The following is a 144,179-nucleotide window of genomic DNA, read 5'->3' as shown; positions in this document are numbered from 1 at the left end:
AGAAAAATTAAAAAAAATAAATTAATGAATCCAAGATGCAGGATAGTTATAACTGCTTACAACACCTTAAAAACTAATTCTAGTCAAGCTTCAGATCATACACTGCTGACAGACTTCCCTGAAATCTACTTTGCTTTTTTGCCAATATAGTTTGCTTCCTACTCAGTGTATTCTTAACTGTGTTTGAACACAAAGTAATACCTAAAGATTAAAAGAAGAAATGTCTTATAGTTTTCCAGTGGCCATCAACAAAGTTATTAGATGGCTGAGGCATCATGGATTACCATTTGAGACTTTAACAATTGGAGAGTTCGATCCTTATCTTTCTTTTGACTAGTTTTCATAAAAAACTTTGTATTGCCTCCAGAGTTATCTCTACAGGCACGAAAATCATTATGTTACCTTAGGCATGAAATCAGAGTTGTCCTACAAGTCAAGTTCAAACAACAGTGCAAATCATCCAAGGATGATGGGGGATGATGCAGGAGCCCATGCTTCAGCTTCATATGTGTCCAGTGTCAGGTTAGTTTTCTGCAGGCCACTTTGGTAGAGGAAGACATAGCTTCTGCATCAGTGCTGTAGCAGGGGGAGATCTCTTCCATGTCTGACAATCCTAACAGAAAAGGTGTATGGTGGACTCCCTCTCTTTCCATCCATGCATATCACATAGATTTTTTTTTCTTTAGTTCAGCGTGTTCTCAGAATTCAAAATAAATGACTTTCTGAGGTGAAAAAATACTAGACTTCAGCAAAGGGTATATTATGAATTTAACATAAAAATAGGAAATGTTAAAAAGAGATAATGCTTATGAAAGGGCATGGCATTTTACTTGGGTTTATTGTTGTGAACACAGGTTTAATTCACATAAATTAGCTAGAGATCTATAGGCTTGGTATTTTTTTCAGATGAACACAATCTGCAAAAGAAAGGAGGAAAAAGCAATTATTTTTGTGAGTATAAACTATAAACTATCAAATTTGCTAATTTGGACACTAGCTTCATTCTGAAGCTTAGCCAGCCTTTTATAATTTAACAAGTAGCCCTGATAATCTGCTGCATTGTGCATAATCATTGTGCCATTTCTAATTAAAATTGACAAACCCCCTGAAACTTCCCCTAGACAAATGTGGCAAGTTTAGAATAGCTTGAACTGGTTTAACTCTTTGGAACTGTATTTTTAAGTAGGCTCTTTTTAGAAGCAACAATGTACGGAATACTCTAAAAAGCCTGTACAAATACCCAGAAAATCACCATAGATTTCCCATGATGATGTGTAAACAATGCCTAAAAAACATTTACCATATGAGAAAACACAGTGAAAGCACCATTTTCTCTTTAGACATGTTCAAGATACTTTGCGCTTATTTGGAAGGAGAGTTTCTGAGACAACTGTTGTCTCCTATACAATGTGATCAGGTCTGCTGCCTGGATGGCTGCTTGTCTGTTAAACTTCAAACTCCTACTGCAAAATACAGAGTGTGCTAGGGGTCTTATAAATGACCTACTTAATCTTCATAGAGGTAGCATTGGACCACCTAATACAAAGGCACCATTTGATATGTCCTCTCCCGCAACAAGATGGTGTCCTTGTGGTTCAGCAAAAGAGTGACTGGAGAGTACGACAATTCGTGGATTGGGAAGCCAGAATCCTTTGGTCTTTTCCTGTACAATGTAAAATTATTATAATCCTGTCTTCCATACCTAACTGTGATTAAAGCTGATTGTGTAATATTTATCAAAAAGTATTTGTCTCTTCTTCTGTGAAAATAGTGCACTCCTTAAAGACTAATTATTTTGATGAAGCATATGAAATAGTGGGAAAAATATTGCTAATATATGCATGTGATGTGCACAATCATGTAAGATTGTGTGCATTTTGCATATTTCACGAGAAGAATTTAGAAGAATTTAGCCTGCAGCAAAGCAGTTAATTTCTGGAACATCCAAAGCAAATTCCTGAGACCATGTATGGGGGAAGTGAGACAGAGGGGGAAAAGAAATTACACCAAAATGCAGATCTGCTGTTACTCATGTGCTAGGGCACTTCTGGATATTGATGTTTTTAACATCTTTACAGAGTACTGAAGTAGCTTTTGTAGAGACATTTCATTCTGGAAGGAAAGTACATTTTTATTGATAGTGGCTCTCTTTTGCTGTATGAATACAGATGATGCTGAGGGCCAAATCTTGGCCAAGAGACCTAGCTAGTGTTGTAATAGATGTATAATGCACATACTCAGTAAGGATCTGGTTTATAAAAAGAAAAGAACTGTGTTCTTTGAGTGTATGTCTTGCAGGTAGAGAAATCGGGAGATGGGTTGAAATACATGATTTTGCATTCCTACCTCTAAAGACAGAGTAAAAAGCTAACCAAACAAATGAGTATTGACCAGAATGCTTGTGGTTTCTGAAAAGGTTTATTTTTCTCTATTTTACACCTGTGTCTTCATGTGTGACAATGAGGTCCAGGAGGAGAATTCTGTTTCCTTGAGAACTTAGTGACAGAGACGTTGGTTCAGGAAGAGGAAGATAAAGTTCTACATAAAAGTTCTGTGATTTAGAGAGAAGAAAATAAAATTTAAAAAAAAATTAAAGTCCTTTCTCTGCCTTTATTTTACATCTTTGTGTGCGTGTGTTTTGTTTTTTGTTACAAATGAGTGAAGGAAGGAATTTTAAGAAAGAAAACCCTTCTGTGTATTACTTTAATTTGAGACTACTGTTTTGTAAGTTCTTTGTGAAAAGCGGGACGATACAAAAGTCCATAAAAAGCTATAGACTCTAAGATTCCTAGTGCAATAAAATGAGTCTCTTTTTTACACCTGTTATTCCTTTAGATTGAGTAACATACCTGACCTAGCCTATGCTTGTTTCTGTTTTTGTTGATGAGACACATGAATAGCATTTATTTTCTGGCTTCCTTCTCCTCTCCTTCTCAAGTACTTGGATTCATGTATAGCATATTTTGGCTTCATGTATCTTCTTGCATGATGAAGCATCTGCCTGTGGTGCTGAAGCTACTGGCAGTGCCTGTGTTTGCCCCAGAGCACATTACAGATGGTAGTGTCATTGCAGATAATGATAACCTAATATACTCAGGGTAGCAACAGGGGACAGATGCTGCTTTTGTTCAGTTTTCAGTGGCAGATCCACTCTCCAAACTGGGGTGGAGGGGAGAAAAAAAGCAGAGCTGGCAATTTAGGCAAAGACCACTGGGTGGGGCAAAAGTGCACCTCATTAAAAACAAAAAACAAAGACGTGGGTGATTTGTTGGAAATAACAGGGCAATCAAAAGCACCACTTTTTTTTAGGCGAGGAGATTCTCAACCGTGTGAGAAAATAACACTTTCTACATATGAAACAGTACGCATTCTTCATTACTTTTATTACTTCCACAGTAATTTACATCAGATTACACAGGGCACCATTTCAAGGCATTTTGTCTCTCAGGATATGGATGTGAGTAAATCTCACCCTATAATCTGCCATCATCCCCAGTGCTTTTTCCAGGGGGGATTTACACTCACACATAAAATAAACATTTAAAACACCACTGTAAATGGCAAAGACCCTTTCTTTCAGAGACTGCTAGCATCTAAAGTACATGCTGTTTATCTTTTGTCTTCATGCAGTCAGATGAGGAAAGCCTTATCAGATCATAATGTTAAGTAGGAATTTAACTTTATCATTATTTTCACTGAGTGTAATATTTTAACAAATTGCGTTTGTCCTATTTCTCAGTTTAATAGCTCAAGATCCCAAAAGAAAATGATATGTTTTTAATGATTAACATGATTTTAGCATAAACCAGCATTTTTAACTCTTGTAGTTAGCAACACTAATGAGAGAATGGACCTCAGGTTATCAGTCATCCATGTTCAGCTGGTGTACCAGAAACATAGGAGAGAAGCCAGTAGCTGAGTGAAAAAAAATCACACTGTATATGATCTTAACTTCCTGTATATCCTCTTACCCATACTCAGATTTGCCATCTGTTTTCTGCCATAATGTAATTGCTCTGCTTGAGGTCCTTGAAGAGGTTTCTTCTCATAGCACTGCTTTTCTTTTCATAGTTTCCTATGGGATGGAAAACTGTTGACTTGATTTCAGCAAACCCCTAAAAAGGAAGACATAAGGAAGAAGGAAGGAAGTATTATAGACTTTTCTAAGATTTTTCTCCCAGACATGTTCCTGAAGAGTGATCAGAAAACAAAAATATAACAAAATCCTCATTGTCTTTATAACACTACTGCCATTTTCTAAAATAGCCAAAGGAAGTGTCCTGTATGTAGTTGCTGAAGCACCAAATCCAATCTAAAGCACTGTCTTTTCTCTTTAGAGAAGGCCATGAAAATACTTTCTTTTTTAAAATTTATTTTCATCTTCCTACATTTTCATGGCTGTAACTCTAGAAGACCTCTCACATTTATGAACTCGGTGACTGTTATCACTTGTGTCATAGGGTCAGTGGACAGGACAGCTTATAATACAGTACCATTTTCTGCAGGGAGAAAAGGACACTGTATCTTATTTTCAGCAAAAAGACTGAAGCAAGGTGATAAAAGCCATTATACTTCCTCAGTCATTTAACTCAACGGCTGGCACCCCTTTTCACTGACCTTACATTATTCTACAAACATCCCTATTAGAGCTACTTCCCGTGACTAAAACAGCCATCTGCCGGGGCTTGCAAGTCCTTCTGACCCTGGAGAGGACCATTTCACCTCACTCCTTTTAGAGAAAATGACCACCTGGACATATTTCTACTAGCAGTGCTTGGCCTACAAAATTATTTCAGCCCATTTTCTGTTCATCAGGCATACCAATCAGCAAAAACCATTAAAACAGATGTTACTATCTTTAAGTGGCTTTAAAAGAGAAGACACTGAAGAGCTGAACTACCTTGCAGAAATTTCCAGATGTGAAATGGTCTAATGCACATCACTTTCTTAATGTTTCTTTGCCTGTGGATAAATGAACTTTGTTCTCTATTGTTGCCAGCTTTGCATTTTTCAAAATATTAAAAACTAACTTGAGGAAAAGCAAGCATACTCACAGATAACAGTACCCGAGCTGCTTAGAGTGTTTCAGAGGATACCAGAAACAGCAAACAAAAAACCCTCCGCTAATGTCTCAGAATACCTTTTAATTGTCCTGTTGTGGTGGTGCTAAACACAGAAATAAAAAAAGTTAATCTCAACAGTTTAGGTAGTTTTTCAGAAAAGGGGATTACTAAAATATGGAGACCCTACCCGTGGCTTGCCAAGCAAGTGGATATTGAACTCATAATTTCTGTCCTGTAACATCATGATCATCTTTCCACTCTGCCTTGTACTGCAGAGCCAAGATAGTAATGCTTTTTAATAATGTCATTACTGATAGTACTTATTACTTAAAAGATCATCCGGTGTTGTAGTACAACTGCCAGTCAAACTGTATCTGCTTATACCAGAACTGAATCTGTTTCGTAAGGCATTATAAAATTTGAAGCACTTCAAACATGTAGGTAACCATGACCATATACAAATGCAAAGATTGAAATACAAGTTTTGGATTTTCCTCCAGGTAACTCTCCTGATCCACCACGGCACTACAAAACAGAGTCTTTCAAATTCATTTTTTGGACCTACTATTGGCATGAGGACACTTTAACTAGGTCTTCCAAGGTATCTTCTTTCAAGCATTGAAAGGTTGTGAGTTGCTACTCTTCCAAAAGTCAGCCATTATCCCTGTCTAAAGTAGTTGCAATCTTCCAGACTACACAGTGGACGCACTGCAGATTTCCATTTAAATTTATACTTCCTGACTTTCTATCTTTGACTACTGAGAAGCTCTTCATTTTCATAATTGTGTTGTGAATTAAAGGTGGCAATACATTCAATGTGGCTTCCATAGTCGATACAATTGTCAATAGCAACTTGATATATTCATTTAGGGTCTAAAGTAAATTTAATAAAAATTGCATAAGAGTTAATCAACATAAAACAGCTGAATGCAAAATGAATTAAATAAACTAAAATAAAGTTCATGTTTTAATCAGCAAAGCCTTGTTGCTTAACAGCTCCTCCAGGCTTAATGTTCAGCTTAGTTTCTGGATCACACTCTTTCAAATTGCTCCGCAGAGACATAAATCTGACTGCAGCTACTGTATACTCTTGTGAGAGTGAGTACATGTGTATATTTCTGAGTGGGAATGTAAAATATAGCTTGCTGGTGCATTGCATGTGAATTAATCCTTTCTGTAGTAGGAAAAATACATTGTAATATATTTCTCTTACAGAATACTGTCAAATATTTTCAACTTTCTTTTGTTTTGAGTGCTACTAGAGAAATTCAAGAATCTTATTGGATTCAATTAGACTATATGAAAGCAGGATACTGCTTATGACTTCACAGGAATTTTCCTGAATAGACACCAATATGTTTGAAATCTCATGGTAGCCTGAAGTTCCCTCCTTTGGCATGCTTTCACTGCAATATTTTTCTTTCTTGAGGCAAAATAAAAAAAAAATAAAAATTTCACAATCTGTTAATCCATTGATCTAGGACACATGTGTTTCAAAATAATGTCCAAACTTACACTTAAACCCACGCAACTAGATAAATTATCTGGATTATGGCACATGTGTTAGCCTGCTCTGACTTCCTCTACGCCTCATCACGCAATGCTGTGAAGGCTACGTAAACACTGAGTGAAAATGCAGCATAAGATGTCTTTTCTCCCTCTGATTTCTTACTGAAGTCCGGGAAGACTTGGCCACAACATGCTCCAAACAACAAAGCTGCTGCTGTTTGACAAGTACAGCAACTAAGCGATTAATACACTAGCTAGCCACTTCCTGGATATAAAGTGAGTGGGTTGAACTCCCAGTAGGTGTCCACTGGCCCTCCTGGGACCCTGCCCTGGCTGCTGTGTTTCTGTCTCGGAAGACTAAGAGAGAAATGTTGTGCAACATTAGCTGTAACACTGGGTCCAGGATGTATCCGACAAATAATTTTTGTATGCTCGAAGATATGTCTAAATTTTCCTGACAAATGTAAAAAACCTGCAAGTTTTGTTAACAACTACATGGAAATCTACTTGCATGGTCACCTAGCTTATATCAATATTAATAATCTACTCCATTGTCCAGTGGATATTTCTGCTAAAGACTTCTATTATCCTATAAGTTCACTGAGGGGGTTTTTTCCTAATTTTCCCTATCTGTAAGGTTGCAGCGGTGTTATTCTATATTGCAAAGATTGTGAAATAAAAACGTCGGGAAGCACTTTTTGAGCCTCAGGTAGAAAGTTTCACACAAGTGGAAAGTGTCTTTTTATTTTCTGAAGTCTATAAATGATTCTGCAGCTCAAAGCAAGCTTGTGAAAAGCAATTTTCTGCAGCAAAATAGTTCACGTGGTCCTACATAAGACAAGCAAGTAATTTCTGTTGAGGTTGTGTGCTTAAAGTACAACTAATTGAATTATAGAAATTTCTAGTGGGAGCAATTACTGAATGAAATCATACTAATATTCATAATTAATATTGAGCATGACTTGTTGGGTTTTTAACAGGTACTAATTTCAAATACCTTGTTAAATGACTAAAGATCACTACTAAAGAGGGTCCCCTGTGACAAGCCTGTAGCCACCAGTACTGTGTCTCAAAAACTACACTTGTGGAAAAAGGGCCTTTTGCTATTGATATGACTTAGAGAATCACCATATAAAATTTTCTAGGGTCAATCACATTGACAATGGAAAATACTTTTAAGGGAGAAATGTAACAACATGTTTCACAGCCCAGAGAAGACAAAACCTCAGGTGCACTCTTGATTTTAAACAAACTTGCTAATATACAAACATTTGATGAATGCCATTTATAGTTTGAAATGCTTTCTCTGGAACAAACAAATCTACATCAATATCTTACTGCCAGACCAACCCAGTAAAACTGATTTGATTTTGATGATGTGGAGGATGTTGCTCGGACTTCTTTATAAATTTCCTACTACTTTTCTTTGGTAAAACTTTTTAAATAATGAGATTTAGAGGGTACCCAAATTGATCTAAAGGCATCACATGCTAGAAGAACATCATGAACTTCAAAAACAACTATTGAAAAACAGTTGGGCTTTCCCTGAATTGTACTGATTGATGTAAGTCTCTTGGGTTGGGGGAACCTGTTTTGATGGTATAGTAGAAACTAAGGTAATCAACATTCTGCCTAAGATAACGTTTCTTGGGAAGATTTTGTTGCCACTTTCTTTTAGGTTTTTTTGCGAGTTTTTTTGTTGCTATTGATATTTCCCATAAGCAAAGGTGGTCCTGGTTAAGGCATTCAAAAAGTTGTGGCAAGAATATTAAATCTATTTCAAAGCAGTTTACATGCACTTTAACAGAGCAAGAATATCAGCCCTATACCTTGTGGAGTCTCTCCACTGAATTCAGCTACAGTGCAATCTGCTGCAAAAAAGTGTTCGTGCAAATTTGTCAGCAGAATGCTCCCAAATCAACACAAAATAGAGGTCAAAACAAGAGTAGAGGGCAAATCAGTTATTGAGCAATCTCTAAAGAAAACCAAGGCCAGGTTAAATGCAGCTTATGCAATTCTTTTTAAAGAGGATATTCAATAAATTTATGGAGCCACAATCCTGATTCTCAGGCTCAAGCAAACGAGAGCTGATTTATCCGTATCAATTTTTGCTGCTGTGCCACAGACAACTGACCCCACGGATGACTTGAAACACAGTTCAATCAGTCATTGAATCCTTCAGTTGCTGTGATTCTTTACTTGGGATCTCTGCCCAGCAGAACATTTTATGTTTTGAGAGCTTGTTCATCAGTTATAAAGACAAGTACCTAGAGTGAAGCAGAGGGTCTCTCTAGACAAAAAGAGAGTCTAATGTACCAAAATATAAAAATGTTCAATGTCTAAGTTTAGATGTTCTACAACTAAAAATAGTATGACTTCAGAGGACTTGCTTTATTTGCAGAGTTGGTTCAATATACAAATTACATACCACTCACTCATTTGAGAAGCTATATGTGCAGACTAGTGAATGCATTTAGATATATATAATGTATTGTAATTTAACCCTTTAACACTCATCTTCACAGGCCTTGTGTTGATTCAGCATCTACAGTAATTCCAAAGTGTAGGTTTATTGATTTAACTTGCAATGTCCCAGCAGATCAGTCTAATACATTTTTTCCTCCAAACTAAGTGAATTGACTTGTAAATTGAATTGGCTTGAAAAGTGAATTTACATTTTTGCTTCTGATTACATCTCAGAACTACTGGTGATGAACTAAGCAAGCAACTGAATTTGTCATATTCTTGCACTCCTTATTTTCAGTGCATATTTACATTCCATACTGTGATAGTAATGTTCACAGTATATCACTCAGATACAAAGAAACTACTTTAAGAACTAAAGCTAGTATGATCAAGGTATTTTTATTTTAATAAATGAAGTACCATATACATCTTCATAAGGCTGCAAATCTTACAGTATTGACATTCTCACTGTCAACGAGCTCATCTGAGTATGGACTGGTTGCTAGCGACAGAGTTACACTCAGGTTTAACAAATCAGCCCAGTGTTCCATATAGTTAAAATTAGTTTTAGGAAGTATGATTGTTGCACACAATTTCAGGTGTAATGCTCTAATGCTCATTCCAGCCAGCCATCAGACTGAGAGGTGTAGTGTCTTCCCAGTTTACACCGATTATTACTTTATTCCCAGGGAATTAAAAATTCACAGTAGATATTAAGGGGCTTCATTTATACATAACAAATAGAGAGTCATTCCTTCAGATTATTTTTTATTTTTTTTAAATCAATGTTTTTCTTCTTACAAATACAGATTTCTGTTGGCCATTTCTATACTGCATTAAGTATACTTTTATCTCTCAAATGTATTGCTATGCATTTTTATTCAAGGTTTCTTCATTTCACATTACAGCAAAATAGATGACTGCTTTAATTGCCTTTTATAGATCTCAGTGTCTGATAGATGACTACGATTTTCAAAAGTATAGAGGGCATTTGGTATCCAGTTCAGTTCCTTCATGACTCTAAGAAAGCAGTAAACTCACCAGACATCAGTTTTGCAGGCTCTTTCTTCTTTTCATTTGAGAAAATTTGGTCTTTTAAAATATATTTGGTCTTTTAAAATATATTTTCTTTTGAAGGGGCTTGTAGCAAGCAGTAGTAGAATGCCCTTTGCCAGAGTCTCTAATTACAGATCATACTTGGGACAAAGTAATTCCGTGTATTCATGATATTTCTGAAGAGTAAATTTAGTTTGTGTGTTCTTTGGGTCCATTTCTGTGTTAAGATTGCTCTATTTACTGAACATAAAATGACTACAAAAACTACGGTTTATATGCTTTAAAGGGGATTTTTTTATTAATGGAAAATAACAGTTGAAGTTAAAAAACTCAAAATATTTTTTCTCTCCTCGTACAAGTAAATCTTCTTAATCTCTCCACATAGTAAAATCTCAGGATGTTAATAAATATTTCCTGGGAGACCAAAGTTAAATTCAGAATTTCAGGAAAAGAAACCCAAAGCTTTAAGTGTATTTAATTGGATATGCAAGTTTTCATAGTTTATGTTTTACTTTTTAACTGATTGTAGCATGATTAAACTATGACTTATTCCTATCTACTTGATAGTTTTCTCCTGCTACATTATGATCACATCAGTTTTTTTCTACTCTTTTTTTTTTTCAAAATATAAGGACTGGTGGTGGACCAAATAATTGGACTGCTAAGGACCAAATATGTTTGGATGGGGATCTATAGCAGAGTTCTTCTGCAGTTATACTCTGAGTGTTCTCACTGTGTCTGATGATAAGGTCAGTTAACCCTCAGCTATTCTACAAAGTGACAAATTTTATTGCATTTATTTTCCTACATCAGAGCAGTTGATATACTAATTAATTAACATCATATTTCATATACCTTGTACTGTAGGTTTTGGCCAGGAGCTACCTTTTAAAGTGGAATTTATCAGTAAATATATAATTTGAAACAACATTGAAACATGTTTGTATGTCCTAGGTAAGAGCATAAAATGGATTGGAGGCTTCTAAGCCAGGTAAGTAATTATATCACCTTTGTAACTGTCTCTTAATAGAAAAACATCAAAACTGTACTTGAGGTCTAGTCAAACTGAGAACTGAGTTTTGCTCTGAGCTGAAAATAGCAAAAGTAGTCCAAAATTGCATTTCAAGTATTTTAAGAAGTGTGTGCTCTCAAGATGGCTTAATTTCAAGTTATCCTACAGCTTGTTGTGTTGGGTTTTTTTCTCACCTTTTTTTTTTCCTTAAACAGGAATAACACCAAAAGAAGTACCATAAGGTATTTCATAAGGTATGGAGGGAAGTCAAAATATACCAAATGTAAAATAGTATATTAATGAAAGCTTCTGGACTGGGAAGGAGCTTGTTCTTGGTTTTTTTGTGATACTCAACCAAGTAACACATCTTCAAGCCTAAGCAGCCTAGAGGAGTTTAGGAATATTACTTTATGGAATACTTTACCTTGGAGAGACATGTTCACTGTATGGTTAGTAAAATTCTTCTTGACTTTGCTGAGAGTTTTGTCTGAATAAGTAGTGAAGAAACTATTCACATAAATATAAATACATATATGCACATGCACACACAGATGAATAAACATGCATATATAAATAAGGAATAGGCAAATCTCAAAATAAATTAAATGAAGAAGAAGAAGGAAAATGAAAAAAAACCCAAAAAATAACATGAGTATCAGATTTCAGAACTGGTGAAAGGACCATTTTTGTTGCCAGGTAAGAACTATATCTAAATTCACAACAGTGAAATCCTTTTATTTCATGATGTTGACGATATAGTTCCATCAAAAAGGAAGCTGAAGACATTAAATAAGGACTTATTAGCATTGGTTTGTCTTGTCTGTTCAAGTAAAATAGTTAAGGGTAATTTACAAATGAAAAATAATGTTAATGTATACTCTATTAATTAATTAGTTCATGCTTATAAAGTGCTTTGAGGAAGCATGGCATTACACGTAAGAGACATTTTTACCATAAGATTATCCAACTCCTTTAGCTATTTTCTACTTTCACAATACATCATTTTAAACAGTTCAGTAATTGATACAGCCTTCCCTCTTGGGCAAAACTTGTGTGAAAGAGCACATCATTGAATTGTTCTAGAAGGGTAAAGATGCGACACTATGTTCACACTATATACACTTAGGAATGTTCCTGCAAAGTTGCGACTAGTTCTGTGATTGTCTTATGCTATTATTACACAGGAATTGTGATATTGATTCAGATCCAAAGCCTATTCTGAGCAGAGTCACTGTCTGAGAAAGTGGCCAGTGTGAGATGCTTTGGAGTCCTTGTGCCCTCTCCCTAGGCACTCCATATCATGCACTCTGTCACCACTTTTGACATTTTTTTGGCTGCAAGGAGAGATTTAACTCTGAATCACGAAGTACTTCAATATGTCTGTATGTACAAAAATCTAATACTTTGTATATTGTGTGTAAAAAAAGTTAAGTTCTCCAAGTAGATGTAGATGAAGAAAAGTTTTTGGCAGTTGTACACAGAAGCAATCAAGTGAACCAGGGGACTGCCCTAATCCTCACAATTATGCAAGAGGTGCTCAAAGAATAGTGATGTGTGCAAGCAAATGCCAACCCTTAGCTGCTTTTCATTGCCTAAAACCATCGTTACCTCCACTATCCATGATCTCATTTTCAGTCAGCTATTTTGCATCCATGTTCTGATTTTACTTCTCTGATGTTTTATCTCTATCCAGGGATTATATAGCAGTGTACCTTTCTGTATATGCTAATCCTCTCACTCATAAATCACTTCTTTGTTTTGGGCTTAAAACTAAATCAAGATAAAAAACCTTCATAATCTTTTGGTTTGTCTTTCATTTGGATAATTTTTGATAGATCTTAAAGATACTGTCCAAAGACTAAAATGATACGACACAAGTAGAAATGAGTGAAGTCCCTTCTCCGTGAAAATATGCCTGACGTTGATACTAAACCCTTAACTATGTTCCTAATTTGTTGGCATTTCAGTCTATTATTCACTGTATCTCTTATTGGCTTCTATTCACTTTCAAAAAGAGGAAGGACAGCAGATTCCTGTGCAGGAAAAGGCTTTTTACTTTGCGGAGAATTTCATTACCTTAGGCTCCTATCTTCATTAGGAGACCACCTGCAGTTTGTGGCCTCAAGGACCAAAAAGAGTGAGGCTTGTGAACTACACTTCGATAATGAGTTTTCACTGGGGTATCTTCTGAAGCCTGCATAGTGTTAGGAGGATTGATAATGAGTTTTCACTGGGGTATCTTCTGAAGCCTGCATAGTGTTAGGAGGATCGCTCATCCCTTCAGCATGGCCATATGCTAATGGGTGCCGGAGGTTCTGGTTAGCAAATAATCATTACTGAAGGGAGCCCCATAAAGGACTAGAAAGGGATGAAATGAGCATAATTTGCTCTCAAGGGTTCCCATGGATCCATAGTGGGCTAAATCTCTGAATTGCTGGCCAGTCTTCTTGACAGTCCTTGATTTGCCTGGACTTGCCCATGTACCAAATGTAGGCACTTCATGTAAACACAAAATTAGGTAGGTGATCATCCTGCTTGCAAACTACTGCCAGTGAAAACTGAGGCCCTGTGGAGAAAGACACAGCTTCAGATCTCAACAGTTTCATCAGCCTGCTTCAGGTAGAAAGACTGCTAATCTTGAAATTTCCCTATTCTTTCTGCCAGGTAAATGTTGAAGAACAAAACTATAACTCATGGTATCCTTTGGACCAGAAGATCACTGTATACCAGTTATAGTGAAAAAGGAAAGAAGGAAGTTTTTAAATAGTGTTTTGATTTGTTTTTCCTTTAATTTGTAAGGATACTGGAGAGCAATGAGTGCAGTTTTGTGCAAATAAGGCTTGCTTTGGTACTGCTGTGTAAAGACAATCACTCACTTCTGGGTTGTGAGCTGGAATACATTCCTACTCTGTGTTCTGTCTCCTAATTAGTTTTTAATCCATAACATGACTGTGCATCATCCCCTCTCATTGCTTAATATCCTCAAAAGAAGAAATCTTTCAAAAGGCTCTTGAAATTCTAAATCAGTTATATTGCCTGCTTCTATTATGTATTTTGTTAACTATCCCAAGTATTACTAACCCTTTAACAATGTAAAAATCTCTGTAACAATAAGCTTTGTAGTTTTTTTTTCCTTTTCATGTTGTACTTACCAGAGATTCTTATAGACCTTTGGTCAGGGATACCAATTAGGAGACATACACAGACAGGAACTCAGACTTAGATCAGTACAGTTCTTGCCTGTTCCATTCAGTATTGAAAGTGCCTGAAGTACAACAATGTGATATGGGTAGTACCTTTATTAAAACATGGCATAGCAATAACCATCCATGAATTCACTCTAATGGGAAGGTCTTTTAAATTTCTTTTCTCTAGTAGCCTATCTGCTTAAATTTTGAGGACTTGAGTATTTGAGTTTAGGCTACATTCTGCTGAGGCATATATAAAGATATATGCCATATATATATGACTTTTTTTTATATCACCAAAAATTTTACACACCTGAATGTTAAGTCCTGTACCCTCGAAATGAATATGTTGGAACTGATATTATTTTTTAAAATAGGATTTGCTATACAGAAAGAACAGGTACAAGCTGTTGCACACTCACTATTATTATTTTTTTTTATGCACAAGAAGAAACTGTGTAGTTCCAAAAGAGCACTTGCTTCTATCAAACATGAATTCAGTCCATACTCTGGTGCCTAGCTCATTAAAGCCTGTATCATGTCAGACTGACAAATGGCAAATGCCCAAACCTCTTCTACTGTTCTCCTTGGCAGTGTTTGACACTGTCAGTCATACATTCCTGCTTACATGCTGTATAACTCTGGCAAGTATAGGCAGAAGCATGCTGAAGTGACTCTGATCTTTTTTGTCAGATTAACCCCAGAAGGCTCCATTTCCATCTCCAGAACTTGCCACTGAAGAACTTGGTAAGGTTCAATTCCTTCCCTTTTCTCATTCAATATCTATATCTCAGGAAACTATGACTTGGCAGAGGCTTGGAAAAGGAGCAACAAGAACATGCATCCAATTAGCAGAATTAGATAAAATCCAGCTAATATAAGTGCAGATATGCTCAAATATCTTTAACATTAGGCTTCCCAAAGAAGTATGTATAAAATTACTGAAGGAAATTGAAAGTTTTAATTTGCTTTCTTCTGCCCTCTCAGTCCTACTTTTTGTTCTGCATAGTTACATATGGGCTCATCCTGTGAAGTTGTTCAGGAAAGCAACTCATGTCAAATAAAATGAATTTAAAACTTCTCTTTTTTTATTGCTTGATATAATTTCAATAATTTAACTGATCAATTTTGCAATGTACACTCTCACACGTGATGTCACCCTAGCTCATAGGAGAGTGACAAGTAGTCCCGGGGATAAAAAGGAAGGAGGAGTGTCTCAGCTGGCTTTGTTGCCAGCAACACCAAAACACATGATCCCACCCCTTGCCTACCTAAATTTTCTATTGAAGATACAAGCTGTTCCTGGCCTTCTTTTAATTTTTTTCTTTGAACATGGACCTTTTTTTTCCCTATGTGACAACAGGAGCAAGTAATAGGATGAAATGCTAACAAAGGAACATTGAGATGTGCCTCAGTTTTGTGTCTGTAATTCTAGGAGTTAAAAGATATTTTTAATTTTATTTTTGTTTTTGTGAAGCCATGTATCACAGATCCTAGCATACCATTTGGACATTTTTTTTTCTACATCTCAATTTTTCTGTGTTAACAGGCAGATTTTTGCATATATTTTCCCTTAGATTCTGTTTCTATACTGGCTACTTGAGTAAATAGTAAGATCTTTTACCTTTCTTCTTCAGCTTACTAAGCTACCTCTTGGAAAACTGTACTTCAAAGGCCATGTGTTATACTCAGTCATTCCATCTAAATGCAGAGCCAGAGTAAATGCTGTAATTTCTAATTTCCCCTGATCTTAAATCCAGAGTTTTATGAATTAACATTAACATCCATTTTTTGACCAGTCTCGTAAGATTACCTATATATCTGTAGAGATTTTGCTTTCCTTTCAGAGGCATCAAAGTGTGTTTCCTTTTGAAGTGGTAAGTGCTTTGGTATTGTGGCTTAATGCAGTACTGTATTATTTTGCTTGGCCTCGGACTCAGAGAGCTGTTGGTCTGATCCTTCATACAGCAGAAAATATTGCAATTTGATATCTGGGACTGAAGCAAGTAATGCATGAGCTTGGCTGCACCAGGGAAAGGGGGAGGGTTATGCCTTCATCTTTCCCTGCTAATACTTGCTGTGTGCTTTTATCTCATTTTGTAGATTACAAAGAATTTATAAAGATGTAAATACCAAACCTTTATTTTTTCCCTTTTTTTTTCTTTAGGTTCTTTTTTTGATAACAGATATATAGCATCTTCCAGTCACTGAAACAGGTTGATAATATGGTTGGAAATGGTGCTGTTGATTATTCCTCTCTAAACTGATCATAGAAATAGTTTAGAGAACTTGCCTTCAATGTTTCAAACAATACTGTGAAGGGGATGGTGACACAACTTATCTTGAATCCCACTTACTTCAAGAATATTCTGCCAAGGGTTAAACAGCAAGATGTTCCTGAGCCTGAACTGTTAGTGCTACTATTTTAAATGTCCCCCAATTAAATAATTAGGTGTAACTTAATAAATGTTTGAACACCATTTTCTCCTTCCTTCTTTCAGTCAAAGTGTCTTGTAGTTTATGTCACTATGGCCTACTTTTCAGCAAGAGCATGTCTTAATATTGAGTGTATCAAATCTAATCCTACGGTTTATTGTAGGCAGCCCCAGTTGGTCCTGTTCTAAGGCTTTCCCTCCCTTTCTGGTGAAAAGCACTTGCACCGTGGCCCTGCTGGTGGCCTGAATCACCTCAATTTGTTCTAGCAATCAGAGGCAGCTGCTCCATGTGAAAGGAGTGTGGACCACTGAACAGAGCATTAGGACTGACCTCAGGCTGAATGCAAAAGGCTCAGCCTTTTCTGTGAGGCTAGTCAAGCATGTGCAAACAGATTTGCTGAAGTACAAAATGGTCCAGTGATTTAAAGCAAGTTTTCTTCTCCCTTTCTCTCTTTTTCCCTTTCAGAAATGAAACAGGATAGAGGATAGCCTGGGTACAATCTTAGCAACATCTGTTGCCTTTCACTAGGGTCTTGGCCAAGGCCAATAGCTATTCAAAGAGCTACTGACACTTTACTGAAAGAGAAAAAAGCCTTAAATAGAGAAGCATTTGGACATGTTTCCCAACACACACAGTTGGGTCTTTTTGTGGGTCAGAATGCTTTCGGAGAAACACTTCTCCATCCCCTCCCCCACTCCCTCCTTTTCTAGTGAAAGTGTCAGAAAACAAATCTTCAGCAAGTTACAGAGCTCAGTGAGCTTACAACACTGAAGAACAGATAAATTTTCACTTTTTTGCTTTTATTCTCTGAACTAAAGGGTGTTCGACAACCAAAATCTTAACCACAGTTAATAAGAAGTGTGAAGGAATTTATGCTTAGGATTGTTTCACATCTCTCACTTTCTAATTTTCACATTAATTTATCTTTTAAAGTAACTAGTAATAGCAGTGGAGCAACTGCAGCATCTTGGCACTATTGAGATGACTGATATTGTATGAAGACATATTTTATAAAGTTATTTCTTATGTTTGTTTTCCTGTGTGCTCTCCCCCTCTACACCATAAACATTAATTTCACCCAGCACTTAGGAAGAGGCAGTTACCTGTTTCTCTCTCCCTTTTTTCTTCACATAGCTTTTCACAGGCAATTTTGCTCTGTCCAACCATGACATGTCTTCATAAAAATGACAGATGAAGCAGCTGAGTAACTGGTGGGTATATTATCCTCCTGCAGGCACCTGCTGCTCAAAAGGCACCTATTGGCCTTGAGACAGAGGATGTATATTGCATCCCATACGTGAAGTCATTCTTAACAGCCCTTCCCTATTTTGAGGATAATCACAGTAAATTAAATAAAAACTACTTAAAGGAAGACTAGTAGAGATATTCAATTACATATATTAGCAATAGAGCTTTATATAAGTACACATTTGTAGACACAGAAGATACTTCCAGAATCCTCAAGGAGAAATCTTGTGGAGCCTCCAGTTTTACTGAATTTTGTTTTGGTCAGGCCATGGTCATTAAGTTCAAAGCAAGATGAACACATATGGAAGAACATAAGCTTCATGATATGGGTTGTCTTAAACTAGCTGACTCGTGTGTAGCATATGCATGTGTGTAGTACATTATTAATATTTATCTGCACGGTAGCACCTCACACTGAGATCAGGGTGCTTGTGCTCTATGTCCCATGACTGACCTAAAAAACCCCTTGTATCAGAAAGTTTACAACAGAAATATGTATGACAAACCTCAGTGACTCAGAGAAAACAAAAGCAGTACTTCTGCTGAAAAACCAAGGCTTGCACAACTGGTAATACTAAGGCCAATGTTGCTGAATGATTAGACACAGCATCCTAATGACCAGTGCCTGATGTCTCCAAAGGCCAAATTGGAGGAAATATGCTGACAGTGAAGGGGATTGAAAGGCTTTAACTTCTGATGCTAGGGCATTATACCATTAACCCTGTTAAGTGTGGGAAGAAGCAAGTTCAAGAGAAATGCTATTTTTTTTTTCACCTGCCCTCAGCCATTTTTTTTCCTTTATATAGACAGACATGGGTAGAAGTAGGAGGAAATAAGGACTGATCCAGCTCTTTCTTTATTCTTGCAACACAACCATTGGTGTAACATCTTGGAATCTGCATCTTCATACCAATGGGCAAAGATTTCCATCACCTTCTGTAGAAGTGGGACAAATTGCTGTTCTCCCTACCCTGAGCTGGTTTTCAAACTGACAGTGACTAGATATTTCATAAAACTTATTTATCTCTTATTGACTCGAACAATGTTTTCCTACTGATTTTAATGAATACAGAACATATTCCAAGAAAAGGTAGAAGCTGAACAGGATCAAGGGATTTATAATGTTTTTAACATTTTAAGTATAAAAGTAATGCCTGGGTTGTCATTCCTAAAGAATAAAAAATTTGATGGATACATTAGCTGGGTGGAAAATTGACATATCAAATTTTGTCTCTGTCGGCACTCACACCAAGTAATTTTGAGAGTGGGCAGTTCAAGATGATGAAGACAGTGACATTTTTCTGTCTAGCTCGCTTAGAAGACATTTCCATCTGCTTCCTATACAACTGCTTACATGCCAGTGTAGAATTCTTTCTCCATAAACATTCAGGTATAGGAGTTTAGCATTTAGGATAACATTCAGATATGAAAATTTGATTGCCTGAAGGGGAAAAAGAAGGGTCAGCAGCATGCTCCTTGCTTGTACTGCTTCTTGTGCTTATAATACTCAGATTTCCTATTTTTAAAATCTATAGTGCTTTGGACTTGTTGGGGATTTATTGTCTTGTTTTTATCTTTAGTTTTAGGAGGGTTTTTTTTGAAAGAGAAAGACCACCTGTCCAATTATTGCTGTGGTCAAGGGAAAAACATACAAAATAATAAAAAATATTGCTTACTTAGCTAATGTTTTCACACAGGGGAGCTTATGAACATCTTGAATAGCAGTCATGATGCAGAAGTATACATAATTTGGGCCATTTATTCAAAAAAGACTTCTAAAATTACAGCTGTAATCTCTGATTTTGTTTGTGCAAGTGTTCAAGTTTGTATTGACAAAGCACACTGGAACACTGAAATCTGGTTTGGGTTTAGAGGTCAGTGGAGGAGTTAGTTATTCACATTAATTTTGTATACTTGGTGTAGCATATAGGGTCTGACTTGAAGAGATACATCCTGATATGTATGGGCAGTTCCTGGTTTAATTGCATATATATTAGCATTTTTCATAAATAACTTAGCTGCAGATTTCTAGATGACTGCTACACAGTAGCAATGCCCCCGAAGCATGCAAAACTCCCTGAAGTCAACTGGACTTCCTATGTATAGCTTTTCACAGGATGAGAGAAATGGTTTTGTTCTGTATTGTAATTCCTGTGAAAAAAATGACCTTAGTTGTGCCACAGTGTGAATGCCCTGCCGAATTTAGCTGAATATCTGGCAGAAATGTATCTAATCTATTTTTTCAGCATACATCAAAAAAGAGAGTGAGTGCTGATTATAAGATGCTTCTTCTCCACCAGGAGGATCTTGTTGGCATGAAGCATCAATCTGAGACCCAAGTGGTTTTTTTTACAACTTGAATGATTGCGTTCATCAAGAGATGCTCCAAAATCTAGCTATGTGAGGTCTGATACAGAGCTACTGTTTAACTTAGTACCATTGCAATGTTAGTGCAGGTACAAGGATCTACAGGTAGTTGGCACTTTGCTTGCACTTCTCAGAAACTGGATTTTCTTCTGCTCCTGTCCCAGCTCTGCCTTTTCAATCATTTTTGTTTGAACAACATTCTTGAATGAAACAGAAAAAAAGAGGGGTTTAATCATTCTGCTTACCTTTTAATCATCTCTCTTATTCCTAGCCTTTTATTCTCAGCACCTTTCTTTGGCTGCTGCTGATTTATTTTTTTTTTTTATTCCCCTATTGGTAATCCATACTTCTTGCAGGGCACTCACTGCACCATACTGCTAGCTTTGTGATGCTATATCCTATCTCAGTGCTGGCCAGCTTGGTACATCCACTTATGATATGATGAATAGCATCTGGAGCCTGGCCACACAGTCTCCATTCCGGTCTTAGAGCTTTTTTAAGCTATCTATCCTTGCTTGTACAAATAGCCCATTCCTGTGTGGCCTTAATGAAATTCTCCATTTCTCTTCTCAGTCTTCTGACAGCCTACCTGCCATTTGCCACTATCGTCTTTTGATATTTTCGAAATTCTTTCAATGCAGTTGTTTTTCAATTGATTTATTCTTGTGCTGTTCTTACTGCTGTGCGACTAATAAATTACACTCAGTGGTAAAATATTTTTCTTTTAATTTTGCAGCTTCCTTGTGATTAAACAAGCCTATTTTCTATTTACAGTTTCTTAACTCTACAGGTTCCTTTCCTACAACTCCCTCTGTTGCTTTTCTCTGTTCTTCCTGACAACGTAAACACCCATTTTTAACTGTATTCACATTTATTATCTTAGGCAACAGTAAGTTCTTATGACTTTTACAGTTACCTTGCCCTAGATTAACTAGATTTGCTTTTGCAAAATACCATTCTTACAAATATATCAGTTACTCAGATTTTCCAGTATATGTGGACCAAATATGTCATCAAAAGATTGTGGAAACTCAAGGGAACATACAGAGGAACCAAAGAGGAACAGATGGAGCCATGATGGCAATGTTGAATTGATAAGGTAACACTTCCTAAGCAGAATAGGAGGTTGTGAATATACAAAGAGACCTCATAAATACCCCAACTGATTCACCACTATTATTTACTATACTTTAGTTCATATTATTATGTCTTTTTGGCTGCCATACCTTCAGAGGATATTCTGCAAAATATATTCTAAAGAACAGGTTGTTGATTTTGTTACTATTAGGCAGGTCCCCATATTACTGTGTTTCCACGTGGGGCAGAAAAAACTCCTGGAATATAGACAACAATGTAATTGTCTCAAAAATCAGTTTAAACAGGGAATCAAGCCATGACTGTAAGGACGCAGAAGGCAGAGACATTCCTGTGTTGAGTATCTTGTTAAAGGCAGTGAGTGTCCTCAATTTCAATAGGCCTTTTGTTTTGTCTTCTGCTATTTGTAGAAATGAGAAAAAAAGAAGATTAAAGAAAAACAATGCTCAGTTCCAGACTGGAATCAGAATTGTAGCCATCTGTAAATAATACATCTGGATGGTTGAAGTCCTTACGTTAGAATAACTTATAGAAGCATTAGCACTTGTACTGGGAAACCATGTGCTAATGGTGTTAAGAGGTGTTTTCTTTAAAAAAAAATCCTAAAATGTAAGCTCTCCTATTTGCCTCATGAAAGACTAACATACATATAACTTTTTAAGAAAATTAAGGAAAAGTTAGAATTTTGCCTCTGAGAGTAATACATTTTCATATGGAAGGAACCGTGCAAGCTTTTTCTGAGTGCATAATGGAAGTTGTTTCTTCCCACACAGTGAGTTACCAGGACCCAGGTAGCAGTTACCAGATATTGCTCTTTTACAGAATGTATTTAATGAATGTATAGATAGAAATGGTAATGTCGAGAGACAGTCAGAGGCTCGGTGGACTGAAAACAGGCATGAAACTTTTTTGTTTTCTGCTTCAGGTCAAAATCCTCCATAAGCAGTGGCTACCAAAGCTCTCACTGTCTAAGAAGCATTTGAGAGTATGTTTTGAGAGAGTATGTATGGTCCTAAATCTGTCTATGGATCAGCTATACATAACAGCAACATAACTTGTACCGTGAAGAGGCATCCTTGATGCTTTCAGAAGTCAAAAAATGGGAAAGGGTACCAATGCACCCTTTGATGCCTGCAGTCAGTCCTTACAGAGCCTAGTTAAGAGAAAGCCTAGCATGGCCTCAGGTTTGTTTGTACAAAACAAAGGCTTTCCTTCGGAAAGAGTACACCTGTACCTCTCAAGACGAGCAAATGCACTACAAAACATATTAGAAAGAAATACAACATCACTGTAGGTATGGATTACTGCCAAAATGATCCAGTCAATGCACTGGAATGGATTGATTCATTGGCAAAATCCCACAATTGAGATAGTCAAGAACAAATTGTATTAAAAAAATATACATTTGCTTATGTTACTAAAAATGGTAGATTGCCATAAGTGACTAAGAATAATTGCTTCTTTATATTTCATTCTGCCTGTGCAATGAAATTAAATTGGTCTGCTTAGTCACACATTTTGCTTGGAGTCACTGTTTTGCTCCCACGAAAGTCAAAGGGTTTAATACATTTTCTTTTGATATGACAAAATAAGCGTTTAGAAAAAAAAAGACAAAAATATCTATCCTATTTTCACCATAGTAAAAATAAGTTCAAATGTTTTCATTGACATACAGTTTAATGAAAGGTTTTGCTTGAGACTAGATTTTTGGAACATAAAGCACATCCTTCAGAGAGGTCTGTTCAGTTAGGAAGAACATCATGAAATACTGTCTGAAGGTCTACAAGCTTTTTAATTGGGTGATAATTGACTGCTCCAGTTCTCCATTACTAATATCTGGATCAGAATCAAAATTAATAAGAAAGAGTCCTTCCTTTATAAAGATTTTAAGTGATCACAAAACTATTTATTCCCTATTTTGAACCTGAAGAGAAAAAAAAATAAAGTTTGAAGATGTTAGGCAAAGTTTATGAAGGTCATGACCCCTTGTAGATACTTTTTTTACATCACCCAAAAAAGATCTTTTCTTCTGTTTTTAACTCTTCTGTTTTCACCATTGAAATAATTGCTACTGGATTAAGTAGAAAAAGGTAAGTTTTCCAAGTACTGGTTACACCTCCAAAAGAATTTGAAAGAAGACAAAGCAGAGGTGTTTGCGATATTTCATGATGAAGAAAAAAGATAATCTGTCCTTGAACCTTGTCCTCTAAGGATCAGTGCAGAGTCTTCTTTTGATTAACTTGTAAAAGATGAATTAGGGATTGGAGAAAGGAGAACAAAGGAAAGGTGAATCCTTAATTACAATCTTAAGCAACTGTGTGCAATCATGTTTCAAGATTTTCTTGCCTGAATACATCTTATTAAGTTGTACCCATGCACTCAGATGCTCCATAACTTGGAGAATGAAGATTGCTTCTAGTTGCTCTCTTTAAACCACTTCTTCAGTTCACAAATGCCATGATGTTCGGATTGCCTCCCTCTGATTAGAAGGGTGACATTGAAAATCACGTCTGAAAGTGAAGCTAAAAGACAAGTAACATAGAGCAGTTACATATAACTTTATTAAAATAGTCATGCATGCTGCATTTGTGTATTCAAATAAATTCAAAAATTAAAATTATTTTTTAAAAATCTTTTTTGATCCAAACCAATTGTTTTTTTTTTTAATATAGTGTCTTTATCCTAACATTACTTTATTAGTGTTGACAACACACTTCGTAGTATAGTGTATAATAGGAATGAAAATTAATTATATATGCACGTTATTAGTTTGTTCACACCATGTTGAGAATGCCTTTCTGATAAATATAAATCAAAAGACATTGGCCAAGGTTCATCTCTTACAGCTGTCCTTGGTACGATCCATTGTTCTAAAAACAGTATGTGTTAAAAATATTTTTGTCCGTGAAAAATGTCAGTTCAGCAGCTCCGCCGACATTTGGAACCTCTATCTTTCTTTTTTTTTTTTTTTCCCCAGGACGCGTCCTGACTCCTGGATGATCGCGTTTCAGTTGTAGATCTGTTTCGTTCTGAAGACCCAAACGGCTTCAGCACTGCTGAAATGAGGCAGAAAGTTTGTGCTGCCGCTTTCCCAGCCGGACCACGTCCAAACAAAGCAGGTGCTCATTTCCCACAGCGGCATCCCCGGCAGCGCAGGAGTTGCGGAGCTGTGCGTGGCTGCTGCCGGCCACCAGCCCCAGCGTGACACTGCGCCTTCTCCTGCAGCCGGTGCGCAGACTCCCCTCTCTCCACCCTTTATTCTATGAAAGCACCTGGTTTAGTTATTCCACTTTTTTTTTTTTTTAACCTTCCTCTCCTAGCTCCCCACCAGCTCCCCACCACCCCGCGGTTTAAACAGTGGCCTGGTAGGCGTGACAGCAGCACTAGGGAGACAGAGCGCAGCAGGGGTGCGAGGTTTTAGGTCCCCCGAGCAGGTCGGTGGTGGGTCCGTGCCCTTGCCCCAGGAGAGCCACCCCGCGGCCAAGAGACCAGGAGAGGGGACCCCGGTCCGGCCTGGTGCCCCCGGCTGCCCCCCGCCAGCCAGGCGGACGGGCCGGGCCAGGGAGTGTGGGGTTCGCAAGTGTCAGGCTGTGGAGGCTGAAAGGGCAAAGCTGTAAAGCAGGGACTCCGCAAGTTCGGATTAGTTTTGCGACTTTTGTCTTCACGCCTCGGGAGCTCAGTCGATTGCAGCTTCTAGGACAAATTGCGTGGTGGGTTGCGGGGGGGAGAAATAATAATAATAAAAAAAATCTTAAAAGTCTCTCCCTTCAGCTCCGCGTTTCAAATGCAAATCGGGAGAGAGATTGGTTCCCGCCCCACCCCCTAGCCCGGCTCCTGATTTTTATCCAAAGGACTCCATCTGTATATCCTGTCAAGGAGGAGGAGGAGGAGGAGAGGCGGGGGGGGGGATTGGAGCCGGGCAGGCTGCTTGCTCCCTGGATCCCTCTTCAATAGCCACCGCTGGGTCTTCGGGAGGTACAAAGAGTCCCTGTGCCGTCTCCGGGCGCCCTCGAACGGAGCTGGCAGCCGGCTCGGGCCACCGAGCGGTGATATCCCCTGCCCTGAGCAGCATCCCCACCTCCTCTGCCTTCTCCCTCCCTCCCCGCTCCTTCCCTCCCTCCCTCCTCTTCCTCCTCCTCCCGCAGCCACGATCCGCACCCAGTCGGAGCTGGGCTTGGCACAGACACCCACTTCTCCCGCCGTGTGCCCAGCGGCTGGCCGCGCCGCGCCGTGCCGTGGTGGAGGAGGAGGAGGACCGGAGCGGCGGCGGCAGCGCTCCTTCCTCCGCGGGTGCGGGCGAGTGTGCGGGCGGGCGCGCAGCCCTCATGCCAGGCGGGCGCCCCGCCGCCCGCAGCCCGACCCCTTCCGCCCGGGAGCATCCCGCCAGCACTTCGCCGCGGAGGAACCGGTGGCCCTTGGGATTAAAATACTCACCGCGCCGGGAAGCCGAGGGAGAGAGGGAGCAGGTAAGTGCCGGCTGCACCTGTGCCTTTCCCTGCCTTCCTTCCCCTCCCGTGTAGGCAGAGGGCGGTCGGAGCAGTTGCGGAAAAGGGCTGTGCGCTCTTCGTCCGCACCCGCTCGCCCCGGAGCGGCTCCTGCCCGGAGCGGGGCCGCGGCTCCGCGGGGCCGGCGCGGCCGCGGGTAAGTTTGGCATTTCCCGCGCTGGTGGCGGCCCGGGCATCGCGGCGGGGACCGGCTGCGGGACCACCGGCACCAGAGGTGGCGGGGAGACCGTGGAAAGTGAGAGCGCTGGGACTATAGGCGTGTGCGCACCTTGTGAGAAATTAGAGAACAATAGCATCACTCTTGACTCTTTGAAGAAGTCTCACAGACAAGAGGAGAAGTGGGGTGGGGGAAGGGAGGACCACGGACTTCTGCAAAATACAGGCAGCACAAAGTCCTGACTGTCTCAGTCCTTTCTGCCAAGCCAAAGCGGCTGTCTTGCTTGGCCTTGAAGTCCGCCAGTGATGTTACAGTGCAAAAGATTACTGAGGCAAGGAAATTTCCTGAGTTATTTCCGAGAGCTTTCGTCCTTTTATGTCAAGGATGTTCTAGAGTTTGCAAACGTTGAAATTATGGGAGCTATTTCTTTGATTAGTATTCAACCGGTAAGGCTAGCTCTGCAGTGCTTGGGTGATACTGACCCTTCCCCCTCTGCCCCGTCGTCCCCCCCCCGGCGCCCCCTCCCCCCCGTTATCCACATCTCCACACACACGGACATGTCCTGATGTCCTGCTTTCCTACAATAGGCTGTGTGCACCGATAGCAAGTGGTTTGTGATCTGGATTCTCAGACTTCTGCTTGCTAATGGAGAAAAAAAAAAAAAACAAAAAAACAAACACTTTTTGAGATATGATTTAGCTTTTATACTCATGCTTTCAAAAGATGAGGTAGTTCAGGTAAGCCAGGATCCTACAAACGATGTCTTCCCCGGGATTTAGGGAGGGCTGGGAGATGGAGACTAGTGAGGTGCTCTGATTCTGGAAACTGAAATGCTGATACTTTAGTTTTTTTCCCACTGCAAGGAAAAATCTTGTGTTCTGATAGATAACTTCTCAAGTCAGAGACTTGAAAGGGCAGAGTATGCTTCATAGTCTCTCTAACAAGACATACTGCCTTGCCATTTTTCAGCTGAAACATAGGTGATTGTGCAGCTTTGCAGAAAATAAATTGCTTTTCCAGGACAAATAAATAAATAAATACATAAAAGAGCCAAACTCTTAAGCATGCCAGTTTCTGAAAGTCTCTCATTGGCATTGATGTGTGACTTGACTTTTCTATACTTGTTACATATACTAATGGTTTCTGTGTTATTATATTTGAAGTTTGCAGGGAATTGTTAATGGTAAAAGCTGGGTACTTAGTCTCTTTCTGAAAAAGATAGGTCTACATAATACCAGGTGCAGGCAGAGCTGTTCAGATGGGCAGTAGCATGAAAGTTGCATAACTAAATTAAGTTTGCTTAGAATATAGCTTCTGAAGGTACAACAGGTCAACAGATAAAGATCAGCTGTAAAGTCATGTAGATTTTCTCTCAGCAATATCATAAAAGTTTTAAAGATGCAGACGTGAAGTGAGGATGTTTAGACATTATATGATTGTGCCTCATTAGAGCTAGTTCAGGGCAACGTGTGTATTATTATCTTTGGAGAAAAAAAAAAGAGCAAAAAACCCACAAAACAAACCCAAAGAACCAGGGACCAAATGTGTCATCCTGTTTAAAGTCCCTGTACACAGTTTTATAGCTTTCCAGTCTGTACCAACCAGGGCATCTACCTAGGCATCTAGACACTTTTTTTAGAATCGTGAAGAAGGGCTAAGTGAGATTTAAAAAACAATTGCAATAAAATCCACAGCAAGGCAAGAAAAGCAAAGGAGCTAAAACCTGACTCTGACAACTTTTAATATTAAGTATGTGCAATATATAGGGTTTAAGTACTTAATAAAGACTTAAAACTACCTGGAATACTAGGAAAATGTTAAAAGTAATAATCTGATCTACCATTGCATGTTATAAGTGCATGTCAGTTAATGTGAATGAAATTAAAAACTTCAGTAATACAGACTATTTTCTTGCAAAAAGCCAGTAAAGATTGCAGTTTTAATCAAGGGGCATTTCAACCTTATAATGGGAGACTTTACTGTAATTAAAAGCTGATGTAGGTCATTAGAATTGTGCTAAGAGTCAGATGACAGTCTCACAACTCTCTTAAGTCTACTTTCATTGATTTGATAGCAAAGCACTCTTCATTATTTGCTATTGATTTAATAGCAAATAATTCTTATCTTTTCATATAAAAGGGTAATTGTAAAGCATTTGTATAACTGTGACTTATCTGATGTGAAGAATGGATATAGCATCCATGTAGATTTTCACCTATCCTTTTCATGTATGACTGCGTACGTGTACACGCTGTGTCCACATTTTTCTGTGTTTCTTCAGCAATCAGAGAGCGACTGAAGGAGATCATTATTAATGCAAGACCTTACGTTGTTCTAGTCCAACTTAAGTTCCTACTGTGCTATAAACCTGGCTAAGCCTTTTCTCAAAGGGATTCAACTCATAAATTGACTCCGACGTGTGATGGAAATAGAAAATATTTTAAACTTCAAATGGTTTACAGATGAGTATACTGCTTGGGAGTCAGTTTTAGTGATGGGTTGGCTAATAAGTTTCTGCGTGTGTTTTTTGGCTATTGCCTTCAGTATCTGATGTGTTCAGCAGTTCTTCAATGAAGGCCTTTCTTGAGGCATTCAGTTTCCTTTAGTTTATCACACACATTTTTTCATGCTACTACTGGGTATTGTTTTCTTGTGACAATAAAAATCATTAAATTCTAGCTGAGGAAGGGTGCATAAAATAGATGGTTACTTCGGTTCTTCCTGTCAAACCAGGTTTAACTCTGAGCAGTAATGCAGGAGTGCCTCCTCTGGGAATTCAGTGGTTCTGCAAGAAAATCATCCCTAGGCATTATGTGAAATTCCTCAGCTGAAATGAGGCTGCAGAAATTGAGCTTGTGCAAATTTAAATATTTGTCTTGATTGGTCCCAGATCCACAAATACTGCTGGCGTTTCTTTTCAATAACTGATCAAATTAGCATAATTTTTCTCAGCAACTTAGATGTTTCAAATGTACTGTTGCAAGGTGAAAAACCAACAAAGCACTTTCACGTGGAAAAAATGATATTAGAAAAATATCTTTCTTTTGTAAATTTTTCTTGGGGGAAAAAAACCACCTACCAACAACCCAAACAATTTAACACTCTAGCCACATTCTGTCTTGTGATCAACTGCAGAGCTGTAAAAAAGACCAAAAGCTGTTGCCTGGGGTTTTTTTGTGCATTTTTTTAAGCCATATCATTAATGAAGTGTGCCTAGTGTTTTTCTGTTGCCTCATCAGGTCCTTTCACCTGAGTCAGAGGGTATTGGAGCCAGTTTAGTGTAACAGCGCCATATGTTTGGAGCAGTGATAGTTTTTTGCTTGATAACCAGATGCAGACTGCAGGATGTGCACTACATTTACAGATCTCCCATGTGAATATTTAGGCCAGTTAGCGGCAGGAGGTTGTGGTCTGTAGATGTAATGTCATCTGGCACAGGGAATTAATAGGTTTCATTGTACTGCCTTGACTTGCAGAGCTTTATTTCATCGAAGGGTCCCCACTTCACTTGCTCCAAGGCACCATCATTGTTTGTTTTTTTTTGCTTTCCCTGAAAGAAGTGATAACCAAACAATGGGACTGACACCATAATTAGACATGTTATCTTCTCTAAACCTTTTTATCTCAAGGATCACATAATTCCTGTGCCTATGAAGGAGTCTCCTGTAATACTTAGGATGTGTAACATGGAGGAGCTGCAGGCTTGTAACAAAGGGGAATTTTCTCTGCCACTGAATGTAACACGCTGTCCAATGGACATTGTAAAATTGAATGTCAAAACATAAATATTTCAGTGAGGCAGTTCAGCTGTCAGGAGGCTCACCTGCTGATTCCACTGTGTTTAAGGCATCGTGGTTCAATATCCAGTGGTAACAGTCACCCTCAGAATTATTTGAACACCCGGGGTCTGATTTTACCGAATGGCTAAAGTAGAGAAAAAACAAACAAGTGTGGGATAACTGTGCATTGTTGACCAAGGAAAGCAAGATTTAAGCAAGCAGGTGATGGCTGGGGTGTACTTTCAGAGTCAGCGAGGTCCAGATTTATGCAGTAAATTTTGCAATGGTATCAAAAATTGAAGCAGTTTGATGAGAGGAGGATAATGTGGCAGAGGGAAGGAAGAGGGAAGAGTAGGAGTGGTAAACTCTTGAGTTATATCTTCAATGAGTGCCCTGGGCTGACAGCAAGATTTCAAAATAGAGAAATGCAATCCAGACTGGTGGAGTTCAGTAATGGGAAAGGTTTTGGATTTCCAGTTCTTCCTGAAGCATTTTGCATTGGAAAGACATCAGGACAAAATACGCTGAAGGGCAAAATTCCCTATTGGGTTGAAGAGATTGACAAGGAAATGATATGGTTCATAGATTAAGCTGGCACTGTGACACTGGTAGCAATGTGTGAGCAGAAGCCTGCAGGAATTTGCATTTTGGCTGCAAAGGTTAGGTGGTGCAAGGATGATCTCAAAAGCCTTCAGCAAACTGCCCTACAGTGCTGGGGAAATCTCAGCGGTGGGGAAAGAGGGCTTCCAAGAGGATATCTCTGAGACTGAAAACTTGTCCTTATCTACTGCTGCTCATTGCTACACACAAACAGGGAAGACTAGTCATGATGTGTTGTTTTAGGAATTATAGAGCGAAGCAAAATATTCAGAGAGATTTTCAGTGGGTGTAAATTACCCTTAATTGCTTGCAGTGAGGAGGACTATTCCTTAAAGCTGAGGATCTTATTCATGATCTGAATGTTTTCAACAAATCAAGATTGCCCCTCAGAGACAGTGCATAATAGTGTCTTAGTGTCTTTTTGACACTAGCAGATTGTTTTGGTGAAGTAAAGTAATAACATTTTTCAGATTAGCAGTGTACACCAGAACACTTCTCCTACTAGACTGTGGCTTAAATATAGTTTAATTTTTTGTACAGCAGATGGAAGAAAATGTAAGTTTTATGATATATATTGAATAAAGACATTATTATTTTTTCATATGTGTATATTTTCCATCTGATGTTTTATGTATCAGCCTGCTATTTGAGAACATAAATATGAGAGTTTAGATATCCAGTGGATTTTTTAGTTTTTATTCTTACAGCGGTTCACATGGACAGCATTTTACTGCTCAGCAAAGACGTGCTATGTACACTATACAGATCACATAACATACTCTTCAAATTACCCACCAGTTTTTTTGCTTTATATTTTTCATATTTTTGATTGCCAGGACTATATGTAAAGAAAGTAGGGAATACAAGCTCAGATGTGAAAGCTAGAGCCTAATGCTTTAAACATACCAGCAGACAAATTAATTTTATTTTTAAAGCCTAAATTACTTTTTAATGTTAGCAACATGTGAATGAAGAGACATGATTGAATTTTGCCCCTATTTCGGGAGGGGAGCAGCATTTTGGAGATCAGAAACAAGGTGTAAAGGTGCAATTTTTTCCTAGGGTAATTAATGACATCAATTAAAAGTGCAAATATTTCTCAGTTCTGTGTAATCTGAGTCTTACTCGTGCAGAAGTGATACCATTTCATAAAAAAGCATCTTTCAACAAAAAGTACAAAATAGTTGCAGGTCAGTTTTGCCTTCACTTGACACTCAAATGTGTAAACACAGATGGCAGTGAAGGCATTAGAATCAGAGCCCTGAATACCCTCTATCACTGTCAGTGTTAGTCATATCCACTGTTGCAAGTGCATCCCTGAATGCTGAAGTTATGCCTTAATGAGGAAAAAATCACCAACGGTACCTCTTAGTTTTCAGTTTTATGAAGGCTGTGACATTGCTAATGTGGACTTGTGGACTTCATACTTACAGACTTCATAGAACAGGTGATGTTGAAGTGTTAGTTACTCTTGGACAAAACCTCAATTTTTTTTAAATTAAAAAAATCTGTAAAAATATGTATGTGTGTATATATACATACACACACACATATATGTATACATATATATAAGTAAGAAAGGTAATGAAATGCAATTTAATGAAAAGTTATTCCCAAAACAGAAAAGGTTTTTAAGTGCCAGAGACTTATGCTTTTGGAGGTATCACACTCAAAAGGCAATGTACTGAAAGAACTATAAATAAAAACCTAAAAAAAGGGCTCTAAGAGGAATAGGAAGACTTTTCCCGAAGAAGAGGAAGAAGGGAGGGAAGAACGTTTCAGAGCAGAAAGTGCTGCCACACAGCTGAATAAAAATAATTGGAATTTTGGAGTCTGTGTGGTGAAAGTATTTGAGAATGAGTAAACCACAACAATTTTTTTTTCCAGGAGGTGTGAGTATTCTGCTTTTCATCAGATTGTGCTGTCTAGCATATGGACTGTTTTTCAGTTGGTATTTTGGGTGCGTTTTTCAGTTCTGTGCTGTGGCGTGTGGCTGGGGACCATGGCACTCCATATGGTGGCTTTCATACTTTCTTGCAGGTGTAAAAGAAAGGATATAAGAGAACACTGTTTGAGATAAAGGTTAGAGCAATTCTAGGTTTGGAATGTCTGTTCAGAGCAAGAACAAGACATTTCAAACTGCTTAGTGAAAAGACTCTAACATATTGTAAATGTTTTACTGACATTTCTTAAGAAAATCCATTTTGTATTTTTATCTCCATTAAATAACAATCTGCTGCCTCTTTGAAATAAACTGACAGTTTATCAATATCAGATGTCTTTAACATGATGTAACTTAGACACAGAGGGGGGAAATCAAGGGTGTGTAAACAGCCTCTACTACAAACAACGCTTACAGTAGTTGAACAGAGCGGTGGGAAGTTAAGATATCACAGAGGAAGCATAGCTACTCTCCTTAACACTCTCTCAGTAATTACTGTCATATGGTCATGATTTACCCAAAGGGCCAGATCAAAACTGAGCTATGACTAGTTGGGATTAATCATTTCAAACTAGGCTCTGCTAGCGAGGATGACACCTGTGTGTTAATCCCGCCGTGAAAAGTGTCTTTGTCCATGTTGGAATGATGTCTTTTATAACTATAGCATCCTGTTTTCAAAATTAGGGTCTTTAGGTAAGACATTGCTTATTCTCTTTGGTTTGCCTGTAGGGAGACAATGGATTTTCACATATGGAAGCTTTCAAATTGCTCCTGCTTAGCAAACACGCTCAGTGGGTTTGTGGTTTATCCCACCAGCCTCTAAGCAAAGCCTTTCTGGTGCAGGGCAGTACCACAGAAGGGATTACTATAAAAAGGCTTTAAATACAGTCTGTAATCAGAAGAGCTTTTTATTTGTTTCATGTTTCTGCCCTCTAGGTACCTTTGGCAGCACGATGCATAGGCGTTCAGCAGCTAAGAGAGCCTGACAGGCTGAAAACAGATAGCAGATATCACATTTCACTCAGTTTTAATGGTAGTGGGTAGGGATATAATGGTAATCTATCTGGAACATTTAATGTGTGTGTGATTTAATGTCTAGCCTTTTTAGATTAATTAAATGTAGAAAGGATGAAATCTTCTTTCTTCCATGGCTTCCTAAGTAGCAGCAGTTCCCTCCAAATTAATGCCTTGTTATCTATTTTAATTTCACCCTTATTTTCACCTCATGTTTGGCACTACATAAATGCTTCTTGTCTCCCTCATTGCTCACTCAGACAAGGAGGATGCCCGTTTCAGAGACAGCATTGTTTACCTGGCGATCTCCCCAACAGGCAAAGCTATGTTTGGCTCTGACAGAATTTATACTTTTAAAAACATTATACTAAGTATACATTTTTACTTGAGTAGAGAACGCTCACAGTTGTATAAGGCAGAAAAAAGTGTCCTTTAAGTACTGAAGTTTGAGGGGTTTCTTTCAAAAATATATTTGTATATTTAGTGAGTTCTACCAGTTATTAAATGATTAAATTTCAAAATAAAAACAGATGCACAAAAAGATAAAAACTGTATTTGTTAGTGCTGAAAAATCATTCGTCATTATATCAAGGTTTCATTGAAAACACAAAATCACATTACCTTCTGATCTTTCTCAGCATATTTCTATATAAATATACAAACTAGTGTAACACGTTTCTTACTATGTCTGACATTTGCTTTAGGAATGTTGTAAAAATGAGTGGGGAGACTCAGGGCTTTTTAGCAGGTCAGGTTCAGATCAGAACAAATCATAGCGTCTGGTGTGCTGTGACTAAGAATCAATCAATTTTTCTGATTAATCTTATACTCCTTTATTTTACTTTTGAGTTATGTGGGAGAGAGTTAAGCTAGGATGTGTCCCTGCTGTTAATACAACTTCCTGCCTGTAGCCAGTTTGTAATTATATTATAGTAATGACAAGCAAAGCAAACCATAGCAGACAGAGGAGAAAAAAATAAAATAAAATTACTGTAAAGAACTACACTTGCTTTGATTATTTTAAAGAGAAAAAAAATTAGCATTTGTTCGGGGAAAAAATGGTGTATTAAGAGAACAGTCAGGAAAAAACTTTATGAATATAAATATATCTGTATCAGCAGTAGTAATGCCATCCAAAGAGTTTGCTGTAAACTCTGAAACTTCTTATGTAAACTCATTGGTATTGATGAGGAGAAAAGTAATAAATAAACATTTTTCATGAGTGATGTAAATGCTGTGAAGAATTATTTGCATTCTTTAAAAAAAATAAAAATTCTGACAACGGTTCTTATCTTTTTCCTGGATAGGTACCTGTTACAACATTTCTTTGGTGAAGGCTATTCAGCAGTGGTGACATCTTCCAATCGACCACTCTGCAAATTATTATCTCTGGACTCCCAGCTGACACCCTGCCAGACGCTAGAGCTACTGAGACAACTGGAATTGTGCCCACTTTGGTCAAGGTTTTTTCTTTCACGGAGGAAAAAAAAAGATGAAGTTGGGCAAAGTGGAGTTCTGCCATTTTCTGCAGATACTAGCTCTTTTCCTTTGTCTTTCTGGGATGAATCAAGCAGAGCTCACAAGGTCCAGGTCAAAGCCCTACTTTCAATCAGGGAGGACGAGAACCAAACGCAGCTGGGTGTGGAATCAGTTCTTTGTGCTGGAAGAATACATGGGTACAGACCCACTCTATGTAGGAAAGGTAGGGGATTTAAACAAACTTTGGAGGGTACAGATGCTTGCTTTTTCATGTGTTTATATGGTGAAAATTTTAATTCCGTCAGCATGGTTGACTTAAGCCAGGATGGGACAAAGTTTTGTAGTTTGAAAAAGAAAAAAAGGTTTAATACTTCAAAACAGCAACACGCTACATTCCTATAAGAATGCAAGATTCCCCTCACATTTTTCTTTAAGAGCGCTACATGTTAGCACTACTTCTTTAATGGAATACAGTAATGAAAGTGTTTTACCACCACTGACAGAAAGAAAATATTTATTACTTATATTAGATTTTATTTCTTTTACATAGAAATAGAGAAACGTAGTGATGAATATTCTTTTTTAAGAGCTAACAGCTAGTCCCAGAAAACAGAAGTTACATATTAATTTGTTTGCTCCCTAAAAATCGACATGACTGAAGGCAAGAGAGAAAGAATCAGGCATCTATGGGTATGATGAGTAAAAAGGAGGGCATGTCTGTACTACTGCTTTGCTTTGACTTTGCTTGGCTGGCATATTGGCACCTTGGAGGCCTTGCTGTCCTCTGCACATAGGACAGCTTTGTGGCTTTACCTCTGATGGGCACGGGTCCAGTACAGAGCAAGCCTTTACATCAGGGCATCCCAAATGGTTCATTCTGAGCGCCCGTCGCTGCACATGGAGCACTGTGAGCACAGCTGTGAATCTGGGACTTAGCTCATTCACTGCCTCGTGCTGCTAGGTAATATGCTTCCTTCAGCAATGATGAAGGGAAAAAAACCACAAAACAAAAAACAAAACCCCCTCTGGTGTTTCTGTGTAACATTTATGTATAATCATCTTACTGAAAGGAAAACCCATTCTTCTCTGTAATATCAGAATCAATAAATAGAGTTTCTTGTTAAAATATAGCAAATGCATAGAAAACTAGGGAGTGACAGCTTTTGGCACAACAGCATGCCTGCAGAAAAGGAAATGAAGTAATCTGAAATTCACTGCTTCAAATATGCAACTGCAATGAATTTCAACTTAATGCATCCTACTGAGACAAAACCTTGATGTTTGTGTTAATACAATAAGCATTTAGAATTTAATCATGCCAACTGAATAATCAAGTTAAATGGTGAATTGCTTTCGTGATTGCAGCTATGGTTGCATTTAGGTGCTTTTCTGAACTGGGACTGATACTTTGCACAACTGAGCCTTCAAGAAAGATGTATTAGAATCACAAATGTGATCTGAAATTACAGCAGTCCTGAAAGTTTTGGTAAAGTTTTAGGTTATGTAGCAGTTTCCATTCTGATGCCATGCAGTTGCTGGTTGTTTGTGTGAGTTTGTCTTTTAGGCAAATTTGTTCTCAGGTTGGAACTTCTCTTCTGCTTTTGAAAATGGCCTTTTTGGCATTCTTGCCCACTTATAAAATAGAAAATGTGGCTTGCAAATTTGAATTCCTCCCCTAGAAGAGAAGTGTCTCCAAATATTCGAGTGAAGGCTGGTTTTGATCTGTAGTAATTCTCATATTCAGTCAAATGCTGTATTATGGCCAAAAATGCTGTGGTAGCGCTACAGTACATGATATTTGCATGTATGTCGTTATTTTTAGCTTCACAGTCTGCTCTTTCCTGTCCTTTATGAGAGTCCTAGCATTCATAAGCAGATATCTTTTGAAATGCAAACCTTTTTTTTTTTTTTCTGAAACCGTCTGTGCCCAGCCTGTTTTTGTATCAGCAGTATGAATTGTTGGCTCAGGAACTCACACTTGTACCAGCAATCCATTTTGTAGGAAAAGCAGATAAAAATTTGCACTTACAAGAGGAAGCCCATCTTCCTGGAAACAGAGTCCTTGCTGAGTATCTTATAAGATGACATACCCAGTTCCTAACCCTCTCACTGGAGAGGCTTTTCACTGTGTGGCTCCTGAGGTGCAATCATGACCGAAGCTGCATTCCCACACATGGAAGCAAAAAGGTGAAGAAGTGATTTTCTTTTCTGTGTCAACATAATATGTGTATCATCACTCTGAAGTGAGCATCAGTTGCCTTCCTCCCCCTCTTCTACCCTTAAAAATATTGCTGTTCTTGTTTCAAATCCTTTGCAGCTAGGTAGGGACTGAGAAGACTGAGATTTGGGTAGGATGGTTGGGGTTTTTTGGTTTATTTTTTGGTTTTTTTTCCCCCTTGGTGAGGAAGCTAGAGGAAGCAAAAAGCTGGCATAACTCACTTCTCTCGTCAAGTGAAGTGGAAGCAGCAACCAGACTCTGCCTCATGCTCTGCAGAGTGCTCTACTCCCAGGGAAGGCAGTTCTGCACTGCCTTACGATGCTTTGCAGGGTGCCAATCTAACTGCACATCCAGGAAGGAGGGACCTTTTTCCAGCTTTTAAGGGCTGTGAGATAAAAAGGCTTCAGAAATGCTCAAGCAAATGGAACTGCAATAGGGAATATTGTCTCCCCACCACTATTCAATTTTATAAAGCATTAGGCAATTCTGGTTGGAAGGCAACATTTGGAGAATATTAGGGCTACACAGCAAATCATTCAAGATTTGTGAAATACCAGTGTTAATTCCATGTTCAGCATTAACTCTGTGGTCGTGGGTGTCTGCATTCTCACACTTTAATTACCTGATCATGCAGGGTAAAATCCTGTTCCTTGTAAACAATGTAGCAGGATTCCTTTTCCCCTCAGTAAGACAAGTCTTTCACTTAATTTTTCAGTGATTTCATGTTTTTTTAACAAGGTTTCAGATCCATACCTGAGGTATATTGCAGCCTTCCTTCTGGACATCCATTTATTGGTAGAATTTTTTATTTTTTTTCCTAAATGCATATGTATTTCTTTTCTTAAGGCAGCAGGGCCTGTTTCTCATGTCACTCTGCAGAAACCTTTGGAGGAGTTCCTTTAGTTTTACACTAATAGGAGCCAGAGGTGGCAGAAATTTTGTGCCTTTGCTTTTTGTTTTGTTTTCTTTTTATTGTAGGTCTTTCCTCTCCATGATACAAATTTTAATCATCTTGGCTGTAATTCTGAGCACCTCTTGGGAGGTGCTTGGCACGTAATCACGTTGTGGACTGAACCATATACAATTTCTTTCTGTCCATCAGCACAGCATATGTTATGTTCGCTTGAAGGGTTAAAGCGTTTCACTGTTTAGCCCATTTACCTGTTTGGATAAGCACTATTCTCTTCCAGACATTCTCTGTAGGAAATGAGGCAGTTAACTGTGGTGCTAATTGAGCTAGAAGCATAGTTGGCTTCTGATTTCTGGAAAATATTTTCTACTGCTTGGTAATATGTTTTGTGAAATGCCTTATTCTGTATTTTCCATATAAATGACTTTAATACAATCTATTGGGCAAAAAAGTAATAGTATAGAGCAGTTTTAAATGATTCCATTTAAATTTAGGAAAAATTGTATTCTATTACACTAAATATTTGAAAAGCTGTATACAGTCTTGTAATTGAAGTTTCTATGGGTATGCATTGGCAAAAAGGGATGCAGTTAAAGTAGAACTTGAAAATTTTATTGATATCTTTTTTGTTTTTTTATATAATGATCAGACACCCAGTTTTGTTTGTTTGGTTTGGTTTTTTGTTTGTTTTTTATTTGGTTGGTTGATTTGGTTTTGGAGTGGTTGTGTTATGGGGTTTTTTATTTGGGGTTTTTGTTTTGTATTTGAGGGGGGTTCATTTCTTGTAATGTGTTCTGCTGCAAGAGTGTAAGTCTCCTCAAAAGCATTATGACACAAAGTCTCAACCAACAATACTTTCATTTTTCTTGTTAAAAAGTTAAAAAAAATCAAAAGAAGCCACAAATAAACCTGAGGAAATTAAACAAGGCTGTGAACTCCATGTGAGATGCTGATTGATGGCTGACTTCTCTGTTTTCTTTTGGATCCAAACCAACACTCTTTTTCCAATGGCTCTAAATTTAGGTATAGTTAAAATGCAGTTTCAGGCTTTTTGCTGAGTTGAACTCTTCTTTTCCCCTGAGATCTCACTAACATATGAAGGACTGGAAATAAAAGACACAGACTTTTGGTTGAGCACAAACCCATTAAGCTGATATGTAACTTTGAGAGGCTCACTGGTAATTCTCAAAAATAACACTTGGAACTTGTAAGATGTCATGCATGTAGGATTATTTATAATGTATGGGAAAGGAAAACATAAATTCTAATTTGCATTTTCTAGATTGTAAATTCAAGAAAAAAGGTTAAACTAGTAAACTGAGTGTATAGTTTCCTAGAGCTTCCAGTCACTGCCTTCCAGTACAATTTTACCTGCCTTTTTGTTTTTACTCTAACTGTTTTAAGATAAAAAAGCTTGTTGGATTCAATTTTCAAATGTTGATGGAAGTGCATAGAAGCTAATATTTGTATTATTATATATATATAAGATATATAGTGCAGAATGAGTGAAGCATGAAAAAAATGCAATGAACTTAAACTTCTTCTATAAAATTGGGTCATTTAAGAGAATTTGCAGGTTTTACAAGTTTTAAGAGAACTTCAAGGCGGGATGGGGTAAAGGTTTTTAAAGTAGAAAAAATACCAAGAAGTGTATGTTATTGTTGGCATAGAGAGTGGGTGGGTTTTTTTTCAGTCTCATCATTTTGGAGGGAAGGAGGAAAGACAGGGGAGGATACTGGGTTTTTGTATTTATTTGTTGTTTTTCAAAGATGTTGGCAAATGTGTCAACATAGGGCAACATAATTATTCACATACTATATTTGTCTGTGCTGTGACCTTATATCAAGCCATATCGATGTAGTCAGCAGTAGAGTTCTTTTCACAGAATCGTAGCCTGACAATTTCAGATGTTGCTGATGAATTTTGACTGACTTGGATAATGAGGGCCTTTGCTAAAACACTTTAAGTCAGTGAGTGCTGTGGAAGTGCTGGCCCCTCAGTCAAACTCGGACCAATCTGCGGGAGTATCAGCTGCTGAGAAACTGAGGGAATTTCATCTGTGATGAAAGAGCTGAGGATTTTTGCATAGAATTAGCCCATCTCTCTACAGCAGTTTTACTGACACTTTGGGAAATGGAGAGGAGATAGGGTGATATTACAAAGGCTAAATGTAGGTAAAAAGAGGCTGGGCTGCCTCATTTGCAGATAGCAAAGAAGAAGGTGTGTTGGGTGCAATTCCCTGAAGGGATTTGTCCCTCTTGCTGCTTCTGGATGCAGCCACAGGAACCTGGACTCTGCTCAACTTCAGCCCTGGGATCTTGTCCCTCCAAACATCCTGCACAAATGTCCTGTTCATGTCTACTCTGCAAGTCAGCTCCTGGTTGAGAGTAACTACAGCTTTGCGTAGGCTTTTTTTTCCTTTTTTTTTCCCACCCCAAGCAGTTTTGGAAAAAAAAAATTCTAAACAAATCAAACTCAAGCCAACTATTTTTTATCAGTCTTTGTGACCTCTCTGTGGAAAACGAAGACGGCATAATAACTCAGAAAGAAACTTCCTCTTTGTTATATTTTTTTTCTCATTTTCTATTTGTGTTATCTTTACTTTTATCATAATCTTTGAAGCACTGTTGTTTTATATACTCCCCAAAGGCCGCTTATGAAAGGGAAGAAGCAAATCTGCTGTATTTCTGATATTTATCCATCTCAGGAACTCTTTGCTTTTCTGTGCTATGAAAACTGATAACAGTTGACCTTTTAAGTAAAATGGGACATGCCATTCCTGGCAAATGTTTTTATACCACAAGTGCTGCAAATGAAACAAATGAACAAATGACAAAATAGTCAAGTCCTGCTTACTTGCTTTGTGGATTGAATAGGTCTTGGTGAAGAGATGCTTCAGTTTTACAGCAGTGGTATGAATTTACCATCTCAACTTGTTCTATCCAGTCACTAGTAGCACAGACTTTTCTTCACTGGATAGTTACTGGGGGCTTTGCATCATTCCATACTATACTTTATGTGGATTACCCTGAATAACTGAGAGCTGACTGACAATCTGAATTTTTCCTACTTAGCATGCAGGGCTAAAGTGTCTCTGGGGAGAATGGTGAGATTAAGGCTCACAGGAAGAATTATCCAAAAGGATAACTTAAAATCTACTGCTTTTTCCTGGTTGATTTCATTAGCCTGCCCAGCTATTGTGTAATTTCTTCTTTCCCTCTTTAAAGGAAGTCCTCACATAGCTGCATGGATACAGAAAAGGGTTTTATGCCGGGGATTTAAAATGATGACAATTTCACATGCTCAAGCACTAAAAGACAGTTTGTATGTAATTTCATTATTAGAAGTGAAAATAGAGTTGAGAACCTTACAGTAGGATACTGAACCAGAACATGCAGCTTTTTGATCTCTTAATATAATATAGAACATTGATCCTTAACATGTACTATTACAGAAGAGGAAGGTTAGTGAAGGTGATGACAACATCCGTAGATGAAGTAACCCTCATCGCAGTGTTTCATTCAATGGCGCAGACGTGATATTTATATAATCCTGTAATACCAGTTCTGTATTTCAGTAGACTAATGGGCTCTACCTGCAGTGCTCTGCTCTGAATTTCTTTTGGGCATTATTGAAAACTATATTTTATGGGTCTCTGACAAAATAGAAAAGAAAGAGTAAAAGCTAATTTTACAAGAATATGTAGATGCAAGTCTCCTGTATGCTTGGCTGGTTATCAGAAAATACCTTATTTTCATGAGAGCATGAGATGTACAGTTTTGATGTCAGTCAAGCTGATGCTGCTTCAGCTGAATTTTTTTGGTGATGTTGTGACATTCCTTCTCCTTTTCATCTCCTGAGGTTGTTCTTGGTCCTCTAGTTCTTGCTATTGGCTGTCATTCAACATCCAGTTTTACCTTCATTGTCTAGTCTCACAGTTGTGTATTAACAACATTGGAGATAAAGTGCTATAAAACTACGACTTGCAAGAACTGAGTATTTGCTAAGGAAATCCATTCATGAATTATTGTGCTAGGCAAAATTCAAGCAAACGCATCCCCTGCTCTAAGGCAGTGGTCTTATAAGGCAAGAAGCAATAGCAGGGTAAGAAGCAATGACAGAATTCAGAGAAATCTAATCTTAGTCAACATCTGAAAATAGTTTGAGAACAATAGGTCATTCTTGTTCCTTGCCATGGAGATAGAATATTATTTTTTCTGAAAATGAGATTCATCCAACATTTTAAAACATTATGAACAGATAATAGAGAGTTCTTTCCTGCCTTTACTTGCCAGCCTTTAGGGATGACAAGTCAGTTGAAATTCCTAAGTACAGACCTATTCAATATCTATGTCAGTACAAGGCTGCATCTCCTTTCAGACCAGTGAAGATAAAGGGTATTTTTCAATTGCTTTCAAAATATTGAACTGCATGAGCTTTAAAGGTTCATATCTTGTAGCCTGCTGTCACACTACCTTTTTCATGTTGCCTTTCTTATGCTCCTTATGTTAGCCATAAGTGTCTGTCTACAGACTCATTGGACATTCATTCAGTGTATTAAGTATTTTCAATGTGTCATAATCTAAAAGTGCTGCCAGGACTAATGCTGCCTTGTTATAATTCTTCTGCTGAATGTCTTGAATTTCTTCTTTGCTCCACATTGTTTTTTAAATATTATACTGCACATCCTAAGTTCCTTTTCCTTTTTTTCTTTTCTTCAGGTAATCACTAGTACCTGTGTACATAATGTCAGTGCCTCAGTGCTAACTTGAACCAGTTAAAGGAAGTACCCGTGACAACATATTTAGAGATTTTTAAAAAATCAGGGAATGGTTCCTTCACATGCAGTTACTTGGCTTTTACATAAATATACTGGTAATAAGTCCTGGAAAATCTCTGCAGTATAATCTTTTTCTTTCGGCATTATGCATTTCCTTGGAAGAGATAGCTGAGCTAAGTACTAATGGTGGAACTGCTGAGAGAAGAAAGATGTTAATACACTAGGTTGCTCAGTTCTTTCAAAATAACTATTAGCTACCTTATACTAAGAGAATCTTCTCTGTCACTTTTGCACTGGAAGAGACACTTACTGTCATGTAAATTAGAGACAAGTAGCTCTTAGAAAAGAAAGTGAAGTTCATGCTGTTGAGAGAACTCTTAATTCTGTCCCAGCTGTCCAAACTATGGTCATGGTATGAATACCAGCCTATACCAGGAGCAGAAGTTTGGGGATGTCAGAGTGCTTAATCTCTTCTGACTTCAAGGCTGTAAAAGGAGGATCAGCCAGTTAAAAATAGGGACAGGGGTTGTTAATATAAATAAGTGCTGTGAACACCTAACTATAGATCACTTTACCTCAATCTGTAAATGGGAACCACCTTCGCATTTCCAGGCTAAGTGTAAACTTAGCCAATAAAGAAACTCCATTGACAACAGAAGAATACATCATGAAGTGAAACTGATCACTCAAATCGATAAATGTGCTCATAAAATTGTAGAATATATTTATTATTAATTCTTGCAGATGTTTTTGACTCCACTAAAAAATTACTACCATTAATAGTTCTGTCCATGTACAAGTATTTACTGGTGTTACAGTCTTGTGCTGTTGCAAAAGTAAGATTGTTATTTATGTGGGTGTAAGTCACATAGTATGGTAGAAGCGCTCTTCAAGTCATAAACATAGAAAAGAATAAACTACTTTTTTTTAGATAAATAGGAATACCAGGACAAATATAGCTCTTTTGCATACAGCATTTCATGTGCAATCACTCATGTACCAGAAAATACAAAATATGCCTTACTGGCTTAGTCTTAAGCTGTCTTTTTCAGAGTGCTCCCCTGGGAAAAGAATGTAATTTTAAACGTTCAAGAAGAAGGCAAAAGTTTTTTAATATGTTTTGATTATTAAGTTGTGCTATTTATAGAGTAACTGAAGATTTAATCCAGAATTTTGAAATCAGTTTTATTGACCCTAGGAGACCATTTGAGAATATTAATGTTGGAATACGATTATCTGGCCATTTTAAAATTGAATTTTAATGGCTATTTTATTCTATAGGTTAGTGAAAGAGGAATACTGAGGAATGATTTGCAACAAGTATCAACATATTCCACATTTTGACAGTGAAAAAATAGTGCCTTCCTTTCAAATAGTCATATAGTATTCTTAAAGCACGGAAGGCCTGCATTGTGGTGTTTCACATGCTAAGAACTGTTGCAACTAAGAGTGGTCTGACATAATGTTCTACCTACATCATAGGTGATTCTTTCTCCCTCTCTGAGTAGAAAGAAATACATTTAATGTTATTTTCCAGGTGATATGAGGAGATTTTGCTGCATGAATTCCACAAAATACTGCCATAGTCATATTGTCTCATTTAGTTTTCCTGTTTCTGTAAATCATGAGTAATTACCTTAAGGATTACAGAGACATGCAATTCTGTTGCCGTGGAGTATGTGTGAGAAGAATTGAACCCACAAAGTTATTTTCCTTTTGAAATGTTTCCAAAATATGGAAAATCTGGTACTTGGATACATGTGTAAGGGTGATAAGCTGCTTAAACATTTCATACTGAGGTACCGAATCGTAACCCTGCTGACTAGGCAATGAAGCAATTCATTTTCCTTACGAGGTAGGCAGGTGCTGTATGAGGCAAAGTTTAGCTTGTTATCCTGTAACAATGAAAAGTTTTCAGACACAGCTGGGAAAAGCAGATGGTCATTTCTTAAGTTTCCATAATCATGGTATATAAATGGAATGCCATAAACTAGCAAAATGCTTAACTTGTCTTTCTTATACAATTTATACACATTATATGGGCAGAGTAGGCATTTGGAAAAGTGCTTGGCATATTTTTATGTTTCTTTTTTAGCTTGCAGGGCTATAATGTTGCATAGTGTTTATATTAAAAACTGTTAAATAATTCCACTTGCTTCTGGATGTTCATAATTTCATGCGTATGTAGACCATTATCCTCCCCACCCATCTTTTACCCTTTACCATTTAACTGTTGCTTAGCCAAGCGAGACTTTTAAAAGGTTTCCCTTTTCAGTCAGCACTGCAATCTTGTGTTTATCCATATTGCTATTTTATTTGTTCCCTTTCTTTTTTGAGTATGTTCTTGACAATACAGAGCTGTGAACAAAAGCACTCTATTATACCTTCTTCTAAACAGGAAATAAGCCAACTATTACTTCCTTTCTCATTGTATGATTCCAATTCCACTATTCATGTTTGTTTCTTTCTTTGCAAGTTCTTGTCCACAACCACTCTGAGGATCTTAAAGGCGTATTGCTTTTTGTTTTTTTCTTTATGCTGAATCCTGAGTGAGTATCAGTCCCAAAACAAAGGAAATATTAGTTGTTTGAAAAGTTGTTTCAGTTTATCTGACTGATAAACTGAATGAAGCCATGTCCAATGAGGTTTTAAGGAACAAACATGCGGGAATTAGAACAATAGCAGTGATGAAGCATATGCATAAATGTGTCCATAGGTATATATGTGTAGGAAACAATGGAAGGACATCACATTGAGGAATAATTGCTGCTTGTACAGACACATGTAATCAATTCAGATTTATCTTAAGGTTCAAAGAAAATGTAAAAATTCTAGTCTTAATGCTTTTAGTACAGGAAAATAGCCATTGAAAAAGTTAAAGAGAAGAAAAAGTACCTCAGAGAGTCAGTGTGAGAAGGGAAGTGTTAGAAGGGAAGGATGAAGCATTTTACTGTGTTTTTCTCACTCTGGAGGTTCATGTAAAACTGAAAAGATCATACCAAAGCAATCAGTGAAAACATTAAGTTAGATTAAGGTGTAAAAATCCAATCACAGAATGGGTAAGGTTGGAAGGGACCACAGTGGGTCATCTGGTCCAACCTTCATCCTCAAGCATGGTCATCCCAGAGCACATTGCACAGAATTGCATCCAGATGGTTCTGTAATATCTCCCGTGAGACTCCACAACCTCTCTGGGCAGTCTGTTCCAGTGCACAGTCACACTCAAAGTAAAGAAGTTGTTCCTCATGTTCAGGTGGAACTTCCTGTGCACCAGTTTCTGCCTGTTGCCTCTTGTTTTATTGCTTGGCACCACAAAGAGGAGCCTGGTTCCATCCTCTTAGCACCCTCCCTTTGGATACTTTTACACATTTATGAGGTCCCCTCTCAGTCAACTCTTCTCGTGGCAAACAGGCCCAGGCTGCTCAGCTTTTCCTTGTAAGAGAGATGCCCCAGTCCCTTAATCATCATTATTGCTCTTTGTTGGACATGCTTCAGGAACTCCATGTCTCTCTTTACTGAGGAGCTCAGAACTGGACACAGGACTCCAAAAGTGGCCTCACAAGGGTTGAGTGGAGGGGCAGGATCACTTCCCTCAGCCTGCTGACAATGCTTTTCATAATGTAGTCCAGGATCCCGTTGGCCTTTTGGGCCCCAATGGCACACTGCTGGCTCATGGACAGCTTGTTTTCCCACCAGGACCCCCAGGTCCTTCTCCACAGAGCTGCTTTCCAGCTGGTCAGTCCCCCAGCCATGTCCCCAGCCTGGTACATGGGGTTATTCTTCCCCAGGTGCAGGACCCTGCACTTACCTTTGTTGAATTTCAGACTGTTCTTATCTGCCCACCTCTCCAACCTGGTGAGGTCCTTCTGGAGGGCTGCACAGCACTCTAGCATATCGACCACTCCTGAAGTTTTGTGTCATCAGCGAACTCGCTGAGGAGGCCTCTGCCCTTTCGTCCTAGCCATTGATGGATAAGTTAAACAATACTGGGCTCAGTATTGAACCTTGTGGGACACCACTAGTGTCAGGCCTCCAACTAGACCATCTGTCATTGATTATGACCCTCTGGCATCTGCAGTTCAGCCAGTACTCAATCCACCTCATTGTCCACTCATCCAGTCCACGCTTCCTGAGTTTGCCTATGAGGATGCTGTGAGAGACAGTGTCAAAAGCCTTGCTGAAGTCAAGCAAGGTAGACAATATGCACTGCTCTCCCTTCATCCATCCAGATAGTTGTTTCACTGTAGAAGGAATCAAGTTTTTCCAGTGTGATTTACCGTTAGTGAACCCATGCTGACTACTCCTGATCACCTTCTTGTCATCCACATGGGTAGAGATGGTGTCCAGAACGAGGCACTGCATCACCTTTCCAGGGATTGGGGTGAGGCTTACCTTATGTGTACATCTTGACCCCTTTGCTCTTTGCTAAGGAAGCTATATGCACCTATATGGCTCACACATTGGTTTAAGTTGCATCAGTCCACCACATGGGTTCAGAAAGAAGGCATTATAGGTACCAATGCTAGCTGACTTGGTTATGTTAGCACAGATGGAAGAGGAGGGCAGCTGGCCAGACATCCAGTAACACCCAGGTTTGAGAAATGTGCAGGGGACTAGGTCTGTTAACTAGATGCATTTGAAAGGGACAAAAAGATAAATAAAGCTCATTTGCAATTGAAAGAGGAAGATACTATGTGCAGCAAGGTAATCTGTGACATAAGACAGCAGCAAAACCAAGTATTATCAAGAGGAAAACTAGTAGAACTAGGTTTATGTTTCTTTTATGGGAACAGGGAAGCAACGGATAAAAAATGAAAGATGTAAATATTTCTTATAAAATGTTACTTGAGAGGGCTAGAGAATTTGGAATTTGTTCAAAAAAAGCCTAAAACACAAGCAGCATAGTGCCAAACAGCATAGGACAAGACAGAATAGCATTCCATACATAGAGGTTCCAAGAATTGTTGTGTCAAGGTAAAGCGTGCAATAGCAAAAAAGCAACATGCAGATCTAGGGGAGTCCAAGCAAGTCTGAGTTCTCAGCAGACGGATGGAAGGATGCAAATATGTGCAGCTGTCAGGGCAGCAAATGGATCATGTCCAGACTGTTTAAAAATAAGAAAATTATGAATTTTCTGGTCTACCACTAAAGAAGGCAGCTTTACAATTTGCCTTACAAAGCAAATTTTTCTTGGGAGTTAAAACGATGAAATAATGACACATGATTTTCAGAACCTCAGTAGACACCTTTCTTTCTAGACCAGTATTTTGACATTCATCATTTCATGTAAATATATTTCATGCCATCTGTTTGAAGAGTGCACGAGAATTTTTTCCTGCAGACTAATTTCAATGTCCTGTCAAAATTAGACATTGCTCCGTACTATGTAAGTCACAGTATCACATTCAACAATTTCCATTCATCTATTATTTTGGTAAGTAGAGATGGGTAGAAGATGATGGTCCATTCTGCTAGTCTGATGGCAAAATCATCTTTCCAGATTTTTTTTTTCCAATTTTACTTCTAATAGCACAAAATGAAGTCAATGACTGCTTTTCACGTGGGATGATACAGACTGAGGGCCCCAGGTGCTTTGTCATGCTTCCAAAATACATGCCAAGCAAGCAATGAGGCTGTGAGGAAGATGGAGAGATTAAGATGTCCACTTTGATGACAGATCCTTCTGATATCTAGAGATATAAGGGTCTGTGTCTGCATACTACACTAAAAATTAAAGGTACCTTTGCTTCTGAAATTATATTATCATCTTTGTGTTAGATAGTGGCCCACCTTTTAGTTCTGACCATTTGATGCCTGCTTTGTACTATACTTAAACTGGAAATAGCAATTCAGAATACTGTTTTGAACTGTAGCTGGATGTGCTAACAGTGGATCAGATTAAATTCTTTGGAAAATTACTTCATCAAATAATTAGCAATATAAAGGGGAAAGGCGCTGCAACTTAACCGTCAAGGTTAGAAGGGTTAAGTTTATTACAGTGAACAAAATATTGCAAATTTTCCTGCAGTCAAACGCTCTTGTACCTGTAAATAACCTTTCCTGATAACAGAATTCCAACAGAATCTATACAAGTGCCATTGTTGAGAATGATGGGATGAAACCAGATTTTTTTTTCCCTCCACATAATAACTTGCATCTGGTGAAAATATAAATACAACTGAGGATGAACATTACATTCAGTCTAAAGCTCAAAGCACATTTTTGGTTTTGTTGGTGGCAACAGAACTAATGCAAAAAAATAAGATAGATTTTTTTAAAACATTAAGGCACTGTTTGATAATGTTTGGCAGAGAATAATATTACTTTATGGTTGATGTTTTGGAAGGCAAAGTAAGAGTTGTTCTGTTCATATTCCTGAAGTTGTGTGTCTCAGTAATCAATAGACCCTCTCTGATGTTTTGGTGTAAGGTTGGGCTCAAACATTAAATGTTGTTAAATTTTTATCTCAGTATTTAAATGCCTTCAGGGTGACTTGTGGAACTGTCAGAAGCAGCAGCAGGTTGTCTCATGGGGAAGGCCACTCAGGGCCATGAGCCTTCACACTGGCTTAGGAATTGTGTGTCTTCACTAAAAACAATGCAATGGTGTAATAAGTGTCTGATTGTTTACAGACTAGCAGAAAATTTGCTCTGAAAAGTGACTGCATAAATTATACTGTGTTACTCAGTAGATGAGTTAGTTCTGTGTGTGAGTCACACCTGCCTGTTCTGGTGATAAGTTATTTCTACTTATTATTGCTATTAGTCCTGCTGAGTGAAGACAGCTGAGAGAGCAAACTGAGTGTTATCCACAGATGCGTTTCTTATGTTCCACTGACTTACACCTGCAAAACCCGGTTGTAAGCTATTGGACCATACATTTTTAAAATGAGAACAGAATCTGAAGATAGCAGGAGTTTTACTTCCTTATGTAACTAGAGGCATGTCCTCGAAAGAGCTTGTCTTTACAAGGCTCAGCCAAGATTGTGGTATGAACAGCTTAACATATGACTTGTCCACTGAGTCTGTTTGAAATGCAAGTCAAAGAAAGGCATTGCTGGTTTTATGCTACTACTTTAATTGTGCAGCACATTAATAGAAAGTCTGTTTACTGTCCTAATGCCTTTCATATGATTAAATTTGTTTAGTTGGTTAATTCAATTTTTTCTTTGCCAGTTAACATTGAATTCAGTAGAAATGCTATTGAACAACTACCGTCCTTCCACTTGCACCTCTATTTTTGGGTACATATGGACATAAAAGCATGGTTATATTACTGAATTGGGATGCTTTACCTTTGAAGAAAATGACAGAATTTATAGTGTATTCTGGTTCCTTTATTCTCTTATAAAGTCACTGGTTTTATCTTCCCGTCTTCCACTGGGAAGCAGCTGCAGAGCAGAGCAGACTGAAGGGTATTCCTTATCTTTTGCTGTCAGGAACAGTGACCACCAGTGACTGATCACTTCTGTGCACAACATGCTTTAGAGTTTCTCATGTATTTTTCACTGAAAACAAATTTAAAAAAACCCAAACAATCTTTTTGCTTTCTCATAAATTTTGTTGAGCAAATAAGAATAGACATTAATGGAGAGAATAAAAGTGGAAGAAGTGATAAAAGGGGTGTATGTAGCAAAAAAATAAGCCAATATTAGCCAACTACAGATTCCCAGAAGAGCAGAGGTACCGTGGGACAATGGATTCATCAGTTAGGAATGCATGGAAGGGGTATGGTTGAAGAAATGCAATGTCCTTTGAAGATTTATATAAGCAGGTGGGGGTATAAATTCTACCTGTGAACTACAAGTGAGATTAGAGAGCAGAACTTTCAGTTCTCTTCAGAAAGTTTGATTTTAGTGATATTTGAAATTTCTAGATCCTTCATTAATTTAACTAATTTGTTTGTGACTTTTCTTTGCAGAAGCTCTTAATTATTTGTGTTATTTTCACAAGATAGATTTCATCTATTTGTAAACAATATAACTTTTTACTAAACTGTCATCATGTTTAAATGACAATTTGCACATTTTTGAGCGGAAGATGTACAGCAAAAGAACATAAATAAGAGATTTGTGGTTCATGTGCAGAAGCAGTTACCGTTTGGAAAATATTAATTTAAAATTTAAAATAAGGTTTTCCTTTTATAATACATAAAAGCTTTGGCACTATCTGTTAATGTAAGAGGCTCAGAACTTTATGAATGGAGATATAATTAATTATTTGTCTTCCCTTAAAAATACAGTGTCCTCAATTAATAGAAATTGTACCCTTGTAGTAAGTACACAGAGCTGTACTGATTTACATCAAGCTGTATAGAACTTCCCTAAGGGAAGTTTGTTAAATTAAGTGATCATTTTAATGGACCACACAGAAGGTGTGAGACAAAAGTGAAAATGCCTTGAGTTCAAAGTTCTGAATGTTACAACTAGTGACAGAAGGCCTATCAATGAGACAGAAATCCTATAAAAATACAGAAAGATCAGATTGCTTGTCGAATTATAATTGCTTTAATATGGATGTATGCAAAGGGATAGTAAAGGAGCTGGAAACTTTCCATCTGCTTTGTATACAAAGTGATTAGATTGTGATCACTTAGTCCAAGAGGATAGAAATGATGCACAATTCTGCCAGGATGAGACATGCAAATTGGATCAATTAGGCTTTGAGAGTGCTCAGACAATCTGGTAGAGAAGTTTACATGCTGTGTCAAGTGAAACTTAGCAAAGATCAGTCTTGAATGCTGGGGACAAGCATTATAGTGATTTAAACGCTAATCTCCAAGAGTAATTCATTGTTTTGAGATTTAGTTATAAAATGGATCAGATACTCTAATATAACAATCAGATACTATAATAAAAGATCCCTTAAGGAGTTATTTGATGGTGTATACACAAGAAGTGTGACAGACAAATTAGTAACAGTCGTTTGAATTGAAATATTTGAAGTAGATGAAAGTAAATTCAGATGATTAATCTTGTTTGCAACTAACGGAATGCACAATACTAACAACTCCTGTACCTTCATGTTCACCACAGTGCTTCAGAGGGAGGGCGTGTTCTCATAAGGAACCCATTGTGTGCACTGTTTTTTCTGAACCAGAACTCACTCAGAAGGGGAACAAATGATCATAAAAATGATCACTGGATAAGAGTGCTCTAATTTCATTGGGAACCACCTAAGAATTTGAATTATGTACCCTTTTCAATGTCTTTTTTGTGTCAAATGGACATGTTGTTTCACATAACCAAGGGGGTCTTTAAGTAAATTGAAAATTTTCAATATATGTGAAGTACTGGAACCTTCAGAAATGAGTTTCTGAAGGCAGACTTTGAAATTTTCAGTAGAATCCAGATAGCTTTCAGAATGAGAAACAGGTCTGCACAATTTGAATTTTAATGTAGATTTAGCAAGTATACATGACCAATGTAAAATAACACCTGCCATTTCACTATTTTCTAACAATTTTTTTATCAATTGCACATAAATTGACTGTATTTCCAGCATTTAATGACAGTGAGTAAGAAACACAGAAAGAATATGTAATGGTGAAAACATGAAGAACAGATGAAAACATCCTGGGTTGGCATCAGCATTGTACATGGCAATCTCATATCCATGGATTTTTGTGGTTTTTTTTAAAATGAATGAATTTCAATCTTAACTCATAAATAGCTTCTCACATAATTTGAAATTTAAGGAAACAAAGCATAATGACTGCATAGGAATTTGATGAGATTGTCTTTGTTAAACACGCATTGTACACACCAACATAGAAAAAGGCACTAGGAGAGCACTGCCCTTTTGATAAAGCTGTTAAAATCTTTCTAGGCTGGCAGGCTTTACAATTAACCTAGTATTGTTCATGGGGTTTTTATGGGTTTGAAATACTCACACATTATCCTCCCCTTCAAATATTTTCTGATAATCAGCTCAAAACATGGACATTAAAAGCATTTATTTCCCAGCCTTTAATCCTGTGGAGTTAAAATGCCTATCAAAATATGAATTACTGTCTTGAGATCAGCCTTGTATGAAAGCCCTGGCAGACCTGCAAGTTTGAATGCTTAAAAAAAGTTAAGGAAAAATCAAACTTTTAAAGTATTTATTCAAAAGGATCATTTTAAATGATCTGAACAGTTTAAAGCAGACTTTCAGGTGTCCATACTTACTGTGCATACTCTGCTTCAGCTTGTTCTGAATGCTGAACAGCTACAGTGTGAATGTATATGGTGGAATCACTTAATCTTTCAATGTTGCTTCTTACAATTAGTCTGTGTGATGCACAAGTTCATTAAAGCAACCTTCCTCTTTGAACAGGAGTTAAGGCTTTATTTTAGAAAGGTACTTAGGCATATGTTTAGTACCAGCTTTCATGCCTGTTAAGTGATGTACATGGATAAGGATGACTTCCTAACTTAGAAAATTCTGAAACAAAGGTGTAGTTTTGTGTAGCACATGGTTAAATTTCCCTAGGTTTTGAAGTGAATTTTGAAAAATGGGCTGTGAATTAACTAGTAAGTATATATGGATGGATGCATTTGTGAAACGCTTTTGGGTAAAAATCAATGTGACAAACCATCTTGAGAGAAATATATAATAGTAGGGGAAAAAAGAGAAAAAAAAAAAGAAATCGTCCTATAGCCTGTTGAAAAAAGAACATCTTATTTGTCATTCAGTGTTTTACCTTTGCTGAATTGCAGTGTTAGAAATTGTTCATATTAGTTAATAGAAAGCACTACAGAAATGTTAGGGTGTTTAGTTAAGCCAGACTGAAAAAAGAGGTTCTAAATGAAATGTAAACACAGTAACAACAGTAACTTGTGCTTTAAGATAATAGGTTAACCAAGGGATTCTTCTGCTCTTTTTTAAGAGAAATCATTTTAAGGCGCAAGGTAAGTGTCCACAGGAAGATATCTAATACTCCACTTTACTTGATCTTGCTGTATTTCATGTTGTATTGTCATACTAGCAATGAAACTGTAATGCTTTAATATAGATATTCATTGCTGCCCTTTTCATATGAAATAATTTACTCATATTAAAATGTTATAGTAAAATTTTGTGTTCAAATTATCTGTTCTTATTTCTTTGACCCACTGTCAGCTCTGAGAAGTTGTGACTTTCTTCCCAACATGCCTTCCAAGGTACTGTCTATGTCTGATGTGGGCATGTATCAAAATCTTAATATTGCACTTGAAGTCCAGGAGTAATCCCATTGTTATTAGTGGGAAGACTTATGGGATTAAATTTGTGGAAATGCTTTGGGAAATACCTGGGTGGTATGAAATATTTTATAACATATAACCAGTTTGTTCATATGAAGAATTGTCAATTTCAAGTTGACTGTATATCTTTCAGGAAAGTCACCACCAAGTATTGCATTATTCCAAACATATAAAACTTTATAAAGAAAAACAGTAGGAATTCATTTTTTAAGAAGCAAAACACAGTAATAAACACCTTATACTGACATCTGTATTATCATTTTTGTTAAAGGTTAAGATTTCGACCAGCATGGGAATTTTGCTTTGTTTCACCAGTTTCATAAATATTAATTAACTGTTTTCAGGACATTATAGGTTAGTGAGGATGTGAACTCAGATAATTAAATTTTTTTATGTATTGTAAGTCTTTCATCACTAAAATTATCAGATCATACTCTCTTCTGTAGTGCAGTACTTTATAGGCTTCTACAGGCACAATTAGTAATTACTTAAACTGCTTTAAAGTTATTTATTTTACCATTGTCTTCTAGTCTGTCAGGGTTTCAGCACTACAAACACACAAGGTAAGATTATGTGTGCATCTTTAGTAGCATTAAACTTTCAAAAGCAAATTAAATGTGAGGAATTGATACAACATAAAACCAGAACGAAAAGAGAAAAGCTCTACACCCTCTGGGTGTCTGTTCCTTGGTACTAATGTTCTTTGGAAGCAGGTTCCTATGAGAAAAATCATTATCAACCAAGCAATGCTGCAAGCTATTTTGGATAGTTGAAGCAGAAAGACGATAATGACTCTAAACTATAGATCAGTAGTTTGGCAAAGAAGAGACAATATTGGAGGTATAATTTCCACTCTAAAATAAATACATTCAGTGTAAGTACATGTCATTTTTGTTTATAGATTTGGTATTATTGATATGGTAGTCAAACCAGAAGTGTGTATGATTATTTTTCCTACTCAGTGCTGTTACAGATAATTCATTAGATTAGAGAGTTAGAGATGAAAAAATAGATCCTCTAAATGCTCTCTTTTTCCATGGTTGAAATCCTAGGCCCAAATTATTTTGACTAAGTAGAAAAGGCTGTAAGGAAGACATAACTTTCCAATCACCATATTTGTATTCTAATTTATTATTTCTATTTTCGAGATCAGATAAAAAAGTAAAAGCATTCATTTTGCATTATTGCAGGTAGATAAATACTGTTACTGCCTTTCTTGTTTCATCTCCACCCTTTCCCTTCTTTCTGTGCCATAAGGGAAGGTACATTCATACATTATCTGGTCCTAAACAAATGAATAAATAAATAAATGAATAGTACTGAAATAATAAATAATTAATAGAAATATGCACAGAAGAGAAAATATATTACTGTAAATACATATAATCATACATCTATATATGTGTTCTGTTCAAGAAAAATGTATGCTCAAGAAACAGTTCATTACTATATGTGTATCAATATTGAGCAGGCAGAGACTGTTTCATGTGTAGTGGGGAAGAAATTTGAGAAAAAGAATGAGTGAAGTTTCTTGGAGGTTCTGTTTCTGTAAACTGCTACACATACATAAACTTTTCAAGTCCATGGATATCTGCTAGCCCAGAGATATTCTTCTATGAAGTATACTAGGGTCTTCGGTATTTATTTGCTGTGCTGTATTCTTTAAGTCTGAACACTTTCATAGAAGCCATACGCGGGGAATGCAGGCAAAAAGCATCCTCACACAGTTCTGTTGCACTGCTGAGATAGAGTGTAGTGACTTTAAGAGAATTTTGTCTTACAGCTTCAGTGATTCTTGGCAACAAAATAAATCAAATCACTGGACCAGTAAATACATTGGTTTAGTGTATAATGGCAGGTTGCATGGTGAATTATGAATAGATATGGATCATGTGAAAATACTGTTGGTATATATGGAAGGGAACTTAGTCCCTTTCCTAGAGAATAAGTAAGACCCAAAGTAGAGCTGGTAAGAATAAACATTCAGGAATTTGTAAATAGAATTTCACTCCAGGGGTGTTTTCACATGATCTAATTGTTTTAGGCACTTGTATAAATGAGGTTTGAGTTATTGGTTTCTTTAATCAAAAATTAAATCTACCAGGTAAAAGCAGAAGCAGTTTTTCTGCTTCTGTAAGTCAGATAGCAAATCCACTACTCTATGGCTTGATTTGTTAGTGATGCAGTTTTGTTACTGAGATACTCAGTATTTATTCAAGGAATAAATACTTATAGACTAAGAATGGTATGGGGGAAAAATAGAAGCAAAACAAAACCACACCACCACCACACCCCCGAAAAAAAAAAAAAAAGACCTAAAGCTGAATATTGAACAGGTCTATAAGGATTCCAATGTGCATATTGTTTACAAACACTGTGGTCTGTTTCCCCATTCTAAGAAGTTGATTTCTGAAAAGCTTGAAGCCTGAATGTGAGGGGAAAGTAGGTCTTTTTTTTCTGGAATGGATGTGTTATGTTGCCTGTAGGCTCTTGGTGGTGCTACAATACAGTATTGTTGTCCCCCCACCCCCAATAAATACTATGCAATTAGTACATGATGATGCACAGTATACAGATGGTTTTTACCTCCCAAAGCTGCCAAACTGTCTTTTTAAGAGTCTGAATGACAAATAGTCATTTTGGAGAGTGACATGTCATGATGATGGCCCATTAAAACTCCTCAAGAATACTCAGCCCTCTACATATGCCCGCTCAGCTCCATCTACAGCAGCAGCTGCTTCGGAGTTCCTCCTGTAGCTGCACTGAACTTAATGGGCTGGTTGCACAATTCCCTGTCGCCACAGGGCATTTCATGTTCTTATTAAAACTGGGGAGGGGGGAGAAGGCACAGATTTGTGAGTACAGAATCTGCAGAGATCGGAAAAGAAGAGGACAGACTAAGGAAGAATATGTGTGTGTGTGTGTCTTTGCATGCATATGTATGTATGGACTTAAATGTATACATATATACAGGCACTGTTTATGTAAAGAGCTACAGTATATAAGTATGCACAGGGAGAGAGAACACCATAGGCACAATTGAGTATTATTAAGGGAAAAAAAAACATTAAAATGTGACATAGTTGCTCTTACCACATCAAGTTTCCAGTATTTCCTATTAATTATTCAACTCACTAGCCTTTAGATGACAATATCTGTTATTCCTAGAGGAACTTTTCGTCTGAACTTTGTCTTTGACTTAAAAGCCTTGAGGACTTACTTAGATACTAACTGAAATGTTATGAAGCGTAAGTTTTAGAATTTTAGTACTTCTGTTTTCAATTTTGTTTGCACAATAACCATCAAGGAAATAAAGAAGTTTCACCCTTCTCTTTACTGTTTAACCCCTTTTTTTGAAAGGTTGGCAAAATTTAATATTCACGTCATGTGGCTGAGGTGATAAGGTTGTTATCCTCCTGGAGCACTGATCTGTCAGGGCTGCATAACTAAAGTATAAGGTATAAAGTATAAGGGCTTTCACTAAACTCTTCCACCAATACTTCTGAACCTTTTACTGGGGAAACAACATGGAGGAAGGAGAGAAGAGTAAAACCTAACTGCTTATTCCAAGTGTGATGATGGGAGAGAATAAGTATGAGTAAATTAATACAAATTCTTACTATTTCAATTTCTTAGGCACTGAATCATGCATTCTGTAACATAAAAAAAAGTTCAGAAACTACATTAACAGGGGAAATAAGGATTTTTCTCTTTTTTAAAGTAAGATGCCTAGCTTATTTGAAGAAAGCTGATAGTTATGCTACTCTTCCTGCCCATCAGTCATGTTTGTTATGTTTGCTTCTCTGGTTCCAGGGCTTTAAAATCAATGACAATTTAAATTGTACCTTTCCCCTAAACTCCCCCACCTCATCCAGAGTAGTCTTTTTTTTTTTTTTTGTACACTTGGAATAGTATTACACATCCTCAGTAAAATGATACCTGACTAGATTCAGGTTATCAGCTCTTTTAATTCCTATTACATTAAGTGGAGTATGAAAAGAAGATGCTGATGAAGTTATACAGAGTTATTCTCAAATACTGTTCTCTCCTAACACCCATCACTTGAGATCAGCTCCACATAGAACTACAGTATTTTCTTTCATTTCTATTTTTTATTTTTTTCCTTGCTGTTTCCTCCCATCTCAACTTGTCATTCTTCCTTTTCCCTGTCTCCTTTTGTCCCATTTCCATATTAATTAGAGGTTCTTTATTAGTCAGCTTCTCATTCCAGTTCTCTCCTGGTCCTTCAGACTGATCTGTGTTCCCATTCACGTTGATTTTGGTTTGTGGATATTTTTATCTTTTGGGTTTTTTAAAACTTCTTTCCCTGATGATCATTATTATTTATTTTATCTCTTATCCTATGCTTTCTTAATCATACATCTGCATGAATACCTTCTTTGTAGATGGAGCTTTGTTCTCACTGGCTTTATATACTGTTGAATATGAAGGTCTTGGAGGTCAAATTTTACCAAATGTCATATATTTTGCTTGCAGGAGGCCTATTGAGGATAAGTTGTGAGATGACACAACTGGTATACTCCCAAAGGGGTATACCTTGGTTTTACCTTGAATGTGAAATGTGGTCATTTGATAGGTAACTTCTCATTATGCCATTGCATTTTGGGTGATCCTGGGTACATATATATACACACATACATACATGAATAAATAAATAAATATATATGGCTTGTGGTCATTCATAGGGGTTTAATATTACCTGTAGCAAGACAACAGATAATTCAGAGAAAGTCTGAGTTCAGGCAGCCTATGAGGTCAGTGCTGGATGTGAAGAGATCTCAGGAATGTCTTGGACCTCAGTTTCAGAAGCTCTTGGGCCTTTGGTCATCTCTGAGCACTCCAGATACTATTTTGGATATTTTAAATCAATACAGAAGTCTTGTCTAGGCTGACTGGGTTTTTAGTAAGCCTGTCAGCCACTGCTTGTGTTTGATAAATATAACGTGGTTATACTGTGGTCTACAGCATGAGACCTTGTTATATTCCCACATGACTGTTTCTGCACTTGCCTGACAAAGAGAAAGTCTGGAGGCAACAAAACAGTGCATGAAATTGCTAGGACGTCAGCGTGGCAAATTGTGCCACTGTGACACAGATGTCTGTGCTGGTTCCCTACTATACTGACAACACTGCTGAGACAAGGAAACTCTGGCAGCATTATAAGCATATTCCTTCTTTTCAAACTCTAATTAAATATGCTGGGGTTTTGGGTATAGCCATTTGTACTGACTGGATCTCTTGTCCTCACTATTATCTGTTATGCTGAAAGCACAGAATGTAGACCAGCATATTTCTTCCTGAACCTGTACTATAGTTTTACATAAATTAATAAAACGAAAAGCAAACAAACGCCCTCCAGGAGCTCATTTATCACTTTCTCAACATTTCTTGGAAAATAGACTTTTATAAGAAAATCATTACCTACTGAATAATACTTTCATTGGTGCCTGAGCATGAAGACAATTATATGAATCACAAACCTTTACTGACATCAATAAAATGTTGCGAAACCTGTTTCTGTCCCACATGACTTTTGTACTGAGACTGAAAAAGAAATCTAAAATGAGGTCTTAAGCTGTTGATATTGAAATATGGTTTCAGTTTACAAGAGTGAGAGTTTCATGGCTCCCTCTGAAAACAACAATCACATTAATAACTAATGTGTTTGCGAAGCCCTTAGACACTGCTGAAATGTGGTATCTGTGCACACTGGATTTTACTTAAATGTTAACTCCATTGTCTATGCTGAATTTTTAATATTAGTTATTATTTGCATTGAAATTGTTCCAAATCAGCAACATTGAACCCTTACTTATCCTGGTGGTTGAGAAACATAATGGTGTATTTTAAACAACCAACCAACCAACCCTGTAAATATCCAGTACTTTATGAGTTATTACAGATCAAAATACATACTAAGAGTGGTAATCTGAGAGGAAAGGGAATTTCAAAACTTCTTTGTCCAACCACAGTAAATACTGAATTCAAGAACAGAGTAAATGATGAATACAAGAACAGAAATTTTAAGAACCTGTCTGTTTTAATGACCAACATTTAATGGAAATGACCAAACTACATTTTTGTTTCAATCACCAGTTTTCTTTCATCATTTTTTTCATCATTTTTTTTATCATTTCTTTCATCATTTTTGTTTCAATCACCAGTTTTCTTTCGTCTTCTGGAAATTACATGTTAAATCTCTATACAACCTTCTTAAGTTTTCCCAGAAAGCTGGAAGGGGAGGAGGCGGCATGAATACAAGAGTGTCTTCCTCCCACAATCAATTCTTGGTTGTTTTGTGATAGTAAATTGTGGTTATAGAGGGTACAGGAATATTGCTCCTGTCTTTGTGTTCTTTTTGGTGTTTTTTTGGCTTCCTAGTCCTGCCTTGCTTCTAGTGAGAAGGCAGGAATAAAGCTGCATATCACCAATAACTATGGGTGCCTGCACAGGCATGAGGAGGCATTTTTCATTCCTCTCCTCCCTTTCTAGTTACTTTCGTAGCGAGAAAGGAAGAGGTGCATGCAAGGTAACTCCTCCTTGAGAAAACTCTTCAGTTCTGCAAAGGAGTGCACATTTCCTATGATCTCAGGGAACTATGAAGCTAGGTTTTATTGAAGCGTCCATCTCTTTCTCTCCATTACCTTTGTGATCCTGCTGGTGTCAAAAAACCATCCGCTCCTCATGTTTTCAGTTTCATTTTCTTCTTCACCAAGAATCTATAAACTTTGCAATTAACCATGCTGACAGGGGGAGGAACAACTAAAAAGATAGATCTTTGGGAAAGGAAAAGCAGAGAAGAGAGGCATATGAACACTGCACCTGTTTTAAAGAAACCTGAACTGAAAATCTGAAAAACAGCAAACCTTTCATTCAGACATAAAAAAGATCAATCGTAGCCAGATAAACTGCTTTTAATACTTTAAATGCTTTTAATAATGCAGTGCAGTATCTCTGCTTACTGATAAAAATGAATGTCCTTTATTGGAAATACTGCATTAGCATACTTTATTGGCAAGTGATACAAAATGATGTCGTCTTTGGTTCTACAGATTTTAACATACAAATGAACAATATCCACAAACTATTGAGTATTAGGAATTTTGAAGGAAATGTTTTATTTAGGTTTCCCTAGAATAATCTCACCCTAAAGGTCAACATATACATAAAAGCATTAAGGTAGACCCTATACTAAGCTACATTACTGCAGTGCCAAAAAAATGTGATAACAAAATCGGGTTTATTAAAAGAGTTAGGATAATAATGCCTTTGCTGTTGAGTGAAGCTGACTGCTTCCTTCTCTCACACATATCCAAACAAGCACTTCTGAAAACTGAGAGGAGTTTTAGGAGTTGGGCCTAAGATTAAGTGCCCTCTTTTTTAGGTTGAGTTCAGAGACAATATAGGGGATTCAATAATTTATCTTCTAAAAAACAACAAAAAAAGATGCACTTCTTATACTCACTTTCCCTCTCTGCCTCCACAAGACTTCTTGTTAGATCTGTTCCCTCTCTGCTCTTTCCCAGCACATCAAAAGTTATCATCTTGTTAAAAGATACATCATCTCTTTGTAGAAAATTGCTGTTTCCTTTTCCTGTTCTCATGTACTCCTTCTTGTACATGGTGTAATGCTGGGAACACCCAACCCCAGAACTTGTAAAATCTTTGTGTTAAATGTATGTGGAATATAACAAAGAAGCAACAGGATCAGTGTATAATAATTGGATCATGAATCTTATACTGTAAATAAGGTTACTTGATAGCCAAAGTAAACTGGAGTGTTACAATCATGGATATTGTGTGGAGGTGGCAATGGATGAAATGAATTGGAAACGTGCAACTGTCTCTTATCATTCCTCTTTCTGAAAAAAGGGAGTTTTATTTACAGTATCTATTGCAAACTGACTCTGAAAGAAAATTTGTCTGGAAGGATTCAGAATGGGATCAGATGAGATTTACCCAGTGAATTCTTTGTTTCTTGAAATAAGAATTTGAAACTGCTTTTGTCTTGATCCTCTCTACTTCAAAAGTCATAGTCCCCACGTGCAGCTACAGACTAAACTGCAGGTCTGTCTCCTGCATGAATGTCGCTGTAGAAAGTGGGAGGAGTGATAGACAAGGTAGCAGATGGCACCATCATAGATGTTTTCTGGAATCTTCCTGTCAAGTGCAACTGTCCTGGGGACTATCATCATTCCATATAATTGTCATCAAATCAATAACAAGAACAAATAAAAACCTCACGTCTTATTCTTTAATGTATTTCTTCTATTAAAAAAGGGGCACAACCACCCCCACCCCCCCAAGTAACAACAACAGAATGAAACAAGAATATCCAACAATAACAAAAATGTACAAAGTGTTTTCTAAAGCCAACCTTATAAGGAAAATAGCACTTCTCACTTCCTAGGATGTTAATTTCAATAGCTGGAACCACAGGTAGTTCGAAATCACATTTGATAGTAGCAGAGCTGTAAATATGGTACAGTACATTCAGAAATTTTTTTCATAGTTGCAAATCATTGATGCTTTTACAGTAGTGACTTTGAAGATCACTGGAAGAATTATATGGTGTGAAACTGGAATATAGGTGATCTGAAAGCTGCACCAAACTTCACAATTTTTTCAGCTAGTATTTTTTTGCATTGTTCTATTGTATTGTACTTTTAAATTATATCAGATTTGCTTAAAATACATACAAAAATGTTGAAAAAAGCTCTTCAGAGTGCTTTACACTGAATTGACAGTACTATAGTGCCAAAGATAAACTAAATCTCAAGATATATCACCTTCCTGGGGTTAAGTAGGTAGAGAATGGTACATTACTAATTTGAGCGTGGGTCAGCAGAGTTTTTAAAAGTTTAGTAGAACAAAGTTTTAATAAAAGATTCAAAGAAGTTTTGCATTTCCAGAGCCTTAACCTTGGAATAACAAAGATCCTTGCTAATCACTTTACTAATCCATGTGGTAGCAGTTTTCTTACCAAGGCATCATTCAAAAAAAAATCGTTCTCTGTTCAGCATTTCACTCCAGGTCACCAGCCACTAGTGTGTAATCCATGAGGAGATTTATGGACCTTGGAGTGGGACTCCTTAAAGAACAATGTGGTGTTAATCAGCAAGCCACTAAGGGAGCAAATGGGAAATGCTGAAGCTACAGATTTTTTTTTTTCCTTGGGATTTGAAAGCCTTACTCAGTGAATCTTCAAGGATTTACACTTCTGGCCTTTCACTTGAAGGTCTCTTTTCTTTCCAAACACTGCTAGTTAGTTATTCAGGATAGGGGTGGACCTAAATACTAGGTGAAAGGTAAGCTGTGCAACTCTGCAGCATGAGACTACTGTAGTGTGCTCAGCTTCATCTCCATGAGGCAGTGCTATGTTAATCTCAGCAAGTTGAGACATGGAAGCCTTTCTTTCTCTGCCTAAAGAGATCTACTTGTACTTCTCTAACCTTCAGAAAACTGTTCTTCCTGATAAAGTGCTGGGTGTGCTCGTGTCATCTGCTTTTCTCTCATCCAGCATATCTTCAAGTATGCCACAAAAGGTAGAATAACTTTTACAGAGAGAATGTGAGAGTCTCAGCCAGCACAGAAAGACCAGTGCCCTGCCAGTATGTGGGATATGGAGAAAATTGAATCACTTAAGGCAATCACAAAGGCAGTGAATCTTTGTATCCTGTAGCTTCAGTTCTTGAGTAATGTGATGCTCAGCATTTCAGTCTAGACTGTAGGATTATGGCTATGTAGGGAAACCCACACAGTACCTCTGTAGCACATTGGAGACTTATGCACCCTGAAGTATGTCTCAGAGAAAATCAAACACAAGCCAGACAGATTCTTAACTTACACAAGCCACTGCTTCTCTGTAGGGAAGATGGATACTTCCTCCAGTCAAATTTGAAAAAGCACTGAGGGCCCTAGTGGCCAGATTTGTCAGATGAACAGAGGTATGGTTTGTTCAATAACCCCCCAGCCATTAGGGCTGAGGAATATGCAGTGCTGTGGAAATTGAAAGAGCCTGAATGTGAGATATATTTTACCGTGACCTGCTCACAGTGTCAGCATTGACTATTCCTGAGTGTGCAGAGAAATAGGGTTTTAAATGCTTGGGGAACTCTACTAAAGAAATCTCAGGCTTGTTTAGGTATCTCTGGAGTTAGGTAGTAGGAGTATGAAGATAAGCTGTATTTTTAAAAAATGTAGCTAATCTTAGACACCCTAGTTCTGTTTTTCCGATCCAGTCCAAAGCTCCAGATTCCATTTCTGTCTTAAAAGAGAGAGGGAGAGTACTGTAATTGCATATAGTATGAGATACCCAAACAGTGTAAGTGAAATAATGTGTAAGAAATAAGCAGCTTTTTATCCAACTGAAAAATTCAAAACTGATCACAAATACTTCCCTGTTGAAATAGGAAAAGGTTTTGCAGCTGTGCTAAGGTATGCCTGAGATAGCAATTTTCTGCATGCATTCTGGAAGTGATTACTATCTTGGCGATACTCCTAACTGAGAGAAAAAAAAATGTTAGTGGGGGAAATTGTGATGATTATTACAGCGGAGTTCAACACTGACATGGAGTTAGGACAGGTACAAAGTAGATACGAGATACAAAGAATCCAAACATTTTTAATATTGTCTTCAGCTATGTGTAGGTATTAATCTACTTTTAGCAAGCGAGAAGGTACTTTAAATTTTACTGATGTTCTTTTCACTTGTATCAAATATATCATATGTGTGTGTTACTTTAACATGGTGTCCAGATGAATTACATTACTGATACAAGTTTGAGAAGTATGTAAGAAGCGTTTGAGTCTGTGTTGTGTAAAAGGAAGGTGAAACTCAGTGGATATAAAAGAGCTGGAAAACCTGTGGAATATTGCTCTGTAAGTTAAAATGGCTTGAGTGATGAGGAAGAAATTTTCTTTCTGTAAATCGGTCTTGCCATTCTAATGGAAGATATGTTTTGACCTACTGAGGTATATTTGTTATGTGCCTGCTATAAGTAGTCCCAGGGAAACTACACCTAGCTTTCAATGCTGTGTAATTCAGGCAGCGCCAGGACAGCTTGGTCTTTCTCAGACTCTGCATTTTCTGAAATTAGATAGTGAAAAGCAAGATATGGAAGTGAAGAAGTGAAGTTACAGGCCCATCAGATAGCAGTGAGCAATTTATCAACCAATGCATTTAACTTCATTTTGTAGATTCATAGAATATGCTGAGTTGGAAGGAACCCATCAGAACCATCCTGGTCCTGCGCAGGACCATCCCCAAGAGTCACACCATGTGCCTGAGAGCATTGTTCAAATGCTTCTTGATCTCAGACTGGCTTGATGCTGTGATCACTTCCCTGGGGAGTCTGTTCCTGCGCTCAACCACCCTCTGGGTGAAAAGTGTTTTCCTGATATCCAACCTAAACATCGTCCAGCTCCACTTCATGCCATTTCCTTGAGTCCTGTCACTGGTCACAAGAGCAAAAAGAAGAGTACTTGCCCCTCTGCTTCCCTTATGAGGAACATTTGATATGTTTTACTGCTTAACACAGTAAACACTGAGAAAACTGTAAACACACACAGCAGCAAACACACACTGACATTAGGTTTATAGTGACATTTGTTTGAAGTCTCACCCTTCAGTAAGATAATAAGCTGAAACAAACAACATAGTTAAATTCAGAGAGGAATAAAGTCCCAGTTATGATCATATCTGTGCATGCATGTGGCTATATAATACTCTGGCATGAGAAGGTTGTAAGGAAATGAGACTGTTTGCAGGAAAGAATGAAATTTTCTTGCTTAAAAGATCAAATTGACAGGTTCTAATGGTCCCTCACAGACTGTGCATGATAAACATTCAGCTTATCTTTCCAAGAACAAGGAAATTTCATGTACTACTGCTCAACATAAGAATTATTTTTACATATCTCCATGCCACTGAACCTCTTGTAAGTTAATCTCATCTCTCATCAATTTTTCACCAGCTTCACTCTGATGTTGATAAAGGAGATGGTTCCATCAAATACATCTTGTCAGGCGAAGGGGCAAGTTCCATTTTCATTATTGATGAGAACACGGGGGATATTCATGCTACAAAGAGGCTGGATCGAGAAGAGCAGGCCTACTATACTCTCCGAGCACAAGCACTAGATAGGCTGACTAATAAACCTGTGGAACCAGAGTCTGAGTTCGTCATTAAGATTCAGGACATCAATGACAATGAACCAAAATTTCTGGATGGTCCCTACACTGCTGGAGTTCCTGAGATGTCTCCTGTGGGTAAGTGCAAAATACACTGTTGGTGTTGTGGGAAATTTGTTCCTATTGCCTTTTTAAAAGTTTCATTATTTTTTACTGTATCACACTCAGCTACTTAATTATCTATGAGGCACCTGCAACAGTTAGATATTTCAAGACTTAACTGGAAATAACATGCTAGATTAAGTATTTAGCCTTTCAAAAATATTGTGAAACTCAAATTGCTATGTAAGGATTCAGATAACCGTTTTATGGTGTCTTTCCCATTCCAGTGCCCAGAGGCTTTGTTTTATAATTCCCATTAACAGTAATAAGTTTCACACCTATGTTATGGTACTCAGAGGTGATAATATATAATTTTGTTCAGATAAGGTCTGTTCATAACAAACTCTTCAAATTCCTGCTAGTGCTTAGCATTATTTTTTTGGAAAGTGTTGCATGTATCAGTAATAGCTTACTGAATATTTTTTTCTAATGCTGAAATCTCATTTTCTGGGAAATATATGCAAGCAGCAGGTATTGGGGTACAACTTGAGATAGTTTCAAAGTTCCAATGGAGTGAGAGAAGAATGGGTTTTAGAGACTTCAGACCCTCTGTTGGAAAATGAGAAATGCTGATTTTTCCTGGGTTTGAATTAGGGAAGAATTTCAGCATCAAATCCACTTTAAAGAGACCCAATGCTCATTGGTTGTCAGGTGCCACTGTTCCTTTGAAAGCTGACTCTTTCAAACCAGATTAAGGCTTGGCCTAGAGATATTTTGGTAAATTTTACCTTAACATGAAATTATAAATGCAAGCATGAAGAAAAAAAAAAAAGCAGAACTTAATCAAAAAAATCACTGGAAATATGTGCATGTGAAGGCTCACTTTAGCTTAAGAGAGTTATATGGTGATTGAAATAAAGATTTTCTTTGCTTGACTGATTTTAAACCATATTAAAATTTTATACTCTTACAGTAACTCTGCACATATAAATTTTTCTGTAGTTTCCTCAATATGATCTCCTGTGTTTTTGAACGTTAAACAATGCATCTAAATTGGGTCTAGAGAGAGAAAAAGAATATTCCCTACCTTAGTGCCCTGCAGCAATTAGTAGTCAACATTGTTTTTGTATTCGAAACTCAGCTTAGGAGTCAATGGGAGATAAGTAAAATATTGCTAATAAGTTTCCTATACATTTATTCTACTAAGGAGTGAGCTTTGACACTGTTTCTCATTGATGCTTGGTATTCATTGTCGCTCAAATGCTATGTGGATGGCTGAAGAGGCAATAGCAGCCTTGAAAGAAAGATAGACATAGACACCACAGCTTCTGTGGAGTAACAGGAAGTACCTGAAGTCATCATACTTTGCTGAGAACTTTTTATTTCTGAACTTTGAAAAAGAGAGATGATCTAAGACTGTAAAACCTAAATAGTTAGCACTTCAAAAATATGTTGTGTTAAGATATATCTTTGTTTTTTTAAATGAAGTTGCCATTTTATTTTAGAATTAGATTATTTAAGATGTAGCATGCAGCAGTTGTTAGATTATTTTTCATTTTTGTCTTATGCCCTGAAAAGCAATTATCTCCATATTTATCTTTTGCATGAGTTACTTCTGTCCTTTCTTACACTGACATACTGATGTATGGACAACTCTTACAGATATATGAGATTTACCTACATATACAAATCCATGCCTCTGTCCCTACCCATGCTCCATTTGTTCCAAAAATATATTGGAAATCTATCTGTGAGGAGTGCACTGTGTGCAGGGGAAAACATAAGGACTGTTCTTCAAAATGAGCTGCTTTTGCATATTTTGTTGAATCTTTGCCTTATAAATGAGTAAAAAGAATTATCTCCCATATGGACCATACAACACCAAATATATTTCCAAATTAGGTGAAATGTTGTGCAAAATTATGAACTCAGATTGTGCACTCTGTGAGATTTGTGTCAGCTAAGAGCAGTTTCTTGTTCATGTTCATGACCTTCCTGAAACTGCACATTTTAAACATCTTCATGGTTAGTATCACACAACTGCTGAATATTGCATTGTTACAGAATTAAGGATTACCACGAAATGCCTTTGTCGCACTTGTCTTACATAGTTATAGCAATTCATAGTTTATTCATATAACATAATTTTTAATTAATCACCTAGAGCATTCATTAAATATTAAGGAGATACAAAGTATCTCTCTCCTGTTTTGCTTAAAATTATATCCATGACAAGGATTTTTAATTGGATATTAAAGGAAATGAAAGAGATCACAGGATTATAAACCCAAATTAACTATAAAGCTAGGAAAACTATAACCTTTAACCTACAGGCTGGTTATGCAAGTATAATGATTCTGTATTTTACTTGACGAATATTTTAGGACATTATCTAAGGCTAATTGAAGTCAATCTTTTCTGTTATTTGAAATGACTTTGGGTTGGGTTCAAATTATATTTGGGTCAGGCTCAATTATATTGATTATCCTGGATAGGGTAAATATCTTTATGGCTTGTAAATCTATTCATAGCAAAAACCCTAAAGATATGGCTTATCTGAAAATCATAAAACCTTTTTTTTTTTAACTGTATATCTTATCTAAATCCAGCAATATTATATTTTAAACAAAAATATTGCAAATTATAGTTCAAAGTATGTTTCTGTGATGTTCACCAGAAAAATAGCTGATGTGAGATACTGGTCTGTTTGACTTATAGCCAAGAGAAGTGGGGATGAAAATTCTAATACCCAACATAGTTTTGGTTGTTTAATATTTTCTACTCTCCAGCCGTATCAGCAGCTTTGCTTGTTACCCAGCACAACATGCCACGTTTATTATCCCTGATTGAGATGGATAGAAACATTTGAATTTTATAACAAAGAAAAGGAAAAGAAAGCAAAACCATTGTGTCACGCTTAAATTTTTGATACAAGTATGTAGTGCATTTGGAGACCTTGCTGCTTGTCTGAGACCCGACTTGATCTTTGTCCCAGAGTGAAGGCGACCTAATGAGGCTCTGGGGGGGAAAAGAGGAGGTGAAGAGGATTCTGTCTGTCCCCCTTCACACTCCTGGAGGGGAAAGGCTGTGGAGGTGTTGCTGCATCAGCAGTGGGTTAGGGCCAGTGGCAGAAGCACAGAAATGCCAGATGGTATTGAGTAGAACCAGGCTGGATTGTTGTATATAAGGATTAAGCAGGAATTACGGATAACTTTATAGTAAAGGTGTTTAATGTTCCTGGTAGCAGCTGATACCATGTAGAAGTGTGATGCCTTTGGTTTGTGTTATACATATTACACATCATTAATTGATATCAGTTATTACCTTTAATAGCTGACTTCCTTTAAAGGTCTATTTTTTATTTGTTAATGTGGCTAAAATTCAATTGATAAGGGTTTAGGCTGTTTCAAAATTATGCATCTGTTAATATGCATCTAGTTTTAGGAACCATTTTTCCCATAAATGATCTCACCAATGTTAAAACAGAAGTCATACAAGAATTTCTTATAAAAAATCTTTTTAAAGTTTAATAAAATACACACAAGGTACTAGCAAGCTTTTTGAAAAACTCTGCAGAGGTTTCTAAAACAATACATTCAGAGATTCAGAAATCCCTTTGAAGGATCGCCAACTCAAAATGAACTTCAGCAACTAGCTTTATCTGATACTATCCCTGGAAAGGTTGATCTCTGCACCAGGTCAGGAACATTTGTTCATCTTGACTTTGGTAAATTAAAATACAGATAACATTCTAAATTCAAGGTCCTCTCTGCAAATATCCTCCCTTCCTTTTGCCCTAATATCAGAATAAATAAGTCACATTCTGAGATTACTGTGATTTTGTAATATCTACCAATATATATTAAAGTGTAGGTCAAAAATTGTCTTAAACATTCTGGAAAATAAAATCAGAAATCTTTGCCACCCACATGGAATTCAGTGTGTTACTAGCTAGTATCAAAAGAAGAAATACTGGAAACACGTTTAAGCAGCACAGATTTTTCCTCAGTATTTGCTACAATTGCTGAAAAAATTTTTGAAGTTGCTACATGTAGAATTCTTTTTGATGAACTTTTATTCAAGCTTCATTAGAAACATACTTGTAGAGAAAAATAGTTGTAGAGGAATCCACGTCTAAGAGGAAAATACAGTTTTTAAATAAATAACACCTATTTATTTTTTCAACCCATGTCAGATACACAAAGTGTAAGTAATATTTAAAGTTCTGTTTGTGAAGTTGCAATTTATAATAAGTCACTAATGAGTGTGTGGGGTGGCATTAGTGTCCTGTCTACACTTGCACTCTAGGGCTCTGAACAATGCTGACATAAATAAGATTTACTGGCACACTAGTTTTGTTAGATGGAGTGGTGTCATTTGTTGACTGCCCCATGTTACCTGTGAGTCCTAATCTTGGATGCATAAATGGCAGTTGACTGTCTGTGTTAAAAGGTACAGCAAATTTTTCACTAATAAAAGGAAGACAATTTCAGTGCAGGAGCACAAACTCTTCTAAGATGATGTAGTTGGAACTATGATGCAGCTACCCATTTTTCCTCAAACTATAGGTTTAATTACTGTCCATGAGTATCCCTACAGCTTTCTGGGTCATTTTTTTTTCAAAGGAAAGTAAGTATTTGAATTTGATATCAATCCACTGCAGAAAGATTAGGACAACTGTGTGTTGCAATGATCATCCTCTGAAGGAATTCCTGTTCTTCAAGAGCAGTCTGCTTCCTCTGGAAAAATCTCTTGAAATCTTCACATATAGATCTTTCTGTGCATTAGGTTTCCTTGGAACTGATTTCCTACACATAGGACTTTTCTCATAGTAAGAATACCTTCTGTTATCTTTCATATTCCTTTTAAAAAATATATTGTGCAGAAATTTTCCTCTCAGCATGAGACTCTCAGCCTCTCGGAAGCTCAAATTTTTTTGTGTGCAATTAGTAAAGAAATAATGACAACAGCAGTTTTTTTGTTCTTTGGGTTTTTTTTAAGATCTTTCACCCATTGAGATTTAACAGAAGTTGATTAGCATAAAGAGACTAGAAAAATGTCATTGCTTTTTAGTTAGTGATTACACTCAAGTGGATTTATAGCAGAAAGACTTGGTGTTAGAATTTCTACTTAAAAACCACCCTTTTCTAGAGGATCCATGTGTTTTAGAAGAGAGACAATTAGATTCAGATAATGGCTTTATTCATCTCATGGAATGTAGAGGGTTTGTTTGCTACATCAATATATTTTTACAGCAAACAAGCACTTCTAAGCTTGCAGCATTTCCAAAATGTCTGTGCTGAGATTGCAGAGCTTGTAGTTTCTTTGATCTTGTATTGGTCTGGAGTCCTTGAAAGCAGCAAGAGCAGGGAGCAAAGACGTAACTTGTGTGAGGTTTATAAGCACTTTTGCCAATATTTGCAGATGTTGTAAGCTTCATTGGCAGGGCTTAGGGTCTGTGTAAATGTGGTAATCCTGGCTTTCACAAAGAACACAGGATGTCAAATAGTCATTATGATACCCTTGTTCTCAAAAGCTGGAGAGACTCTGGCAAGTTTAAAATAGGTCCCTGTATGAAATTACATTATAGAGTAATCTGTAAAATCAGTTTGACATACTGAATCAAAGCTCTTAGTTACTGGTGAACAGAAAATTGATGTGTTTTAAGTCCCATAACTGATAAATGACTTGATGGATTAACTACCAATTTTCTTTTTAAACTTTCCATCTACTTAATAGTTGCATGTGAAATTTCAGGTTCAGAATAACCTTTTCCCTGTCCGAAAATATCAGACAGGCCACAAGAGAGAAAAATTGCATTTAAATAGAATTGCAATCATACTACTTTGTCATGGATACTTCAGGAATAGAGATCAGGAATGCAGGTTAGCTAGACCATAACCTAAGTGAATAAAGTTATTTCTGGTCAGAATTCTTTCAAGTAGGTCCCATCCTGTTCCATTTTATGGAGAGCTGCACTTAATCCTCTCTCCAAACCTTCAGCCTAGTCCCAGGATCCATTTATGATGCTCTACTGAACTGAGAACTGAAAAGCTGAGGTAAATGGATGGGGGATCAGATAGGAAGAATTTCAGACTTTCTCCCACTATTTCCTGAAAAAATCCAAATAAAACTGACCAGAATACAACTTGGGTTAAGTTCACCCTGGACACTTGCTATTGCAGTTTGTTCTTAAAAAGAGATTTCAAGACTTGCTACTCTCATTTTCACATGTCAAAAATGTGTTCTTTCAGAAAATGAACACTGTCTTTAACAAACGCTTCTCTCTAATCTTGTGTCTAAATCCAGTCTGTGAATCAATCTGATCCTGTCTTGAAGACCTTTACTGAGCATCTGCCAAATTGCTACAATATTAATTTGCAATCTAACCTCCAAATGGGTCCCTGGGCTGTTGAATGGAAGGTCTGAATGTTCCAAACAATCTGTCAGTGAGAAAAAATAATCCTTTCTGGCTATCGAAGGGTGGTGACCATGGTCAAGGCCCTGGCTCCCAGGTGTTGTTTTATTCTGCTCTCAGCATACATCATGGAAGCTGTTGTATAGAACAAAACAAATGGGAACTGATGTGGAAAACATAATGAATAGAAGCTGGATGCAGAATGAGGTTTTCACAAAATATACCCTACTTGCTAGCCAGTTAGACATTTTGCTTTCTTATTCCTGTCAACATAGAGACATTTCTTGCTTAAGGAATCTTTATGCACTAGGTTATTACCACAGCTGATACTCAAGTATTGCATATTACTGAAGGAAATTAGTACCTTTTAAAGGACTTTTCACCAGTTTTTCTCTGAGCTGAAACAGAAACTCTTCATCCATCTCTTTATGAAGCCGTAAATAATTTTGTAGTCTAACATTAATTTTGTGTACAGTTATCGAAATGTATAAAACATGTATATGTATGTATGTTTGAATTTCTAATGATTCATTACAATTTCAGCATGCAGACTTCTCTTAAAAGGGAAATTATTACTATATTTCATACTCAAACAGATTTCAGGCATCACCATCATTACAGAAATATTGCTCTCATATCCTCCATCAACCAAAGGCAGAGATAGAGAGGGGGAGCTACTGGGTGAGATGTTTTTTTATTGTTGTGGGTCAAAGGCTGAGATTATTTGGGAAGATGGAATTCTGTGATAGCTGATAATACTAGTTTGCAAAGAGAACTTTATACGCCAAGCTGAGTCAGCATGGAAATGCTGAAGAGTTGTGAAAAAGCCACCTCACACTGGTCCAGATATATATTGGAACAGCATATTGAGTAACTGAAGTTCATATTTTTTGATTGTTCACGTACAGTGGTCCTTTGAACATTTTACAGGGACCTCTGTGGTTCAAGTGACAGCCACTGATGCGGATGATCCTACTTACGGCAACAGCGCTCGAGTGGTGTACAGTATATTGCAAGGACAACCTTACTTCTCTGTGGAGCCAAAAACAGGTAACTTTCCATAAACTCTTTGCAGAAATGCTTAGAAAAAAGAAAATGTGCATTAAAACTTGCTAGGAACTTACTAATATGACCTCTTGGTTAATTGAATACATTTGGATTTTGTTGATCTTTTAATCTCTTATTCTTTAGAATAGATTATGAAAACCATACATCTGAGCTATGTAATAAACAGACTTGGCTGGAATGGAATTTCTTATCTTGTCAATCTACCAGCTGCCTGGTCTGCTGCCTGTTGCCATCTCTCTGATCAATGAAAATTTCAAGATACTGTGAACTGTGATGACCAGTGACAGGACCGAAGGGAATGGCTGAAGTTTTCTCAGGGGAGTTTTTGGTTGGATATTAGAAAGAGGTTCTTCACCCAGAGGGTGGTCAGGCACTGGAACAGGCTCCCTGGGGAAGTGGTCACAGCACCAAGACTGACAGAGTTCAAGAAGCATTTGGACAATACTCTCAGGCACATGGTGTGACTCTTGGGGGTAGTCCTGTGCAGGGCTAAGAGTTGGCCTTAATGATCCTTGTGGGTCTCTTCTGAGTCAGCATATTCGGTGATTCTGTGAACAGTTTTTTTGCAGATGTTTATTTTAGAAATATCTAAATGTCACACAGTCAGATTTCCATAACAGATTTACGGCACGATTACCTCTTCATTCTACTTTTTAAACTGAAGTTTTGTTGTGGGAAATGAATCTATATATTAATTTGAAGAAGAAAACACTGTGCTTCCTATCCTTATCTGATACAACATTTTGCTGCCACTTTCAAAATATATTACTGGTGAAATTTTTCTTTTACAATTTTCATGAAATTTTTTGAATATTTTTAAGTCACGACAAGATGCAATTTTTAATCCTTTGTTGCTTTAGTAAACATTGCCCGTTCTGCTGTATCATTTCATAAAGCAGGAAAATAGGTTCTTGCTCTGCTCAATTCGGTTTAGTGCCTGAGACTTCACTTACACCAGCAAGGAGAAGAATTACAATCTTCATTTTGGAAATAGCCAAATTGAGACAAAGGAGAAAAAAAAGTATTTACCCTTTTTATTATAAATAGTCTTCGATGCGAATCAAACCTGTATCCCAATGCTATGACCAAAAAGCCACACTCAATTTAGCAACATCTAAGTTTGCAGAAATAAGTACTATAGTTATCTTCATATTGCAACAGGTCCATGCTCAGCAGGTATATATAGCACTGCCTTTCTCCCTCCAATGAGTATGATTTATAGTGGTTTTCTCTCTGTTTCTCTATCTCTCTCCATGTACATGTATGTACAATGTGTATTGCCACAGTGAATGCAGTCAGCCCTTGAACAGTAATATGGTAGTTTCTGCTAAATCAAAATCTTGATGAATTCAGACTGAAATGTTTGCATACATTTCTCTTTGATGTAATACTCCAATTTTCTTTGTTCTTGACAGTTATCTTCCAAATGATTGGGTAATATTGCCTGGTAATTTAACTATGATAGAAAAACAAGCAGGCCAGGAAAAGCAACGTAGAAACAATAACACTATGAAATTGTATATTAATTGTATTTTAACATGTCTTGTAAAATGGGTGAAATAGTGCCAGTTCTGCTTGTGACATAAATGTTTCAACACAGAGGTGATTAATGGCAAGTCCTGCATTCGTAAGGGAAGAAATAAAACTCTAACTAAACATTCAACAAATAGCAGATGAAGAGATATGTGTCCCAATGTGCCTCTTCTTTATTTAGTTTGTTTATGTTTCCTTCACTGCTGACACTAAGTGCTGGTGGAGTAAACGGCTGCCTCTCTGGAAATCAGAGTTAGCAGCTGTACTGTGTACTGAGCATGAAATATTCATAAAATCATCGTATTTTGAGTGGGCATATTTATTTTTTGCTCTATATCAGCATAACTGAAAGGATGAAACATGGAATTTTCTTCCAGTTTTCATTTCAAATCAATTAATTACAAATCGTGTGCAGATCATCAAATGGATATAACAAAAACTACTTCAGATATCACAATATTTCCATTAATAAATAAAAATTCTCTTGATTATGCTAATGATTTAGAAGTGGGTATTGTTAAATCAAATATATGGAAAAATAAGATAATTTCATATATCTGCAAAGTGTGGCATGATATCAGTAAGAGTTAATGTGGTGAATGACTATTCAAAACATCATTAAACGAATCTTTACCTTGGAATGTTAAAAATTAATGCAGAATATTCTGTTCTTCCTAACTCTAAAAGAGTAGGAAATCAAATACAGAAAAGGACATCTTCCGAGGAAGGGAGTGTTACCCAAGACATTATGAAGTCTAGTTCAGGGAGATGTTATTTGGAAAACACAGTTATGCACAGCATTACACAGTGAATCTAGTGCTAAATAAAAACTGGTGGGTTTTGGTGACTGCTTAAAATAAGCTTGTAGTATGTCAGTTCGACTCCTAGTCAAACCCGGTGATATTAGTGTTGAAATTAATTCATTCCACTCTTGTTGCTATCATTGATCTGCTGTTACCTTCTAAAGGCAACCTCAGCTTTCACAGTAGCATATTTGCTTGTGCAGCCATTGACACCTTGTCTTACTGCAGGTGTTATCAAGACTGCCCTTCCGAATATGGATAGAGAAGCCAAGGACCAATACCTGTTAGTTATTCAAGCAAAGGACATGGTTGGGCAGAATGGTGGATTATCAGGGACCACATCTGTAACTGTCACCCTGACTGATGTTAATGACAACCCACCCCGCTTTCCACGCAGTAAGTTGCTTCGTAAATACATAACTTGTAATATTATTCCTGAACATTGCTATTTTCTTTACACACCTTGCTATTTCTAAACAAAAGGTGCTTAGTTTCCATGTTAAGTACTTTGAGAGTTATTATTATCATTATTACATCATTTTTCTTTCCCTAATGTGTATTGGATCAGTTGAAAAGAAGTGGTGTACTGCAGGGACATTCCTCTCTATGAAAAAGAAGAGCAAAAAATAGATCTCTTAATTGATATTGAGCTCTTGCCAGTTAGACTTCAGGATTCTTTAATTTGACTCTTAATCCTTCATATTCCTTTGACATTTTAACAGGATTTCTCATATGCTTACAGTGTTTCCTAAAGAGTTAATCACAAAAGAGCTGGAAAGTCACCTTCCCTCTATTTGCTTTCTTTGACCAAGGTGTCTCTCCTCCTAACCAAAGAAAGGAGCACACAGTCGTACGCTCAAATCTGAAGAGCACAGTTTATTCATAGCATTCTGTCTAGGGTTCTTTTTTTAAATAAAAACCCCATAATTCTTAAAGTAGAATTAAAATAATGTAAGGAATATATTCACATCAACTCGAGCCTCACCTCCAAAAATGAAAAAAATAGATCTGTACGTAATAGATTTCCTGCTATTTCAAGCCACCAACTACTTGAAATAATAAGAGAATAAGTGAAGTTATTTTTGAAGGTGAGGGTGTTATTGGCTACAGACTGCACTCAGATACCCTTTTGACAGCATATATATCATTTGGTACTTGAATAAAGAAGCTGCAATTTTCAAGTTGATGCACTTGCTGTTAAAGAAATGAATATGTATCAGTTTCTAGTGATGTTCAGATTGCAAACTACCTAATCAAGATACACAGGTATAAAATAATAAGATTTTATATTGATATTAGTTTACTTTCCTCTTCTCTAGAAAACAAAGTAAAACATTCTCTGCATTATCATTTTTGCATCTTTATGTTTTACCTCTCTTGTCACATGAAGAAATTATGCCTATAGTACTTAAGGAAGAGTCTGTTACAAAGAGAACCTAGCAAAAAGGGCAATTCAGTTTCAAAACTGAAGCATATATTCTTGTAGCCTGAGTAAATATTCAGGCACATGATTTAAAGCAAAGTAAATTTAAGAAAGCTAGATTTTTGGTTTTTGCCTTCAGCCCCAGAAGACTCTGAATTCACTAAATTTTTAAATTTCACAGGATCATATCAATATAATGTCCCAGAGTCTTTGCCAGTGGCTTCTGTGGTGGCCAGAATAAAAGCTGCAGATGCAGATGTGGGACCTAACGCTGAAATGGAGTATAAGATTGTGGATGGTGATGGTTTGGGAGTATTCAAAATTTCTGTCGACAAAGACACTCAAGAGGGAATCATAACAATTCAGAAGGTGAGTCTGATTTTATCCACCAATTCTATTTGGATCTCTGCAAGATGAGGGCAGGTAATGAGAATATGGGTTTTTCTTTTTAAGAGTCTTGTCTGCTGTAAAGGTTTTTTCCATTGGTATATTTCATCTTGGCTTCACTGTATGATTTTGAGGGTTTTAATGAGTTACACTGAAAAATATTGTGCTTTTTATTTTTTGATGAGGATTTTTTTAAAGCGCCTGTATTTGGATGGGAATATAAGCTTTAGTCTTATTTGTCTTTGTATTAAAGAGAAAATACAAAAATATATTTCACAGTGAAAATGCAAGCTCTAAATAAGAAACGGATCCCAAAATTAATTTTAAAAATAATTATCTAATTGTCTTTGGTTGATGTGGTTCTATTCAGAAAATAGTTGTTTTACAGGTTCATATATTATTAAAAATATTATTTTAAAAAACCTGAAAAAATTAAATAAATAATTTTTCTTCATAGCTCTCTGTATGTACAGTTAAAAAAGTAACCTTTTAAAATTGAAAAATCGCGTTTATATAAAAATATTAAACCAGTTTTTTTTACCTTCCTGCAACACATTTTAGACTACCCTCTAAAAATAAAAACGTTGAAATATTTTTCAAGAAAATTTAATTTTTGCAAACAGGAAAAAAAATGCAACACTGTAGAAGAATCTCTTAAATAATTTCCTACTCTGAATGTGTGAGTGCTTGGCAATGACAATACCAAATCTATGGACAAACTCTGGTAGAGCAGTTTTAAGGAAAATTCCCTGTCTCACCATCCAGGAGCCACTCAGGCCATCACACTTGCACCACCTGAGCTGGGACCAAAGCCCATTCACAGCTACACACCCCATGCTCACACAGTCAGACCAGGTTTCCTTGCTAGCTCGACCCCTGGGTTTCCTATAGCAGTGTGTCAGGCATCCAGATCCTTAAAATTATTTCATTTTGGTGCAATAACAGTAACAAAATAGCAGCTCGCGCTGGTGCCTCCGAGGAGGGACTGGGAACAAAGGCACGCCTGGGCTTTTATCCCCTCACAGGTCTAAGCCCAGTAAGGTCTGAGGTTCTCAGCCCCTGCCATGTTTCTGAGTGTTCGGTTCCCTGCTGGGCCACAGGCCCCTGTGACCTTTGTTCTGCAAAGGGTCCCCATTTCACGGCCTCTTGCCTGGGGCTCCAGCCACCTAGAGCTAAATCTGCAGCTGCCACTGCAACTCAGCTACTTGTACTGGATGTATTCCTCAGCAATTTAATACCCCTAAAATGTGGGAATCACTTGGCATTTTAGAATATATGTGATTATGTTCCTAAACAAGGACTTAACGTTTGTAGTTGTTATGATTCTGTAATGAATTTTTCTTCCCTATATACTCTTTAATTTTTGTAACCTTCACCTATCAGTTGTGGAATTTTTTGTCTTGTTTTATAGGGGTTTTTTCCCCCTTCTCTGGTGCATCAATTCCTTTCTAAAACAAAACTTCAGTAACATATCTCCTTTGAAAGAAGCTAAAACTGCATGATGTTGCAAAGCAATGGGCTAGTTCTCTGATGCCTTTAATAACTGTTGAGAACTAGTAAGAATCCACACGTCACAACAAATGTAGTATGTTCAGCACCGTGAACAGGCATATATTAGATCAGTCTCTAATATGTGTAATGTGAATTATCTTTTTTCAAGGCAAAAACACCCATCTTAGGCTTCTTCCAAACTGTACTACTACCTTTTGTATTTCAAACTTGTGTGTTTGAAATACAAGTGATGAAAAGTTAGTAGTCTCTGTTTAACAGCCAAATTCAATGTGGCATCTTCAGTTTGCTCATTTAAGATTTTTGACCAAAGATTTGAGAGAAATTTGCCTATCCTAGAGGGAGAGCATTTACTAGTGCCTCAGTGTCCAACACTGAATCAGTCAGGGTTGTCAGTGATCTAATTTGAGAACTGGTGAGTTCACTTTAATTTTTAGTATACTTTTGTAGTCATGGTGTTTGTTCCTGGCACATCCTGATTGCAGTGCTGTACAGTGGACCAAATAATTGCCATTTATTATTTCTGTAATAACTTTAGCTGGGGAGCTGAACTGGACTTTTCAGTACTGAACATTTGTCCTAAGAAATGCTCTGTGAAATAGCTATTGAACTACATTAAAAAGGTTAAAAATTGTTGACCTGATGAAATGATCCAATTTGTTAATAATCTTTAAACCTAGATGCTGCTATATTTTGACATAAGAATTGAGATTTTTTTTCTGTCCATCATTAGAACTTTTCACCAATTTTCCTGCTATTATTAATTCGCTTTGTGCAGTGGATTGACCTTGGCTGGGTGCTAGGTGCCCACCCAGTCATTCTATAATGCCCCACTTGGGGAGGGGGGGTAGAAAATAAGGTGGAAAAAACATTGTGGGTTCAGATAAGGGCAGTTTACAAAAGCAAAAGTGAAGGTCACATGCACACCAAACAAGGTTAAAAATACAGAAGATCTTATTCCTTACGGTGATGTCCAGCCACTTACAGGGAAGTAGGGCTTCACTTTGTGTATCAGTTGCTTCAGAAGGCAAATGCTGTAAATAATGAATGCCCCTTCCCTCCCCCCCCATTTCCCTTAGCTTTTATATCTGAGCAGACAGCCTATGGCATGGAATATCCCTTTGGTCAGTTTGGATCAACTGTCCTGACTGTTTCTCCTCCCACAATCTTGCCCACACCCAGCCTACTGGTGTATGTGGGGAATGTTGGAGAGACAGTGCTGGTGCTGTGCCAGCGCTGCTTGGCAGTGGCCAAAAAACTGGTGTGTTGTCAATACCTTCCCAGCTACCAATACAAAGTGCAGCACTGTGGGGGGCTGCTGTGTGGAAAATTAACTGCACTGCATCCAGACTCAATACACTCTGCCATACCCAAAAGCAAGTCCTCATGCTGAGGGGCACCTCTCAAACCTTTGGATGTCCTTAGCTCTTCATTTTGACTCCAGAGAACTGAGTGTCTTGCCCAGGGCTGAAGGACCCTCCCTGCCAACCCTACAGAAAATATTGTCTAGGAGAGAAGTAAGTGAAGAGCTCAAGCACGGTGGCTACAGGGCAACTTGTTCTTCTCTGGAGAACAAATACATAGAAGACCATTAATAACAGTGTATGCAGGTTAAATGGGCTTCAACTACTGAGTCTTATCTGCCGGATCACTATGGAGCCAGGCAAGGGTTATCCCTGCATGGTAATGTGTGCTCGTTGGTAGGAAATCAGGGAAGAAATTAAGTCTGTAGCCTGAAATCTGCCTAAACATTTTACTGTCCAGCACATGATGTTCTGTACTCCTCTGAGTGCAATTACCTCTCTCCTTTTCATGCCCTGAAATTAGCTGAGGTATTGAGAAACAGCTCAGCCTCAAAATGCATGCCCATCCTTTTCAACTTGTATTTATATGCTCAGATGACATGTCTGTGTACACATCAAGCAGTAAAATGCCAAGGCAAAGACTTCTGAAAAGGCACGCTTTGGTTCTAAATGCAAATGGATGCGCTAGCTTTGCATACTTTTGCTGCAATTGTACATAAAGCTCAGCAGGCTGGGCATGAAAATCACCAGCAGTAACTGTGAGCAGCTGAAAGCACTGCTCCATTCATTTTTGTGCTGGGTGTTGTGGATAAAGTTTGGCACCTGGTTATCCGAGTTCCACATGAACTGAGGATTTTTCATTCTGCTTTTAGAAGGATAACCGCTTTTGAAAAGTTGACTTCCTCACTAAAAACTAACACTTCTTTTAACACATAAGTAGCATTAAATAAAGAGTTTTTGTAAGAAAGAAAAAAATTGTGAGAAGTGATATTTAAGAATTCACTGAGCAAAGCAGGTTTTTTATGCTCCAAGTGGATGGAATATGAAAGAAAATGCCCAAGAATGAGCAAAAACTGTAGGAAAATTATTTGGTTTTAAACAGAGAGATACCAGGTTTCATGACATTAGAAAGATAAAAATGTTACATGATTAAGTATATCTCAAGATTACTTGTGTATGATGGACTTACACATGTATTGGTTTGAAAGGTGACAAAATTGATGAATAAGATTTGTGTGTGTTTAATTTTTGGGTTGGTTTGGATTGTTTTCTATGCACGTATAAACATATTTCTTCTCTGCACCCTATGACACAGAGACTTCAAAACATCGAAAGTCAGCAGAAAAAAAAATATTGTGATTTTACTCTAACAGGGTGATATGGTTTGAAGCTGGCTCCCTGCCAAGTCTCCAAACCTTACCACAAGAAGCCCCCCCCCCCCCCCCAAAACCTCAGGGACAAAAACAATCAAGAAAAACCGAAACAAGAGAGACAGCTAAAGCAATATATATATAAATATATTTACACTTATGTTACAGTTATATACAATTGAAATATATATACAATTTCACAAGGAAGGGGGAAGGGAAAAGGAACAAAATCAAAATAAAATATATATATATCCTGATTAGTAGCCCAATATCTAGAACTAAAAGAGTTAGCAAAGAAATATCTCACTACTCTCCTTGGGACAACCGAGAGTCGCTCTGGAACGATCGCCGGCAACCTCTGTCTCCCAAGGTCGGCAAGGCCTTACCAGGCCTCTCTCCCCAACCCGACAGACTCAACAGCAGGGAACCTGCACCTCCAAGCTGGAAGGAAAGAGAGCGAAGGCCTTTCCTTCTTTATTCTTATAGCCTGGCTTATGTAAAAATCGTAGGGAATACTGGGTAAATCTGGACCCTTCTTTGGTTACAAACTGGTCACCAAGGAAGGCCTAGACCAAACTACTACACAGTGATATTCATAGAAATATATGGAGAGTATTCTTTCCTTATTTATATCTCTTCTGCATTGCTAAATCCAGATATCTCTTTGGCTTGCACAGTCTATTGAGAATGGGTTTTTCTCAACACTTTGAGAAAAGTGTTGTTTTCTACAGTGTTATTTTCTGGATAGTACTGGTAGTTCTGCTCATAGTTTTTATAGCCATGAAAGGACTGGGGATTCCAGGTTCCTCAACATGCTAGTACTGTTCTTACCTAGTGTCAGTATATATTAGCTACTGATCTAAACCTCAGTTCAAAGTAACTTTTTGATTGTAGTCTGGTACTCTTGCAATAACTCCCTTGACCACATGGAATCAGACAAGGGAGGAATGCTTTCGCTGTGTGTTTTTCTCCTTGATCTTTATCCTTCCAAGGAGTAAAGAATTGGATTGTACTATTCTGTGCAGCACAACGAAGAAGCATGCATGCTGTATCATTACAGTGTTTGCTGCTATATTGTTTTTCACATGGTCATCACACCTTACTTCCTTTTGTCCTGGTTATGATTTTTGAATTAGGATAAAATGAATGAGATGTGAAATTCACATATTCCAGGAAGTTGCTGAAGTTCACTCTAAACTAAACAAATCAACAATAAAACTCCCAAAGAAACAAACCCATACAACTTTTTCAAAATATTTGGGACAAGGGCTATTTTTTTCATGAATTTATGACTTATATAATAACAGCAGGTTATGTCTGGGTAGAATTTTTATTTTGTGACATCAGCGAAGCTAGAAGTTCACCTAATGACAGAAACACTACTGAACAATTTACTTGGTTAGTTGTACTAAAACCCAAAACCTACCCTCTTCTGCAATACATGAACTGAATTCATATGCAAAAAAATGTATCCAGCATGTGTCTAGGACAATATATAAAAGGGTTTAAGTTGTTTTTAGGATGTTATACTCTATTTCCAAGGTACAGTAGGATATCAAAAATGCTAGAAGACAAACTTCGTGTTTCTTCTTCCTTGTCTTTCTTCTTCTTTCTTCAGAATTTGGTATAAACAAGTGAATGGGACCCATAAGAGATATTTTCAGCTTAAAGGAAGAGTGGGAAAGTGGTGGGAAAGCTAATGTTTTTTTTCCTGTAACCTACGATATTCAAACAATTTGTTACCCAGTAGTTTCAAGTTCCTGTGGAAGTCTTCCCATTTTTTATTTACCCACTTTCTCTTTTGTTCAAAATACTAATAAATAAATGAAAAGTTTTCACTTGTCAAATGAAACAGAGGAAAACAATTTTTATCCTTTACAGAGCAGTCTAAAGATGCCATCTACTCAAACTTTGTGCTACAATTCTGATGTTGGAAATAATGTGAGAGTTTGGCTATTCTCCAAACTGTAGGCAGTCTCTGTAATGAATCACAGAATAGAACAGAACACAATAGAATAGAATAGAATAGAGATCATACATTAGAATAATTAAGGTTGGAAAAGACCTTAACCTTGGGAAAGATCATCAAGTCCAACCTTTGACCAAACACAGCCATGTCAGCTAGTGCCACATCCAGTTGTTTCTTGAACATCTCCAGGGATCGTGACTCTACAACCTCCCTGGGCAGCCTGTTTCAATGCTTAACCACCCTTTCAGTGATGATGATGTCCAACTTGAATCTCTCTTGGCACAAGCTTGTGATAGTTGTAGAGAATGATAAGTTCTCCTCTGAGCCTCCTTTTCTCCTGGCTGAAGAACCCCAGCCACTCCTTTAGCCAGTACTCATATGACTTACTCTCTAGAACCTTCACCAGCTCCACTGCCATTCTCTGGACATGCTCCAGAGAACGCCTCAATGTTTTTCTTATAGTGAGATGCCCAAAATTGAACACAGTACTTGAGGTGCAGACCCCTGTGGTGAGTAAAGGGGAGCAATCAGCAATCCCTTCCCCGGTCCTGCTGGCCACACTGTTTTTCATACAAGCCAGGATGCCACTCCAGGTGACCTTCTAGGTCACCTGGACACAATGCTGGATCATGTTCAGCTGGCTGTCAGCCAGCATCCCAGATAATTTTTGGGAAAGCCAGACCACTTTCCAACCATTCTTTCCCAAGCTTGTAGTGCTGCATGGGGTTGTTGTGACCCAAGTGCAGGACTCAGCTTTGTTGAACCTCATACAGTTGACCTCAGCCCACTGATCCATCCTGTCCAGGTCCCTCTGCAGAGTTGTCTTACCCTCCAGTAGATCAACACTGCCACCCAACTTAGTGTCATCCATGAACTTACTGTGGGTGCATTCAATCTCCTCATCCAAATTATTTATAAAGATATTAAACAGGATTGGCCACAACACCGAGCCCTGGGGAACTCCACTAGTGACTGGAGACAAAGTGGATGTAGCACCATTCGCTGCCACTGTCTGGGCCTGATCAGCCAGCCAGTTTTGAACCCAGCGAACAGTGCACCTGTCAAAGCCATGGTCTGCCAATTCAGAAGTTAAACTAAACTAAATGTGTAAGTTACCTTCAAGCTTGATTAAGGAAAATATCCATCTTAAGTGACCTTTGCAGAAAAAGATCAAGAAACAAAATATCCCAAAAGAAGTATTGTACAGGTTTTGAAAAGGAATCGGGCATTTGTATTTCTTAGAAGTGTTTGAAAATTTTTTCTCGGTTCACACTGTGACTCAGTTCTCCATCTGTAGAGTAGGATCAATTCCTTCCTGTGGTTTCATTTGTAATTTACACTCTGCTATCAGTGCTCTGCTAGTAAAGGACTCACATAATTTGCATAGCTCGATTTCACAGTGGCGAGGCTGTTTGGAGAAAATGTGTAATTTTTCTGCATATATTGGAGTTTTAAAAAATGTGTCAGATTTGTCTCTGCAGTAGCAATCTTAGAATTGAAGAAACATTTATGGAAGTGAATGATGATTCAGTCATTTAATACAACAAATTCTGAAGTATCCATGCAAACCTACATGTGTGCAATTTTGAAGTGAATTTGACTGTTCACAGAATTCTGATCGTAATACACATGAATGGAGTCTTGGTTTCACTTTCTAAGCAAACTGCATACACAAAACCTTATTTTTTGTGGTTTCCAAAGCACTGTTCCTAAGAATAGTATACTAAAAAGGGCGTCATATAAGTACAGATTTCCCTTTATTTGCAAAGTTGCAGGCTATGGTTAGACTTCAGTAATAGAAATAGCTTAGTAGCAAAGCATCTTAAGATAAAAAACCTGATGCTCTTTATCCACCTACAACTTTATCAATTACTTGGTGCTTAAAGTAGCAATGGTAATTTAGTAATAAAATAGGCTGTAAGATATATTTTTATTTTATGTATCATATGTGACTTTTTGAAATGTTATGAAACCTGATTCAAGTCATTTGGAAGTCTATGGAGAGACTTTAGTGGACTTAAGAGGAAAAAATGATCAAAAAAAGCCTGAAGACTCTGTAGAGAGAGGAATGTAATGTCTTGCTGCAGCAAGTGACAAGCATTAAGATTTCCCATGGTACAGTTCTTGCTCACTTTGCCTTCATTTCTCCCCCCAGTGCACAGCCCAACCACCAATATCACCAACCAATTTGAATGTTAAAGGAAAAGATGTGAAAATAGTGTTGTGAAGTACTTTCTGATAGACAGTGACTGCTAAGAGATTATTTTAAAACCTGAGTTCATTCTAAAAGCAATACTGGCAATTATAAAATGGGAGGGGAGAGGGTTTGTGCATAAGCTTTTAAGTGAAAAGCTATCTTTCCATTACTGTTAACATTTTTTCCTGCTGGAAATTTTTCTTTCAATTCTGTATCAGAGTTTATAATGTAAGAACATGAGGCTTCCATGGTTCCTTTGAGAGATGGTGTGCATTTGTTTGATATACTGCAGTTTTCAATATAAAACCTCAACTGAGCTTAAAAATGGGATTTTCACCCCTAAAAAGTACCTTATTACAAAGCTACCATTAAATAAAAATGAAAATTACAAAAATGAGCTTTCCATGAGTTATTACTTCATATACAGCCTCTGTAGTATAGAAGACTTGTTTTGTAATTTTCCTTAGAGAGTATAAAATTCTTGCCCCTTAAAAGGAAAAACTAATAAAACCAACAGAGTTCACAAAAGGAAAGATTAATGGATCCTGCACAAGATCCAATCAGATAATATTAATGCACAGATATTAATGAAGCTGTCAAGCTCTATTCACTGTACTGAAGGACTGAAGTATACATCGTCCATTTAACCTTCAGCACTGATGTAGTGATTTGTAGTCAGTTAAGCTGGTGTTCCATTATTGGAATCCTGTGCCTTTTTTTATAGCAGGAAATAATAAAGGCATGATCCGAAGGCCAGTTAAATAATGCTGTCTGTTAACAGATGTCAGTGATAATTAGATAAGAAGAATTAAAAATCTTTTCAGTTCACTTTCTCAATCTTTCATTAGTGTTTGTAGCGTGTAATGTCTTAATTATATTATGTAAGAAATGTTGAAACATTTCCACCAGGTCAAGAGCTCTTGCATATTAATCATACCTTAGGGGTTCTGTTTGTTTTCCAGAGTATATTCTGCCTTAAAACCTGATACCTCTGTATTCACCACAGGATCTGAGGTTGTGTATCTTGTAGAAATAGACTGAAGATGATGACTGTAGCTTTTGTAGACATTGCCACACCCCACAAGAGACAGGCTCTGCTACAAAGAACTGAAGTAAAACAACATCACTGCCACTGCATAACACAATAACACTAGATATTGTAAAATCCCTTTGCCAATCCATACTTACCTTTTTCTAAACACCAGCTGTTCTCCACTGTGTATGTACAAAAGTTAGATTTTTTTAATTTCTTTATTCATGTTTCATTAACAAGGATCCTTATAGCTTTTGGATATTGTCAGCAGCATTGGGTACCAGAAGATATCTGAGTAAATCCTAGGGCAGGATACATGTTGCTGAGAGCAGATGTTTACTTCTTCCAGTTACTGATACTAATGACTGGTGAAAAACAGGCATTCATAACTAGACCAGTTGATTTTTTTCCTGGAAGAATTTTGGTACAATCACACTAAGGACATCCTGGTGTATTTCTTAGATGTATACAGCTAAGTTTAAGATTAAACCTGCTCTTATTAAGGAAGACTGTTTAGAATATGAATCTACACCATTGATAGTTTTGCATCCTTCTCTGTGAGGAAATACTTTTCTAATCAAATTGTAGTTTTCATGTATTCCCTACTAGTCTAAAACTCCTGTAATCCAGTCAAATGAAGAGTGTTCTCTTTTTTTATTACAAGAATGAAATATGATTATTTAAAAGTGCATGTCAGCCCTCATGATAAACATTCACATAAAAACACATTTTTATTATTTCAGTTAATAAAGTTCTAATTTAGTCTTATTTAATCATTATAGAAACATAGAAGTATCTTAAAATTAAGTAAAATAATATTTCTTCATAATTTTCCTAGTCTATGAAAATTAGAAGTTATATAATTTGTCCAGCTACCTATATTGTGCTGTATGACTTTGTCTATTAAAACAGAATTTTCTTATTCTTTTTTACTTAGAATGACTGTGCTGTTGACATTAGTATATCAGAAAGAGATATCTTGTCTGCAGTCTCAGGATGTATTTCCATGTATTTAATTACGTATCACTGTAATCTCAATCACTCAATTTCAACAGATATCACTGATTAATGAGAATAAAGTAGCTTTCCCTTCTCCACTACATACTTTTGTACATTCTGACTGAAAATATACTGTTTGCTAAAGGCTTGGTGGTTTGGGGTTTTTTTGAGGGATGAGTGGTTTCTTTTTTAATTCAACAAATATTGGCCTTTTGTCTTTGACATTTTTAAGGTTATCATTTCTTTAGTTAATAGTTTGCTTTTATGGGAAAACGTGGAGTCTTTAAGATATTTGTGTGCTTGGTTGTCTTCTCTTTAACCTCGCTGCTCGTCTGGTCATATCAGTTATCAATTGTTATCACTATAGAATATAGTTTCTGAGACATTTTTCATCATCCTAACATCACATTACATTTGCATTATGGCAATGGGGTTTGTTTCATAACATATATATTGTACTTTAAATACAAAACCAGAGTGAAAATAAAAAAATATTAAACACGCTTTAGTAATAAATACTAATTGTATCCAGTATTGTGACCAGTATCCAGACAAGCTTTCTTTTATGGCATATCTGTTTTAGAGAGCTGTGGATACTACAGATGTGATTCAATGCAAGAAGTAAGCACTTGCATAATGTGAGGATCACATGTATTCCCATTCAGAGAAGCCTTTTGCTGCCACACAGAGTTTGTAAAAGTTCAGTGCCTTTCTGAGTATGATGTGCTGCAGCTCATTTTTCATATTTAAATCTAGACTGTTTACAGCTGTATTATAGCATCAGCATAATCTCTGACTTTAGGATGCTCATTTGGGATTTATCCTACTGTAACTTGATGGAGAATGTAGGTCCTTGTAGGTCAACAGATGTATGTTTCACCTCTGCTGCTCCTTTGAGTGAATACCGGAATGTTTTGCAGATGCTGGCAGATTAATTTGCAAGCACATCTCAGATCCCTCTGATGTATTCAGTAGCAGAACTGCAGAAAACCATTTTTAATCTGTTTTATAGACTTGGAATTATAGTTGAGTAACCAGACTACAGCTTTAGAAGTCTTTGGGTCTTTTGCTACTGTTCTTAATGATTAAACTTGGAATTGAAAAGGAATAGTTAGCTGAATATTGGTGCAAGCTGACAAACTAAGACTATAGATATGGGGTAAATGTTTGTAATATTAACTTGATGCTTTCTTTCAGTAATTGCTTGTGAGCTAAGATGATTTTTTGCCTCTAAAATAATTTTCTTTATGAGACTGTCCTCAGATATCTCTCTAGTTTTAGGGTAATTTTTGATTCTAATGTAGTGTTTATTTGAAAAGAAACTGTAATTTTTTTGCTGGTTTAAAGGTAAACCAGCAGGGGAAATGAACCCAACTCAAAAGAGAGATTATAAGTCAGAATAACAATTTAATAAAATAATGCAATAGGTATGATTATACAGACAAACAATTGGTTTTAACCCACAAAACCCAAATGTATAACCCAGCACCCTGGGGCATGAACAGAGTGGTGTTCTTTGGGCCCCCTGAGTCCAAAGTAAAAAGGAGAGGGGAAAACCTGTTGGTGAGAGTGCTGTTGCAGTCTGGTCAAGAGTGGTGATTGCAGTCCGGTCGAGAGTGATGGTCTGCAGTCTGGTTGAGAGGGGTGGTCTGCAGTCTTCCTCTGGATCCCATGAGTGGTTAAAAAAGGTCCCAAGACCCCAAGATTATATATCCTCCAATTCAGGCAGGAATGCCCAGTACCTCCCTCAGGGTGAGGAGTTCCACAGTGGATGTGAGGACAGGAGCATCCTCCTACCTCGAAGGCCTCTTAACACCCAGTTTATAGCCTGAGGAGTCAGGCTGCTCTGGGCAGAGGGTGTAAATGGTCTATTGATAACAGTTTCTGGGAAATGGCATGGAAGGCTGTAGAATACACAGTTTCGGGTTACACCCATACAGTGATGAACTGGGCCCAGCTGTTCTAACTAGGACAAATTTCATTAAAGAAAATTAATGCAGAAGGAAGGTGTAAAAAAATAATGTACATTTTGCTTAAGAAGCAAAACAAAAGAGAACAATCTTCAGGCTGCATCTCAATACAAAGTATTATCAGCTTATATAAAAAGTTTATAAGCAATGTCATTTAAGCAATTGCCATATTTCCTACACAAATTTATACAGAGCTTGGAGTAACAATTATTTAGTTAATCCCAATGCTATGCAAAAAAACCCCCAAAACACCAAACCCAAAAAAACTTACCTACAGTTTTCTGAACAAGATGCTTTCACTTGTAAATAACCTGTGAATATTATATTGAGTTCTTATGTCTGGGTACTGTGGCACGTAGTATTTACCATGATCTTAGATAAAATATTAAAAAGACAAAACAAAGCATTCACACTGGTGAAATAAAGGTGAGAATTTGGTCCTCAAAGAAGTCATAGAAAGCTTGGCATTATTTCAGAGAATTATTTCATTCACAAGGTAAACTATCTTTACCGCTAAAGTCATTGGGGAATATTCATTAGTGAGACACTGCAAATAGTGTTTTGAGAAAACTAAAAAATGAGCCAGCAACTGTGCTCTGTCAGTTGAAACTGCTGGTTGTATACAAATGGCAAAGTTCATTTTGTACTTACTAAAAGTTGTAAGTGAAACAGTTTTGTGTCAACTTCACTGGATAATAAAATTTCCAAACAACTTTACCTGCATAGGAGCTGGATTTTGAAGCTAAGACAAGCTATACCCTGAGGATAGAAGCAGCCAATATGCATATTGATCCTCGCTTCCTGAGTCTGGGACCCTTCAGTGACATGACAACAGTGAAGATAATTGTAGAAGATGTTGATGAGCCACCTGTATTTACTTCACGTTTGTACTCCATGGTGGTGTCTGAAGCAGCAAAGGTTGGCACTATCATTGGAACTGTAGCAGCCCATGATCCAGATGCCTCAAATAGTCCTGTCAGGTAATTGTAAGATGTCTTATTTATTTAGCCTTTGTATTGAAGTTGTTCATTTTGTGGTGGGGGGGTCTTTGGTTACGCTGAATCAATTAGTAAGCTTTGTTCCCTTGGAGAGGGAGATTGAGGTTTTCTATGAGTTTGCATGGTTTGGACTTTTATATCCTGAACTACAGAACCTTTGAAAAAAATATGTATTTAAATCTCCGTGAAACAAAGAAGAGAAGATATAGTTTCAGGATTCCAAGGGAAAAAACCTTCAAAATACTGCTCATATTTATTTTTCCCTAAGGTTAGGAAGAGCCTATTATTATCTTTAAGAAGTAATGTTCTCTTAAATCAACCAAGATCAAAAATTATGATTCACATGTATGTGTATGTGTGTGTGTATGTGTGTGTGAATAATGATTGTGTGTGCACTAGAAATAAGAACGTAATACGACATAGACTCCCACGTGGTAAACTGGAGCTGAGGTCCCACAGAAGGAAACATTAGTAAAAACTCTTTACATTAGAGAAGTGGATAGGACAAGATGCATGTTGTGCTAGTCAGGATGGCTAAAGACAATAATATTTTGGATTTGTTAATTTTGCTGGAGCCAAATACCTTCCATTTGAATGGGAAGAGATATAATCTTTAGAGATGCATGAACTGTCAGGGCCCTCTTTCTTTGTCTTCAGTGTGTGAAGAACCTGCAAGTTTTCCACAATATAATGTCCAGGATCATGTTTTCTTGTATCTAAGGTCAAAGGTCAAGGATAAAGACTCATCACCTAAGTTAAACCACTAATGAGCTACTTGTTATTTTTCTTATGCAGAGTAATAATATTAATTCTCAAAGGAACATGCAAAGGGTCTCAAGAGTAGTGGTTATGACTCAGGAATTTTGTTAATTTAAACATCTGCAGGAGGAGGAGAAATGTATTCACAATTAGAAGTTAGTACTTAGTTTCATTTGTTATTGTTGTTCGCTTAGGGCATGCATAGGAGAGGCCTTCACAGGTACAGTACTTGTTTGGGTGTCACCTGTTTTGGTTAAGTTTTTACTTTCATGCATTGAAAATGAACTTGGGACTTTAGCTCTCTAATTTCTACAGCAGCAATTTTAATTTGCAAAAATAAAGCGTATGTTTCACTCCTAGAGATGATGCACATGTTCTCTCTATTTCATTATATACTTGCAACATATTGAAAATAGCTGATTCCTATAATGTATAAACAAGTCCTAGATGGATGCTTGGCATGTTTTTACTTGTGAAATTTATCTTTGCTGAGCTCTTCCTTTGCTGTGACACTGTTTTCTGGCACTGATGTTATCATCTGGTGTATAGTATGATTTAGCAGAGTCATTTAGAATAGGATTAAACATAGTTCCATTAATGCAGGCCGTGCTCAGAATACTTTTGACTCCTGTGTAAACATAAAAATGAGTTTATTTGTCTTGGTCTGGTTAATTTTTACAATTCCAGCATAAAAAATTGTTACATCATCAGTGTAACTAACATCCTGAAGATTTCTACTTCAAAGTTTTTTGGCATTTGAAGGGGAAGGAAAAGAAAAGTAGTGAGGATTTATCTATATGGTTGTGAACCTGCTACATACATTGTTGAAGGTTCTGAAAGACCACATAATTTAAAGCTGTTCTGCATCTGCTATGATACATCAGAGCCAGATTCACCTAAAATTGGAATGTGTTAAGGAGGATTAATGCATAAAACTTTTCAGGATCTGTTTAAGAAGTTTAAATTATAATCTATAAATAACTATTCCAACTTCCACATGTTTGACTATATTCATACTGATTAAAAATTAGATTTGTTATAATTCAGAAAATGTTGAAATTACAAAATCAGATACAAAACCTCGACAATACTGGGGGTTGAGAAACATAATACATGTTTTGGAAATAAGAGGTTATCTCATATGGACCAGAGAACTATTGATGTTTGAACTAGCTTAAATAAAGGATTTAAAACTCCTGAAGCTCAAAGATTTTCAAGTATTAATGGCTGCAAGGAATTAAAGGATTAAAAGTATTTAAAATATTTTTTTTAGAATTTGAGTATGGATACAATACTTGTAAATAAGTTAAGGAAAACCACTTGCTTCTGATGCATAAAATTATTTTTCTTCTTGTTTCATAAGAATCTGTCATCCAGTTTATGTAACTTGTTTGCTTTCCCTCTCCCTCCCTCCTTTTTATTGCTTTCTTCCTTTATTTTCTATTTTTGTCTTTCTCACCTCTCCATCTCCTCATTCTCCTTCTCCTTCCCTTTCTTTACTATTTTTTAAAGAAAAGTCTTTGACTCTTCAAGTTGCATAGTGATAGTGTCAATAATTGTAAAATCTAAGGGCTGGCAGGAGACTGAGTCCCAGCTATGGGGCTGCCAAGAGTGACTACATAGCAAAGGTGACAGGCACAGTCTCATGGGGAAACTTGCCAGCCACAAAACAGCTGTAGAGCACTGCTGACCAAATAAACAACAGTGCTGGCATGAAATTAAGTGAAAACGACCTGCAGTTAATATAAAATGAAAGAAGAAAAAAAAAGTGAAAGAGGGAAAGCCATGATCCACAAAACCTGCTGTTATGATTTCTCTCTTTATTCTCTCTTTTACTGAGACATAATACAGTAAAACAATTCTAATTGTGTAACAAGTCTCTGCTCTTAGATTATGCAGCCAAGAGGAATAGATTAAAAAGACAGTAGCACAACAAAGAAAAAGCTGGTATATTACAACACAGAACAAAACAAATAGTTTCATGAGATCATTATATCTAGGAAGTCCCATTTTTTATCTGTCGTCCATAATTCTTCCTTGCCACGTCATTCAAATGATTTGGTTACTGTTATATCAATAATTTAATATGTCATCAGTCTGACAGTAATTGTAATGATCACACTTGATCTGATTCAGACATTTTAACTCATCTCGAGTGTAGGGAAGTGCTCTGGAGTACATACTTAACCTAAATGAGAGTGCAAGAATCTGACCAAATATTAAATCGAATGTTGAGAGTATTCCAGTTGTAAATCTAAATCTGCCTAATAACTGTCCCTTTCTCTCAAAAAGTTTGTAAGTAAATCACCCACAGGCATTTTTTGACCTTTTCTCTTATGCTATTTTCTGTTTGCTAAGGATCTCATTTCCCCTTCCTAAAACAAATTGGGAAGTAAAGATATGTTGAACCAAAGAGTTAAGGACATGAGCCTGTGTTTGTCTAATGACAGTAAAGCATCGGGAGCTGACAGTGATGACATGTAATCCCTTGACCCTGTTCTGCATCATCTTTCTTTTTTCCCCTCTGCCCGTTCAGCTCTGGGTGACTCAGGGGCTCTTCTGCTGGTGACAGAAAGCTCTGTGCTCAGACTACCAGTTCCCATGGGATCAGTGTTCAGCTGGTACAGCCTTGTAGCAAACTTCCAACTCACTTTCTCCTAATCTGGCTTTCAGGAGGATTCTATTTCATTAATTCCTGAGTTTGCCTTACAGTAGAGGAAGAAAGAAAAGACAGAGGAATACATCTCACCTCACTTAATAGGACACCGTGGGAGTGGAGCCTGCCACTGTCAGCACAGGTCACTGTGGAACTCTCACTTTTGCATATGGCTTTGCTTCCCTCAGTGCCCCAGAGAAACTGGAGTGAACAATGTCAAACTAGGGAAACAGGAGAAACACTTTCCCTCAAATAAAAAATCAGTGAAATATTTTTACAAGCTCTAATTGAACATAAATAAAAGGTTTTCTTTCATCCTTTACCTAGGTATTCGATAGATCGAAACACAGACCTGGAGAGGTATTTCAATATTGATGCCAACAGTGGAGTCATTACGACTGCTAAATCTTTGGACAGGGAAACTAATGCTATTCATAACATCACAGTTTTGGCCATGGAAAGTCGTAAGTATCAATTGAAAGATTTTATTGACTGTTTATGTGTAAAACTTTAGGCTTGGTTGTGATGAGCTGCATTGAGAGAAATTCTGACAGTTTCAAACCATGGCAGACAAAAATAGCTAATTACTCAATGCAAAAGGAACCTATATGGTAAAAATTGAAAAATACAACACTTTAGGTATTTGCTCATTCTTTTGCTTCACACCTTGTGTATTCTTTTGACTTCTGAAAAACAAGTACAAAAGAAGATGAAATATGTTAAGTCAGCAGTCTCAGACCAAGTGTCATTACAGGAAAGGTGATATGGAATATAGAGGAGAGCGGTTACCCAATCTTAGTGAGGGCACTCAGAGCTGATTGCTGTTGGTCAACCACAGCATTCTTAGAAGGTATGAAGGAAAGGGGATGTGAATGCATATGTGGTTTAATTTTCCTGACTCTAAAGTACCACTGCAGAGGTTATTTTGGACTCGGTATTTTTTCTGGTGTAAGATGAAGTGTTAGAGAATATAGCCCTTCAAATGCGTACAAGAATTCTGCTAATGCAAGTTTAAATCTAAACTTGTTCAGCTTTGAATACATTCAGTGGAGAATGATATATTTTTCCCTTTATATTCGAAGAATTTATTTCTTCAAATTTCATCCTTATTAGTACTCTGTTGGGCTGTGATAATAAGTTCTCTGACCTGCTATTTTAAAAATCTTCTCTTCTTGCTTTCAGTGAGCTTAATTTAAGCTTAACTTGAAAGCTTACATTATCATTTAGTGTCTGTATGAATTTCTCTTGTACTATCAGTAGAATTTGGGTCGAGGAGTCCATAATGGAAAACAAAAATATTTCTGAGTAGTAACAAAACTGATGAGTTAGACAAGGGACATACCTGACACAAGCAAGAGTCTAGGAGCAAAAGCAAAACCTTACACTGCTTTAATTTATGTTCATGTCCTGCTTGGTTTTCAATAAGCTTAGATCAGCAGAGGAAGACGTTGATATCAAAATTGCTTACTCTATTGTATTTCACATGTGAAATAAAAAAGAAAAACAAACGACAAAAATACTGTGATTTACATTTGGATGCATTGCTTTAAACACTTAAAATATTTACTAAAATGTGGTTGCAATACCCTATAAAAAGATAGATACATAGTAGAAGTTTTGTACAGATTTTAATTTGCCCTGCTCTAACACTATCATTACCACTTCTGGTACAAGAGAAGCAAAATAAGTATTGCACTCCCTGATGCCCTTTATGCTTAGCTCAAAACACATATACTGTTTAAATTTTGACTTTAGTCCCTGAATGTATTCATATTTTAGCTAGAGATGTGCATCAGTTTATGAATTATTCATATTTAAGGTGTTAAACTTGTTAATGACAGTAGTGAAATACTTTATTGTTTGTGCACTTTAAATGTTTTGGGATTTGCTTGGCAATGAAGCCTGCTCTTTTTTTCTGTTACACATAGTTGATAAAATTCTTGTTTAAACTTCATAATAGCCTGATCCATCTGAATTGCAGCAAAATAAAAATATTTAACCCATAATAATCATGCTATTCCCAGTATAAATAGTGATGTTCTGGCTGGCTGTATGCCTTGGCGACGCTTTTACATAATTTTGCTGTTATCCGTCCATACGATGTGATTCAATGCTGTGATTAGTGAGTTAGATTTTCAGTTTATCCCTGAGAGTAAAACCTTAGTTTAATTGCAGTTGTAGGAACACATAAACATTGTTTCCACTAGGTCCAGAAGACCAAGCCAAGAGCTTCCTTTGTCTTTGATGGGGGGATTATAATTGATTTGACATGTATATACAAACGAAGAATGCAAATGAAAAGGATACTTACCCAAAGAATAACTTGCAAGGAGCTCTTCTTGATTGTTTTGTTGGATGTTTTTCCTATAGAGAATCCAGCACAGATTGGGAGAGGTTATGTAGCCATTACTATCCTTGACATCAATGACAATGCCCCCGAATTTGCCATGGACTATGAGACAACTGTCTGTGAAAATGCTCAGCCTGGTCAGGTATGGCTTGATAGGTTTAATGTTTATTTTTACAGATAGGCAGCCAATTGTTGTGAAAGTCTACCAGCTTTAAGATAAAGAAAAATCAGCTTTCAACAGTAAAAATGAGACTGATGTACACAGTACAAGCAAATAGCAAGAAAGATGCAGGTGTAAAAATTACTAGTTGAAGGCACTTTTAAAATCTCTGTCTTTTTTACGAGTATAACTGACAGATTTTGCTGAAGTCACCTAATTTTGTATAACATTAAAAACACATACTTCCTCCTAATTTTGCTGTGAAAAGCAGAGAGAATAACAGAGGTTATTTTGAGACTAAAGGCCTACCCTCAAAAATGAGTACACACTTTTATTCCCCTTAGGAAGTAAGGACCTTAAGGACGCAGTTTCGCAAGGGGGATGTATTCCTAGTGTTTTTAGTTACCCAAATATAATCCAAATAGTCTTAAACTCAACTAAAGCTATATGTTGTTATTTTTGCTTGGTGTCTCTCATATTTGGTCTTTCCCCTCTACTTTGTAAGACCTCACAAAATATATATATTTTCTCATTATCTCTCTCTCATTCTTCCAGAAAACTAGTAGATGTTGTGCCTGCACAGATCCCACATATTCCCTGGAAGACTTTGCACTTTTGTGCCTTCTTCCAATGTATTGGCCTTCCTGTGTCAGGTGTTGTTCATTGTACATTTCAAGATCACATTATAATTTAAATTCTTAATGGAAAACACTATAATTACTAGATTGTGTTCATGAGAAACACAGGGTATGTGTGCTCTTATACTTGTTTGTTTTCCCTGTGCTCTGGTCAGAACTGTTAGATTGGAGTATTCATTTTTTATGGATTTTAAGCAATGGTGAAACTTGTTTTAGAAATTTTGTAAGAATTTTAAAAAATGAAATTGAAAAAATAATAATGATAATAAAAATGAAATTCCAGAAAATATGAATATACCTGTTATGTGCCTTTTTGTTTTTCATTATATTAAAAAATATATATATTAATTTAAATGCTCAAAAGCATAATGGTTTCCTTGCAAAAGTTTACAACATTGATTGCAGCCACAGATAACTACATTAAGAACCATCCAGAAGATACACTCCTTTCACTTCTATGTAGCTCTGGTGAATGACAGGACCTAACTTTCCCCCAGGCCCTGTGGATCATTACTTTGGCCAATAAATTTGGTACAGATAAAGTAAAGAGTCAGGTCACACTTTAATTATAATAGTGTTTATACATGCTTAGGAGATTAGAAAACCAAAATGGAAGATGATTAGGACTCAGGGGAGTATTGATAGGTAATAGAGGGGTTATTCAGTGTATATGTACAGTGAAACCCTGATGTATTTCAAAACAGGTGATCCAGAAAATTAGTGCAATCGATAAAGATGACCCACCAAATGGCCATCAGTTCTACTTCAGTTTAACGGCAGAGGCAGCAAATAACCACAATTTTACACTGCAGGACAACAAAGGTAAGAAAATTTCATTTTGGTAAATATTCAACAGTAACACCTTTCATTTTCAATGCAGCATGCTCATTATGACCTACATAAACTTCTGTTCTAGTAAGGACATAAATTAAACTACAGTCAGCCTGGAAAATAATTTTATCTGTAGACTATTTGTCAAGGGAATTAAGCTGTGTTTTGAATCATTTAAAGCCTTGAGCCAAACAGAGTGGCTTCAAATCTTTAAATCTTTCTTTCTTTTTTTTTTTCATCAGTCACTCTTCGCATTTTTTTCCCTGTATTTATAGGTCTTTATCTAAATTAGATTTTACCTTGGGGCAGTGACTGAAAAATGTCCAGGAATTCATGTTTTATTAATATAACTCAGGGCATAAAACAGGAGTGCACAGTCAATGGAGAGGTTTTGTGATTTTGTTTAGGGTTGGTTTTTTTTAGAAAAACACATCTTTTCAGTAAGTATACCCCCTTTTGAAGAATGCTTTTGGTAATGAATGCTGCCTGCAATATTTGCACAGACTTCTTATGACTGTTTCCTCAAAGACTCCCATTGACATCACATTTCAGTTAGTTAAAATATCTGAGAACGCATTTCTAATTAGTGCCCTCATTAGTTGCACTGCATAGTACAGCAGCTGGGCATATATCAGTAAGTTTAGCTATTAGCTGAAGCAAATAGAACTAAATAGACACGATATTGCTCTTGCACTGCTCTTTTATGGATCAGTACTAAACCAGAGCTACAAAGTCATCCTATTAGTAAAACAAGAAAAACAGACATGTGGTGGAGTAAAGGACACTGTAGAGCCAGACTGAATAATATTCACAAAGTATAACATGTGAACTAATAAAGTTCTCTCATGCAGGTCTTCATTGCCTCACCTTACAATGTAGTTTCTGAAATGCTTAATTTTCTTCATATAAGCTGCTTGCAGTTAGAAACTGAACACTCTAACAGTAATAATGATCAAAATAATAAAATTGCACTAGAATAAGACTATTCAGAAATCTGACATTACAAGTACTGTAAAGTACTTAATGAAAGTTCTCTTACAGAGAATTTTTAATTTGAAAAAGTAATAATAGATTTGGGCAATGCCAGTAAAATCAGTGGAGTTGCAAGACAGAACAGCAGTTGCCTCTTTTGATGTTAGATATAGTTAATATAGTTAGATATTATTAAATGATAATACTTAATTCTATGCATATCTCATGATGCTATAGGAAGAGGTGATTGCGTATTTTTCCATAAATAGATAGGTAAGCAGATAGGTAGACAGACCAAACGAACGAACTTTTTGGTACATCCTAGGAGATATAACTCCATACCTTGCAGGAGCTGTCAGTACATATTGAACACAGTGAGTTTTGCACGTATCTTCTAAATATATGGACTTTTTAATCACACAGCTCAGAGCAGCATCAAACTGTACATTTTAGGCTGATTGTGTTAGTCATCTTGATTCTTAGAAGAAACTGAAATCAACTGCATATCTTTTTTGCATTCAAAAAATATTTTACTGATCTTCAGAACCTGTTCTATTAGTATTTTCATCGCTTTCATTAATATATATATATCTTTAAATAATTAATATAGATGTGTGTAAATTAACCTGAAATATGTATGTAGATATTAAATCTGATCACTGAAGGATAATTTTTTTCTTTTTTATGATGATTTCATCTTCAGCTGTCTAACAAGAGTGGGAAACTGTGAGCTTAACTAAAACCAGATTGGCCTCTGTTATTTTGAAACAGTCTTTCATGGAAAATAGAAATCTTTTTGGTTAGTCGAGTATCATTTCTCAGCTGATCCTACCTCTACACCTTCAAAAAATATATGACCATGAAAGACAAACTTGCTGAAATAATATAAATATGTTAATAAAGTTTTTATGTGAAAGACTATAGTATTTATAGGCTTGTGTTTTAGAAAAGTCACATATTTTACAATTTGTCTTTTTATTCCTTTATCTAGATAACACTGCAACAGTATTAACCAAAAGAAATGGGTTTCGAAGACAGGAACAGTCTGTTTTCTACTTGCCAATATTCATAGTGGACAGTGGATCACCTTCACTTAGTAGCACTAATACCCTCACCATCAGGGTCTGTGATTGTGATGCAGATGGTATTGCTCAGACGTGCAATGCAGAAGCATATATCTTGCCTGCAGGACTGAGCACTGGAGCCCTGATAGCAATACTGGCTTGTGTCTTGACACTGCTAGGTATGTCTTCTTCCTGTTACCCTTATTTTCCATTCAATCCATAGTAGCAAAATATATGTGCATATAAGCTTCAACATGTCCCTTCACCTTGATTTCTGTAAACAAGCACAGATAACATTCTAGGAAGAACAGCATTTTGTACCATGACCCACAAAAAATCCTTTATATTGGGACTTTCAGTTTCAGAGACTTTGTTTCAATGCCAAGCCTCTAGACATATATAAGAAATAATAGTAAAAGATAGCACTTGTATCAAATGCAATATTTAAGAGATACTCAATGCAGTGTATGGAAGCACTTGGTTTAGCATATTTACCCTATAACCAGTATTAGTGTGTGTCCCTTTTGCATAGGCATAACTGTTTTTAAACATTTATTGATTTGCATGGAACAAAAGACATGCAACAGATATAATTTACTGATGAGAAACATAATTAATTGACTTCTACAGAATGATCTTTTGTTACTTCCGTAAATGCTAGCACTGTTGAATTTTATGTTGAGCAGTGGAACTGCAACTACATAAAAGACAGTGGAAAGTAGTGGAACAGTGTCAACATCCTAGTTTAGTTAGCATTACTCATTTACTGCCTAGTCATTAAACGGAATGACTAGAGAGAATGGGAATGGGAGAGTAAAGGGTTGAATCAAGGAGTAAAGATGAAGGATCAGGTGAGCAAAAGTGCAGTTTTGCTTACTGTCTGAAAATTCATGTGTTAACGATACCGATCCAACGCACAAGATTTTTTTTTTTAAATGTTGTTATCATTAAGAGATTTTTCTATTCTCTGGCTGTACATATCAGCCTAAGGAAAGGGAGAAGAGCACAGTCTCCTTATGTTGATATAATCCCAGTGGTGCTTTATCTGTCACTGTTATCCAATTATCCAAGTAATTTGGATAGGTCAAATCAAGAAACTTTTTTCCATACTTCTGTTCATGGCAGTATTTCCACCATGTGTAGATATCTCTTCCTTCACACTCTGATTCACATCACTGTAAACCACTAGAAGGAAATGTTCCCTCTGCTAAAAATATTTCTATAGGACTCCAAAAATAAAAACCTGTTGCATATTTTTTTACAGAGTAAGAAAAATCACCACCTCTGCAATGAACCCAACCAACTTACTCAGTAGCTATATATAGGAGGTGGCATTTCTAAAGTTTTCGATCTGTGTGGCAAAAAAACGCTAACTCCATAAGACTGTTAAATCTCACTCAACACATGGTTAGCCTTAGGTTTAAGGAGAAATGGAAAGGATTGATTGCCAAAAGTTTTACTGAACATTTTTAAATGCCATTTTTCTAGTAGTATTTCTAGGCAATTTATGTACACATGTGAACTTTATTTGGACATGAAGCTAAATGGTAGAGTTCAAAAAGATATGAAAATATCTCTCCTATCAACTGGCATTAGCATCAGTGGAAAAACACCTATTTTAAACTTTAGTCCAACTTTTTTCCAAAGTTTGGTAACAATAGCAATTCATTTGATCCCAAAATGAAATGTCACCATATCTTATATGTAAGAAGGGACTTTCTGAAGGTTACATAAGAAACTACTGTAGATACTACACAGCCTGTCTTGGTTGTAAGCTTTCCTTAAATAGAAGGAATATGACTTAAAGAAGACCATTGAATGGAGACACAGCATGTTACCAGTGGATAACTTGCTGGTTCTACTCACTACAGCAGGGTTCAAATACAACCAGTAAATCAAGAAATGGGAGCTTTTGTTCCAGTCATTTTTAGGGTGTGCTGAACAAGTGTTTGAAGAAGAACTGAGAGTAAGTTCTCTGAACACAGTATTTGAATAATGGGCTGCGCTATCATCACTTCCAACCTAAACTGTTCCTTTTGGGTACAGTTCAAAGATGCAGGCACAGTTTAGGCTGCATTTATATGATAACCCTGCCTTTTAGTCCTGCATTTTGGTACTGTATCCTGCTACTGTTTTGTTCCTAGCCACGTGCCAGTGCCTAAGCATCACTGCTGCCCAGTGAAACTGCAGTTAAGTGTTGCTGCTTGTCTGGTCCCAGAGCCTTTCTTCTTCTATCGTTTGTTCCTAGAAGATGTTTTCTGGAACCAACTGCATGTTAGTACTGCTAGGAATTTACTTTTTCCCTTTTGCTCTTCACATTCATTCCTGAGAAAAATCCTGAAGATCCACCAGCACAGCATAAAAAACAGGCTTCAGCTGTTGCCAGGTGGTTCCAGGACTGGGACCAAGGGATGCATGTATTTTGTAAGAGTTTATCAGTGAGAAGTGGATATAGGCTACTGGATCAATATCTTTTTCTGACTCAAGATTAACACGCAGTGCAAATCCAGTCACATTCATCAATGTCATCTTAATGTGAGTGCCAGTTGTAAAGCAGAGGAGGCATGATATTTGCATAAAATGAACGAGTGCATGCACTCTGCCACCAGTATCTTGAATTCTCAACTATCTCTTATTTTCTTAAAGTTAGTATGATATACTTTGATAAGTGATGTTTTCTTGCCCCATACATGAGTTTGTCTAATAAATAACCGTTTGTCTTGACCAAGGCTCAGATTCTCTCAGTGGGATTTCTTAGAGTTACTCTTTTTACTTAAGCCACCATTATAGTTGCATATAACATGGTATAGACTACTTTTTCAAACTAGGATAATTTTGAAAAGTTATAAACATTTTACCAAAATCTTTTTCTATCCTCATGCTGACTGATAGACATTTAATTGTAAATTTTATTTCGCAAGAAAGTTTCAGTACTTTTGTAATTATTCAAAACAGCTTTGCAATTATGCAGTAAGGCTATGTGTTACAGAAAAAAAAACTAAAAAAAAAAATTAAACCCAAATCCTAAAAAAAATATGCTTGCAATTTGTTCTGTAAAAAACATATGAAAAGGTAGTTTGATTAATTCTGGACTGTACACAATTTTTAGAGAAGTAAGTAGGAATTTTTTGACTGCTCTGGAAATTACATGGTAATTTAATTCAAGATAATTTGTTTTTCGGTTAGCGTCTTCCGGACACAGTAAATGCTTTTGAAACAAGTGTTTGTAATAAAAATGCTTACATAAAATCACACACAAAAAAAAGAATACTCACCTGTAGATAACCTAATTGTATTTGAGAGGTTAAATATTTGTTTTGCATGGAAGCAGTGGAAAGCTAGATTGGCATAATAGTTTGTCATGATTTTTTCTTTCATATTTCTGAAGATAATGTATTGGTACCATCCATTTACTTATAAAGACTGAAGAAAGCCTCCTGTTGGTGTGGTACTAGAGTTTATAATTAAATTATACGTTGATTTGACTTCAAAATACAGCTTTAAATAATTTTTTTTTAGTTGAAGACAACAAATTTTTTATTATTATCACAACAACTACAAGAGCTGAATTAAATCAGCACACATAACTGTGTGATTTGTAAACAAGAAGAAACAGTACTAGTCATAAGTGTCTTATTCTCTAAATAGGTAAAATCTGTACAAAATGTGACTATGTAGTATGTGTGGGTTTTGGTCATGCAGTTGTAAAAGTGATAAATGTATAACTCAGGATAAATGTATAATTGGGGGTACCCAAAGCACCATATTCAGAAGGTGGTTGAGTATGCGATGCAGAAGCTGTTTTCTGAAAGTTATGAAGCTGATTAGGGTCACTGAGTGTGGGCATTTAAAGGTCACAGTCACTTTGTAAATATCAGTCCAAACTGATTAAACAACAGTTACGGATGAAGCTTGTTAACTGGGAATTAAATTCAGGTTTCCTGAGTCTTGGCCTCAGTAATCCTCAAATCTCATCTGACTGTAGTGGCAACTGCAAGGTATAACTAAATAGTTTATTAGTGTGCTGCTTAGATGGCTGAGGATCTCCAATCATGAGCTTTATGAATCGTGGCACACCTAAGGCATAAACCAATGTGCACATCTATTTGCAGCTGATGTGTCTTACTGCTATAGTAAATGCCAGACTTGAGGGTGTAGTGTATACAAAGCATAGTAACACTTGTGATTTAGCTCTATTCCTTACTGTATAGCTCTGCATGTCGTCTTCTCCCTCAGGTTGTCTCACGACTTTTATGGCTTCCTTACAATTATGTTGCAGTTGCCTTGAGTACAAGAGGAAAGATTAGCACTAAAATAGAGAAATATGTTCAGGTGACCTAAACCTGACTTTTTACCAGATCATGCCAAAATGGAAATTCAGTGATAGTTCCATAAAGCACACTGCAAAATGGCAAAGCAAAAACCCACTCTTGTATTCAAAGGTGTTTGTTAAAGACTGATTTAAGTGAACTGAAACTACCAGTATTAGAGTTAAGTTTATACTGACATAAGGATAAAACTGTGTAATGCCACAGCTAATATAAAGACAAATTACTTTTTTTTCTTGGCTATCGTACATGTTAAACAAAATCAATATTTCTAACAATTCAGGTAAATCAGAAGAAATAAAAGGTTGGTTGAGATCTATCTTTGCTAATTCTGGTTATTAAGTCTTTAGTTGTTTCTAATATCGATTGCTGTTTATTTGTTGTATCACATATGAAATCAGTATTGTTATTTCATCTCTTTAGCATGAGTTTGGTGTACCAGTATGGAGCCAAATTAGTGCCCTCAGTGTGCCTAAAGCTTTTCCACTGAATTATTTTTTCTCTAAAAATCATGAAATTAGGTTTCTAGAAGTTCAGCCAGTCACTAATTACTGACCTAATCTCTGCTTTTGTCATACATGTAGGTAAAAACCCCTACTGTGACTTAATGAGAGATGAATAAACTTTGAAATCATTTGCATTTGATTTAGATATTAGTGAAAATTGTTTAGGGCTTGTTTTCATCTCTGCAGCTCCTGCAATGCAGCTAAAGCTTTGTTCATTTAGAGGTTAAACTTTATTGTTCATAGCTGTTGGAAAGGCTAGAAATTAATGATCTTGTATAGTCATCTAAATGCTAAAACATTTAACCTTTAGAAAGACTCCATATTTTTCTTGGCTTCAAGCAAGTGTGAGAGGTAGAAAGAATACTATATAAAAAATTCATTGAATCTTGATTTTTATTGTACATTTAGGCAGACTTTCCTACTAAGTTTCATATTTTACACTTATTAGCAGGTCTTTAAGTTTCAGCATAAAGTATGTTAAGAGGGACAATGGAGTGAAAATGTATTTACACTTGAGTAAAATAAATGATTAGCTGCTTAATTATATGGCAGTATAATTTTGCCAATAAATGTTAAAAATAATAATATGTTATGTCAGTAGAAATCTTGGTTTAAATATATATTTGTATTGTGAGGAAGCTAATTTATCTTGCACTTTAAAATATATCTTTTACAATAAGGAAAAGCATTAAGAGTGGAGTGCAGTTGTCTCTGATAACACTTTTATGTTCTCTGCTGTATATTTTACAGTTTAATTTGTATTATACAAATATCGGAATGTTTTGAAATTTCATAAAAGCCACTTTAAAGGTCAATATCTTATATTATTAAACTGCTTATGTAAATATTGTTCAAAGCAAAATGCCCCAAACTACTGACTTCTGAATTAAATACGTAAAGCATGAATCAGGTAGATGCCAGCGGCAAAAAAAGTGAAAGATGCTGATTATGCAGTAATATAGTCACAACAAATCTCTTAGTAGATGGATCATTAGGTGTGCACCTGGTAGCTACTCAGAAAACAATAGATTGCTGTCAATATATTTGTCAAAAAGTTTAGGGAAAAAACCCACCCTGTTCAATTCTATTTTTAGGCGTGTTGCTCTAAAGGAAAATAAAAATAATACAGAAAGTCATTTCCAACTTTAACCAATTCCGAGTAGTACCATGATATCTGTACACTTATGAGATACAGCTTTTTTACGTGTACAAATGACTGGTTCATTCTAGCCAAGTGATCCTAATATTAAATCATTCCTCAAAATGTCTGGATTGGTACTGATTTTGAAAATTCCTCCATGAAAAGAAAGGCTTTCAGGAAAGGTAGTCCAACATTATTAAAAAAAACTTGAAAGATAGCACAGCCATTGGTCACAGACAGCACAGCTTCATGAGAGGAAAGTCCTGCTTATTGAACCTGATTTTCTTTTATGACAAGATAACTCACCTAGTTGATCAAGGGAAGACTGTTTTTTGATTTCAGTAAAGATTTCAATACTGTCTCTCATAAGATCCTTCTGGACAAAATGTCCATCACACAGCTTGATAAACACATCATATGGTGGTAGAGCAGTTGGCTCACAGGTTGAGCACAGAGGGCAATAGTGAATGGAATAACATCAGATTGGTGACCTGTCACTAGTGGGGTTCCACAGGGCTCCGTCTTAGACTCTGTTCTCTTCAACATCTTCATAAATGACTTGGACACAGGACTGGAAGGGATACTAAGCAAGTTTGGAGGTGATACAAAATTGGGAGGAGTTGTTGGCTCCCTCAGTGGCAGAGAGGCCCTGCAGAGAGACCTCAACAAATTAGAGGACTGGGCACTCACCAACCATATGAAGTTCAGTAGGGGAAAGTGCCTCATTCTGCACCTGGGATGGAGCAACCCTGGGTGTTCGTACAGACTGGGAAATGAGATGCTGGAAAGCAGTGACACACAAAGGGACCTGTGGCTCCTGGTCGATGGCAAGTTGAATGTGAGTCAGCAGTGCCCTGGCAGCCAGGAGAGCCGACTGTGTCCTGGGGGGCATCAGGCAAAGCATCACCAGCCGGTCAAGGGAGGGGATTGTCCTGCTCTGCTCTGCACTGGTACAGCCTCACCTTGAATATTGTGTGCAGTTTTGGGGACCATAATATAAGAAAGATATTAAACTCTTAGAGAGTGTCCAAAGAAGGGCAACAAAGATAGTGAAGGACCTTGAGGGGAAACTATATGAGGAGCAGCTGGGATCACTTGGTCTGTTCAGCCTGGAGAAAAGAAAACACTGAGGGGAGACCTCATCACAGTCTACAACTTCCTCTTGAGGGGAAGAGGAGGGGCAGACACTCATCTCTTCTCTGTGGTGACCAGTGACAGGACCTGGGGGAATGGCCTGAAGTTGTGTCAGGGGAGGTTTAGGTTCAGTATTAGATAAAAGGTTCTTCAAGCAGAGGGTGTTTGGGCACTGGAACAGGCTCCCCAGGGAAGTGGTCACAGTACCAAGCCTGACAGAGTTCAAGAAGCCCTTCGACAATACTCTTGGGCACAGGGGAATGGTCCTGTGCAGGGTTAAGGGTTGGACTCGATGATCCTTGTGGGTCCCTTCCACCTTGGCACATTACGTGATTCTGTGTGATCATGCAATTTATGGAGGCCACTCTTGAGACTACCTAGGGAATCTCAGGCTCAATTTTATCTATATTACCTTTTAGTTTTTGCTTTTCCAGATGTTTCTACAGCATTTAATTGGCATATCAAAAAGCTGTAGGTAAAGATTGAAAACCTTATGAATGCATATAATAACATAATCTTAACATTAAAAATAAACATAAAAGCAGAAGAGATTAATTGAATGTGGAATGACACTTTTCAATGTACTGTTATTTTTACAGTCATAGTGATGCCTGCTATTTTCTAGGAGTATCATTAACTCAGCAAATGTTATCCAGATGCTACAATATAGTATAATTATTTTCTAGGAGGATGATTCACGCTCCATCATGTCCCACAGATGGGTGCAATATTCATATTATTGGTTCCATGTTTTGTGTGTCAGCACGTTTCCTTACCAAGAACTTCTGATGTTTCTTTACCAAAATTGTATTTGAACATGAGGAGCCTTGAGCTAGTTTCTCCCAGTGCTTTTGGCTGTCACTGCAGTTTAGCATTAGCTTTCAAGTTGAAAGAAACTTTAAGGATTAAAATTAAATAACCATTTACATTTCTAGCACTGGTTCATCCAATAAACTCCAGCCCTAGCAGTTCTCATTAGATGTAATTCATAAACCTCAAGTGCTGAACTTTGCACTTTTCAGGAAAGCGAGATCTTTTATAGATGTGCTTTTAATCCATGAGCTAAGACAATCTCATTTTATACATTGCTACACAGTTTTTTCCAATCTATAATTTTTTGACTTCATTTTTGTTCAGCAGAGATTGGTCATATGCTTTAATTCAGTCTCTTCCCAAACTATGGTTGTCGAATTCTGTTCCATTAGTTTATGAACGTGTTTTTATCACTTGGGCAATTAAGAGTTTAGGAAAAAGTCTTTTTTTTTTTTTTTGCAATTATTTCATGGCTGATTGTCATAGTCAGACTGAACCAGTCTTAAATTTTATGTTTAGCAGACAGCATAGGATATAGTGTTAGAGATGAAGATGATAATCTGGAATGATTTGGGAAATAGATTCTTTAATGTGTAAAAAGTTTATGGTTTAAAAGCTGTTTCAGAACATGCTAGGTTTCATATCTAACTGCATAAATTGCCTGCTATTTCCTTCAGTCTTTGCCATATAAATTAATGAGTACTTCCACCCCTAGTAAAAATATGAGGGAACTTCAGCACTGCTAAAACTTCAGTCTTTCTTTGTTCCAGTTCTTGTCTTGCTGATTGTCACCATGAGGCGACGGAAAAAAGAGCCCCTCATTTTTGATGAAGAGAGAGATATCAGAGAGAACATTGTCAGGTATGATGATGAGGGTGGTGGAGAAGAGGACACAGAGGCTTTTGACATGGCGGCCTTGAGGAACCTCAACATCATGCGAGACACCAAGACCAGAAGGGATGTGACGCCTGAGATTCAGTTCTTGAGCAGACCAACTTTTAAAAGTATCCCAGATAATGTAATTTTTAGGGAATTTATCTGGGAAAGACTAAAAGAAGCTGATGTGGATCCCTGCGCACCACCCTATGACTCCCTGCAGACATACGCGTTCGAGGGGAATGGCTCAGTGGCAGAGTCGCTCAGTTCTTTAGATTCCATCAGCTCAAACTCTGACCAGAACTACGATTACCTCAGTGACTGGGGCCCTCGTTTTAAAAGGCTTGCAGATATGTATGGGACTGGACCAGACTGCTTATACTCATAGCCTTGGAACCTTTCTCTGAAAATGCACTGAAGAATATTAAAATAGAAAACTCAACCTTTCAGACTGAGGAAAGTTGTAAATATTTCTCCATTTTTAAACTTTTCGGTTATTTCTTTTTTTGGCCTTGGTGGAACATATCTTCATTAGGCTTGTCCTAGGGACTGCACTGACCACACAGAATATGAGCATTTGGTGGCATTTTTGATAAAATGAAATGCTCAGCCACGTTCAAATAGATAGCAACACTCAAATACCTACAGAGGCATCTCACTTTCAGGAGTATGTTATGTACTGTCACATCAACGAGCTAGGGGTACACTGTAGATGCCTTCACAGTATTGCTATATCTAGAATACAGAGTCTCCCATATAAGAAGAAACAAATCTGCAAATATATAATTCAGAACAACATAACAATATATGGTATTTACATATGCAGAGTTTTTTCAGCAGATTTTCTTTACAGTGGGCATGCAGCTTGCTAGAACAAAAGCAGAAGGACTGACATGAAAACAAACAAAAGCCCACGAGATACTATTTTTGGGTTTCTCTGTGTTTGTTCTCAGAGCTATTTAATTAGAAGTCTCTGTAATTTTCTGGGTAGTTTTTGAGAAATTATTGTTTGTACTAAGAAATTCCACAGTATTTGTCATCAATTTACGAAGTAGCTTATAAACTACATAAAATGAGAACGATTTAGGTGTAGTCTTATGGTTGAAGAGTTTTGTGATGCCCATGTAGGTATAGAAAAGATGTTGCTATCTATTTGCTATTTTTTTATTCTCTCTTCTGATTTGTACAGGAGAATTTATCCTTTTTTATTATTGTTTGACATAAAGTGTTATATTTATTTTGGAGCTTCAATCTCCTCTAAATTCAGGTCCATTTTACTGCCTCATGGTATAAGACTTGTCAGAACATGCTGATTTTTCTCCAGTCTCAGATAAATGTAGGAAATGAAGCATGGAAATGGAAAAATTACAGTAAAGCAATGCCACCCACCATTCATCCCTCAGAAAGGAGAGCAGCTACAAGGATGTACAGTTGTTCTTCTGAGCCATTACAAAGTCTGGGACATTTAAATAAAATATTTGTACATGGAATTTTTTTGACAGAAGACTACAGAGGTAACTGGGAGTGTCTTTAATCCAAGATTTCATTTTCAAGGTTAAACATACTGTATGCTTCAAGGACTGTAAACACCTTGCTTTTCTCCTTTCCCTTCTCTTTTGCTGCTGATGAATCACAGTAAAAGAGTTTTCAATTTCTTGAAAACATTGCATTGCTTAACATAAGACAAGCAATGTAATACTATTAACTTCAAAAGTTGTCTTTATATCCTGCTGCTCATAAGTATTTTTTCCCCAAAGGTGTAACCTCTCTACACATAATTTCTACACTGGTTCAGGAGTGCCAAAACAGAAGGACAACTGCTGTTGGTTAAAATACTGTATGGTTTTGAAGTAGGATTTCTTAGAATAATCTGACAGCTTTTTTATGAGTCTGACAATATTTATACTTCATCTTTCATGATTTATTACTAGATAATAAGGCATATATTCAAGTTAAATAGTGGTTTTAGGTATATTACTTCAGATTTTTTTGTTTTGGATAAAATGTAGATGAGTTCCTAAATTAGAGTCTGCTCCTGCAAACTTTTTTGCTTGTACCTAACTTGAAATTACTTGACTTGCCTGCAATTACTGAGAGGTATACAGAATTGTTTGCAGAACTGTCTTTGTGAATAGAAGGTACTCCATAGAGAATGATGCTCACTCTAAAAGTCTTTCTTTCTGAAAGAAGGATCCTTGTACTGAAATCCTAAAGTATGAGTGACATGAGGCTGGGGGATCGGAAAGTATCATTAAGGCTTTGTAATTTTTGCAGCCCAGCATTATCAATTAACTATGTGGAAGTGGCCTTCAGCTCCATCAAAAAAAGAAAAATAATTTTAATCATCTGCAACACATTCAATTTGAGTTACATTTTAATAGACAATCATTGTTTCATAATTCAATAGATCTGCTTCTAGTTGTATTAAATATATATATATAGGTATATATATATATATATATATGACAGATTTTGTAATGGAACTGAAAGATATCGTCCATGACTTTTAGTCACACATGTAAGATTTTCAATAAAAAGATTAAAAAAAAAAACAAAAAAAAATGTGTATACAGTTTAATGAGAACGAGATATGCTGCAGAATTTAAGCAGGTATTAAATCAACAAGTTTTTAAGAGAACAGTTTTTTATTAATCTCCTTGTTTTTCAGAAGATAATTCATGCATCTGGATTAGGATGTCAAAAATGCTGATTTTAGCACATAATACTCAAAGGAGATTTAAGTGTGGTTTAGAGTAAACATCCCAATTCCCTTGCTTTTCCACCTTCTGTATCTTTAAAAAACCCAAAAACCTCCACTACTAGGAAACTATATTAGAGTGGTTTTTTTGTTGTGCTTTCTATGGAAAAGATGCTCTTTTTTCTGATGCCATGAAAACTCATTGCCTATATAAGTTTTCTGTTACACAGTTCTAAAATAATTGAATAAGCTTGCTGTTACATTCTATATTCTTACCTACTGCTTGTATTGTTGCAGTAAGAAAGAAAGGTGGAAATCCGTTATGTTTGATGACAGATGTTACTATAGTATATATATAAGGTATGAATAGTACACGTAATAGATAATGCTCTCCGTAAGTTACCATGACTACAGGCTTTCATTGTTCAGAATCTGATTCGAATTCTTTCTTTATATTGCACAGCCTGAAGTCGTAAAGTATATTCTACTGACTAAATAGTGTAAAATGTAAGAAATATTTTTTCTGTCCTAGAAAGGTAATGAAATTATTTGTGCAATTTAATTAGAACGGCCCTTTAAAAAGATTTGCAATCTTATTTATTTATTTAACTTTCCGAAGAGTTTCAGTATCTAACTAGAGGCCACAAATCCTAATTAAAAAGTATATCAAACATTGCAGTCACTCCCATCTTATATATTGAAACATATCTTTCCTTCTACTATATGCCAGTTGAATAGGGTTATTTCAAATTGATATTTCCAAGCACTTTGAAAAGTGCACAGTTTTAAGAGTCTTATTAAAAAAAATCAACATAAAATTAATTTATTTGATTAAGATTTATGGTAAAGACTCCTTACTCTGCTTTGACCAGTGTGAAATCCACTGAATTCAACATTGGACATTCTGGCTTACATTTTTGATTCAAAAGAATAAACTTAGTGTACTTACTTTAAGATATATCCCACTAAGACATAGCACGAGCCTTCCTAAGCTTACTAATTCTGATGGCTGGGTTAATACAATCACTGTAGGACTCAAGATATTTGATGCTACAAACTGAAAGTTCTCCTTCTCCCTAAAAATTAAGGGAGAATGAAAAAACCCCTTGCTTTTTACTGCTGCTTTTATATGTTATTTTGAAAGGGAGTAGGAGGATTCATTGTAATTTCCTTTAAAGTTGGGGTCTTTTCTCAATTATTTTTTCCTGTTTACCTTTCAAGTGCTGGCAGTAATCGATAAATATTTCCTGTCCTTTTTTTCTTTAGAGATTTTGGATGAAAGCATTTTATGAAATACAAAATAGCAGCATCTTATTTTTTATGGGCAAATACTCTTGTATGATACAAAGAAAAGTAGTAGTTTGTCATTCTGAAAAGGAAATAAATGTACTATAAAGCATATAATCACATTGACTTTAAAGATCATTAAAGAGTTGAAAGAGAAACACAATTACCTATATCAAATGTAGTATTAAATTCTTGGTCACAGTCTGTCATGTAGCTGATTTAAATTTTTTGTATGTAGATTTTTTTCCTCTACTTTGAAATCTATGTAGAATAATAATGTTTTGAGACATCCTTGTATTCACCTCATTTGTGATATATGGGGTCAAGTATATATTTATTGGTCCGTGGCTCTAAAAATTAATTGCAAAAGATAGGAATATCACTTTATTTATTTGACAGAAGCAGGAAAGTCTACAAAATAACCAGAACTCTGCAAGTTGCTGTCTTTACTATAGCATCGCTAAGTTTGCCAGATCTATATCTAAGTTTTCCAGATACATCCTAAAATATATTTTCACCCCAGGATCATTCCTTCCAAACCAAGAACTCTTCCTCTGCTCATTTTCAGTGCAGGTAAAAATGCATTTTGTGGTTTACTGAAGGTTTTTTTATGGATATCTGCCTGAACTTTTGTTCTTTGAACTAGGAGAGTCACAATACACAACAGGTATAATCTATTTTCTAGATGAAGGGAATATGGTAGGCTATACTTTGCCTTGTTATGATAATATATCTTTTCTCACAAAAGAAAGAAAAAATGTTCCCATGTGGTACATAAAATCTGCAAAACGTTAGACCATATAGAATTGCATATAGAAATATATTGGTTGAAAAAACTTGATTTACCTAAGCATTACATGATACAAGATTGTCTTGAAATCTTTATGTGAATCTTTATATATCTAATCAAACACAATGAAAGAAGAAAATAGTATAAGAATTTTCTGGAAATCATAAAAAAATCTCATTTGAAGCCACAATGGTGTCTCACAGAGACAAATCTTATCTCATGTTAACACATATTTCCTAAAATTATATGTATATTTAAATATACCACTCCTCACAGTATTTCTTTTAAAATACCTTTTTTTAATCAGAAAGTATCTACAAAAAGTAATCCTACTTTCAAAAACTTTTTCCATCTTCATCCATGTCTGATATAGAAGAATATAGTTTAGACTCAGGAAAAACTTTTAAGATTGCCCCTACAATGAAAGGAAATTGGTTTCAAATTATGACCCAAAATAGTTTAAAAGCTGTTAGAAGCGTTGCAAGGACTGTTACTTCCATGATTTTTTAAAGCCATGTTTTATGTCATAATAAATGGTATCAGATTGAAATTCCTATTCCTAGAAATGGTGTCAAGTTAAATAGAGTTTAATATTTGATTGATTAACTATGGTCATAAACCTATTGTGCAGCATAACATCAAGCTGAATGCTGAATCGGTACCACAAAAAAGGTCAAGGATTTTATTTTCTCCTTCTACTCACCACCATCGTGGCCAATGTCAGAATTTCTTTTCATTGTACAGCAAAGCAAAATCATGTTGAGTCTAAGTTGGCCACAGCAGGGAATTCGATCTTTTCTCCTCTTCACAAAGGCTAAAAGACTATTTACTAGGTCATTCCATTCAAATATTCTTGTCTGATTATGTCTGGACTCCTACGTCATGCTACCTGAAACCTGTGAAGTTGTTGGGCGTTGGAGTTGGTTTTTTTTTGGGAGGGGGAGAGAGGGTATTGTTTGTTTGTGGGTTTGGTTATTTTTAAAATTGTCATTCTTGCTGAAATGCTTATGTTTGAATGAGTTGACCTTTTTCATTGATTTTTTTGCGTTTGTTTTTCTTTGGTCAAAACCATACCAGCCACCCACCTTTTTCTTTACTGTTAATAGCACAAAAGAAAGTCCTGAGGTGCTCTCTCTCTTTTTTGTCAAGAAGCCATGGAGAAAAAGATAAACATAGGATCAACATACTGCAATGAAACTAATCTGTCATTTTCTCTCAACACAAGCTCCCAAACACCATAGTTAAGCTGCCATTAACACCATTCAAATCATGGCATGGATCTAATCTTACAACTTTAAAATATATGGTCCTTTTCTGGCACTACTACAGCAATTTTTACACATTTAATGAAATCACATTAGATAGGATTATCAAGGTTTTTACCTGTAACTCAGTTTCATCATTATTATTTATATCATGGTCTTGATGCACAGAAAAAGAAGGAAAAATTACAACAGTAAAACAGAAAAAGTACAAAATGCCTCTATGCAGTGTTTTAATTATTACTGTACCTTACTATTTCCAATACACTGATAGCTTTTCATCTCTTTGAGACTAACTGCTAGTAAATTAAGGTAAGTGTGATATTGAGCCAGATATTCAAACCACATTAGACCTTTTGAGTCTGACAAGAATGGACAGTCTGAATTTCAATGCCCTATTTCCTTAATGATCAAAACAGCCTTTATTATTATCATCACACGCTTGAAATTATATGGAGAAAGAAGTGCTTATTGATGCACCTACAAAATGCTTGGTGAAATCTTGATCATATTGTAGTACTTGGCAGATCTCCCTCTGGTTTTCAAGAGGTGTCAAGATTTATACATTATTGGGAGAGACAAATAAATGATAACTTACAGCATCAAGATTGTTGCTTTGAACTGGATACCCTTTCTTTTTACACAATCTCTTCTACCGACTTTCCCTTTTTGGAAGTCACAATCTGCTTCTTTTAATGGTAATGCAAGTAGCTTAATAAGATGTTTTTATTGGCATAAGCTACTTACTTAGTATCAGCATAGTCCACATAACCTTGCTGTAAAAAATAGTATTCTTGCACGTAAAGGTCATTTCTGTGCACACACTAAATACAGACAGAGTATTTACATTTGATGAAGTACATATGGTAAAATATTCTCTGGAGAAAAAAAAAAAAACCAAAACAAAACACAAACAACTGTTTCTCCTTAAAATTAACATACGGAATTTCCAAGATGTGAAAATTAAATTATTATGCCTTTTCTCAGACTGTGTGACTATCTGTAGCTTTACCGATTTCTGTGACTGTAGGTGCAATCCAAATTAACCATAATCATCTTGTTTTGGAAAATATCATGCTGATGCTTGAGATTTTGTTAACATAGAAAGGGGCAGTAGCAACAAACTGACAGAGAGAGTAAGAGTATTAAGCTTTTTCAGGTGTTTTTATTGTTTCATACATGATCTAATCATGTGAAAAATAATGTTTTACCAGATGCTACTGGAATACAATTTTCTCTGAGCTGATAATGTTTCCATCCTGTGGAACAATATCTTCCGACAGTCTGCAGTGCTTGACCTGGTCTCATCTGATTCAAGTATAAAGAAAGAAGCAATAAGGGGAGAGATTAGACACCTAAGTGATAACCTTAATAAGAAATTTTCTATTCCTCAAAACATTGAGTTTTTCTGGGTTTTTGTGTGAGGAACACATGAAGAGAGCTCTCATATATGTACAACCTGTTGATGCAGTTATTATTTCTGGCTGGATACTTGTTTGTGTCTTTTCCCCTTCAGTTTCTGGTGGTTTGTGACATATCAAACACAACTACAGACATGAGTAAGTGTGGCGTATTTAGCTCCAAGGATATTGTGAAGATTCAGGTAGTATAAAAAAAATTATTTTTTATAACAGGTTAGTAAAAACATAAGCATTTTTGTCTTCCCCTTTCTCTTCTTATCTCCCCTTCTATCTTCTGTCCCCTGAAAGAAAATATATGACTCTAAGGCTTTTGCTAATGTTTTGGGTACACATTCAGCATCTTTTGAAGTAGTTACATGTAGAAGATGAACGGAGAACAAGGCAGTGTCAAAGTCAAAACCTGAGAATTAGGAAAGATTTTTGACAAACTAGCTTTGAGGTAGAACTATGATTTGTCTTTCAGTGTAAGTTATTCTATGATAACAAAATAAAATAATAGGAAAAATTGATACTTAGTAGCAGCTGATCATGAAAAGGAGATTAATATGTATGACAAATGTTTTTAACTGTGGCTTAGCACAGGTCAATATGGTATATTAGGACTCAGAGATTAATGATGTAGAACAGCTTGGCTCATGGACAAAGCACTTTCATGAAGGGATTTTTAATTCAAATTACTACTGTAAAATGTGGGGTTATTTCAATATTCAAAAACCACCGTTCCTTGGAAATAAATGCAGGTAGCCAACACCCAGACTTCTTGTCCTTCTGAGAACAAGTAGATATATGCAGAGAAGACAGAAAGGGCAAGCTTTTAAAATTTAACACCTGTAGTGAATATGTATGAAAATCCAGTTGACTACAACTGAAAGCAAGATAAAAGCACAGGAGGCATCTTTCATTGGCATTCATTCTAATCGGTCTAATTTAGCCAATTGTTGTAATCTGTATTAACAGTTGTCTTATTTTGGTCTGGCCTTTGTTAACTACAAAAAAACATGAGATTCATGTTGCCTTCTGGTGAATTTTGCATTCATGAAGAGGTAAAGCAAATAACAGACCAAAGCTGTGTCTGTCTGGCAGTTTGGCCTCATCTACAATATAGATAAGACTGATGGTGTGTGTAGACCATGCTGAATGTCCCGGGAAAGGGGATATTTTCTCAGACTCTTTGTTCTTGATTAGTCTGTCAGCACCTCAGGAAGGCTATGACCCTTGTGCTTGATCAGTCTGTCAGTGTCCCGTTGTGGGGACACTCCAGTGAGCAGTCCACTGGATTGGAGAGCAGTTCAACTACCTTGTTCGCACACCAATAGTGCAAGGGTGACCCCCTTCTGGGTCCCCACAGGTGAGTATGTTACCCACTGCCAGGGACTGCTACTGCCCTTGAAGGACTCACAAATAACAGTTTACAGAATAACATTGTTTGTTAATATAATAGAAAACTGTTACAGGTTAATGTTCAAAGATTGTGAGTGATACTGCCTGACTGCAAAAACTTATTCAAAGCAATATACAGATAAGCTCTAATCCCTAACAAAAGCTAACTGGAAATAATAATTTAGCATGCATAGAGTATGGTTCTTACCCAACAGGCATCCCTGTGGGGGAGAAGACTGTTTCAGACTGATCAGCTGATCCCAAAAGTTACAATGGAGTCTTCCCTAACTTCTCCTCATTCTTAACTTACTTTTATAATATTTCTTTTTGTTTAGGTAGAGCTTGAGTGACTCTACCTATATATCATGCACAATGAGGGGTGATTGTACCTTGGAGACAGGTAACTTTGGGTTGGAGGTGCACATCAGGATTACATCTGAGATAACCATGGGATGGAGATGGGTGTCAGTATTACCTCTGAAGAGAGTGATTTCACCAGTTTCTGGTTCAACAGAAAGACATCTTCTTTTATCTCCCTTAGTTAAAAGCTGCTATGTGGCTTATCAGATAAAAAGTACCACTGAGTTCCCTCCTCTGCAAGGATTTCAACAGAGCCTGGTTTGTGTCTCCACTCTGCTCCACTCTCCATTTCTTCCCCCCTTATCATGTATTGTGTGCAGGAAGTTTGGCATATTGACTGCATTCCATCCAGGGAGCAGCAGCTGTGTTTCCTCCTATAATTCCTATACTTTTATAACTGTGATTATAACTTTCCAGTTTTCTCTTATTTTACACCCAGTCTTTTTCCTACACTGAATGTCAATGTCTTACTGTCTCATTCTTCGTTCTTTCCTGTATATATCCACTGCTCATCTCTTTGTCTAGCTGGTATTTCCTAGAGGAACATTTTATCCTTGTGAATTCTCTCTATATGGTTCTTCATACCTATGGTCACGGATGTTGATTAAGCTTATAAACAGAGCTGCAGTACTAGTGTTACTCTTACTACAAAAAGCAATGATACTCCAAGAGCAAAGAGGCACTGTTGGTCTTAGAATCAGACTATCAAGTTATCTGCCCAGCTTTGTCGGTGATATGCTCTGTGACACTGGTTGATATATCTCTCTTTGTCATCTGTTGGTATAAATGCCTGAAGAGGAACAGAGCACTTTCAATGTTTTGGAAAATGAAAATAGTACGGCCACATTTATGTAATAAGTGTTTGGTTTCTGTTTGTTTAATTCAGTCCTGGCATAAGTCTGGAGTAAACCATTCCTGAGGCAATGACATCAACAATGTAATTTCAGTGCTGCATATGAGATTGCAAGGAAGTATCAGGAAACAACAACGAAGTCTGAAAATGATTTTGCATTAGAAAGGTATACAAATGCAATATGATATTCATACCAGTGGGATGGAATGTTGTAGGGGGAAAAAAGCACACTAAAAGGCTTCCCATACTTCAGTGTCATACATTTTATGTTCCATAGAGTTTCAAAGAAAGAGAGACTGAATTAATTAGCTTAGTTATTCTGCCTCTGAAGTAAGTGTTCTAGCAAATCCACAGTGAAACAGTGGCCTACAAATATATTGGAGGGCTAGTAAACTTTGCTCTGGGGTAAAAGAAAACTTAACATCCTTCCACTGAGTATGCAAGTAGATAAAGAAAAATACTTGATTGATATTTTAATATGAAAGAAGTCATATTTGCAAGTAACCAAAGAGATTTTGAGAATGTACCTTCTCCTCAGCTAACTTATTTCAACAGCAAAAGCTGGTTAAGATCTGCTCCTAAACTAAAACATGTATCTTTAAAATCTTATGGGTTAACTGAGGTTAATAAACAAAAACTTTGTTGACCTGGAAGATCCATCTGTGAAAGGATAATTAATTCATCCTGTTTTCCATTCAATCATAAGAAAATACAATGGCTTTGTAAATTCAAAAATCTGTCCTCTCTTTGGAAACATGAAATTAAAGACCCTCACTAGCAAGTTGATTGACAAAGCAAAGTGTGGGAGAAGCTAATGGCCTTGAACAGGCTACCTCCTAATGATATCTAAAGTTAATCTGCCATGTGTTTAAGGAATCATTAGGTTAGAAAACAAAAATCACTGTTCTATTAGAAAACGGAAGTGAAGGCAGCTCTGGTAAGCTCTCCTCAACCTCAGTAGAAAATCAGGTTTTGCTCTATCACTTTATCTCTTTAATTTGATGGTGGATGGAAATAATATAAACCAGTTGATACAGGAAAAAAATTAATACATTATTCATTGTAAAGGTGACCATGCTGTCCAAAAGTAATCTGTGTGAGATGATTCCTCAAAATCCAGGCAAATAAATCTGGACTGCTCATATTTTTACTGAGTGAATTAAAAAGGATGCCAATACTCTGACAGCAAAATTATTTTCTAAAGTAAATGGGATCTTACAGAACATGTGATCTATTGTTTTCTTTCCACATTTAAGAGAAAAAAGCAACCACAGAGACACAGAAGAGTTCAAAGAGCTCAAAGAGGACCTTTTTGTAACTATAATAGCGGTTTTATTCGTCTTGCAGTAGCTCAGAATTCGTGTAATATCGTGGCAATTATTTTGTCCTAGTACAGCAGTGAATTGACCCAGAGAACAGTATCATTTTCAGTGAATGAGACCAGGTTCAGATCTTCAAAGGTATTTAGGCACATGACCAATGACAGCTAAAGGACTCTAAAGGCCTGGGAACAGAATGGAAGGTCTTAAGTTTCAACTTTTTTTTCAACTTTTAATGTTTTCTTATTTTATTGAGTCTTTTATCTACAAATAACCAAAGCATTGTATGAAACTTTATCTGCAAAATTCCCATTAAAACTGTGTAAGCTAAATTCTTTAGGTAACCTCCTTAATTTTTCTTGGGACTCTTTGGTAGTTCAAAATGAAGTATTTTAAAATTTCTAATTATCCATGCCTTCTTTCCCCATGTATTGGATTTATGTGGCCAGGTTTTGAGGTCAGGGGTGTGGCTTGAGGGGTGGCTTCTGTGAGAATCTGTTGGAAGCTTCCTCCATATCCAGCAGAGCCAATGCCAGCTGGCTCCAAGACAGACCTGCTGCTGGCCAAGGCTGAGCCATTTAGAGATGGCAGCAACACCTCTGTGATAACATATTTAAGAAGGAAAAAAGTTATTGCACATATGTAATTGAGCTCTGAGAAGAGTGAGTGAGAATATGTGACAGGAACAACTGTGCAGACACCAAGGGCAGTGAAGATGAAAGGTTAGAAGGTGCTCTAGGTGCTGGAACAGAGGTTCCTCTGCAGCCCGTGGTGAAGACCATGGTGAGGAAGGCTGTTCCCTTGGAACCCATTGAAGTCAACATGGGTGCAGAGATCTATGTGGAGCCCATGGAGGAGACTCACACTAGAACAGGCAGATGCCCAAAAGAAGGCTGTGAACCCACGGGAAGCCTGTTCTGGAGTAGACTCCTGGCAGGGACCTGCAGACCCATGGTAAGAGGAGCCCACACTAGAGCAGGTTTCCTGATAGGGCTTATGATCCTGTGAGTGACCCAGTCTGAAGCAGCGTGTTCTTGAAGGATTACATCCTGTGGAAAGGGACCGAAGTTGGAGCAGTTTGTGAAGAACTGTTACCTGTGGAATGGACTCACACTGGAGAAGTTCATGGAGAACTCTCTCCTGTGAGAGGGATCCCCATTGCTTGTCTCCCTGCACCACTGCGGGGAGGAGGTAGAGCCCAGGAAGGAAGGAGGGGTGCAGGGAAGGTGTTTTAAAGATTTGTTTTACTTCTCATTATCCTGCTCTGATTTTGTTGGTAATAAATTCAATTAATATACCCAAGTCAAGTCTGTTTTGCCCACGGCAGTAATTGGTGAGTGAATCCCTGTCCTTAATCTCAACTCATGAACCTTTTGCTATATTTTCTCTCCCCTGTCCAGTTATGGAGGGGAGTGATAGAGTGCCTTTGATGGGCATCCCGCCAGGGTTAAACCACCACGCTCCACCTACTGGCTGAAGAACCATACATCATTAAAGCTGCTTTTTTAACTGTTTATTCCTTTATAATATCTAATCTTTTGACAATATGAGTTGAAGTGTGAAATCAGAGTACCTTGTTTTTAGAAGAATAACAAAGACAAAACTGTAATAGCTCCTGACACATTCTATTCTTTTTATTTTTTTATTATTTTTTTCTATAAATAAGAGCCTACTGACTTTTACATTACAAGACAGAGAGCAAATGTAATGGTTTTTAAACATATTGTCCAAGGACATAGAGATGTGTTATTTACAGCCAACAAGCAGAAGTGTGAGTATGTGCAAGATGACATGATGTTGGACTAAAAGGATGTAACTTTTAACCAGTTTAGAAACAAGACATCATGTTTACAATTGAGTGTATTCATCAGAGAGCTGTTAAGTATGAATTATTAAACTTAGTGCGCTTCAGAAAATGTAATTGAATGTATAAGACTAAAAATACAAATTATAGTCTGCAAGAAAATAAATGTAAGCTACTCCTATTTCTAAAATATGCATAAAGTATAAGATTAGCAAACAATTTAAAGGTCAGTTAGTAGTGGTAGTACACTGGTATTATGGAGGTTAGCCATGATGGTAGCTTAAAAAATAAATGACTGGTCACATGACTTTACGGACTTCTGTTGCAATCATACTCCTTTCATGTTTCTGTTATTTTTTTTCCTCCTCATTCCCCTTTAATTCTTCCTTCCTTTAATAAATGTATTTTGTTATACAAACTCTCAGTCTCTAAAAGATCTATCTTAAGATATAGCAGGTAGTCCCAGTACTTGGGTTGCAAAATTAGATTGCAGGAATGGGTTTTATAATCAGTGTTTCTGGTAGTGCTGCCTTCCAGATGCAACCTACAACAAAATTCTCTACCAGTGTTTACATGTGGTCAGAATTTTTCCTATTTTTATAAAAGTCAGGCAAAAGACTTAAAAGCAATACACTACCTGATGTTTTCTTCTTTTACCTGTGTATTCTATGAATTCTAAAAGAAAAAAATTTCAAGAAACTGTGGTAAGGGTAAAGTAAAATGTCGGACTTCATGTCTCAGGAAGTTAATAGTGAATTAGTAAGACCCCATGCCTATATAAACTGAGTTGTGAGTGGGAAGGCGTTACTGGTCAATGATATTTGAAAGACATTACATCAGGGAGCCTCTGTCAAATGAATTGTGTTTTGAAACTAGGTCGTAGAGTATAAGTCTTCAGATAACTGCTGACCATTAATTTAACATCTTTTTCAGCAGTCTCAATAAAGGCAAAAAGTACTGAATTAACACACACAGTAAAATACCTTCTCTCTTTCCATCTGATTTCAAAATGTTCCCTTCAGGACATTTTTTTGAGTCACACCAGTGAAGAAAAGCTGTATTACCATCACAGAACAAGATCAAGAAAGCTTTAGATGTTAATGGACTGTTAATTCAGCATTTTTATTATAGCATTGGAAACAAAAGAAAATAGTTGACTAAGCAAAGATAATTCAAGTTAAGGTCAGTCATAAAAAATTTCTTATATTTCATATGCTGCCATGCTCAACTTTCAAAAACCTCTAGCAGTTATGTTCAAATCAGGTCATAAGGAATCATTAAACGAGGTATGTACTTAGATATAATTTAAATCCAGTTTTTGACAAAGTTCCAATTTCTTCCTTTTTTCTTGCATATTTTTCTTTTAACCTGTAAGAAATTGTAGATGTTCTCTATGTAATAATCTCAGTAAAATTCTGAAAGTAACAAGTAACATAATTCTGAAACACTACAATTTTCTAGGCATGCATTGTGAAATAGATATCATAATAACTTGGGGACAAGATATTTTTGTACATGGAGAGGGCAGATAATCTATGAAGTACTGAAATGAAACAGGGAAATACCTTCTTTTAGATCCGAAAGAATATTTATAACAGTTAGCCACAGAAAGTAATCTGATGTATTGAAATGTAAGACAAAAATTAGCCTCTGACTTTTTAGTTTCTGACTTCTAACTCATGATGTTGATTGGCTTGAATGAGAAACACAAGTATTTGAATGGAACAGGCAAAGAATTATTTTCTGTAAAAAGGGTAAATTTGAGCATGATCTTTAATTTAAAGCAGGAGGGCACAATAACTCATATGGAAGAAGTCCAAGACTTATTGAATGAAAAGAAAACCAACACAAAACAACCTCAAATATATCCAAAAGATTATTAGGAAAACAAGCATGAAGTATGGAAAAAGACTGTATAATAAATTTGTCTAGCATGAAATTGCGAGGAAGTACAGAAACAAAGTGAAAATAGTCAAAATACAGTTAAGCTGAGTTTTTAAAGAAAATTACAACTGTCAGTGACAGAGATAAAAATAGAAAAGGGTCAGCAATGATAGGAAACAGAAGAAAAGTGAGACATGCTCAGAAAGGAGAAAAGATCAAGGTTAGTCTATTCCAGTTTCCAAAGGAATATTTTTGCCTCAGATTCCTTTTTTTACTGTGACTGCTATACAGAAAGTAAAGGTAACATATGATAATAAAATACCCCAAAAAACAACAATAAAAAGGAAGTAGGTAACGGAAACCAGGATATCTGAAATGGAACCAAAACTTAGAATTCATATTCTAAAAAAATCAGGATACTCCATTAGTCTCTGTCCTGAAGAATCTATTCCTTAAAAGAATCATCACTTGAAATTGAAAGCCCAGTACTATGAATGAGTGATGGCAATACTCTCTGAATGAAGAGAATAAAATACAGCACTGTGTGTACATCAGATCTATGTACATAATAGGCCTCTGCGCTGCATAATGGCCTTGAAACATATTTCAGAGAAAAAAATTACCAAATCCGTGGAACTCTGTAGACCTTTTAGTAAGTTACAAAATTATTATCTAGCACACTAAATTCACTGCATATATATTTTTTTGCAAATACATGTGTATGGGTATTTTCTGGCATTTAATCCAATAAATCATCATAGTCAAGTCAATTCCAATGTATCTAGACCTACAAAAGCACTTCATACAGTTCCCTTTCGGTTATATTTCAAATGGACTTACATTTATTAGAAATTATTAATAGCTAGACAACAGGAACATGACAAAAGTTGCATTGAACAGATCAGACTGGGACGAGATTAGACAGTGATTTTCCTCAGTCATTTTTCTTGGGGTAGATATGCTTAATATTTTCATTAGAGACTTTTACACAGGAAGTAAATGGGTAGCCTGAGATGTGCAGCTGTTAAAAAGTGGAAAGTATTATCTGTAGTCAAGAAGACCTGATCAGTAAGTGGAAGAGTGCATGAACTTGTGAACTGAAGAGATGGAAAAAAAATTAAATTAAATAATAAAAATTCTAAGTATATATATTTCATGATTAATGAGAATTTAAGCCTATAAATGTAAACCATATCCATTGTGTGCAGCAAAAGAAAGGAAAATTTGAATACATTGGTGCGGTGGGTTGACCTTGGCTCGATGTCAGGTGCCCATCCAGCCACTTTATCACTCTCCTTCCCAGCTGGACAGGGGAGAGAGTAAGGTGAAAAACAACTCATGGGTACAGATGAGGCAGTTTATTAAAGCAAAGGAAAGCTTGAGCACACAGAAGTGAAGCGAAAGATAGCAGGGTTTATTCTCTACTTCCCAGCAGCAGTGATGGTCGGACACTCCCGAGAAGCAGGGCTTCAGCACGCGTGATGGTTCCTCAGCAGGCAGCCACTGGAGACAACGAATGCCTGCCTTCCTGCTCCTTGCCTCAGCTTTTCTATCTGAGCTGATGTCATATGATATGGAATATCCCTTTGGTCAGTTGGGGTCAGCTGGCCTACTTGTGTCCCCTCCCAGAATCTTGCCCTCAACTGAGGAAGGAACGTTACAGTGCTGATGTTGTGCTCAGCAGTAGCCAAAACACTGGGATGTTATCAACACCCTTCTAGCTACTAATGCAAAATGCAGCACTGTGAGGCCTACTATGGGGAAATGAATTCCAACTCAGCCAGACCCAATACAATTGGTGAGTAATAGGATGTCTGTGACATGGCTGTGAAAATGCATTCCTGGAATGCATCAAGCAAGGAATTCTCAGTACAGATAGGAAAATATTGCTCCCATTTTGTAACATATTGTCAGGATCTTACTCAAAATATTCTATATACTGATAGGATGAAATTTACCTGAATTAGATGCACAAGAAGACAATATGGATGACTGACAATGGACAAATCCCTACGAAATCATTAGAAAAGAAAGTAAAACAGATGTACAGGAAAGATTACTTTATAAGTGTGAAAATATAAGAAGGACAAAAATTATCTGCTTTAGGAGACAATGCTATGCATCACCATATGGATATGAGACGGTCGTGAATAATGCTGTCATCACAATCCGTTAGATGTTTCTAAATAAGTCCTGGAGTAGCCTTTCTAATATTTTGGCTTTAATACTGAAATTTAAAAGATTAGAGAAAAACAGATCACGTAAGACAAAAATACATCAATCCTATTTCTCGTGATAAAAGATTATATCTATTCAACTCATTTAAATTTTTGAAGTCTGTTAAAATAAACTTAAATGATTCATTGATCAAAAATGCAAACCCTGTTTTTTGGTAATACACAGAAGTTAAATGTCAAGAAGTCATTGCAGACTGACCTGCAGAAAGCATATGAAATTTGGTTTTGTGTTATCAGTGTCCTTACTTATATGGTTTCATCTAACAAATGCTCACATTCTTCCTGTAATCTAGAACAGTGTCAATGTCCTTGATATTCTCAGCTATATTTCTGTACATTTTAGTAGCTTTTGATCTGATGTTGAAATACTGAAGTCTTTGGTTGGTTGAAAGAACATAGTGTTGTGACTTTGAGTTAAGGTTTTCTGGTGCCTATCCAAGAAGATGCTTTTCAATCTATAACTAGTGAACACTGGCTTCTATTACTATAGATTTTTTTTCCCCCTGCAAGCTCTATTTCTTTATTTAATTGCATTTATTTATGAGTTTAAGATTTATTATTGACTCTTTTTTCCTACCTCATAGCAGAAGTAATACCACATTTTGTTTACTCTTGTTCTTTGAGATCTGAAATTCTGTCTGAAATTTATAAATTTGATATTGTAAAGAACAAAATTCTAGATATTAGTGTCTTAAACACTGCAAATGCATATAGCTAAAAAATCACTGGTTTTAGTTAAGTTACTCTGACTGACTTGTTTTGGTTTTTTTTCCCCTTTACTGACACTATCTCACCTTTTCCAGTTTCTCTCATTTCTGACTGAATGTCTGAAACTACTTGTTATCATTCCCCTACTGTATGTCACTCAAGACTCTTTTTCCAGTAGTTAATTGGGAAAAGACAGTTCACCCAGGCAGGAATAGCCTCATGATATTTGCACACAGGAGTCTTTATCACTAGGTTATCATGACTATGATGCTGCTCTATATATATCACTGTACAGAAAAGAGCAAGAAATTCAGAAGACACCTCCAGTATTTTTCTGTGCAGCACTCCATAAGAGAAATGGGGAAAAAAGGAAAAGAGGTGTTGTTAGATAGAAAAAAAATGGTAAATTGAGATTAAGGAAAGAGAAGTTCATATTTTACTACTGAAGGAGTAAATATAATTTCAATCAACAGTTTTACTATTTTTATACGCAAAAATAAACAAGTGTAGACCAGTATGGAAACAGACTGGTATGACCATATTTATTTTTTCTTCTTAATCTTTTTCTTTTTCACTGCTTTCTCTGCTCTATCATGATAAAAAAGTAGCAGAAAATTATACGTTGTATCTTCTCGGTTATTTTGTTATCTGTTTTAAAGCACTAATTTTTACATAAGAGCTTGACAAAAAACATATAATTCATATACAGAAAGCAGAATACCTTATAATACTAGGTTCACTGACAGCAGAATCATACTGCCTTTAAATCAGTAATGCAACTTTTTCCCCTAATTAGGGAAAGGTCAGTGTAAAACAAAAATAATAATCACAGTGATAAAATTTCACATTTATATTGTGTGGTGTGTGTGAAGAATTCAAAGTATTTTTTGAAGCTCAGTAGCATTTAACCAACTATTAGAGCTGTATTGGCACAGGGGAAGCTAAGAAGCAGGGCATAGAAAATTTAAGTGACTTACCCAAGGCCACACAACAATTCAATTCCAGTAACAAAAATAAGATTCCATAATTTAAGTCTCCTTCTTACCTAGCTATACCTCATTCCTGCCAAGCATCTGTCTTACAGACAAATACTCTTGTTCTCAATTGGGAAGTGAAATGAAAGGAAATGAAGTCACCTTGTGTGATTTTATTAGCTGACCTGTCTTAATGAAATATTGAATCCTCTAAAGATGGTGCATAGAATTTATCTTTCTGGTCCTAAATATGTTAATAGTATTCTTTTACTCTTTCTCCTGCAGAAATTTTGGATATAACAGAAATGTGGCAGTGTCAGCAAAGGTGCACCCTTACAGGACCATCTTCTGCAGCTGGGTAGACTTCAGAGTAAAAGAAAGCAGATGTGACAGCAAAGGACTGACTGCATTAACAGTTTAAATAAAAAGTAAATGGTATATCAGACAGAAATGTGAAGGAAGTGAAATACCTTCTATCTAAATATACACATGCAGTCGCAGCTGTTTCCGAGGTAACACAATGTGCCTTTCCGAACAGTAATTCCCCAAAGCAGGTGTAACTTTCAAGGGATGAGTCAGTGCAGAAAGACATTCAGAACCACAACATTTCTACCACTAAGAGTTAGTTATTTTAGGTGATTTTTTGCATTGACACAGGCTTTTTTAATAATTACTAGCAAAATTTTGCCAGGAAAATAAATGCAGTCTTCAGGCAATCTCTATGTCTGCTTCTTGTAGACTGATCTGTCCTTCTGTATGTTAGTAAAAACAAGAACAAAAATAAGTTGATAAGAAAGACAGGATGAGCAAGAGGGAGAATGGGATTAAAGTTTCACTGCCTGACAGAACAACCATCTATAAATCTTCTGTGCATTTTTTACCTTTGCAAAACTGGGTACTAGTCAGTAGTGTACAATGAAATGTAGGCAGGGAATCCAAATCTTTACTGCCTGAAGCCTGTGTAATTTCTTATAGCTTTTCAGTTTGTATGTAAAATGCTACTATTCTGATCATATTCACACTTCTTTGCACACAAGATAGTGATTACTTAAGGCAATGTGGGATCAGACCAAGAAAGACAGTGACCAGGATTCTTTTCTTATGCTTAATATATAAGTGAGAAAATATAGAATAATAAGTAACACAAGCATTTATATGAGTTTTCACTTTTCTCCCCGGTGTTTGCAATAGCATTAATAAATTTTTAATTATTAATTCTGACAAGTGTTAAAATATTCAAACTGCATAAAATTTTCCAATGGATTACCAGTGCATTCAAACCCATTTAAAATTACACTTTTGTAGCATACCTGTAAAAACTGCTACTTGATCATCTCTGCAGAAGACCTATCTAAAACCTATACACAGTTTTAGAAAACTAGATTCCCTCTGTATAAATTTTCGGTGCTGTAATGTACCTATTAGTAGTACTTTGCTCAGAGTGCTAGTGCAATAAAATATCTAACAATGCATGGAATTAATATGAAACATCTACCTGTTAATCTTTTATAATCTTTGAGTACATCTTGCTGCACCTTAGGCAATTTGTCACATACCCAAAAGGAGGTTTACAGTGAAGGAATGCAGGTTTGCAATTTTAATGGGGTTTGTGTGCTTGTTATTGCATGTGGTCCTGCAAAAGTTTTTAGAAGATGTGATTAACTCTTTGTTTCTCATTCATCCTTATATTTTTCACTCATAGATTAAAAGTAGAGGTCTACAGGTAAGGAAGATACTACTAACTACTTTTCAGCATTATAATGGAGAGTAGTCATCCATCACTTATCTTCTCCTATCCTCCCCCCCCCATTTTACTCATATTTCACATGAAACTGCAGCAAATATAAAATATCCATGTTCTGCTAATATTTTTGAGAATTGACAACATATTTTTGTGAAGAATTTCTAATACTACATCAGCGTTTTATGTAAGAAGATGATGTCATTCAAAGAAACCTTGAAAATCTGGAGAGATGTCAGGACATTGATAAGATAAAGAAGTTAATATTCACAAGAATGTTAAGAATGGCTATAGTTCAGGCCCTGTAATAAAAGGTCCTGTAATAAAAAGTAAAAAATTCATATATAAAAACCTAGCAAGTATGGGATGTGCTGAAAGGTTCTCAAAAAACTTTCCCAGCGTTGAGTTGAGAATTGCTGTTCCAGGACAGCAGCTGACACGTCCTTGTCTGTACTACCCAGATGAAAGTTGAGAATGGAAAGTGCTTTCACATCTCTAGGCATATATGTTGTTCTTGCCTTTTATCCCAGACAGACTTTGTTTTCCTCAAAACAATCTGCCTATTGCTGTATAAAGATACTGCACTTCAGAGACTTCATATTCTTTGGTAATGATTAGTTTATTAATCAGAGAACCAGGGACCATTACAAGTTTATGCCTATTCCTCAGCTACCACATTTGACCAGGCAGTAGTGCTTACTGATTTGCACAGTTTGCTTAAAAACTGGAAAAACCATGCTGTTACATGTTGAGGAAAGACTTTAATGTATTGGTTGACACAAGAGAAACAGAGGAAATTGGTTCTGCCACTTTCATTTGTATGGAACTGCAGTAAAATCATTAAGATTGGTGTGAATGGAGAATGAACAGGATTTTTCTGCTATAGAATCAATGGAAGAAAAAGCAGAAGAACACCTCTAAGAATAGCATGTGCTGACAGCACATAGATTGTCAGGTGAACATCAAGACCCACACACACTTACGTGTTGATTTTCAGAACATCCGTATCAATAGGCAAATAACTGAGTAAATTCTGAAGGCTCATAGGGTTGAACAGGATGGAGAGATTAATCTCTGAAGACTCCAACAGACATACACAAAATGGGCATGTAGTCATCAACCTAAAAAAAAACTGAGGTAGTGATGAGTTTCTCACATTCATTAGAATCTGTGTCATCCTGGGACAAACTACTGTTGTACAAGCACATTGGTCATGCTGAAGAGGATGGTAAAGCACAAAAATCTTGGTGACTTGTGAGTATGTGAGTCTGAGTATTAATGTGAGTTAAAATAGTTGGGGTTTTTTGTTTAAAGTTTTTATTTATTTATTTATTTTCATTTGGTTTGGTTTTTAATAAAATCCGTTTTCCTTTCTAGAAGGCCCGCACTAAGTTTTTCTACACTTTTGCTACCATGTTCTGACATTGCTTCCTACTTTGTCTATTTCTGTTTTGTTCTTATTGTTCTTATATTCTCCTTCTGCATGAACTGAAAACAAAATAAGATAAAACAAAAAAAATACCCAAGCAACCCAAATAACTCATCAAGATGTAGTTCCTAAAATGTGTTTCACGGATAGTACTTTGCAGCTATAAAAGTTTAGAAGAAAGAATGCCAAAAACTGAAGCACAACCAGATTATGAACAAGTTTCAAAAATGTCTCACTTAACAGAAATTAAACAAGATGCCTTCTGTCAGGAGTATACAATTCAGTCTGGCTCTTGGTACTTCGTAAATCTTGCAGAACTCCTGAAAATCGTGTGGAATTAAGTAGAGGTTCAGTGGTTAGTTTTACTTGGTGGTTACATGATTTCTCCATCAATGAAAAACTGAAAAACTGAAAGTGTATTATCAAAGGCATAGATTTGAGAGAAAAAAATTACCTTTTTGTTATAAAACTAGAAAAATATGTGAGATAAAATACATGCACGGTGGCTTTCAGAGTGTGAAATGGAGCTCTTTTCTGCACAGTAAGCCAGGTTGGAAGGCCAGTGCAAAGGGGCAACAAAGGTCACTCTTCCAATCAGCTTTTGGGGACATCTGGTTTCTAAAGAGGGATGCATAGATAATGTAAATTCTGATATTAGGGGTAATTGTATCATCACATGAAGGATTGACTCCAAAAGAGGGCTATCTGATCCTCTTGAGCATTGCAACATGCTGGAGGAAGTAGACAAAAGTCAAATGTTCCATGCTAGTTCTGGGAGTGTAAAGTGAGAGGATGTAAAAATTAAATAATTAAATACTTTCTTTTGTTAAAAAAAACCCACCTTACAATTTCTAATGAGTCAGGTAGTTCAAACTCTACAAGCTATAAATGAAGTCTGTATATGAATGTCTCACATTTAGTTAAGACTGTTAGCCACCTGGTGCCCATGGGTCTAAATAATTTCAAAGTAATTAAAGCCTCCTAAATATTGGTTCAGGTTAGCTGTTTATCACTGCATAGTTAGGATTCTTCCATAGTGCCCATTAGTTTAAACACCACTGGTATTTGCTCAATAAAAAAGAGGGAAAGAGACAAAAAGTTAGGAAGAAGGCATGCAAGGCTTAACAGATAATTCCAGTTTTTTATTGTAACAACTAGGAAATTTGAGGCAGTGGAGGGGTGAGAGGGAGAGAAGTGCTGTTGCTTTCAGTTTCAGCTTTTGCTTAGATACTTCTGTGATTCAGTTCTGAATAATGTCCATGGCTTGATCCAAAGGCACAGAAGTAGTTGTACTGACTCCGTTTCCACTGCCTTGGAACATGCCATTGACAGCCAGATGTATGGACCAGGTACACATTTAGTGTGATGTCCTTAACCTGTTTTTTAACATGTAGAATAAAGAAGCAGATGAAAACTAGAGAGGACCTGCAAATCTGAAATTTAGCTTTGTAGCCAAAGAAACAACTGAAGCAGCATTCTCCAGCTGTGCTTATTACTACTGCACAACAGTGATAATTACCAAATTTCTATATTTATAGAAAACTGGTGCCTCATGAATATCCAGCTGCACTTTTATCTAAGTACAATATGTGACCATTTTCTATAAATATGGACATTTGGTTGAAGAAGAATTACACTTTTTAATTGTTAAAATGCTGGATTAAGTTATGGGAATGTTTAATTATTTATTTTTAATACAGGAAAATTCTGCCTTTCAGGAAAATCAATATGACTCATTGCCATTTTCAGTGAACCCATCACTGATCATTTAGTGATTTTCGACCATGAGGGCTACAGAGGGAATTTTTTTAGCAGTATATCTTGACAGGAAACAAGCAGATTATCAAAGTTTTCGATCATGATGACTAATGTGCATAATAAATGACTATGCAGACTATATTGCTGGAAACAGTGGCTCCAACAAGTCTGTCAGTGGTGTGGAGCTGCACAGGTAGAATGAAACAGAGACATTGATTCAGATGAGATAGGTGGAACATTTCAATTATTTATCTGCAAACAACTGCAGAAGCAGCAGCAAACCCCTGACATAGCATAAGATGGTTAACTTTGAACTTGGAATAGATCTTATAGTCACCAAGCTACCTCAGAGGCAGAAGGCAGGTTGTCGGTAATTAATGGCTTGTGGATTTAAGAAAAGAGCAAGGTGTCAGCATTTACTTAGAAACGTATGTGGGACCAATCTAGCTGACAACTGCAGGGAGTTTTGCAAATGTTTGCAAGAGGCATCTTAAGAAATATTCATCTGAAAACGACTATATTTATAAATGGATTATGATATCTAAAACTCCACATGCCTTTTATTGTCAGTTCTGGCTGCTGGTCTTCTTCCATCTTGTCTAATAAGATTTACCTTAAAATGTTTGTCCTATTTTAACAACAGCAGCAGCCAAAGAGAAGAAAAACAACTAACCCCCTTTTTATGGCAGAAAAACCTCTTTTTTTTTATTAGTCCAAATGCTTCCAAAGGCTGTTTTTGTATAGTGCATGATGTGTATGTGGTGTCAGCGGCTGTATATAACAGAAATACACAACACTGGCAAGGTGGATTTCAGCCTACTGCTGATGAGCTGCCTCCCTTTATCCCTCTTCTCTCCTCGAAATAAACTGCTAAGCTTTCAAATGCTATCCTGTCTCCATGTAGCCACTTGACTAAAATGGATTTCAAGCTTTTCACCTATTAAAGCTCTTCTTTTTCAAACAGCACTAAGGGAACCTAAAGCAATAAAAACCTAGCAGAAATCACAATGTCATCCAGAGAGGGGGAAGGGGAGAACTCGGGAAACTGAATTACTGCTTAAAATGTCAGCAATTAAAATTAATTGAAAACAATTAAGAACTCTAATCTTCTTATTCCTCTTCAGTGTTTATTTAATTTTGATAACATTACTATAGTAAGTTCATACACGGGCTGAAAACATGCTGAAAATTATCTGTAGTTTCGTTCCTGATTCTTTGCAGAAGGGTGTCAGGGCTCCGTAGGAGCTGGGGGCCACGAAACAGCAGAGTCTGGCAGCCAGGGCTCATCCTACCACCTCATTCACTAATTTACTTTTTTTTTATTTTTATTTTTTTTTTTAGATTTCTTTCTTTTTCGGTTTTCTTCTATAGCTTCTCCAGCTGCTATTTTTAATGTTATGCCAGTGTTGGAATCAGAACATGGAGTGTTCCTTAGCAATAGATTATCCTCTACGTCTTACTTTTTTGAGATGTTTGAGCAATGAATTTTCTCTAGTGGGTATTTGCTGTCTCATCAAGTCTTCCTCACTTTTAAAATGCAAACTACTTTCTCCTGCCCTTTGATTCCTTTAATTTATTTTTGAAATTTCATTCTGAGTCAGAGCATTTCCTCCAATCAGCTGGTATGCTGCTGGGCTTCTATTTCTTTTGTATATTGTGCCAGGTACATTTAAAGTTGCTCTTGTCAGCATAACTCTGAGCATTACAAGACCTAGTTGTACGGCACACGACTTTTTATTTCACAGTATAGGCTGAAGCTAACCTAATCCCTTTTAAAGATGAATTACAGGTATAGCAGATTGGTGAATGTGGGCTAAGCACTCAACCTTCCTCAATTCACAAAAAATATAAATATATATAAGTACATAAGACTTGCTAAAATATTGGCTTTTTAGCTCAAGCTGTCAATTCATGTTTATATGTTTGGAATTTCCCAGTCTGTCTGCTGTCATTATTGACAGTTTTTCAAGACTCATCAGGACAAGATTCTGAGCAACCTGATCTCAATTTGAATTTAGCCCTGCTTTCAGCAGAAGGCTTGACTAGGTCAGCTTCAGAGTTTCCTTTGAATCCAAAGTTATCTATGCTTCTATGAATCATAATGAACTTGGTAAGGACATGCCTCTCTTCAGTAGTGACTTTACTGTTCATTCTCAAAACCTCATAACCTTTGCTCATTTTAACTTGTTTTTATCTCAAGTTTTAAATCACTCACTGAAATTCTACTACATCCTATATTTGGTATTTAATCTGATACATTGTTTAATTTACTTATAAAGTAATATAAGAGTATGAGAAGTTGAGCAACAATTAGTATATTTACCACTTTTTTCTTCTTCTGATTGCCAGTAACTGTATTATTTGTACATTTTGCCACATTTCTTCCTTTGCCTCTCATACTGCCATTACTGTTCTGTAAGCAGTCACCTCTGTTTCATCAGTTACTGGTGAGAGCTGTTATTTACTAAATCTTTCACAAAAAGTTATCCTTCTGGAAACTAACTGACATCCCAACAATTTTCTTAACAATTTTCTTTTCTTGTGCTTTTCACTTCACATTAGATGTAGAAACTTCATACTTTTGAAGTTTGTATTGTAACTAGTTTGTATATTGTAACTAGGAAGGTAGTGAAGTAGGTATGCTTTGCACCAGCTTTCCTCTTTCATCACATCATCTTTATGTATCTGCAAGCTTTTCAAGTCCTTTTTAAAGTTATCTTTGCCAAGCAATCAACCCTCTCTTGAATGCATAAGTCTTTAGAAGCCCTAGCAATACTGAAAGAACAATACTGACTTTGCTCTTGGGACACACCAATAAATCAGTTTAAGATTATTTTCTGAACTTGTATTAAAATTGGAGAAAATATATGGCAGAATTAGGTTAGGAGGAAATAAAGACATAAAGAGCTCATTAATTAATTTCCTCAGACAAGAGTATTAGGTAATCCCATTTTGTATGTTTTCATATTCTATCACACAAGGAAGGTAACTATTGAATGTTTTGGTGCACTCCTAAAGCTATGTAAAAAAAAGAGTCATTTCCTTTTTTAAAGATAAATATTGAAGAGGTTCTTACAGACGAGCTGAGTATGAAGAAACCCTTGTTGTATATGGAATTAGTAGACATCAATGTCATGTTTAGTTTTCAGTAAGAGGTATGGGATTAATGTTAATCTTCAGTGAATATGAAGATTAATAAGTTTCTTGTACTTCCCAGTAAAATCTTTGGAATTCAAAGATTTTGCAAAGAAGGCTGCTTGTTTGGGAGAGTAAATACAGGTAGGAGCCCAAAACTATAAATGCTCTTATTTTTTTGCATTGCCTTATTCCTTCATTATTTTTGCCGGTGTCCATCGTTTTACCAAATAACCATCCTCCTACATGATCACATGAAATAGTTGTATCGACAATGACACATTTTTGGTTCAAAAAATAAACAAATATTTTAAATTACTGAGGGTTACAAGAAAGGTTATTGTTTTTTCTAGATGCAAGCAATAAAAAATAATAATATGATAAAGCTGAATGGAAGTGTTGCAAGTAATTTTATCAATAACTTTCACTTTCCAATTTCAAGATGCAGCATGTACATGTGGAGAGCAGAGAGTACCAACTCTTGGACTTCTTAAAAATCACATTTTATTTATTTCTATTCCGATCTCCTGTTAAGAGCATTAGAAAATCACTATTCATTTGATATATCTATAAAACATTAGATATATTTTTATAAAATATAAAAGCTTGTATTTGACTAGAGACATGGGTTTTTTATATTTGTTGTTATATTTGCTTAGATTTCTAGTCTTGCAAAACAGTTCCCTTCCAAATGTGTGGAAGCTGTGAATGCTACCTTGTTTCTTAACAGCACCTTGAAGTTCTCATGCTCATAGTCACTGAACCAAAATTGGAGGGTTTCTTATGATCTTGAAGGGATAAGGCTCATATGATATACATTAGAAGGAACACTATGCAAAGATTTAAATATTGATGTCTTGTGAAAGTGATGTGAGGTAGATGAATGTTGTTATTAGACAGCATCAGCTTTTAATATAGTAATAAAATTTCCTGTGTCTAGGTGCTGTAGTAAATTCCAGCAAGGGATATTTATATAAGTGACTATTGATTAAAAGCACCTTCCTTAAGTGTTAACAGTAATAGGTCTGCAGCAGAAAATTTTTACACATTTTCTATCAAATTTCCCCTACTTAACAAGTGTTGATATTAATTTTTTAAAACCATTTTCAAGAGATATCTTGAACAGAGTGGGTAATAATTATAAGCTGAGATAAATCCATATTTGTGATTGAATCCCTCCTCTATTCAACCTCTGGACTCATAACCTCTCCTCATTTAGCATATTCCCTTTCTTTATCACTTACACAGTTTTCTAGTCAGAAATTGTAAATCCTTTGATTCAGTGTTCCTGAAAGACAAAAAAACCTTTTAAAAACCTTTAATTGTTGATTATTTAATTGATTTTATACATACATTTTAAACTAATTCATATATACAGTAATACAAAGTAGACAGCTTCTCATGTCCAGGTGCACTATGGGATCTACTATTAAAAAAGGAATCATAGAGGAGAGGAGACCTCAGGAAATACACAGTTTGATCATTCCTTCTGTTTCCAAATGCGTCTCATAGTCATTTAACTTTCAATGACCCCACACAGCTCCAGCAGAGATTCTCTTCCTAGCTAGTCTTATTTCTTCTCATTCATATTAAGAAACTATATCCATGTCATAACTGAGATCCTTCTTAATCACATGTACTGTAGAAAATTTTATTTGCTCCTTTTGAGTTACTCGGTTTTTCAAACCCCTCAACAAGGCTATGAAGTGTATAAACAGTATAGGTCAAAAGTTTATGATTCTCCAAAAACAGAAAAGCTGGAGTTATTGAATGAAATAGAGAAAATAAACATTGAACATAATTTCTTAGCAGTTTAGTGAGAGAGTGTTTCAATATATCTTTCTTCTTTATCTGTATCTAAGAAAACGGAAAAAGGGAATACCCACACCTGCACACACACACAAAACCACCCAAAAAGCAAACAAAATAACAAAAAAACCCTACAACCCCCATTGGTGAATAAAAAAGGAATGATGATAACAATTGTCAAGTTGGAGGGAATTAAAAAAATGGTGTAAGCATTACAAGTTTTCCCCAAAGACCACAGATAAAAAGGTTTGGGTGCTGGTGACCTAAATATAAAATGAATGAATACAAAATGTTCTTCTTTGAAGGACAAGATAACCTAACATGATGATACGGTATTTTTTGAATCCAGTGATTAGGAAGTGAAAATAAGCTGCTTCTGGGGCTGCTAATTGTAGAGAAATATATGTGTATATATATGTGCCTACAGTTTGAAGGAACAGAAGCAATTATCGTGTAATGGATACATTTTTGAAGAGTAAAGGTTAGTATCAGGTAAGACATTTCTAACTAGTCTGTCATAATTTTTTCTTGCCTTTCCCATGAAGAAAAGTAACATCCCAAAAGTTTCCCAAATCATAGACTCAACAAAATTCCCAGGATTCAGAGGACTATGAAACATCTCTTTGAGAGCAGGTGAAACTTTAAGTGTTTTTTGTTCAGAAAAACTTCAGTCAGTGAAGTCTCTTCATTTTTATGCCAACTGTTGAAATACCCTTTTTAATTTCATTTATGAAATTTCATAAAAATGCCTACAGTTTTGCTTTAAAAACTTGTCCAAGTTGGACTCATTCAATAGGAGAGCAGTCCACCAATACTATATCCCAGGCCCTGCATCACAGCATGAGATTAGTACCCAGTCTCAAGGCTTCAAGAGACATTAGATTGTGTGGTCTCTTCCTCGTCAGGATAAGGTGTATTTGTGCATGAAAAGCGCTAAGAATGATCCTCCTCAGCACTTCTTCCCAGAAGACATTTAGACCTTTTTATTATCTCTCAAGTTGCATTTGTTCTGTTTCAGTGATTTTTTTTGATTTTTTTTTTCCAGGGTGCCCAGTGCCATCTATTTCTGCACAGCTCCTCACTCTTTCTGTCTTGGTGATATCTTCTCAAGCTGCTATAACCTTTCATATTTAGCCCACACTGATTTTAACTCCTCTGCCATGTTCCAGTTAAGAATGTTCGCTTGAATGGAACAGTCACTTGTCCTTGTCATTAAGAGGCACCCTGTATAAAAGATGTTAAAGTCCAAAGAGCAGCATATCAAAAAGGTTAACGGCAAATGAAATGGTGCATTTCAGTGTTACTTAGGAACTTCATTAAAATTTAGTACCCATTATTGGTCTTTTTAAGATCCCAACTTCCATTGAATCATCTGATTTTGTCCTTGTAGTTTCGTTAATAATTCAAAAACTTTTGTTTCAAACACCTCGTGTCAGCATCTCTGTCAGTGTCATGCTAATAGTTTGAACTTCACCTGAATATAAAAGGAAGGAGATCAGCATAGACAGAGAGAATGAAACCTGAATTCCAGCCTTGCAGTAGCGATCAATCAAAGGAAATGTATTTTTCACTGAGGATATGAGCAGGCTAAAGAGATTTGGTTTTTTTTTAAATTAATATTTTATTGTATGATAAATAGAATCATATGTTTATACTGCAGGGAATATTCATAGAAAGCTTAGTATAAAATATGAACTGCAGATTATCATGGAGGCATCTTATAGTGTCTCATTGCCTACTAATTAGCATAATATTGCCAAACATGTTCCAGTTATGAGAAATAGAGTGAGGAGGGGGAAACACACAGACAGAGGAAGGGATGAAGAGAGAGAGACAAAGAGACTGTGTGTGAATTATCAGGTTCTGATTCTGGTTTTAGTTAGGTTCAAATTAGGAGAATAATTGTATAGGAAAGAGTAATACAACTTTAAAATAAATTCCTGCGTATTCCTTTACATTTATACATGTTCTTTCTGCAGACATGAAATCCATGCCTCTCATATTCTCTCTGTGAAAAGTATTTTTCAAAAGATAAATTCAAACATTTTAATAAACAGACAAATTGTTTGCCATAGAATCAGCAGTCTCCAGCAACCTTTTCTCTTCCTTTGTGCACTCAAAATGGAAACCACTTTATATTTAAGCAACATCTAAAATATTCTTAGGAATGCATAAGACACACATTCTAAGATAATACAAAGATTGGTTTCATTTAATACTGTAAAGGGGTCATTCAATAAATATGAATCTTGCTCATTGGAGGCTGATTTGTGTTGTTCTTTAAAAATATTTTAATAGTTATGGTTGCCTTGTTATGTTAATTATAGAGAAAAAGTGTTCATCCACATATATTTACATTTTTTGGTTTGCAGAACATGAAAAAAATAATTGAAGGTTTCTTGAAGTGGTATCATGGTGATTACTCATAGAATATTGTTTAGTTTCATGAATATAACAAAATATTTTTCTAATTTTGGAAGCTTTCATTCAAAGAATAAATATTTCTGAGTATCTAGGTTAGTCTGCTTGACCATGGATTGACTTTTTGGAGACTTTTACGGTTAACTGACATTCTAAAAACTTTCTTCAATCTTGTCGCTATTACATTTATCAAAACTGCTGAAAGTTTTAATGTACATAAGAAATTTCACTAAAACAATAATGAGCAGAGAAAGTCTCTTTATTTCCCCTTCAAATAAGAAATGCTTCTCCTCTCAAATACGTTTTGGTCTCATCTATATTAAAAAAAAGATCTATTTAAAAATCTGTTGCCCAGATATCCTTGACTCATATATATGCTGAGAATGACTATTGAATGGCAGCCACTCAAGCCCTATAAAAAAGACTAGCCAATCTGAACACAAGGACTTCTTCAACAAACTTGTTGGAAACAAGATATTTTCTTTTAATTTAGCTTTCAGCTTGGGTCCACATTGCTTGCATCTTCTATATAACCCCAATCACACCTCACATACAGACATCACATTCCATTGCATTTGAAAGTACATAATCTGCTGTATATATCTTAATTTATATCAAATGGAACAATTACCTGTGGAGAAACTGTCTTAAATATGCATTACAAATCACGTATATAGGGTGGCTCCACAGGAAAGGATGATTAGGTCAAATCCTTCAAATAAGGAACTCAGAGACCTAATTTCTTAAGATTAGTGCACCTTTCTTCACTGTATAGGAAATGGTTTATCTTCATTGTGTTTGAACAGATACTAGTGAAATTTCCGGGGTAAGATGAGGAGCAAACTGTTCCATTCAGTGTGATATTAACTGTTGATGAACTAGTATTTATAATGAAGGCATGACATGTTTTCTATGAGTTTTGCAAAGAGAAGATGGGAAGCATCCCCTGACTAATTTCTGGGAGTTTTGTGCAGGACCTTTGTCTATGATTTACACTTCCTAATCATTCTCTGCATCAAACTCTTTAGTTATTATCTTTTACTTTTTGTTTGTTTGTTTTCCCAAAATGCTTTCTACTGTATGAGAAAACATGAATCTTAGGGATAAAATCAGTGGCAAAATATGAGAATCTTTGAAATTATTCAAATGTCAAATTTTCTGTTAGAAAATATAAGTTGATCATAACTGAAAGTTTCCGTGGGTTTGTCTGATTTGGTGACATTTTTAATTAGCCACAAACAGACTTCAGTAACAGCCACCAGTTTCTACTACACTTACCTAGGAAATGCCTTTGATTTGGGTAGCTGTGGCTTGCATTGACAGTTACAGGTAAACAGTCCTGATGTCTAAGCTGTTTACAGAATATTAGCCAGATCCACTGTGCCTCCAAACATATCAATGAAGAAAAAAAAATAGTCAAGAGTCTCAGAGTTTAAGCTATATAAAGAATTTTATGCCAACAGTTTTCAAAATGACACTATTTTTTCAGACATAATTTTCAATGTCCTTTTTAGAAGTATTTTTGAACTTGACTCCAAGAAATTAGGCATTTTTCTCCCCATATTTCAGAATATTGTAAGAAAACGAACTCAGTGATTTTGTAGTTCTCGCTCTGCTTTCTTTATGTACTGATCTGAACAATTCCAAATATTTTAATTACTTCCTAAAATATTATTGAAAAATATTTCTTTTTTTTTTTCCTTCATAGTTGTCCTTTTTCTCGAGTGCAAAACTCATAAAAAAAAAATCTTAACAGTTACTCAGAATGCTTTCAAGAGTGAGTAGGAAAGCTGGAGAAGCATTTAATGCCTACATGAGTATACTGTTGGTGGTGAGAAGCTGTTGATCTTTTCCAAAATTTTTTTGTACTTCTTGTTACAGTTGGAACAAGGCTACACACTAGTTCTGATCCTTCAAGTACCCGTTTCATCAGCTTACAGGAAAACAGAAATATTCACACTGAATTCAGTTTTAGAAAAAAATCAACTCTCAGCTGATGATTACATCACTAAGGCAATGTTTATGACTTGTACTTTTTGATCTTTTTTCCTGCTTTCTTGTACAGGAAGGAGAGATGGGACAAAGACATCAGGTCTTTTTGTAGAGGGAGTTTTGGGAATTCTGTCTCAGCGACTGGGAAATCAGAGTGCTCTCAGAACTACTACATAAACCTTCAGGAATTAGAAAGAATTCGTAGGCATCCGTCCAGAAATTATGTTAAGAGGCAAATATCACAGACATTTTTTTACGCAGAATTTAGTAGAATTTTTTTACGCAGAAATTTCATGGGGATCTTGTCACAAGGACAAGAACAATCCAAATCTTAGATGGAGTCTGAAAGTTGCGAAAAATTAGCAAATGATCTTCTTTCAGAGATTCTTCATCTAATCTTGAAAATTTTCTTAAAAAGAAATGCTCTTTATCTAAAGAGAGAAACCAGACACTTTTTTGATGGACACCATATTATGGGGAAATTAGATGCTAGCATTTAGAAGAGATTATGAAGTGATTGATTGATTGATTGATTGACTGGAAATTTTTCACTGAAATGTTTCTGACAGTAAATGATTTGTCAAAAGTGAAATTATTCCCAGAAAATTATTGCCTTGATTAAAAACTCAGTAAAAAAAAAATTGAATAAAAATTTAAAATTGACAAAGCATTCTTTTACATCCTTCAAGTAAGAAATTCACATTTTAATTTGTATAAGACCATTTTCTTATAAAGCTGGTTTCAGATTCTCTCTATATTTTAGGTTTTAAATTATTCTCAGTACTGGTATTCTGTTGCCTCTGATAATTAATATTCCTTTTGATTTACTGTATTAGATTTGATGGAAATAGTAAATATTTGCATTGGGAAGAAATTGTCATGCATATTCTAGTTTTTGTGCTATAACGTCAACAAAATATTTTAAGTGTTACTTGTCAGGAAAAAAAAAGGTAAAATGGCAGAGAGGTCTTTAGAAGAATTGGCTGAAGATCAGTATTATGAATTAATAAGTTTTCCATGGAATCATACATTACAAAGGTAGTTTTCGTTTTTAAATATTCACCAGGACCTGCCTAGCCTATGACCAGGCAAAGCCAATTTTTCCTTCAGGCTTTTCTTTGTTGTGACTTGATATTGATTTCTTTCAGAGAAACTTAAAAATAGTCAAACTTAGTTACTTCCAAAAAAATGTGTTCAGCATTCAGACAGAGTGTGTTTAAAATTTTTAGGAAAGAGCATTCCAACAACAGAAAAAACAATTATTTTAATAATCTGATCATGTTGCAAACATTACGCTAGCACATTAGTGTTTGGGGTTAAGGATTTGTTTTAGTTTACTTTTTTTATCTTTTTAATTTTGTCTGTATTTAGTTCTGATGCTGCACTGAAAAGATGTAATTTGAAG

At 36.5% G+C, this 144,179-nt stretch overlaps 1 protein-coding gene across 1 annotated transcript; it reads left to right on the top strand.

Annotated features, from left to right (window-relative positions):
* The first annotated feature begins 25,079 nt into the window (after positions 1-25,079).
* LOC108499581 (cadherin-7) lies at positions 25,080-113,305 on the top strand. The gene is made up of 12 exons (XM_017819587.1): positions 25,080-25,906; positions 34,745-35,139; positions 66,045-66,339; positions 73,652-73,771; positions 76,354-76,521; positions 77,730-77,917; positions 91,013-91,266; positions 95,027-95,163; positions 97,070-97,191; positions 98,552-98,669; positions 100,642-100,893; positions 109,407-113,305. Exons 2-12 carry the CDS (start codon positions 34,930-34,932, stop codon positions 109,898-109,900), a joined length of 2,358 nt encoding a protein of 785 aa, XP_017675076.1. The 5' UTR covers positions 25,080-25,906; positions 34,745-34,929; the 3' UTR covers positions 109,901-113,305.
* Positions 113,306-144,179: the final 30,874 nt, after the last annotated feature.

The sequence above is a fragment of the Lepidothrix coronata genome, unplaced genomic scaffold, assembly GCF_001604755.1.
Source record: "Lepidothrix coronata isolate B3197 unplaced genomic scaffold, Lepidothrix_coronata-1.0 Scaffold75, whole genome shotgun sequence".
In the NCBI taxonomy this organism is placed as follows: Eukaryota; Metazoa; Chordata; class Aves; order Passeriformes; family Pipridae; genus Lepidothrix; species Lepidothrix coronata.
Note: the sequence above shows the minus strand (reverse complement) of the source record. Positions and strands in the feature narration are given on the sequence as shown.

Coding starts and splice junctions, on each gene's coding strand:
- LOC108499581 (XM_017819587.1), top strand. CDS start 34,930: ATGAAGTTGGGCAAAGTGGAGTTCTGCCATTTTCTGCAGATACTAGCT. Junction 76,522..77,729: donor CCCACCCCGCTTTCCACGCA/GTAAGTTGCTTC, acceptor TAAATTTCACAG/GATCATATCAATATAATGTC. Junction 100,894..109,406: donor TTGTGTCTTGACACTGCTAG/GTATGTCTTCTT, acceptor TCTTTGTTCCAG/TTCTTGTCTTGCTGATTGTC.